We start from the raw sequence: 143,081 nt of genomic DNA, 5'->3' as shown, positions 1-143,081 counted from the left end.
AGCTAAGAGGTTAGGAGGATTACCAGTAAGTTCTTGCTTCCCTGTCCTTTGTAAACTGATGCAATATGACAGCCAGTGTGTCTGAGTTACCTTGTCCCTTCTGGATGGCATCTGGATTTACCCACCACACTGCAGCTGCGACGCTTCCAGTCTTTAACATGGGTCCTCCACCAGCTCAGATGAGAGGCACCCATTACTGCCACGCGTTCACATCACGAAGTCCCATCTGTCCATGGATCCGTTGAGCGCAATTCACCTGAAGCTGTTCTCAGGAGGGCACTGCTCTGTCTATGGGACAATCCTCCTTTCATCAAAGGCAGCGAGGACATCTCCAGCTGAGTGAAAAAATGCCAAACAGGCAGAGAGATACACTTCTGTCTGATGAGATAGTTGAGTATCACAGCACCATGCTCTGCCTTCAGCCGATTTCTTGCTCGGCTTGCCTCTCTACAGCCTAAAAGTTCTTCCCCTCCTGCCTCTGGAGATCATTGTTCACACACTTATGTATTCCTCTTTACATAAGCAATGAAATTGCTGGCAGTTACTCTAAGCTAATATTACCAGTAGGTCACAGCAGCTTTTCTGGGTGTTTTCAAGCTTCAAGGACATTTTCCAAAGCTACCCGTCCCTATTCTGTGCTCCAGCTTCCAACCTGATGAGTGTAATTTTCCTCTACTCAAAGGCGAGCTATTCTGTTCAACTACAAGCATGGGGGTCCATCCTTCAGACGAAGATGCAGTGATTATATCTGAGTCTGGTTCTCTTGAGCATGACTGTGTCCCACACTGCCTATTAAAGAGCAAAGTTTAACGCTACTCTCACTCCCACTACTCCTTTTGTGTAATGTCACATTACGCATTTGCTTCTACAACTATTTTTGTAGCTCAAGGTCTTAACTCGCATCTTCCAGCTTCAACTGCCTTTGAAACTGTAGCACATTCAACAGTGAAGATTTATTCTTCTTTCCTAACACACACACAGGCAAAGAATTAATCTTTTATCCCACTGAAATGACAACACTCACACGTTTCTTTTCTTGGGGACACACCTTTGCTCGAGGGTTTTTCCAAGTTTAGGCAGACGTGGCATGAAAAGGGGGAGAATTTCTCCCTCCAGTCACTGCTACCGTAATAAGCCTGCAGACCAACCCCCCACGGACCCTACAACCCTCTCAAATCCCTTCGCTAGCCTTCACTCTGCCTGGATGGTTCCATCAGCGCATTAGCACACCACGCTGTGATCAGCAGGAAGGTCTTGCTTACTGCTAGCTTGTTTGAAGACAAGCAGAGCAGATAGTCCCAATGGGGTGGGATCTAATTATCGAGTTTTCATGAAAAAACGTGCCGATGAAATGTTGTGTAAGGTATGGAAACCACATGTGAGACATCAAGACCTTGCTGGCTGCACTGTTACTCATACAGAATCAACTCACTGTGTTGAAATACAAGACTAATTTAAATCAATCTCACATTCTGATCAATTAACTTTGAAATCGTACAGCTCTCTGATGACTGGAGAATGCCTGTGGGTAAGTTGTTGATATCTCTTCTGATGCAGAGACTTGTTCCTAGCACCCCACAGCTGGTAATATCAGTCTTCAAGCTCATTCTTGAAGAGTAGGAGACGTACTCCATTGTAGGGTTCACCTCAGATGGCAGTTACACACCAAGAGGCTTCCTACATTCACTGTTCTAAATGGGTATGTTTCCTCTGGAGAAGTAATCTGGTTTGTGCTTGCTAACTTCAGCTGAATACACTCAACATCAAGCAGATTAAAGGTGAAAGCATATAATTTAATTCTAGCACACAAAAAGGTTAGGCTCTTAATTATTAAGTGAGAAAGAGTATTACAAAAAGAGGAAAATAAACCAAAATGTAATTTTAGTATCCAATTTCTCTCCCAGCTGTCATCTCAAATCCTTCAGGTACGCATTAGCCATACGAACCCAAGGCACAATTTACAAACTGAAAGTACACCTTGAGTACTATCTCTTAGAGTAAGACCTTAAAGCTCATGCACCTGGATACCCCCATCCACCACACCTACACACAGCAGCAACCTGCTTCATCGCTTCCCTCTCCTCTCGTTCCAGCTGGCATTACCACCCCTTTATGTTGTGAATCTCGCTCACCCTTCCATCTACTGGGGCCAAATGGTCCCTCCTGTTCAGGACAGTTGGGGTGAAGCTTCTCCAAGTGTACCATGCAGTGGCACTCCTCCCATTAGAGGATTTCTTCTAGCTTAAATTGCTTTTTGGCAGACCACAACATTCTGAGGACTGCCATGGTATAAATCACAAAAAGCACAACTCTGATAACATTGTTCAACACATCCACTCATCTCATATGACAGTTTTGCCAGTGTCGGAGCCCAGCAGGACCTAGGTTTTTCAGGGAGCCTGGAGGTTAAAACACTGTTACGACTGATGTCAAAGCAGGCCTTTAGAGATGCTTTGTCCAAACCTTTTCTCCCTCCTTTGGTCACTTTAGGAGCTCACACCATCACATTAAGCTTTCACAGGTCAAACCCCTTTGCTTATGAAAGGCTTCTACCTGGAAAACATCACCTTCATCTTGGGGAAAGCAAGCGTCTAACAGAATAAAGAGTTAGAAGAAATGAATCACCAGATGAGCTCACAGCTCATCTCCAGCGTCTTGTCCAGATACTTGCCTCAAGCATCCCATCTCCAGCAATGGAGCAGTCACAAATGTTTCAGAAGTCAAAAAAAAATTTAATAATCTGCTTATTAATACAAATAATACCTAAGCCCTAGCCAGCAGTAATCACAACGTGTTATCCCAGGAGGAGGCCATTCTGCTGGGATGCTGGATGCCTCCTTCTGTGATCCCCATCGTTCTTCACCACATCTTTTGATATCGCTGCCTGATCTAACAGTTATGTGTCTCTATCTCTCCACGGAATCATACTTGGCCATTTATTTTTTCCGAGTTATGGATACTGTGTACCACAGAGAGGAGCAAAATGATCATTACATGTCCCTGGATTCAGACCCTGGATATTGAGAGTTATACCATGACTGCAGATCAGCAGCAGAAATAGTCAGAAATAGGCTGTATTTACAGGCAGCTAATAGCTATATAACCTAACAGTTAGTGAGGCAACGTCTCGCTGATAATACATCATGGAATGAATCAATTATTTTTCTAAAGGTAAGCAATAAAATTGATTTCCATATGGAATTTTTTCTTACTTTGATATTCCTCATGTCACCATCCTGAATCACTCTGAGCTGGAGTCAAACTTTACAGATTTGGAAATATCCACAGAACCATTTGTGATGACACAAAGGGAATCGGTATCTGTTTAAAGTTCCTTCAGCACATTTGGATATAATTTAAGTTTATAACACAATGATATCAATATGAAATTACCGATCCCTAAAGATCTTAAAGAAAAAATACTCATTCCCAAATCCTTACTGTGGAGAGAGGAATAAACCATCTAATTTCAAGAAAGACTCCTGACAGGTGAAGAAAGGCAAACTCAGGCAAAGCAGACTGTAGAAAACTTGAAAAAGCCAGTAATGCTTCTTCCCTTTTTACGAATAACATTTGGAGCAACTACATTTAGATTCATAACCAGAAAACAGCATTCCGTTTTCTGAAAAGGAACTGTGTCCACAAAGACTTCCCTTAGGTCTAATGTAATGCAGGGTTAGTGTTGTTATTGGTTGTCTCTGATCTCCACCTCTCTAAATAGATTTTTTCTGCCCAAGAATTCTATTAAAAGATCAGTCAAATGGTGCTTTCAGCCTGAAATCATTATCTTGTTGCAAAGGAACCAGGACTTCGAAATGGAAGATTTTTCCTTTCTCATACACCCCCACACACACACACATACACACACAAATGCGCAAGTTCTGGCATCGTAGGAAGCTTTTAGCACTGGTGGGTTTCTCACTTCACTTCAGATCATTCAGTCTTTCCTCCTGTTTGCTTCCCTGAGAGCTGTCAGAGTGTGTCACGTTTGCAAAGGAAAGCCATACGAGGCACGAGATGGAAGGGAAGGAGCAGGGAAAAAGGTAAATCTCCCTATGGCAAAGAGCAACATCCGCATTCAGATTTCGGTGAGCAGTGACACGAAGCAATTTAAATCTCACGGGTTGAGATGGCGTGCTGCGCATTTAGCAACACAACAGGCACAGACCACGCTGCACCGCACACTGCTGCAAACAGAGCCAGCGTCGCTACACGTGGGACTGCGCAGACGGGAGCGCGCATTTCTGCGAGCGCTTTGGCGGACAGAATCAAGGCAGGCCCAGCAATCTGGAAAGCAGAAGCGGGCAAAAGCAGTGGGGACCTCTGCAAAGACTCCCAAGTCACTGTCACACAGACACTTGAGCAAGGCTTTGCCAGCTCCTTCTGTATTAAGGCACAAAGATATGTTTCTCCACCCCGCGTTGTAAATTCAGTAAACTCGCTAAGGGGGGGCTGATGGGGCAATCACGGCGTTCGGTTCCTGCCGTGCAGGGGTCTGGGCAGCAGGCCACCCAGCCCCACCGAGAGCCCCGCAGGCAAAGCTGTAAAGACATGAGAGTGCTACCTGCCTGTCTGCTTTCAGTGATGGGTAATTTGTTCAAGGAAGAGACAGTTGAGAAGCCTCACTTTGTAGGAGCTCTCTGCAGCACTGGGGAACCTGCGAAACGCCTTGGTTTTGGAAACCAGCCTTCGACAGGCGTAGCAGACGATCCGTCAGACGCAGGTACCCCCTTTGCACAACACTCGATGTGCTCAGGTCCTGGAGATTTCTAGGGAAGATAGGGAGAATTATGTTGCCTTAAACACAGTGCTTTTTATACTCTAGGTACTTTGTGTCATTTTAGGTAAGAAAGAGTTAAAGTTCAGTAAACACAAAGACTCCATGGGCAGCTAAAGAAGATTTGAGATGACTCTCCCTTATTCTTACACACCTTAGACATTCAGATTATTTTGTCGGGGCTGGTAGCTCAGCTTCCAGGGTTGGAAACAAAACTCTTAAACTTGAGAAGAGGGGAGAGGGGTCATTGCCTCTCATTTGCAAGAAGCAAGAATGACAGTGAAGAAGAATGTTAACTTAGCATCTTACCGACGGAAGGCGGGCACACCGACATTTAGTCATGCCTGATATGGCAGATCGATTTTTTAACAGGAAAAGCTTAAACATTTCACAAAATATGCATTCTCTATGATTATTCATAAATCACCATAGATGTGCTTGGTGCTTTACTGATAGAAATGTTGGCAGGTCTCTGCCTCCAGGAATCTATAACTAGAGTACAGGAAGGGAAGACGATGGATCAGAGTGTACGGGAGGACAGGGATACAACAGTGAAGGACCACGAAGAGCTTTAGATATTCTTTTCTAGATTTTTGGGGGTTCTTTTCATTTAAATGTGATTTTAAATCTAGGACTAAGAACTGATCAAACTTTAGATTTTTTTGCTCCACAAACTTTCTTCTGTCCCAAACTGGAACAGAAAACTGAAGTTGTAAAATTCTTCATGAAACAAATACATGCAAGAAAGATGACCTGGGAACAGCCTCACTGAACTGCCTCACTTCCCTAGGTGGGAGCACTTCTTTCCAGCTTTATCATTCTGAAAAAAATCACATTCTGACACAAAGAAGTGACAAACCAGTCTGATGTTGCCAGTATGAAACACTCACGCCCACAGCACACAGAGGTCTTGAATGTCTGAAGGCTTGTGTGTTGAGAGCTTTGGGTAAGTAGATGTCCCTGTGAAGGGGTCTGGTGTGGCTGACCAGTTTCTAACGGAAAACAGCTTTAGCAGAAATCTTTCAACCAAATCCAACACTAAGACTATCCAACATCCTAAGACATAGGACAGTGGTTTTCCTCACAGTAAAAAATGAATTAAAAAAGATGACTCCAGAGCAAGTACCCTCGAGAGAGGCCAAGGGAGCCAGGAGAGCTCTGCTTTTCTCCAGGACTTGAAGTGAAGTTGTAACTGGAGTGACTTCCTCAGCAGAAAAGCAAGCAAGGAACCGGCACGTGGGATAATAAGATTGCGAAGGCAGTTCCACAAGAGTACTACCATGGTACTATGCCCTCAGCAAACCCTCCATGTGCAAGAGCTGTGAGGCCTGGCTGCTCCAAACAGGGCTGGGCACTCCCTACTGCTGCCCCGGCACCGAAGGGAGGCCAGATGCGAAGCAGAGGGGTTGGCATTGCATCGGCCCCTTGAAAACTGGAGAGCAGCAGAAATGCATTGGTTTTGCAGTCAGAGGAGGGTCCAAAGCAGAAACGCCAAACCGACGCCAGAGCGCAGTGCTGCATTTGGGGACGACTGGGCCCCCTGCTCATTCCCTGCTAAGAATCTGGCCCAAGACTCAGGGGGTCCCAGAATGCCTAAATCCAAGGGTCGCACACAGGATACTTGGATCTAATCTTTCATTAAACTCTGTTTCTGATTTTCAAAACGAGCTAGAGGATTTCACTGAACGCTGCTACCCCCCTCAGCCTGTACATACAGCAGAGTTCCCCCCAGGCGTTGTTTCAAAGGAGCTGGCTTGTCCTTCAGAGTCCAAAGTGACGGGCACGTGTCATTTCCTCTAACCTGGTCATATGAAGTGACACCTAAAACCTTCTGCAGTCAGTCCTGAAAGGGAATAGAAAAAGGAGCACAGAGACACATTTCTTTAAGATGACGCCCTTTCTCGGATGTAAAGAGAACAGCTGTGACGAATCCACACACCCTCGGGAGCTGAGCAGGGATCAGCGACCGACTTCCTAGGGGATACCACTGGCCTGGAGACATTAACAACTTCTGACTCCCAGCAGCATGCAGGCAAACTGAGCAGGCAACAAATTTCCAGATCATTTCAAGTCTATTAATACAGTTCTGAAGCGCACAGCTTTCCCTCACACCCGTAATTGTGATTTGGAAGTCTCTGGCTGTGTCTTGCACATCAGTGAGTCACTCTGTATTTTCCTCCTGACTAAGAAACAATCTGACTGTGCAGGGATGAGAAAGGCAACAACAACTTCTGGTCTTGCACCTAGACGCTCAGCAGAAAATAACCTGGGTGAAGCACATACTCGATTTGCACTCACAGGAATCAGCCCTTGGGTGGTCCAGCAGCACTGCTGGGGAAGGGGAAAGGTGCCCGGTTCCAGGCAGTGGAGACAAATGCAGTCACACAAACACATCAGGTGGATCAGTAAACGTACCCCACTACAGATAAATTAAACCCTTCCTAAATGAGATTAAAAGAACCTCCTCTTCATGGCAGGGGGTTTGGAATCAGATGATCTTTAAGGTCCCTTCCAACCCTTACCATTCTATGATTCTGTGGCTGTGAGGTACTAAAGGGAGAGAACTGCAGTTGTACAGCACACGCAAGAAACCATTTCAGAAAATATACGGAGAAAGCTGAAGCAAGGGTACAGAGAAAGGGAAGGAGCGTTTGGGCAGTCATAATGAGCCCAGTCTTTTTATAGCACTGTGCTCACTCTCTTTGCTCAGCATGCTAAACCTCTGAAATCTCCACATTTTCCCTCCTATCCCCCTACCCTGTGGTCATCACTGCAGAAGTTCTGGCTGCAAGGGGAAGGGACTGTTAACAAGAGGACAGGAGTAGGAACTGGCAAAATATTTAGCTCCCTGGCTCTCGATAAAGTTAACGAAGACCTTCTGAAGCACAGGAAAGAAAAAAAAAAGCTCTGAATAAAGTCTATGTTTTGCTACCTTTCATTCAGTGATCTCAGACCACTTTTTATATACACATCCGTACATTCAGCCTCATGACAGTGCCATAAAGGCAGGCAAGCCAAGCTAGGAACAAAGCAGCAGACAGCAGTCACAAGCCCTGACACTCACCCCGAGCTGTAATCAGCAAAAGTGCCCCTCTCCCGGCCTCAGGAACACTAACGGAGTATCCGGAAACCTGGAAAGTGGCACTGAATTACTCTCAGCAGGGTAAACTGCATGTCTGCAGAGAAAGAATTGTGTTCTCTGCCATTCACAATACAAACAGCATCGAGTCAAACGGTGGCAGGCAGCTGTTTCCTGTGGAGCTGTAATTAATATTATCTGAGCAATGCAGAGAGACCCGGAGAGTGCCAGGTGTCTCCTCTCGGCAACCATCTGTGGACAAGCAGGACGCTGGTGCTGATACCAGGAGCCTTTCCCACGAACCAGGAAACAGCAAAGTTAAGAGGAAGAGGAATCCAGGTAATCGTAAGGAGCATCAGTGAACGGTCTGATCCTATACTGCGCCTCTGAGTGTGGAAGGTGTCGGTAACAGTGACCAACAGCCAGATTTGACCTGTCGGCATCTGCTACCATCTAACATTCTTTCTGTAGAGAACAGACAGCTGCTGTTTGTAAGGCTGAGAGGATGTGGTGAATGGTCCTCATGCTACCAAAGAAATACAATCAGCAGAAGCTCTCCCACTGGGAGGCTGGGGTGTACCACCACCGGCAAAATCTCCAGTAGGATTTCTCATCAGGCCAAAGGCTCTTCCTCTGCCATTCTTCCAGCTGCATAGGAAGCCACCTGTTGCCTTGGACCCTTCCATTATTCTCCCTCTCTTCTGCACCCTTTCGTATCTGGTCCACTGAGGATCACACCTCCTGGAAATGGCGTGGTCTCTCCTAAAAGTTTTTCTGCCATTAAGCGGAATTCAAACCGCCTATCTGCAGACTTCAGTGGCACCTACGTTAAAGAGGATAAACATGCTTCAGACCATGTAACAGAGAGAGGCAGATCTTTTCAGATTGCTTGTTTTATCTGCCCTCCTTGGGTGTGCTTTCTGCCCTTCTCCGTTGGTTGCAGGGAGAGAAGGTTTGGTACCACAGGAGAACGGGAGATCTGCACCCGCCGGCGCAGCAACGGGGCTGAGTCGCAGGCTCCCTGCGCCAGCAGAAAGCACTGTTTAATACAGCAACTGCAAAATTGCTTTGCAGAGACGGGAAGAACCAGAGAATACTACGTTACTGTCTCAGATAAAAGTCAACAGATCAAAAATGACAACGCTCTGCGCACCTCTCGCTACCGAGCCGGGCTCCTGCTTTGTGCCGCTTGAGTAAACAAGCTCTATACAAAAGGCCCGTTTTGATACCACGCTGGTTTCCCCTACAGCAAAGCGCTGGAAGATGAACCAAAAGGCTTTTAACTTACCTCTCCGTGTGTCTGCATTGTTTGTGTCTCGCTGTTGCTGACATCTAAAGCAGTTCAGGGAGCGATTCTCCTTCCTCTGAAGCTGTTCCTTTCAGTTCCACCTGCTTGATCTGTGGATATAAAGATGTAATCCTGCTAATGGCCAGTTTGCAATGAGACTCGCTGCAATTATTTACTTTTCTTAGGACCTTTGGAACACCTTTCACAAGCTTAAACTTCTACCTCCTCTTCCCACTGAGCAAGAACTTGCTAATGCATGACTAAAGAAAAATGCTTTTCATACGGGATCAGACTTAAAGGCCCTGGAGAGCAAAAGGATCGATCACATGAACCATCAGCATTCAGAATTTCTACCAACTAGCGCCAGCAGTGCTCTGCGCCTCTTGAGACCAGACTCCAAGATTAATCAGCAACGGCAACAACAAAACTCTTTACAAAAATGAGAATACTGTGCTCAGCTATTATGGGAAGATGCGAGTCCTGCAAATCCCACGACTGGACCTTGAATACAAGCAACCTGTTCCTCTCCATTCACTTGCTTTTCCCCCTTCCCTTGGGTCTTCTGAGTCACGGCTCACTGAGCTTTGGCCTAAACTCCCAATCAATAAAGCTGCTTCTAATATCTCTCTGCGGTCTAGTAAAGTTCAGATGTAGCAAAATAAAGTCAAATTCCTAGGACTGTTATTTTCTTCTCTTTAAGGAAGACAAAAGCCTCTTTTAAACATGTCCGATTTCTCTTTCTCTGTGAAGAGCTGGCATTTGGCAGGACCTACGATACGAGGAAGCACCAAGGGGACAAAAAATTTAACCTCATGTAGCTGCCCATCCTTTCTTCTGTGTTATTTCCATTAATCAGAAGTCAGTGGAAAATGTAAATACCGGTTTAGCTACTGTACCTACACTGTGCTGCAACCTCCTAGAGGTTTTCCAGAGTGCAAGATGTGCATCAGTGCACCCGACCTGCTTATTCTGGATGTGATCCTAAGCTTTCCCAGAGCTCCAGAATATTCATCTCAGTGAGCAATGAAACTGTTTTTCCAAGAAGTCAGTGAATAAAGGGACACAGAAAGTGTTCTCTTTTCCAGATGGGACTGACTGGTTCACAGATCCACTGGCTGCGCATTCCTAATATCCCTGCCTCGATACTTGTTAAAATCATTAATTCTAAATTTATGCAACAACAAATTATGTAGGACAGCTGCGCTGGCAGCACAGTAATTTGTGTCAACCCCCTGCGGTCACATTGAAAAAAAGTGATCTAGGAACGCATATGCCCAAAAAAGACAGCGATTTTCCATTGGCACATTTTAACGAAGGTATCATTAATGTGGCCAGCGACTGGCATCATTTGGGTGGAACAAAAGCAGCAGCATTTCTGCTGCCTTTCACTCCTGTCGCCAGGATCCTGCAATCATCTCTCGATAATGTCAGTTTGCTGGCAGCACTGGCGCTGGTGCAAACGGTCCCCCTGAACCCTTAAAGCACCTTGTATGTAGCCGTGTTCTTCAAGGGGGCAGCAACGAGAGGAAAATACAAATTACTGCTGATCAGATAACGAGACATTCCTGGATTATGACTGCCATTTCAGGCTTCAGCAGGTGCCACTTCACCATGGGCTGCTTTTTGTAAGCCAGCTATTGGGAAGCAGAGAGGTCACTATTATCGGCAAAACGCTAGTCGTTCCGCTCCAAATGGAAACCTGCGCATGCTGCACAAGCAGGCCTACAACAGACATCGTCCTCGGGGCAGGCTGGACTCTCTGTGGCTCCCGAGCAGGCTCCAAATGCCCAAAGTATCACACATCCACTCTACTGGTAGCAGAGTTCCACTGAAAAGGCAAATGGCGTCTTCAGCAACGTCACACAATTTACATCTGCTGCAGGATCTCCATGCAATCCGTGATCGCAAATATTCCGGGGTAGTTCTGCATCTGCATAAGTAGTCAGGTAACTTCACCAAATAGATATGAAAAGCATAGTTCTCCTCTCATTGTAGATGTGTGAATTAGGAGGAACTCTGCTGGATACGCACTGTTGTAAGAACCTTGTGAAAGGAGAATGAAGCCCTGGAATTTTTCTTCACGCGTTTGCTGACACTGAAGAAATTCCCAGCAGCTTGCGCCAGGCTGCCCTCCTCCCTGAGCTCCCCAGGCCTGGGCACAGCAGGGGCGTTTGAGTATGCTATGACGGGAGAAAGTTTCTAGAACATTCTGACCTACAGCAATGTGTTCAGTCTTCAGCTTACCCCAGAGCCACCCCCAAAAACCAGGGTTACCAGGAGTGGGCTGCATTAGCTGACACAGGGAATTAGGAATCAAGTCCCCCTATGGATCACCACATGCTCTTACTCACAGGGTACTCAGTCAATACAGGCTCTAAGGAGTTAACAGAGTATCTGCTTTGTTCTTCGCAGATGATAGGGCATAAAACACTTTCCTTGCCCTGCAGCTACTCCATTTCTACACTAAAAATCCCAAAGCAACACCTTCAATGTACCACAGGAGGACAGACAGAAGCGGATGTTGCAAGTTTGCTCATATCTTGGGTGCCATATGCTAGACGGTAATATTTTGGGCTTTTCAAAAAAGCGTTGGTTTTCTACTTTTTTAGTGTGTGAGGAAGCATCTACCAGCAAGTAACGTTGCTCCCATTGAGCTGGAAGCAACAGGTCCAAGTATTCCCGAAGAATAAACGTTTTGGTCTAGCTGGGGTATTATGGTGTATTATATCACTTGTTCTATTCCTCTGCGACCCAACAGGCACCCATCACCCAGCTCTGCCACAGACTGATGACACAACATGAGAGATGGGCTGGAAGAAACCCGATGAGGTCAATCCCACCATAACCACATCATTCGCCGTCACGCTGGGTCTGATTCCAGACAGCACGATCACGTGTAAGACAAAGTGACAAGCTGTGCCGCGCTGCAGCCTAATGCGGGGCGACAAAAATACAAAGCACCCCGAAACAGATTTCAGGAAGCTGCTGGCTGGAAGGGGGAGTGGAGGAAGGTGGTAATTAGCAGATCTGTGTCTCACCATGGACGCTGTGTTCAGCTGTCACTCACCCACTCACGCACTCCTGGAGTTTGTGGAAGACGTTCCTGTCTCTTGGAGATAGCATCCGTCCACGTAACGTGCAACCGGGCTTCTGTGAAGGAAGCTCTGCCGCTTCGCAGTTCCTGCAGAAGCAGAGGACTCCTTCTCCCTAAGCAGCTAGCTCCAGATCTGCCCAGCGTCGGGGGGATTTCTCACAGTTGTAAATCTGAATCCCAACCAAAGATCACGTCGGATTTCAACATCGGGGTGCGCAGTGCTCCAAGGAGAGCTGACGGCACGTCATCTGACAGTCTTCAGCTGGAGCCATTTTCAAATTGCTATCCTTTGACTATATCCTGTAATTCTTTTTATTAAATTTAGTACTAGTGAGCGAACGATATACTTGATTTAACTCAAACACTTCTCTCTACTGTACCAGTTTTTCATAGAACACATGCAAGTTACAGCAGCTCAGGCTCTCTTCTTTGCCTTGCTGATCTTGTACAGTTTAGACAACGAATGGATCATTCCTCAGACTAAAGCGGGAAGCCCAGTTTTTGCCCTTGTTTAGCTGTAGTCTTCTTCCCTAACGTCAGAAACGTCAGTTCCTCTTCAGTGATGACGGAAGACTGTGAGTGGTTTTTAAGAGGGCTTTTGAAACTTCTTCGTGAAATGCCAACAAGTAATCCCCGAACTTGAAAGCTTCGTCTCTACAGCCTAGATCTGGATTCCTTGTTAAAAAGGGCGGCCTCAGAGTATTTTCTCACCTTTGAAATACCTATGTGCATGTACAAGGATACAGATACTCTCATGCAAATGGAACATATATGAAAGTAACACACAGTTTCAGAGCACATTTAATTTGGGTTTCTTCCAAATTTAAATTAAACATTTTTTCAGTAAAAACTCTGTAAAGCATCCTTTTATCTGGTGCAAAGAGGAGTCCCCATTTTTAATTCCACATTCTCTCTGCAGCAGTGATCCAGATACACACAGATCTCCAGTCCCCTTTCACACTTTGTGATTTTCAACTAAGGAGCACGACAGTACACCTCACGGCTACCACAGCTTTCAGAGCTAGAGCAAATCTACGAGTCAAAAGTGAGCCAGCACCGTATCTAGGTGCAATGGATGTCATTGCAGTGTTACCAAAACTCGTGGCTCTAACCCCAAGTGTCACAGCCTACATTATTCCTGAATTCCCAGCACCCTGAATTAGAAAGAAATTTTAACAGTTGTTAAAGAAATACCCAAATCACGAACTGAGAATGAATTAAAGGCTCGCAAACCATCAAAAAGATACAGCTGTAATTTTGAAAACCTAATGAACTTTAAGTCGGCCTCAAGGTTTGCAAAAGGCTGGTGCCAGCACGCTGCTATGGCGATGTCACGAGATGAAGTAAGGTTGCAGACACTCACCATTATTTCTCTTTGAGGCGTACGACGGGTATGCTGATGTCATTCCCACGTTATGCGAAATGCAGGGAAAATAAACAGAATTGTTTAAGGCTGGATCTGCCTGCCTAGAGCAAGAGAGCAAGACAGCACCTGCACGGGAACACTAGAGGGAGCAAACACAAGGCAGGAGATGAAGAGGAAGGAAGGCAGGAAAGGAAAAGCCACACCAGTTGCTGAGATGATAGCTCTGGAGAGGACTGGAGGGAAAGGAAGGCTTTGTGTTTCTCGAGCCTTGAGCATTATGTCAAATCTACCGAGACCAGAAACAAAAGGAGGGGCCTTTCTACACGCGTGCGACAGAAAGGGACCAGGCGGATTCTCATTTCGCACATATTCTTAAGGATTCAGGTTCTTCAGGTGCAGCTGAGCCCTCGCTGACAGCCAGGTAAGCACGCTCCTGGGGATGGCTTTGCCCAGGTTCAGCTGCTCTGCTGGAAGGGCTGGAGTCCAGCTCAGTCCCCTGGTGCTGGGTCCTGAGGGCAAGCGGGGATGGAAGAAAGCAGTAACATGTTTTGCCGTCTCTCAGTGAGCTGCGCAGACATGACTCATGCCCAGAAGACAGATCCATCCTATCTGGTGCTTCACAGACTCACAGAATGGTCAGGGTTGGAAGGGACCTCTGTGGGTCACCCAGCCCAACCCCCTGCCCAAGCAGGGTCACCCAGAGCAGGCTGCACAGCACCGCGTCCAGGCGGGTCTGGAATATCTCCAGAGAAGGAGACTCCACAGCCTCCCTGGGCAGCCTGGGCCAGGGCTCCGTCACCCTCAGAGGGAAGAAGTTCTTCCTCGTGTTCAGCTGGAGCTTCCTCTGCTTCAGTCTGTGCCCTTCGCTTTCATTTTTGGACTGGAGCTTCCTTAAACCACCCAAGCCAGTTCGATGCTTTCTCACGAGTTTCCTCCAGTCTAAATACAAACAGCTATGCATCCCAACCATGCTTCTCTTTAAATATTCAGAATATGACAGAGCTGCTTCTTCCACAGTTTAATTCTCTCCCTTTAAAAGTTATTAGAAGTTATTAGCACGTCAGGACTCATTTTACAGCTCTGTGTTTTGATCCTCTGCTTCCACAAGTCAGTTCCTACTGAGCTGCTTCAAAACTTGTTTAACAGTTAATTTGTTTGGCCATCATTAAAAGTATTAAGGCTCCAGGCAATGAGGACATGCCACTTACTGTGTCAAGTGATTTAATTTTGAAGGGGGCAGTAGGAAGCAGTAGTTTAAACTGCTTAAAGGCTTGTACCTCTTGCCACTGAGAAATAAGAAGAGAAACTGATCTGCTCAGAAAGCCTGCCGATTTAGGTTCAAAGAGGTGTGCTTCTAGATCATTTATTTTGGGTGCTCAGCAGACGCTGAGACATGAACTGTGCATGTGAAATACCAGCTTAAGCAGCTCTGTCATGATGAAGCCTGCCTTAGCTTCTAATAAAACTTCAAACCACTACAACAGAAGGTTGGAAAAACAGCCTTCTGAGAAGTGGCATTTTGACAGGATTTTTTTAAACCGTTAACTTTTGTTTGCTGGAGCTTTCCTTGCAAAGCACTAGGATCTGCATCCCAGTGCACTGCAGCTTTATGGGAAATTTCTCAGTGTCACATATTATTTCAAAAATTTTCGGAAAAAGCAGGTATCCAGACTTGTATATTCTAGGTACGTTCTGCTGGCATTTAACAGGTAAAAACGAAAAAAGCCTTTGGAAAGGCTTTACCCCAGTCTTAGCTATACCTTAATGTATTAATTTTTCAACTATTCTTATCAGTAGAAGTAATAATTAATAACAAGTAACATCTTACATATTAGTAGCTATCTGCTAGTTCCAGCCCACAGCCTCTCAGGGAGGTGACACTCATACCGCCCAACCGTGTCCTTTGTGGTAATCTCAACCCAATTTCCCAAGTGTCCAAAGGCTCCTTTTGCTGGTACTAATTCTGCCTTCAGTAGAACCAGGCACGTTAGAGGTATTAAGGTCAGTAAAACTCTCAGCTATAGATTAATTTTTCAGGTTTAAAAATGCATACACCAGAGAGTCCTCATAAGGTCAGCCCTGTGCGAGCACTTTGCTGAGATAGGATTACGGTCTCCCTTGCTGGCAAAGAGCTCCAAGGCGAACGAAACTGCACCAGTAACGCTGTAGTTTGCACAAATATAATAAACCTATTTGCTGGAGGAAAACACGCACCACAAAAAGATGAGATTTGCCGACACATGGGCTTTGGTATCGCACAACTTCTTCTGCTCTCGAATGACACAGCTATCAGAAGTCTGCTGTGCAGACCTGACTTTAGCTACACCACCAACCCCACTATTCTTCCAGCACAAATGCAACTGTGTAAGTTCCTACTAGCAAAATTAAAAGAATAAAAAAATCATACCACGGAGCGACACAAATCCCACTTTGAAGTTAGCTGCGCGTAACAGCTATACAAAAGGCATCGACAGGTTTTGAGTGGAGAGTTCAGGCATCCAGAAAATACAGTAGCATCTGGTGTGTGGATCAGCAGGAACAAAGCTCTTCAGAACAACACTGAAAGGGGGAGAAATGCTAGGGTCTGCGAAACGGAACAAGTGAGAGATGCACAAACGAGCCAACAAAACTTTTCACAAGTTAACACCGCTAGTACAGGTGTGAAGTTACTTTTTTCCCCACGGATGAGGAAACAGAACTGTGAATACACAGACTGAGACACATGCAAACACATCAACTCAAAGGTTTACGCAGATATAAGGTACATACATCTAAGCATTCGGGAATAAAAGTCCATTAAAGCTCCGTATCTAAATAGCAACACAGAATTTTTAGACCAACTGTTGGGGGAAAAAAACCCAAACAACCCACAAACGAGAAATGGATCAAAAACTTGCCACCCTTGCTATGTTTCCCAGGGTGATAGGCACTGCTGTGGCAGGAAAACTGGAAATCTACTGCTGCAACACACTGCACACCGCGTAGCAGACCTGAAGGTAACTGGCCAGAAATTCTGCTTTAACTGTGTTCGCTTCTCACACAGCAGGAAGAGTGTGTAGATTGAGAGAGGAGACCAAACTGGAACACAGGATGCAGACGTCCTCTCGCCGCTCTCTTACGAACAGCCAGGCCTAGCCCAAACACCTTGCATTTGTAGTCCCGCTTCCTCAGGCAGTCGTCTGCATATGTCCACCTAGAACTGTCCCACCGATAATAACTTCTGAAGCCATTGGCCAATTCAAATCCAATTTCAGGAAGGCCCAGAGAAAACCAAGTTTCATGAAAAAAAGAGGCTGGATAGAGCAAAGAAACAGTAACAGTCTCCTTACAGCAACCTCTTCGAGCAAAGAGTTTTTTGACTGGAGAACGAGATCTGTGTCAGCTCATTTGCAATATCCCTGATGACTTACAGGAGTAGGGGATGAAAATGCACCCCGGTCTTAAAAAACCATCCACACAAATGGGGCGTAAGATTATACTGAGGCTTAAATGACCTCGCGTAAAAACACAGCACTGCTAACAGAACCTGATAAAACAGCAGTATGATCTCATCGCGTACTCTAAATCCGTTTCTTCAGTCCCATTTGGAGCCCTAAGCCAATACCTCTTCTACGGTGGTCAAATTCAACGTTAATTCCACTTGTGCCCAGAAATCAGGCAAAAAAGGGAAAAGATTGTCAAAAACTACTGTGATGGAACACTGCCGGCAGAACCTGCAGCATGCAGCTCCCCTTCAGAGCCTTTCTTGAGACCTTACAAATACGCATGATAGTTTCTTCTAAATATCTACTGAAATGACACAGGATAACAACTCTTCCTAAGAAAGTCACTTTCTTTTTGATATATATGCGCATATATCATAACGAGGTAGCACATGCAATTTGTGAGTTTCCAAAACTCATCTCTCCGGCCATATTTTCTCTTCCCTTCAGCAACAATTCCTGTCCCAGGGTACAAACCGAGCACTGAGCCTTCCACAGCAATCAAGGATCAACCTCCAGAATCCCAGTTCCAAAGGCAAAAGACTCACTTCGGCCAAAGCACAGGAAACCTCCCAGACCGCTCAAAGAACACCTCCAAAAGCAGAGGTATGTAGTCTGTTACACATAACGGACCAAACGGTGTAACGGTCACTCAGTTCTCATCCCATTCTAATAAAGATTGTCTCCGTGATCTCACCACAACCTTGACTGGTATGAAGCTGGTTATGCTTCCAGGATATGCCATCATAGATGACATCCTAGAGGAACCTAGGAACCTAGAGGTGAGCTTGTGTGAACCTCATGAGGTTCAACAAGGCCAAATGCAAGGTCCTACACCTGGGCTGGGGTAATCCCCAGTACCAATACAGGCTGGTGGATGAAAGGATCAAGAGCAGCTCTGCTGAGAGGGACTTGGGGGTGCTGATAGACGAAAGGCTGGACATGAGCCGGCAACGTGCGCTGGCAGCCCAGAGGGCCAACCGTGTCCTGGGCTGCATCAAGAGAAGCGTGGCCAGCAGATCGAGAGAGGTGATTCTGCCCCTCTACTCTGCTCTGGTGAGACCTCACCTGGAGTACTGCGTTCAGCTCTGGAGCCCTCAGCACAAGAAGGACATGGAACTGTTGGAGCGGGGCCAAAGGAGGGCTACAAAAATGAGCCGAGGGCTGGAGCACCTCTCCTATGAGGACAGGCTGAGAGAGTTGGGCTTGTTCAGCCTGGAGAAGAGAAGGCTGCGGGGAGACCTGATTGCAGCCTTTCAGTACTTAAAGGGAGCCGATAGGAAAGATGGGGACAATCTTTTCAGTAGAGACAGCAGTGACAGGATGAGGGGTAATGGTTTTAAACTAAAACAGGGTAGGTTTAGGCTGGATATAAGGAAGAAATTCTTTACAATGAGGGTGGTGGAACACTGGAACAGGTTGCCCAGAGAGGTGGTGGAGGCCCCAGCCCTGGAAACATTCAAGCCCAGGTTGGACAGGGCTCTGAGCAACCTGATCTGGTTAGCGGTGTCCCTGCTCGCTGCGGGGGGGTTGGACTAGATGACCTCTGGGGGTCCCTTCCGACCCAAAACTTTCTATGATTCTGTGATTCTATGAAGAGAAACCTTCACAACCCAACCAATTTAGCTGGATGGACAGTGCTGTGTACTGGGCAAAACATTCCTCCTGGCTCTTCCCGCTCCTGATCAACCCGTATTCCACTGCCAGGCGCAACCCTGGATGAGCTCTTTGATTATTATGGATTATTATCCCATTATTAAAAAGCAGATTCATTAAAAAACCTAAACCGCTGGTCATTGATTTTTATGCCTTACTACAGTATTATACCTAACAGTCTTTCTCAAGGAGTTAAACATATTGCCCTTTCTTTTGTGTCACGATTACGAGAGTAAGAGAAACTAATCAGTTTTAATTTACAATCTGTGTAACTACAAATAAACAGAACTCCTGTAAGATGACAATTTCCTTATCTAAAGAGAGGTCTTAAGATCTAATTTCTTTCGAAGTAAATAAGTAAAAACCACAAGTTCCCACTTACTGGACCTGTTCCCTACAGCCAAACACACAGCTGCTCACTTTGATTACCATCCACTGTTGGTACGTTGTCGTCATTCAGCATGGCAGAGCCTCCACAGCCAGTAGAGCGGGAGCTGGGTGCTGTTCTGGCCCAAACACGACGAACAGAGCAGCTAACCACATTCCGCTCGCAGCCTCTCTCCCCTGGTAACGTCTGAGGCAGCAGAGCTCAGACCGACTCTCGGATCCCACACTGAGCTTGCAGCTGGCAGTTATGAAGAGCCCCAACTTTCTATTTATGAAGTGAGAATACCAGAGAGAGGAGCCACTGAGAAACCACAACCATGGAACCCCATCGAGCTACTCGTAGGATCCCTCGCAGACTAGAGCCGCAAAACACCTCAAAGCAAATGTTTACACTTTGCTCCATAAAGCACAGTGGGAGGAATCTAGCGGGCCAAAAAAGATGCCATTTGTGTAAATACCTGCCTCCAACCACTCAGTTCCTAACCTTGCAGGATTTCAAAGTCCATAACTTCTTTTAGCACACCAGCTGCTTCTCCTTCAGAAACGGTGACAGAAGGCAGTGTGAAAACGACATGACTTGGAGACAAACCAGTTTTATTTAAAAACAACATTTATATATATTGCACACAATATTCCAAGCTAAAAGAACATTATCGAAAATGCTAAGTCAAATACTCCAAAGTTAAGAAAACCCAGAATTAAGATCGCCTATGCAATCTTAATTTGAATCTCTTCTGTTACGCAGTATGCTACTGCCTTCCATTACACAATCACGTATTATTTTTTCCGCCAGACCATTGCCTCATTCAGCGCAGAGGGTAGATGATTCTCAATTAATGAGCAGCTATTCAATATTTGTTTTCTTCTTGTTGACTAGTGTGCAGCCCATTTCTGATGGCTTGCCTCCACAGGGGGTTACTCGGGAACAGCTGAACAACTCCCTGATTGAATGCTTTATTACAGAACAAGATCATTTCATCTCTGCTTAGTTTCACCCACTTTACTTCACCAAACTCAGACTCCACTATGAGCATGTATGATTCATTTATTCACGGCTTTTGTAAGGTTCTCATTACTAATACTTTTTTGATAAACTTATTGTCCCAACACTTCCATTTTATCTGGACTGACTGGTGGAAAAAATGATTAGGAAGTTTCTGTGTTGTAAAAGTACTCATTAATTTGGGATATCCAATTCCGAAAATGAGAGCATGCTTTCTGCAGAGTGCCTAGCATTATCTGGTGCTTTAAATGCTGAAAACTCAGGTCCAGCTGCAGCTCTAAGTATACAGTGCTGTTGCAGATCAGGTATCGCCTCAAATTGAGTATCCAGAAAATGAGGAACATTGAGCTAATGAACACTTCAAAAAGGTTTCATTTGCAGCAAACTGACATTAGAATCTCAGTAGTAAAGGCAGAAATTAAATCAAGTTTTCCAAGGCTGCACTGAGCTGCGTTAACAACAAGACCTAGTGATGTGGTTATCAACAGAAGCAGTGCAAATGCACCCAGATCCACGGACCCAAAAAACTCAAGTGCCAGACCAGAAAGACAGCGGGAAGAGAGGGAGAAGCACCCACCACCATCAGGATGAGGGGACTCACTCCTCTCCTTCCATCAAAACCTGTGTCAGACACACTCCTGTACATCAGCTCCCCTGTTGAGACCACCTCCTTTTTTCCTGCACTCTAAAACACTGCTTGGCATACCCTTCCAAACCTCTGCAGCCATTCAAGCTGTGTGGGAGAGTCACAGACGTCCTCACAGCATAGCCTGTTCATCACTAAACTGGTAAGCTTTATGTGGACCCGTGCAAGCAGGGATGAGACTCCTTGTCAGCGGGCTTCACTTGTTTTAGTTACGAGGAAAGGAGTGGCAAGGGGTCTCTGGTTCCACACCACGTTGTGGAGGAGCATGTGTTCAGAGCCTGTTGCCTGTTTCCTTCAGGTCCCCTTCCTTTCCATCACTGCCAAACTGTCTCTGCTCCAGTCCTATCTTCACAGCTGACTCTTCATCCTATTTTCCCATTTTCCTCACCAGACACTACCAATGTCCACACTCCTGTTCTGGTCTCTGAAGTCGCTTCTATATCAGCTCCTGGACTCAGCCGCTTCCCTCCCAGATCCTCCCCAACCAGCCCTGCTCCCATCCTGGAGAAGCACATTCCCTACAAGGCGTGCTCGCCTGGTAAAGCACGTCTTTTCCACTTTCCCTGTCTGTACTGCCTCCCCAACCTCATCACTCTTTACAAAGCCCTTAACTGAACGCAGCGTTTCTTCCCTCCCACTCTCAGTCTCCTTGCTGAGTCTGTCCTGGTTACCCTCACCTCGCCTCCAAGCACACCTCAGCCTGCCAAAATCCACAGTTGCAAGTCCTAACAGACCTCTTCTGATCCAGGCCACTGCATGGTCTGCAGAGATGAAATCTCCAGGTGCTTGGGCTTGAGGGCAGGCTGTCCCCAAGGCTGTCCACATTGCTCTAGCAAATCTCGTTTCCTGAGCCTCCTGATGTTGCCCGGAGGTAAGGCTCCTCAGCTCCTCAGTTCAAGTTCTCCCTTCAACTGCCGTCTGAGGGCGACTCTCTCTGCCATGATTTGCAGAAATCTAGCAATGTTTATCCTCACAGGCTAACGTCAGCTTTCCTGAGTAATTCATAAGCTGTACTGCACTTATAACTTGGCCAAAGTCAGGTAAATTTTTAAAGAGGAAAAAAAAACCTACTAATGGTGGCAAATTTCACCACTTCGTCAGCTTTTAGTTCCACACTTCAGGACTAGAAGCACTAATACCTCAGAAAAAAGACTAAAAACCCTGAGACATACACAGCTGACACAGCAGTTACACGGTTGGCAAATGGTCACCAAACAATTGCCATTGAATAACAGGGCTTCAGCAAAATGCTTGAGGAAGCCCCAGGAACAGATGAGTTAACTGATGATAATTAGCCAAGTGATACGAGGTCTTGCACTCAAATGGATGATGTTTTTCTGTTTGTACGTCTGCCTCCAGGCACCAATGTGCAGAACCACCTCGCCTCCGGCAGAAAGCAGGCAAGCAGCAGGGTACGGCGCAGGACAAAAAGGAGCTCACGGTGCAGCACAGCAGAACGAGGCACCCTGACTTAGTGGGAATGACAGTTAGGGAGAAGAGGAGGTACACAGATCTTTTGGCATGGGAAGAGAGAGCAGAGATGGATGCACAGGAAAGCTGAAAACACAGAGTTTCTGGTTGCAGACTGCCCCTGAAGGGTAAGAAGGGAGAATAGGCTAGGAAGGCAGCACCCAGATTACTGTGGGCAGAAGCATCAAGCAGGAACAGCTAGTTCCAGCTTCAAAAGAAATGATGCAAGTGACAGAAAACCACACGGCTGCTGTCCAGAAACCTAAGAGAATTCAGGTGTTTCCAGCCTTCTCTGCAGCTTCTTCAACCTGGACTCCTCTGGCTGGTGCAATCCGCACGGCCACTGTGTGCCCATCAGCACGCTGCCCTTACGCTGGAGACTGGCCGTGATTCAACAAGCTTCCCCTGTCTACAACAAGCCAAAATGTTAACCCCATTCTGTGTCCTAATGTATCAAAGTGCTGGCAGAAGCAAGAGGAAGAAAATGGAAAAGTGGAGTCCGTACTGACCAGTTCACTCGCTTTCCAGTAGTCCCATCCCAGAGAGCAGCTCTCTGCAGAAGAGCCCAGCTCCAGTGCCTCCTGGCTGGCCTTCACGGCAACCTCCGCAGGCAGGGAGGCAGCTGCTGCCATTTCCCTACTGAAAGAAAATCATAGCATCATCGAATGACAGAACGGTTTGGGTTGGAAGGGACCTTTGAAGGCCATCTAGCCCAACCCCCCTGCCATGAGCTGGGACATCTTCAACAAGATCAGGTTGCTCAGAGCCCCATCCCACCTGGCCTTGAATGTGCCCAGGGATGGGGCATCGACCACCTCTCTGGGCAACCTGGGCCAGGGTTTCACCACCCTCAGCATAAAAAAAATTCTCCCTTCTATCCAGTGTAAATCTACCCTCTCTCTGTTTAAAACCATTACGCCTTGTCCTATCGCAACAGGCCCCAAGAGAAAGTTTGTCCCCACCTTTCTTACAAGCCCCCTTCAAGTACTGAAAGGCTGCAGTAAGGTCTCCCCGGAGCCTTCTCTTCTGTCGGCTGAAAATGAGCGAAACCGTTAACCTCCGGTCTGGTGAACAGTGCCTTCTTATGCTCCAGAAGCTGCTGTATTTCCATTTTAAAAGAAAATCAGAGGTGGGAACAAAGAACCTCAGGCACAAAACACAGGAGGGCATGTATAACACGCAGAAGCCCACTTACAAGAGTACGCACCTATTTCATGAGTGGGAGGTATTGTCCAGAGACACGACTGCTGTTAAATTTAACCAGAGCTCTACATGAGGCAAGAGAGGCAACAAAAGAAAATCCAAGGAGTGATACGGTTATTGGTGGCAGAGATCTATTCTGGGATTACTCAGGGTCATTTCAAAGAACATGTCAGCTTCTTTAACAGCTCTGACCTTTGCAATACAGCAGTGTAAAACAAGATGTACCTATCCTACGTGCACTAGAACGCTCTTACTGTATTTCACATTTCCAGAATGTTCATTATCCGACTCAAGCTGTTTTGAGGAGATTTTTGATCTGGTAAAAGAAACCAGCCAAAAAATTGTCTCTCTAGTGCTAGGACTAGAAATTTATGTAGATATGCACCGAAGCAGTTGACCTCAGTGGAAAAGTCTAGATTTATATTGCTGCTGTTGAGCCAGAATTTATTCCTCACCTAGCAGACATGAAACCAGAACTGTTCCATGGTAAGAAAACAAAAGTTGCTATACGAGATCAAATATGCCGCCTACGGAGCCCAGGATTCTGACACTGGTCGGTCATGGATGCTTTTAAAACTGCTTTTACACTTACAGAGAAAAATGAATACAGAAAATCTGCCCCGAAGGGAATTTCTTCTTCACATGTGCTAAGCAGCGTGCCCTACAACCGCAGGCCACAATAGAAACCTACGGCCTGTAGCTACGGATGCTGCCATTCCCGCGTGAGCGCTGACACCTCTACTGGAATCCTTCAAGGCTTTCAACCAAGGCTTTCACACGTGCACCAAGTGACTCTGCAGGCACATCCCGTGCCACGTACAGCAGCATTTGCTTCCATCTATTTCATCTCTAAGGCCTTTCAGTTCCATGGAACTTCTTGCTCGCAAAAGGAATTTCTGACCAACTTCCTCAGTTTTACGCATTTTATATACTCCTACCAGACCCCTTCTTGCCTGCCTTCTTTCTGGACTAAAGAATTCGGAGACTGCCAGCCTTCTTCTGGAGCCATTTCACAGATCTCCATGCACCGCGCTAGTGGAACAGCCTGGCGATTCCCACAACAATGCCTCCGAAGCCTCAAAACTCACGCCGCGTTTCATGATCAGGCTGCCTTCAATTAACATTAGCGATACTGATGGATGCGGCAGCAGTACTAGGGTAAGCCATTTTTACATTATGTACTCATCCAGGAATAGGCTGTTAACTGATTTTTTGATTAAGTAAATTTTATCTCTCCTAATAAAATCAAACCTTCTGGTTAGGACTGAAGAGAAGAAGAACAACACACAAGCACTGGAACTTTTTGCATAATGTGACTCCATTTCATTATGCTTGGCTATAAATTTCGCTCTTCCCCTGCAGTCAATATTTATAACTTTAACAAATGAAGAACCATTTGATGGCCTGGCTTTGATGAGAAACTTTGCGTTTAATAATTCTTTTTTTTAATGCCTGCCTGCTCAGTTCTAAATAAGGAAAGCCATATTCCTTTCTCACCGCGCCAAGGTGAAATGGTGACCCGTTACACGTAATGGACTTGTTTCAATCTCTACGTAATGAGAATAGCACCTTGACAACAACATAGGCGGTGAAGGGAGAAGAGGTGAAAACATCATCTTGGGAGCAATTTCCTTGTCTTGCGTACCTACATTACAGTGGTGTCTGATGTACTTTGTCATTGTTTGCAGTATAAATTTCTAAGAGAAAGGACAATCTGGAAGAGTGAAAAATTACTAATTATAAGATTTAAAACAGAAGAAGCGACAGAAACATCAACAATCTGACTGGGACATCATGGGTTTTTGCAGTGATGAATAAGGAACATTTCACTGCAGACTGGGAGAGAAGCTTGGGGCCATTTTTCAAAGCTGGAAGAACTTCTCAAGGAGTTACAAATGTTCATTTTTCTTCTATGCCTTCAACTACTGTCAGAACATACTGTGGTCTTTCTAACGGCTCCCATGAACTCTGACAGCATTCACTGTCAAGAAACCATGAGCACAAAGATATTTTGGTCTAAGTCCTAGTGAAATCAGTGGGAGTTGGGTATTTGCATGCCACTGCCGATTCAGACCTGTGGGCTTAACCATGATGTCAAGTATTTACCGAACCAACCACTGAGTTTCTGCGAAGTACAAGTTTTCCCGGAGGAGACAGGGATCCACCAGATAAATACTGTACCTGTAGTTGGTCAACAGTCCTCAGACACAGCCACGACCTTCAGACTGACTGATATAGTTTCTGACCAGCTACGAGCCTCCAAATAGAGAAGATTCAGGAAGTGGCAAACTTGACAACGTGAGAAATTTTAGTGTATTAGTCATAGTCAATTAAGAACAAGTATTAGAAAAACAGATTCAATGTAGCATAAAAATATATTAGAACATTTTCAGACATTCCTTATTGGCTTACTTATGAGTTCACAGGCAAAGTGTTGAGGAGAGTTAAATACAAATAAAAATGGAGGAAAACCTACCCTTGCACTAACACCAACTAGTAGAAATTTGTATTGCCAGGTCTTTGCATATGTATATGTATGCATGTATATAAATATGTATGCATACACACACATTATATATAGCTTTCTGAGCTGACATAAGATACTCCAGAAAGAAGCTGTGTATAAAAAGAAATGTAAAAGGAAGTTTTATGAAACACATAAGACGGAAAACTTCAGTCTAAGAAAAAAAGAACTTGGAGATGAAAATATAAATAAGGGCTAACCAGACCTGTAAAAACCTTTGTTAGGCTTACTACTTTACCTTCCATTGCTAGCTGACAATACAGAGAAACTATTAAAAAATCAAACCAAAGAAAATATCTCAGACTGTACATACAGAGGAATGGATGGCATCTCTGTCGAAAATCAGGCCTCTGCACACTTGAGCTGGAAGTTATACGTCACGGTCAGTCTCCAGGTAATACACCCCGGGTACTCTTCAAGACTAACTCGGAAGGACACCATTTTCAAGTTTAAAGCGCAGGGACAGACTCTAGCTGTGTGTTCAGCTTGTCTGTATTGTAGTAAAGGTGTAAAGTGCTTTTTCTCCACTCCATTGCTCTTACCTATAAAAGAACCAATTGCAACTGCAATCCTTCTCCCCTCCAGCGCAAGCAGCTGCCCTCCCCGGCCTCCTTCCACAGACCCGCAGGAAGCAGCGAGCCTGGAGCAGGCACAGGTTATCCCTCTGCGCCCCAGGCTGGGCAAACAAAAGCAAGGAGCGTAAAGTTCTACTCGACGGAGAACGCAGCAGAGAGCTGCGCTGCACACCAAAGGATTCAGTGTTGGATGGTTTGATCTACACTCATGTGCAGGTTGCTTGTCTTGATGTGCTATCCTGATTGATATCATCTCTAATTCAGAGGCAGCTCATTAAGAAGTTGCCAAGAATCAACATTTTGACTGTTTCAGCCCTTAACTGCCAAAGCTGGTTAATTTTTCTGCAAGCTGAAGGAAGGATAGTCACTCTGTAGGCAGGCGCGACTTGTTCGATGACTGTTTGAGTCATTTCTGGGTGCGTGGCAGACCAGCTCTCCTGCAGCTTCATACTAACTGGACACCTCAGGCCCCTTGGCTGTGTCATGACTTTCCATCTGGTTACCCATTTCCCCTTCTTCTGGTATCGTCTTTTAGGATGGAGCTTCTTCTGGGCAGGATGCTTCTGTCAGCAAAGGAGTAAGATAGCCTACTTTTCAAAGCTAATTTCTTTTTAAAAGTGTGAACATGAGGAAGGTGGCGGAGGGTGGGATGTGACTTAAAAGCAGATAGAAATGCAGAAGAACAGTTGCTTAGCACCTATAAAAGTCAGGCCCACTTCTTCACAAGATACATATGTAGTTAGGCACCCATATTTAGGCATCCGTTTTTGAGTTCTGGCCTCTAAATGACCTAAATCCATCACAGTTTTTTGGAATGTGCTGTTGATTAAATAAAGATATTAAAAGTCATAAGAATCACGCTGCGGTCCTGGCAGCAATCGGCTCTTCGGCACTTGGGGATAGCTTTTGTACTACCCACGCTCCTGTCAGGAGCTTTGCCATCTATCAAGGAATGACAGATAGAGATCAGAAAAAGCTGCTGTAGAAACTTCATTCCACAATGATTTCTCAGCCTGTCTCAGTCAGAGACAGTAAGGGATCAGCCAGCACCCTTCTTGCTTTTGTCTGGGCAAGAGATGCAAATTAAAGGTCGGAGTCAGCGGTAATTATTCAGCCTAGACTGTTATATGTGGGCATGTCTATGTTTTGGAATGGGTCCGTAGCATCTATTTCTCTTGGACTGAATCAGTGCAACCCAGCAATACAGAGACAGACAGCCTTTCAGAAATGTAAAAAAAAAATCCCGTAGAAATGCTAGATTGACAGCCAAGAAGAATGTGCTCAAAAGCACTTGGAAGCTGAAAACATTTCTTTTACATTCTACTCTGTTTCTTATTCAATCAGGAAAACTCACCTGATAAAAGGAGCCAGAAATTACCCTACTTAATGACACAGATAGGGGAAGAAAACAGAAGCATTTAATTCCCCCAAGCATCTCTTGTCTTTGTCTCAGCCTCTTTTTATGTCTGGATTATGCTAACACTATTAATCTTTGTGGCTGTGACTAACTCCCGGGTTTTTTATGTTGGTGACCTGATTCCGCACTAGCATGCTCCTCCCCGTTCGGTGAAGCTCCCCATGTGATCTGTTCTTCCCCCTAAATAAAGTTGAAAAATTTGGCTGGGATCAGCGAGTGCTGCTGAGGTAGCGGGCGCGGGGAGCCCTTCCACCCTCCCCACATCCGCAGCACAGCACAGGCGCCTGTTCAGCACGATCTGCTGCTTTGTGGTAAAGACCCGGGGGGGACGAGACTGGCCAGCTCGCAAGGTCTCCAGCTACCTCCATGGTCGGGCTCCCGCACCGGCTCCCAGCCTTGCCGCCCTCCGATCGCTCTCCCCTTGTGCAAGTGGCCCGGCGAGCGGAGGAAGATGCGGCCGGAGAAGGTGAGTACTGCATGGCTACGATGAATCCTTTCTGCGGAACCGGAGGCTCGTTAGAAAGTGGAGGAGGGAGGGGGCAGCGGTTGCAATTTTTTAAATGGACTCAGTCAAAAGCCTGCTTTCCTTCCCCGTTATGCGCAGGGCGCGCGTCCCCCTTTCAGAGGGAATCTACCTCATGAGCCGATTTCCCGACAAAGCTCGTTTTCCCGGCGCGGGGCGCAGAGCACAGCAGCAAAAAGCCGAGCGTTGCAAACCGCTTGCTGCAGACGTGTCGTTCGGCCGGCCGGGCAGGAGGGTGCCTCGCCGGGCACAGCTCACAGGGCTGCTCCGGCTGCCTCCCGCTCCAGCCCTCCGCAGCCTCCCAACCGGGGCACGGCACCGCGATACCCGGCGTGCGGGGCTGGCACTCGGCGTGCGGGGTTGGCATGGCACGGCACCGCGATACCCAGCGCGCGGAGCTGGCACCCAGCGTGCGAGGCTGGCACAGTACAGCATCAGGGAGCATGGTACCAGTGTGGGACTGGCACGGCACCGGGCAGCACAGCGTGCAGGCTGGCATGGCACAGAGCAGCATCGGGGGCTGCTCCGCTCACCCCGCTTCCCCCCACTCCAGCCCAGGGCCGCTCGTGACCCCACTGGGACCACCCAGCTCTAGCCAGAGGCACGACTGTCGTCCCCCGGGTACCAGCAGCTCTCCACACATACACCCACCACACACCCACCCTTCACAAAGACCCGTAATACGGTCCCCCACGGCACAAAGGTGCACTGAACACCCCTGCAAGCACACCCTCCTCCCCCCACGCAATGTGCATCTTCCTCTCCAGCCCTCGGGTCCCCCAGGGATCCCTCACCCTTTCCCACCCCTCACGCACTCACTTCACACACACACGCTCAGCCTCCCCCTCCTTATCTGCGTTACTTGTCCCCTTCGCTCACCCACGGAAGCAGCACGCCCCTTCCTCCCCTCCACACGTACACCCGGTCAGTACGTCCTGCTACCCCTGCGTGGAGGCTGAACCCCTCGACCCCCCCAAAGCGGGGAGGTGACATGCCCCTCATCCCCTCCGGCCGCGGCTGAACCAGTGCACGGGCACCTACCACGTCACCCCCTGATCTCTAACATGCTAACTAATCCCAAATGCATTCCACGTAACTTTTCCTGTTTGGAATGCGATTTAGAGCTAAAAGGAAAGTCCACGCTCACTAGTAAGCACCGAATGCTTAAAGAAAGTCTTTAGTCCATTCTCCTCCACTGCCTACTCCTTTAGCCTCAGTGCTGGGACCAGTTTACTGCACACCAGTTCCACCCACCGCAGAGACAAGCTACCTGGGCTTTAAGACTGGGAGAGGAGGGCAGTGAAGAGGAAGGAAGGGTGCTTTCTGCTTACCTAGAACCCTAAAAACAGACAGAGACTGTCCATGCTGTAGGAAAAGAAATGTGATCTTATTCCAGAAATGTACAGACACAAAGTAGCTGCATCTAAAATGACGTTCATCACTCCCCCTCTCAGCCCCCTGCTCCCTCCCACCCTCCAACTTACTATTTTTCTTGCACAATTTTAACGGTGAAATTCCCTGAGTATCGACTATCTCGTAGTCCTAGACTGTACCTATTCATCAACAGCAGGCACAGTGGCTGGAAGAAGAAGAGTTTTCTTTTTAAATGAGTTGGATGAATACTCGAATGTTCAAACAATCCTTTGCTCTTGGCACATTGAAGAAAAAAATGTTATCCCTGCGGGAGTTTCCATCTTGGCAGTTTCGAGACCCAAGAGAAAGGCTGCAAAGCATCCCATCCGTAATTACATTCCTTGCTAGCAGCAGGGAAGGAGGAGAGATTAAAAAAGGGAAGGGGATGCAAAAGCAGATCTCATTTGTTCATCTCCCTTTCACAACCAATTAGCCCAGAATCAGAACCCTCCTTCACCTGCAAAGCAAATGAGAATTTAATGATAAGGCCACTGATTGTCTAAAGATCTTATTTTGTGAAGGTTCTTGGGTTCTGATTTTGTTCATTTGAATTCAGCTCTAAACAGCTTTCAGTTTTCGCTTATATTAAAACTCCAGAGAACAATTAAACATCCACTTGTACCGGGACTGGTAAGTACTTGCTCTGACTCCAAAAAACACCTAACACCGAGCGTTAGGACAAACTGATCCCAGGAACAGGCAAATGGAAAAAGATCACTGAGCAAGTTTAAGCAGCAGCGTAGGCTAGGGAATTGTTTGCCCTCCGGAATTTGTGTTTTCACAGAGTAACATTTACAAGAGAGATTAATGCAAAAATTCACAGGCTGCCTCTGTAATGGCAGGATGTGATTGCCCCTGATTGTGAAAGGTGTGTGGGAAGAATCGCATAGAACGTTGTGCAAAAGAAATGAATGCGAGCTAAATTAGCAGAAAGTTAACCACGCAAGACAATTTCACAGGGATAAAAGAATCCACATTTTACGGGGTACATTTTATAGTTGATGATGTAAGATTGTTCCCTTAGCAGGAAAAACCAAGAACGGCTTACGAAGAAAATCTGCCCTCCAAAAAGAGGAATCTTGTTTTTCTCAAAACAGCACACAATCTCAGCATAGCTTTTAAAATGCAATGAAGCCTTTTTTGAAGGGGACATCATGAAGCAACAGATCTGCTCAACTGTTTCGAGAACAGCACTTTGATACAGCGCTGTTTTCCAAGCTTAAAAGCGAAAAAAATCCAAAACCTTCCCCAGATACGAGCACGTGAAAGGAATAAGACTCTGTGTCTCTTCCTAACACATTTCATTACAGCTTGCCTGTGCCTCGGTCAGCACACCTATCGGGAGCAGTTAATACACAGTTTCAAAGCCACCCTAAAAACATCATACAAGGATTTCATCCATCAGGATGACAAACTTTCCTCACACCACAATATAGACAAGAAGGCTAAAATATGTATCACAGGTACATTTTAGTACCCCTGGTTTAAGGAGGGAATTCGTCAAGTGTTCAGCCCATAACATGACTTACGTGTGGTTTGTTCCCAGTAACAGGCACCAGCAACTTCCCTAAGGATTTGGGCTTTGTACAAACAAAAGATAGTATTTGCCAAAACAAGCAGTCACAAGGCAGCTGTAATCACACCTAAAACACTGCTGGTGTTTATCAAATCACATTTACACCAAATTAACAGATTATACTATCATGAGAAGTCACCAATAAAATCAGTGGGATGAATATCAGTTGTAGAGAGAGTCTAAATCTACAACACAACAGATCTGTTGCTTCAATTGCTCTATGCTTCAGGGATTACTTAATTCAAATTAAAACCTTAAAAAACAGAATTAGCTCCATATGGGTTCTCTATAAACTCAATGCCCAGGAAGCAGCATGTTGCATTTATGGTCCGCGCTAAGCACAGACACCTGCCCACACGAGTTCTCCTGGCACCTGAACGCAGATGTCCTGAGCAGTCGCGCAGCCTGCAGCTTCCATCTGAATCAACGCAGGCTGCTCTGCTCGGCATCTCGCAGTGCAGAGAGAGGTAAGGCGGTACCAGGTTCTGCTCTCACATTACTTGCTCCTGTCAGCCATGGACTGTCCCTCAAAGTTCTCCAAGCCCACGGCAGCGTTAAGGAGAATCAGGATCCCACTAGACATTGTTCCTTTCGCAGGAACAGGATTGAATTTTCTGTTGGCTTACAGGTCTGACCAGTGCTACAATGACTTATTACAAGTGCTCCCAAAAATTTGCAGTGTTTTTGTCTTCCTGCATAAGGGAAGAGAAAACCTCAAGTATAACGAAGACAGAACAGGCTGAAAAACTGCTAAAAGCAGAGCTTTCTTGCTCACTAGGATAAAAATAGTGTAAAGCATTCTAAGATACTAGGGCTAGATTTTTATACACTTAATTAAAAAATTGACTTGCTTAAATTATCTAAGTTACCAGTTATATCACTGGACTTAACTGCAAGGGTTTCATGCAAATTAAGTTTCTAAGGATGACTACGTGTAAAAATCTAATATAGATAATTTTTTGTATTTGTTTTGAGATTAACAATACAGAAGACAACAGCATAAAGAGGTTGTTTGATTTTAGGACTTCTCAGATAAATCTACAGTGTTAAAAACATTCCTAAAATGTTGTTCTGTAACAACCCTACGTTTATTATTTAAGCCCACACCCGCAAAGTACACAGCACCTACGGGGAGTTAGGAAGCCTAGCTGGCTCTCAGCTGAAAGCTGATCAGCACTTTATAGACTTCAAACCTTAAGATTTCCAAAAGCATTCTAAGCATTCAAAGACAGCTGTGTAGTTGTATGTACGTGGATTTTGAAAATAGCAAGTGTGGTCTTATGTACATATTTAAAATACTCCTGAAATATGACCCTTCGTCCTTACACGAGTTTATAGAAGATGCAGTGAAAAATAAGTAGCAAGGCTAAAACATCTCACTGTGCTTTTTGAAACCCTTCCTGCCTTCTCTCCTTCTCCTGTTCCTTCCTCCTTTCCCTCCCTCCTCCTCGTCCCAGCTTTCATCTGCAATTCTGTGCACAAGAGTGTTAGTAGATGTCTTGCTACACTAGCTCTGGAGGAGGAGAAAAGAATCGTTTACATATCAGGCTTACAACGTGATGGATACATTTCATACAAATGTTTTCACATCAAAGAGATGCCAATTTAGAGAAAGGAGGCACATTCTTCCTAATGCAACAGAAATGGATGAGACTGTTTGAAAGGCAGCAGGAAAATTTACAAGCAAGCTGAAGGCAGGAAGAAAGCCAGCCTGAAATGCTATTAAGCAGCCAATACATATATAAGATGATATAAACGCTATTAGTAATTCAACATTTGAAAATGCACAGTGTATGTAAGCCTGAGTACGCGAAAGAGACACATACACAAGGATATAAACCAAAGATTCTCCTACTACTGAAATCAAAGAGATTTTTTATACTCATTCACAAGCAGCAGGTTTCTAACGTCAGGTCAGTCGTCTTTGGAAAGATGGTTTTGTGTTCAGGAACAGTACCATACCTTGTTCTCACTTGCTGCTGCGTCCTTATCAACCATTCCTACTCAACCAGTACAACCAGCGAGTCACAGAAAGGAAGTCTGAGTTAGCCCAGAGGTCAGGTGTGTGCAATCAGCTTCCTGTTCAAACAACAAAACTGCAGCAGCTCACGTGTAATTCTGGCCTTCATCCTTCTGATGAAGCTGAAGGTTTCAGACATTCACCAAACTCAGGTCTTCCTTTAACTGAAACACACAATCAGAAAACAGAGTCATCCTAACAATATTAAAAAACAAAAAAAAAAAAACCAAAAACCAAAACATAGCCAGTTAAAACTTCATACATGTCTAGTCTAGTCTCCCACCTGGGATTTTTTTTTTTTTTAAGGATTCAACACAAATCATCGCTTTTTTTAACATAACACTGATAATGTCATTCTTAGCAAGCCACTACCAAAGAGGCAACTTTGCCCTTATGAAAAGGGAGGAGTCGCAGTGAAATCAAAGAGCTGTCAATCAACATTCTGGAGCATCCCTCCTATGAGGAGAGGCTGAGGGAGCTGGGCTTGTTCAGCCTGGAGAAGAGAAGGCTGGGAGGGGACCTTAGAAATGCCTCTAAATATCTGCAGGGTGGGGGTCAGGAGGACGGGGCCAGACTCTTCTCAGTGGTGCCCAGCGACAGGACAAGGGGCAACGGGCACAAACTGAAGCAGAGGAAACTCCAGCTGAACATGAAGAAGAACTTCTTCCCTCTGAGGGTGACGGAGCCCTGGAACAGGCTGCCCAGGGAGGTTGTGGAGTCTCCTTCTCTGGAGATATTCAAGATCCTGTGCAGCCTGCTGTAGGTGACCCTGCTTCGGCAGGGGGGTTAGACTGGGTGACCCACAGAGGTCCCTTCCAATCCCGAACATTCTGGGTGATTCTGTGTATCACACCATCTATCTCCTGCACGCTTCCTTTTTATGCTTGAGTTTTGTCAGGAGCTCCTCGTTCATCCATGCAGACCTCCTGCCACCTTCACTTGATTTCCTGCACATTGGGACAGACTGCTCCTGAGTTTGGAGGAGGTGATCCCTGGAAATCAACCAGATCCCCTGGCCACCTCTCTTCTCTCCAAGAGTGCCCTACATGACAGTCTTCCAAGCAGGTCCCTGAAAAGGCCAAGCTCTGCCCTCCTGAGCTTCCATGGCAGCACTCTGGTTGTGTGATCCATATATGTGATCCCAGTGAGATCATCACCTTGCACCTTCATGAAGGCCTTCGATTCCTCCTCTTGTTTCTCCTCCACATTCTGTGTGTTAGTGTACAGGCACTTCAGACGGATATCCTGTCATGTTGATTCCCAGCAAAAAGCAAGAGCGTCTCCCATAAAGCTTTCTTCTTGGCACTTGTTTATTTCTGTGCAGACACTTGAGCTGGACCTCCTTCAGCCACGTTTTGCAATTTTAGAGGCTTCTCTCATCCATATCACCCTACACCCTTTGCTCACCAACCTGATTCACCAATTCATCCACAAGCAACAGGAAAAAGCATTCTTTGCCCTCAAGCAGCTTAAAAGCAAGGCAGACTAGAAAGCACTGGTAGCATTGCCGTATTACCCACGGACACCAAGCAGTTTGGTCACAGCCACGCGAAGAGTCTGCAGCAGAGCCAGGAACAGAACCCTCAGACATTGTTCAGAAGGGGAAGGGTTTGTCCATAAAAGTAGTCTCCTTCTCCTGGAATGCAGCTGAAGCACCAGCAGTACACTTTGGAGGCTTATGATTTTAAAAGCCTTCCTGTTTTGTTTTTGAAAATATACATAGGTAAACTGATTGCGAAATGGAGTTACAAGTAACATCCACTCACCTTCTTGGAACAGTATCATACAGTACCAGATGCCTAATGATTTTATATCTTTTATATTCCCCATAGGAATCTGATAGCCGTGGATACAGATGAGATGAGACACAGGTTCAGGCAAGTATGACAAGATCTGATTTTCATTAGCGCTGAGACATTCCACCCTCCCGGACTTTCATGTGGGTGGTAGACACTTAGCCACTCCATAAATCAGAAGGGCATTTCTCAGCTTCTTAAGTTCTTTTATTGCAGTTTCTCTCTTTAGGCTACTTGAGAAAGATGTTGAATACATAGCTGAGTAGCACTAAAATATTCTAGTGTCATAACCTCCTGATACACAACTTGCCAGTAGCGCAACACGTAGACATTCATCAAAGACATGGTATGTTGCACGTGTTCCCTTATGTGAAATGAAATTTCAATCAGCTTTACAAACACTGTTTTTTTGTCCTAAACTACAGTAAAATTTGGCTTTTAAACTTTCTTTAAAATCAACATTTATTTTTGACTATGTGAACATATTGTTTCAAACTGGCAAGAACTGCTCATTTACATCTTTTAACACCAACAGAATGCTAATCTATAGTAAACAGTCTTTATTACAAACAAGAACGCGCTGTTAATTAGCAAGAGAGACCCTCAGTTCTCTGCTAAACTGAGTGGGATGAACCACAGATTTCTCTAAAGAGGACGAATTAGCATTGCATCCTATCAAACAGAGCATCTCCAAACAAATAGCTATGCTGCAAGATCTATGAAACCTAATTTTGGCCTCAAAGCATTTGGGAGTAGGGTGGAGGGGGTTTAGAGCAATCTGTTATTTGAAATAAATAATTCTGAACGTGCTTACAGCTCCTCACATTAAAATATCCTGGGGCCAAATCCTACTGTCCCAAGTGGAAGCAGAAATCAGTAAGAACAGCCCAGCCTTGCTCCTCACCAGCCTTAACTCGGAGATCTGGAACCGGGGAGGGAAGGAGGAGGGCAGACCAGCTCTTCGCCTTCTCCAGACTGGCTCTTTGCACTTCAGAGCTGCTCAGATGAGTGCATTTTTGGGGATTTGTCACACACAGCATGTATCAGAGCCAAATGGCCTAAATGTATTTGAAATTCTATCAGAATTATGAAAGAGTAGGGCTCTTAAATTTGAGATTACAGCTCACTGCCTTTAGGAGAGCTCACCTCTGAAATAATCCCGTGTCGTTTTTCACCCAGGTCATTTTTCCGGATTCCAGATTTGCCATCAGTGAGGACATCTCCTAAGCTCCAGTACCACGAGGACAAAAACCCCAAATCAAAATCCTCTCCAGACAAGACAATTCTGAGAACAAATATCAAAGAAGACAGGAAGATAAAAACCCTTCGTTAACATGAGAGCTCTCACTTTGTAGCTGATTTTGTTAATGCCTATGAAGTTAGCAAAACCAAGCCTGCCCCTCAATAAAAAACCATGCCTTTGATTTCACTCACTTTTGGGAATATTTGGGGGAAGAAAAAAAAAACCTCTCACTGAACAAATTCATAAGACATAGACTACACTTGTTGCAGTGCTTGTTTTTCTTTTCAGCCCGAGGATAAGCCCTGCCACCACAATGTTACTGGAAAATTGATTCGATTTTCTTCAATTATCTGCTCAAGACAACAAAGAATCACAAACTGGCAGCCAGCTAAGCAGCTTTCCCCTGCCCCTCGCTGAAGACGACAACAGCGCATACGCGTTTCGGACTTGGACAGCTTGGGATAGATGACTGTGCTGCACACTTGGTGACACGCGCTGCAATTCCTACGCTCCCCGGCTTCATAAACAAAGCTTCTGAGCCTCATCGATGCCTGGAGAACCCGAGGAGTAAACGGTCTTACGAATGACACAGGTGACAAGGGAATCCTAGCTCTTGCTTTCTTCAGCAATTTTGACCAAGTGAGAACAACCACTGAATCCCAATGAGGCCCAAGTTCAAAGAAGTTCCTGTACCCACGCTCTTGGCCTCGACAGACTATGAGAACTTTGCTAAACTAAATACAACTAGAGACACCGAAACGAAGCAGCTAGAGGGGTCCCTCTCATCCACTATTGCACTGATAATAGTGCTGATTATTATTTTCTCTTTGATAATGACATCCCTGGTAACCTACTGTTTTCACAAGCGGAAACTGAGAGGTAAAAAGCTGCAGAAAGCACAAGAGGAGTATCAGAAAGACCACGAAAAGAGCATTTTTCAAAGCACACCTGGACTTGTTTCATAAAAGAAAAAAAAAAAAAAAAGGCTCCACCATGAAATACTCTTGCATTACCTGAAAATGAAAATAATAATGGCAACTATGACATTTCCAAGCAAATATATCCTTGTTTTATCTCATTTATAAGACTTGTTAGCAGTTTGGAGATTTCCTACAGCTTTATTATACATATATATTTATATATTTAGTCTCATTTGTGCAAAGTAAAACCAATGCAACATGTATTTTTAATCTCTATTGTATTACTAAAAGAGTTAATTTAAATCTGTTGCTCGCACTCTTTCAAAAACCCACTGTCCCATGGAGGGGAAAGGGTCAGATTCTGGTTAACGCAAACCAACGCAGCTGATACAGATCTGCGAGTTGTGCTGTCTTGCACTGATCCAGTCACCTGGCTGAAGATTTTAGCACCCAACCGGAGTCTCAAGCAAACCAGCTTCACAGATGTGCAGCCGTAGCAGCCTGGTCCTGAAGCCTGTAGCTGGAGAACCCCTCACATCTGCAGCAAGTCACACGCAGAAGGCATGCAGGACTGAGCCCAGAATTTGTTAGCTGGCCTACGTCGGCATTTCTTTCACGTTCAGTGCCGAGAGATGCTAGTGGCATCCCAACCGTAAGTGGATTAAGGACATCCAACGTTAGCAGAACCTAATCTAAAAGGCCTAATGCCCTTTTTTAACTAGGCTTGTAATTATTTTTAAACCGCCCATACAATGGTGTGTTTCTATTTTCATAGCCTGTAACATTACATCACAAAAACGACAGACCTATTGTGAGTAGCATATCTACGTAATATTTTCTAACAAAGTGATGGATGTAATATTAATATATGTAGTTGTTTTAAAAAGTAGAAAACCTGTAAAATTACATACAAAACCCCTGCTCAAGCATATAGCTTGCTTGCAATTACCACTAATGCTGTCTGTATTTTTAAACAAGCTATAATACTGTGATGATGCTGTAAACTTACTTCTGTAGGCAAAAAATGTTCTATTTAAAACTGTGAAGATGAAGGATGTAAGTGTTCTTAAAGTGCTATCAACTAAAAATATGAATTTTCACAGAATATTCTGAAGGATTCTGTTACCTGCCACAGATATATTTTACAAACATATTTATGGATCATACGCACTAGTCTATGTGAGAACAAACAGTACTATTTTATTACAAAATAAATAAGCAGTGAATATCCATGCCCAGAAACTGGAAAATGTTTTTTTTAAGGTAGCTTGATCAATTCTACAGGTAATTTGAAAGGTAGAGGACCCAGTCCCTTACTGGCAGAAGGTATACATGGCCCCTCATTGCCCAGCCTCCCCCCATACAGATCACGCTGCCGTCAGTGCAAAGATCTTCTGAATCAGTTGTGGAGGAAACAGGAACAGTGAGCTAGTCACATAAAAACAATGCAGATATAGCATTCATAAGATTAATGTATGTACTCACAAAATTAAAAATACTTTCTAAACATAGTGGCATTTAGAATACCAACTCTGCTGCGGGCAGTAACAATGTGCACATAGTGTCTAGGTTAGCTCTTACTGCGTGGAGACAACACCAAGTCATTCTCTGAAAATCATATTGAATGGTAATAAAATTACTATTTGAAGAATGCAAATCTATGTGAAAATCCTTTAAAAATACACAGCTGGAAGCACTCCGGCTCTTGCTGGAGTACATATGTATGATTTGGAACAACTGCACTGGAAGCTACAATTCAGGTTTTTACTGAAGCAGAATCTGGGCGCTGTGTCAGCTCACAATTTCACAGGGGAACATGATCTCTTCCAGCAGCAAAACCTTGTCCTCGGTACCACCAGTTTAAAATTTTTTGCCAAGCTCCCAATGTGAATAAATGTGTTCAGCTCCTCTTCTTGGAAGCTGATGAAACTGGCTATGGTAAAAAAAAAAAACAAACCACCCCCAAACCCCACCTGACACTTGCCACACAACCAAACCATGACTGAGAGATGGATTTACAAAAAGGCAGTGACCCCAAGGGGGCCTGAAGCATTTCAGTTTTGAGTGTAGCTTCAGAGGAAAGATTCAGGATTGGTGTAAGCACCGCCAGACCAGTGGGACTGGGTCCCACCTGCCTCTAGGGGACCTTGCTCGAGCAGGGGTTGGACAAGACAACGTCCAGAGGTCCCTCGCAACCTCCACCATTCCGTGATTATGTATTTCACAAGTAGCTGGAAATCAGTATTCAAACGTGTTTATCTTTGTTCCCAGTTCATATCCCGCAAGTTAACTGCGCTAAAACTTCATTCCCATTCAAACAGGTGCTAGTAACCGGTTGTGAATGAGATCAAAGTTTATCCTCGAGGAGAAACAAATACAAAGTCCTGTGGCCCAAGAGCTTGTTAGAAACAAGACTAAGGAATGACTGAGCCTGGAAGCCAGGTCAATTTTTTTCTAGAGAAAGCCAGGGCAAATGGAAGTGGAAATTACATTGCTGCCGTCCACAGGAAACTGATCTTAGTGATAACGTGAGGAAAACAGTTTTATCCAAAGGGTCAGTTATAAACTGTACCATCACAAAACCAGTTAAAACAACGTATATATGAAAAACCCTTCCGTATTTTTACAAGGTTCAGAGCACTAAACTCTACTACATCACAAATCATTCAGCAGATGAAATAACGCAACCGTGTGTAGCATGAAAGCCAGAGAGCAAGAGCTCCGCAGTACTTTGACTGGGCAGATGGATTTGTTCCAGTGCTACAGCTGCTGACCCGTATGAATCACCCCCGATCCTTCCTGCTCCTTTTATGCCCCGGCAAGCACAAACAAGGGAGCAGACGAATAACTATTTCTTGATCATAGTTTTAGAGTGTTTCTTTGGATCAAAAGAAAAATCTGCTGCTGAGGAAGGGGGCGGTGGGGGAAGCTCCTGTGAGGGGACAAAGAAAGAGACATTTTCGACTTTTTTTTATCCCTACATCCTCCACATCAGGATTTTTGGATCTCTAGTCTCAAACACGGCAGGATAATGAAATCAATTATTTAGAGACTCAGATCATTCATTCCATTGTACATCCCTAATAGCTGCTACAAGACAAAGAAGACAAACACTCAGATCTCAGAGTCATTCTTCATAAAAAATGAAAGAACTGTAGCAAGCAGTAGGAAAACGCATGCAACAGACATAAGCAAAATACGCTTTGATTTTTCAGAGGAGCCATCCGAACTGCCTTTGTAACATTTATGCAAGCAAGAGCTGTACAACCGCTGTGTGCGTATGAACACACTCTTTTACAGACAAACATTGTCAGCTGCCTAACCCAAATAGCTCAGAGTTCAACGTATTTACAGAAAGGCTCGACAAAACAGTTGCAAGGAAATATTTCAGTATTTCTAGACAGCATCTATGTACTGAAAGCAAGAATATCAAAGCATCTTCTTTTATTTATAAAAACAATCACTTAAGAGTCCTGGAACAAACTTTCTGTGTTTTTTGTAAGGGCTGAAAGCTGCGTTCATTGCCACTAACAACAAAATCACGTTTTCAAAGGATTCAGTCCCGATGGCCACTTCTGTATCTGACTGCCCTTTGCAGACTTCCCATGGAACAACGGGCATCCTTCGCCTCGCGTCAAACAGACTGCTGGAGACTTCGAAATACTCAAGAGACAGGGAGTGCAGTCCAAAGCAAAGAAGGAATAGAGATGGAGTATCTAAAAAGAAAAGATTTAGAAGACTGCAAGGTAGGAGATTTAAGGGATTTAAACATTTCTAAGGATTAGAGAGTAACGGGAAGAAACCAACGGCCATTTATTCATTGCATAGGTAGCCAGGTAATCTGCAGTGACAATTCAAAAGCTCAAGCCAAGCTCAGGGGAATATTTCCGATGGACTATTAGACCTGATGTTCACAGGAACCAGAGTAAACTGCCGATGAAGCAGAGAGGACAACCAGCTTTGAACAACTTAGGGCTGCGTTACGTCTTCGCTTGGGGCTTGACCCACTCAGGATCGGCTCCCAGTGAAATCATTCAGGGTAGGTTTTTCAGCACCAAAAGACAGATACTTGCTAACATAGGTGGGCCTATCTACCTCTGTATCTTAGCATTTCTTTTCAGATTTTCCATTGATTTGTGGGAAGTGAAAACAAGAGGCTAAACAGCCCGCAAGCACTCTTCTAAACAATACAGAGCATGGGTATAAAACACAAAACCAACTTCAACAATACAATATTATTCTACAACAACATTCTTGTCCCAAAATGGGAAATAAAATGCAACAGTAAGATTTAATTCTATTTTGTTTGTAACAAAAATTCAGTAAGAGTTCATAGATAAGGATACTCCTTCCAGATTTCCACAGCCTTCAGAGATCTCAATGCACAGAAGTCAGGGAACTGGAGACTGATGAGAGTCAGTAACTTTGTGACTCACACATGGCCACAAGGTCGCTGCAAGAGCGATGCAATGAGCTCTTGCTGTCAGCAGTAATCAGAAAGGTGGGCTGCATTTGTGCCCACAGATCAGCATCCATCTTCTGAGGCCACAGTGAAGATGATTTCATTGCCCAAACCACCGAGATGCCCAGAATAAAGTCATTTTATTTGGATGGGTACTGAATGCCAGTCTGTCACCCAGACAGATTCTTTGAAAGATAGTGACTTTGCCATCTTGAAAACACAATTACAACCAATTCCAAAGTATATTCAAAGAATGATCAACAATATTATTTGGCATCTTATTCCAATTTTAATCTATGTTGTTTTTTCTCTTCCTAGACACCTTCCCTATACAGTTTCTATGACTAATTTATTATAATTTCTTTTCCTGTTGGCATCCTCAGTCTTACTGATTAATTTTTGTTATAGTCTCATTATCTCAGTTCTATAAATATCCCCTTTCATATTACTGCTTTCTATAGTTACTTTGCAACCTTCTTCTCCTCCTCCACCTGCGGCTCTCACTTTCAATTTAACATGAGACAATGGGCAAAGATTGAGCTGAAATACAGTAATTGCACCTCCCCGGAAAACAGAAATTTTTTTTTTGTTTCTTATGGATAGAAGCAGCTGTAAGCTGCTCGGAAATCCCACAAGCAATCCCACAAAAAACAATACTTATTCTTTGTCAGATTAACAATGGAAAGTGCTGGCTTCCATAATTTGAAAAAGGTATAGAGTTGGATTACAATATATTGTAACATTTGTATTTAGGAAGAGTGAAGAGTCAGATCATAACCTAGATGCCAGCATGCTGGACATGTCTGGTTCCACCCGCAAGGATGTTAAACCACCACCCAATTCATCACCGACAAAACAGGCTACATCCACAGTCCTTGGCATTCAGCACGTAACTGCCCGCAGAAGGCTCTCCCGGTTCTTTATGTCCCTGAGTTATGTTTACCACTTTCAGGCCTTGCATTTCCTGACCTTTCAGTCTTTGCCATAAGTTCCTGGGATCCTCTGAAGGTTTGGGAAAGCTTCTCAGTGCTTCTCCTATAAGCGTAAGCACATCCTGAAATAAAAACGAAACATGAAAATTACTTGGTTTTGTATTCCTGCTGTTTCTCATGTCCTGCATTACATGCCTACCACTGGCAGCTACACCCAGTCCCTCAAAAGCAGCTAGGCAGGCAGCACAATTTTGCTGGATTTTTAAAGCACCCCATTTAAAAACCTCGTTGAACAGTGTGGTCAGTGATCTGCCCCATAAAGCAGGCTTCTTCCCTAAGGAGGGGAAGGAAAAAGCAGCTGGTCTTTTCAGGGAAGCTGGGAGAAAAACAAGAGGAAAAAATGTGAAGCCTCTCTTGAGACTGAAGTTCTCAAATCTTCGGTATAGAGGGAAAGGGAGTCAAAAATCAGGAGACTGGCGTTATTAGGCAGAAAAATAATGTGCCGTGCAGCGCACAAATTCCCACCCTGCTCACAAACACAGAAAGATCGATCCTGGGGCTTCAGAGAGCACCGCTTATTCATTGTTCAGAAACAAGGTGCTTTCAGTCTGACTCCCTTTCAACAAGGGAGAGAAGAGTTCTTCCTTCAGGAAGATCACCCTGAGGAATAGCCATAGAAGACCCATGGAATTCTGTACATTTCAGCTTACATTGCCTACCATCTCTTCCAGGGGTATTTCCTAACAACAAAGCTCGAATCTTTGTGATGGCAGACACAGACAGAAGCCAGTTCTTCCAAGAACAAACCTCAGTGTATCTGAGGGGCCTCAGCCTCCACAATATGTTGCAGTGCCCTATTCCGAGAGCCCTACGCCAAAGGATGAGGAAGGAAGACTAGTATGGGCACAGCCACCCACCACCACATCATTTTGTTATTCACCATTTTGTCTTGGACAGCCCATCCGAAAACAAACTGTGGAGAAATAACCAAGATGTACCCAAAACAATTCTAGGACACCCTGGGAAAGACCTTCCGCTTATGCAAATTGGGCAGGCTCAAATGACTCGATCGGTATGTTAGTCCCAGGCATTTTATTAATGACATTTTGACTTGCGCTGCATTCAGGTCAATCTGACCTCATTGCCATACAACAGGGGAAAATCTGGATTACAGATTCTTTAGTCACAGTATGTACAAAACGTACCACAACTTTTTTGAACAACATTTGCTTACTCTAGAGTAAATCTGTTCTTCCAGTTTCTCTTGGATTAACGCACTTTCCATTAGACTCTTCTTTTGTCGGAGAAAGGCAACCTCGGCTAACTCTGCTTTCTGCTTCTGACAGTCAGGGCACACTGAAGGTTCATGGATTTGAGCTTCTGTCACCTGAAAGATGAGACTGTGATGCAATGAGCAACGTCTGTCCCAGCAAGGTGGCCACTCCACTGAGAGCAATCAATGAAAATACAGAAACTGTCTAAAGACAAAAATCTGGCAGTTGTAAACAATTCCATAACCTTTGTCAAAGTATCGCCCTGATGAGCCTGCCTGAATATTCTCGCACTAAATATATTTGCCTTTGCCCAGGTATTACCCCTTCCAGCACTGATAACGTCGTTTCATTTTCAATTACCTACTTGTATCTCAGAACCATAGCACTGATCTCTAATACACCATTTCTTCTTGTAATAGGCAAAGTTTCCCTGATGCTTGAGGTTGTGTGGATATTACTGACTTCTTCCACAGAAACTATAACAGTCAAAAAAAAAACCCCAAAAAATGAAGCTGTGTGATTGCCAACGAACACATCGGTGACCAAACAAAACCAACTGTGAGGATACAGTCATACTGGCAAAAAAGACTTTTTTTTTTTAATTCGTACAACTCATTTGACCCTTGGTGGATGCTCAGCACAAATTACAATTTTGCCAGTGTAAATCTATACACATTTTGCTTGTGTTAAATACATTTAGAGCACCACCAGCCATTAGTCACTCTTGCTTAATGAGTACCTGACATTCCTGGAAGCCAGCTGGTGCACACTAACCAGTCTTCCCCAACAGCAAACACACTAACTCCTGAAGGCTCGACTAAGTTAAATAAACATGTTTTACTCCATGTTTCAAACACTTGATCATCACAACTCAGTAATAGCAATTGTTAATCAGCAATAATTCCACCATACATAACTGCCTGTCTGTAATGAGGCTATAGGAGCAGCAGTGTTCCTATGTTGACAGTATATGTAAGGCCTTAAATACCAACCATAGCGGTTACAATTATATTTACAACTTCTGAGAGGTAAATAAACTCTAAAGCAATGCGTTCAAACATCTATATGCAGCTCGGAGTCAGAACACAAACAAAATTATACATTTTGCTTTACAAAATAAACAGTACTACTCACTAATTCCTATTAGTTTATCCACCATGAAATCTTCAGCATATTTAATAGCATTAGACAACTCCCAGTATTTGTAGATTTATAAAATATCAATAATTTTATCTGATTTAATTTACACAGATTCCATCTGGTTACACAAATGCAATAAGCTGCCACAAAAGAAGTGGAACGAATCCTAGAAAGTCATGTCTCAAGCCTCTCTTCTTCCTTCATTTCTTCTCCTCTACATAAATATGTTATTAAATGGAACTAAAGACAGAAGCAATCACATAGCAGTCAAAGTTATTTTTCTTAGAAAATGTATTACCACACCATAAGAAAAATAAAAAGGCAGCAAGAACTCTACAAAATTTGGATGTGGGTTGGTCAACATTAACATAATGAAAGAATGCAGATTGCTGAAATTTTGAAACAATTTAAACAAACAGAAAACCTGAAATAATCACCATGTCAGAACTGACTTTTAAAGTATAATTCCCTGCTCACCTGCCACAGGCTCTGCAGAGGAATGTTACTGCTTTCACTACGATATGGGGCAATAAATTAAATCCAGCAAATGCAATAGAGATAAACTACTGTAACTATTATTCAAAGCTCTTTTTTTATCAGAAATAACTTTCCCAGATGCAGACATTGTGAACCTATTTCAAACAAAAGTATAGAAATAAAGGAAGTGATGTAACCAGGATTCTGGTGGACATGCTTTAATTCTTAGTACTATCCAAGAAAGCTGGGAGCAGGGGCCAGGTTTTGCCTTTGGAATACTTTTAATACTGGAGTAACAAAGACTCCATAATCAAACAGTACGCAGAATATTTCCACAAATAACAGGTGCAAACGTAACCAGGAAACAAGGCTTTTTTTCTTCAGTTGACCCAGGGCTTCTTATGGACCGCAATAACTGACCATCCCAGCCTCACCCAATCACAAAAGTCACTATTTTATCACCAGACAATATTCCACAATGATTTGATCATTTACTAACAACAGTTCTGCAGCAGTGTATAAAACTAAAAGATGAGCAAGGTACATCCCGAGACCTCCAGTGAAAACCTCTTTCAGAGGCCTGACGCAGCATCAGCAAGGTCTGCCCGATTTAATTCTCACATCACAGCTTTTTTTCCCAGTGGTTCTCCCAAAAGCATAGGCAAAATCTAAATTTTTTGCTTCCTTGCAGTACCTGTTTAGCAGTCTCTCTGCTGTTCTTCAGGCGGATTCTGTTCATCAGCCGATCAGGAACAACGCAGTTCAAGTCCTCTCTCTCGGGTTTCTTTGCTGTGAATCCATGCTGCAGCTTTCTCGATTTGCCACCATTTGCCTGCTTGGAGATCAGCTGCTGACGCATCTTGCTTATCTTCACGGTGCAAAAAGACTGGAGAGCATCCAGTTCTCCATCTAATAATTCGGTAATATCTGTCAGGTGTAAATCAACAAAACAAAAGCGCCAATTACTGTATCAGGGAACAAGAAGAATTAGTGCTCTGCTATCTGTGCGACCTCACATTATCTGTGTAATAAAAAACCAAACCTAACGTCAAGCCTAGAGGCAATGACTCAAACGACAGCAGCGCAGAATTTAAATAAAAATCTGGATGATAACTGCAGGAACTTGCACACTAAATGTCTCTATGAATAGTCTCCAAAGAGGGGAGGGGATAAGAACCCTAAAGAATTAGGCTACTTAACCATACAGCACAAATATATTAGTAAATTAAGTAACTTAAATGCTATGATATTAAACAAACTGAGTTTCAATGACTGCCTAATACTGATTTAGCTTCTTCCTACCTGGAACCGCAACTTGTTGAAACAAAATGAATTAACACTTACAGAGAACTACTCATCTAGTAACTCTCAGGAGCAATTCATAAGGCACTGAGAAATTAGAGGCAGCGTCTATTGAAGTAACTCTGGAAAACACCTCAAATATATTCTACAACCTATAGTGAGACTTTTTTTTTTTTTTTGAGGAAATGCAATTCTATTAGCAAATACATTCCTCTAAAGCTTCAATGATCATTTCCAAAACCCTTTATGCAACTTTGTTTAAACAATATCACTCTTTCACCTTCTCTTATCACAGAATAGTAGGGGTTGGAAGGGACCTCTGTGGGTCATCTAGTCCAACCCTCCCGCCGAAGCAGGGCCTTCCCAATGGCATGTAATAAATAATATACTTCAGAGAGGCAGGTAAGGATGGATTTACAACTTCACTCTATGCTTAGCGGGAGATTTTCCACAGGCTTAAACACAGCCGATCAATACAGACCAGCTAACATGAGTAATTGTGTAACGATTTCAGTATTTCACAAGCACCAGCATATAACGATGCTGTGTAGTACTACCCAGCCTTAGGAGATACCACTGTCTTCAGCTACTTCAGCAGGGGAGAGAACCGCTCCACCTTTACTACACAGCTCTCGCTTTTATGCGGCTACTGAAGCCCAACTAAACACTTTAATGTGTGTAATTAAGGGAGAAATGAGAAGATGAAACATTACAGTAAGCATTACTAGAAGCCTTGTGAATATATTTGCATAGTGCTAACACTAAGACAGCGTTCCCTCCTCAGGACTCCATTCCGACACCCAAAAAACATCAGACAACTAATAACGACTACGCAGGCAAGCTACGGTCAGTCTGTTTTAACTCAAAGTATTCAGAAACAAATGATATTGCCCATTTAGCTGGGAAGTAGGATTATAGCATTTAAACAATCACTCCATATTGTCTGTTTCACTCATTTTCAGTGACTAAATTCAGTTTTACTTTTTCTAGACAGGCACTGCATATTTCGGGGTGCTTTGTCTGACAACCGGTGCATTGGCATTCCAGCCCTGTGGGGCACTTCGGCATAATCACAACACAAATCCTTAAAGCACTGAAAAATATGAATGTAAAGCTCTGCCTAAATATGCTGCAACGAATTTCGTCTCAAGTACACAAGATACAGGTGTAGAATTTTAAAGGATAAGCAGATCTGTAGTTAAGACTAAGCAAAGCAGGAATTGGTGAGCTTTGCTTTACGGACAACAAGGAAAAGATGTGATTTAAGTGCAAGTACCACTGTTCAGAATCAATCATCATAAAGCAACTTCTTCCTCCTTAGAAGACGATGTATCAAACTGACTAACGACAAAAATATAGTGATACTTTCTAGACAGATGAATAAGAATTAACAATACTACAAAATGCAAATTAATTCTTCTTGGGTGGGATCATAACCTTTTGAGCGGAAACCACCATTTCAGACATCAGGTCATTTCCTTACAACTGCAATGTAGAAACCCTGTAAAACAGTGTAAATCATGTGCCTCTACTAGGTTTCATTGCACCAATAAAATAGTGGCATATTCATTTACGCTGCACATAGCATGAATAAAAAGATTTAAGTTACTGCTGTGGGGGAGAAAAACAACCCCAGAACAAAGCATTTACTTATACTAAGTTGAGTACCCAAATGCATGAGTGGAACACATAGGGTGGTCTGCTGAGCATTTTGTGACAATTTAATACCAGCCTAATTAATTGACTTCAGTTTCTCCTGACACAAGACTTGTGTGCTGCCACACACCCATCCAATTGCTCATTTACACCTACGGACATTAGAAGAAACACCAGCAAAGAGAACCGCAATTTTTAAACTGGACTGCACAACCACTTTCACAAATTACTTGTTTAATATTAATTCATGTTTAACAGTAAATAAGCTCAGAAATAATAAAAAATATCAAGGATGAAGGACTATACTGAAACAGCAACAAAAGATGATGAGCAGAGTCAACACAGTTAAATTCTGGAAAGTTAGTCTTTTAACTGCACAATGATTATTTACACTTTCAGATTTTCTTCTAGGTGTACGAGGTTCTCCTGTCCCTTACTGAAAGAAGGGAGACGTGCACAAGAGGATCTATGCACCTGCTTTGGCGGTTGGTTTTATTTCTTGTGCCTTTCACATGTTCCCTCCTTTCCATCTTTGAACCAGACATGCTCGAATGCTCAATCTCCATTTGTGGTGGCAGACTTAAATGTCACGGCACAGCTGCCTCCAGAGGATCCCTGCCGGTGCCAATTACTGTTCCAGAACAACGTTTTGCTGATGCTTGGTTGCCCCAAATCCTGCATTCCCACATCCTCTTTGATGGAGAGCACTAAGGCAGCAATGGGTGACAAAGGAGCAAAACCAGACTCCGGAACAGACATGAAGCCAGAGCCATGGCTCACACCGCAGCAAGGTCACAGAGAACAGAGTAATTAGAATGTAAAGCACGACAAACTGGACCAAGAAGCTGCTCTCATTACAGAAGCACTCAGGGTGTACCAACAGAGACCAGCTTATCTCCACGTCCACACCCTAAACCCTGTTATGTGGTTTATAACTGCGACCTACATAGATTCTGCTTTCTGTATGCAACTACATCTTTAAGTATGATATTTTAAATCTGCATGAGCAGAGAAAAGTAAAGAAAGTCTTTACTGAGTTTCCTTTTCCTTTGATGTCTAACTTTGATTTAATAGGAAAATAAGTAACCATTTTGTCATTATTATGCTCCACTAATTCTCTGTTTTAAGAAGAAAAACTGTAAAACAGTTCAAGGAAAGATTACTGTGAAAGGCAGCAACTCATAACTACTCCTCAGAAAGATTTTAACTCTGCATCTCAAGATAACATTTTTCCTAGTTATCTAAATTGCATTTGTACAACTGAGCGCAGCAGTTCAGATTAACATGCTGACAGCCTGGTCAACAGTGTTTGAAAGATTAGTGCAGATAACACAGAACTGATATGAGCAGTCTGAAATACCAGGCTCTTTATTACAAATACGAATTTAAAGCAAGTAAAGTTCCTCCAGCGTGGTGAAGGATACCCTCAGTTTCCACCAACAACAGTGAGATAAGACAGCAGTAAGAACCTTGAAGAATCCATGTATTTTGGAAGAAACTCATTCTTTCCCAGCTCCATTAAGGCATTAATGAACTAGACGAGCTTTCTTTACAAGCAGAGGTTTCCAGATGTTGCTGGTTGGAATTTCCCCCATCTAGCCTACACTAATACTCTTTTATTACAGAACCCGAGGAAAACTCTGGAATCTCAGGGCCTAACTAGGTCTGCAGGAATTCCACAACCTGCGCATGTTATCAAGCTTTGGTGCTGAAAATCTGAGGAATAGGAAGGAGAGTCAGTACAGACTCTTGGATGCCTGCGCCCTTCTCCAAACAGCGCAGCAGGATGCTTTCTCAATTCTTATAAATAGACTACTACTCCTCCTAATAAATACTTATAATAAACTACTACTGCTACTTGGTAAGTCAATAATTAAATGCATGGCCATATGCAAATTTGTTCACAAAGTGAATATAAACCAGATTTGCTCAGAAATACTCTGAACAAGCTGGAAAAAAATGTGATGCAGAAAAATAAACACTTCCTGTTCCCTCAGTGCACATATATCTCTGTGCACATGCCTGCGCCTTTCACCTTAACAACCTGAACCACAGCTGTTTATTTGCCTGTGTCTTCACTGGCCTTTTTTACTTTTAGATTTCTCACCACTAACACCACTATCACAACAATAATGGTTAAACTGGTAATATTGACTGAACTGTATTTCAGCCACAAAAACTGCCTGATGCTGCTCAAACGTTCCTATGTCTCTAAATAACACATATTAACAACTAAAGTTCTCTCACTTTTGCCAGCAACAGTGCAGTGGTAATGCCACAGAAAAAGAAAGGAGCAAAAAGCTTAATGCAGACATGTTACAAAGGTGAGAGCAAACTTCTGAATACAACACAAATCAAAGCATTAAAAAGCCCCACTTGACATTTCAGATACATCTAAGTTGAAGAACTGCACTTTCCTGCAGTAAATTTTAAAGATGACTAATGGTCTTTGGAATAATCTATACGGAATTGGGGACTTACCGTGATGCATTCGTCTAATAACAGCTAGTTGCTACAACACTGGGGTAGAGGGCCAGAGAACAGGAAGACAGAAAAACAATTATGACAAAAATTTCTCTCTTCTCTTGAGGCAGCATCAAAGTTTTTCATCTTTCAGCCCACAGAGAAAACTGTGAAAATGGAGAACTACATTCCAGGGAATTTCCATCCCGCCCCCCCCCCCCCCCCCCTTAAACCCTATCAGTAGTGAGATATTAAAAAGAATTTTTGTTTTACTACCTGAAGACAAATTCAGAAGTACCACACATGCTCAGTGTGTACATCAGTGATTCTGCTGAATTTACTGATTGTGTAGCACTCTAGTTCTAGGCGTGCTCATCTTCTACTGTATTTTAAAAAAAGATCTTCAAGTCACTAAAATCATTAAGAGGCTTGGGGGCTACCAAATACTGAATTACTAAGTCAAAGAGAAGCAGGCATTATAGATGTCAGTACACATAAGTTGCTGTGCTTATTTTGTGTGTATATGTTAAATATTCTGAAATAAAAAAATGTAGTACACGGCCAAGTATGATTGACGCTGAGGAATCTGGGGATACCTTGTCAATCACGTGACAGCGTACTGTGTTTGCATGAAAGAAGCGTAAGCATGAACCTCATTTTGTGTCTTCACACTGACAGTGGTTGGAAGCCCTGTAACAAGGTACCTGAAACGTGCTTAGCTGCTAAGCTGACAAGCGATAGGACAGGCGGACAGAAGACAATCCACCACTTCATGCATCAGCGCAACCTCATGAAACAGAACCTGCTACTCCAGACTGAGTGACCACTCTGACTCTCCTTGACCATCAAAGTGCGTAAACCAACGGCAGAACGTTCCCTCACGCAGAACTACGAAAACCTGAAATTAAGAGGATAAAACCTTCTCAAGTGTCACTTCCAAGGGAAAGCACTGTAGAGATGAAAAGCTTCCTCAACCTTATACTGTTGTTTATCATTCATTCAATGAATCTGAACTCATCAGGCCCTTCCCAATCTCTCTGTGAATCAAACGATCACAAGATTCTGATGTCTTTTAGGGAGACTATCTCAGAGGAGCTCGCCAGAAGAAGCCTCTCTACTACAGATGAGATGATCTATATTAACTGTATTCTCACTGACTATATGGCAGCCTTGGAAAACCAGTAATAGAAAGGTAACAGCTGAAGATGAGTCAGGAACTCACAACACTGACTCACCACTGCTGTGAATGAGCTATACAATTAAGAATAGCCTACAAATGATCTTAGGTCACCTTTTCCTATAAGACATGGACGGTTTGAGGATGCTTGTACGCAATGCAATGCTTTGAAGTACCTAGGCAGGAGGATCTCCCTGGTTAATCAGTCTTACAGGTGACCTGCAGAACTTCTGAGTTTGTTCACTTCTCGTGTACATACAGTCTGGGAAGTTTCCCATTTTGCTTCAATTATTTTTTGCTCAACTACAGCTTTCTTGGTCTTTTTTTTTTAATTAAAGATAGTATCTCTGACCCACTTTTTAGAAAGACTTAAGCAGGACTTGCATCCCACCATCTGCTCTCACAGTTGCTTGCATAACCAGTACACTCAAACGGCATCCTTCCTCCCTTCCCCATACACCACATCGCTGTGTTGGCTGAAGCTGCTCCGTTGTTCCTGCCCAAAACTGGCGCCCTGCTGCCTCCCTCAGCTTGGGAAAGGAACGAAAACACGGAAAACACAGCAAACAAGTAGTTCTTGAATTAACACTACTGATTAACAAGGGGAAAAACATTTCGCACAATAAGTTCTGAAGTCATGTTTACTTTGGAGGGAAAAAACTCACACTCCTAGTACAGCTAGAGAGCAAAAGAGAAAAACTAAACAGCCCAGTAAAACAGTTAAATTTAAAATGTGGATACATTTTTTTTAATGTATTTATTCAGCTCTTGTGATACTGCATGACTATGACAATGTCACTACGTCAGGAGCATCAAAGTCATGTGTGTTATGGGAGACAAACTGCTTTCCGAGAAAGCATAGAAGAGAAATTTCATACTTAATTACCTGGCTAATTAAGCCAGGATAAGTACCTGGCTTAACTTTAATAGCTTGTACATAAAAATTAAGTCTAGTTAAAAAGTTTACATCCCCTTTCAAAAGAAACAAGAATTATAACCTCTACTAAAGTCACTGAACTCATCAGCACGAGTTTTGATGACGGATTTGTCCTGCTTAATGCCAGCTGCTTTGTTTTTCAGATCAATCCGTTTTCCCGTGACATCTCTTTCTACAGCTGCAGAATTCGCTACATCAGACTGCTCGCCTACAATGAAAAAAAACAAGGTAGCTTTGAGCATACATCGTAAAGAAAGCGGGACTACAGAAAAACAAAGTGGGAGGCAAATAGTCCTCCACTTGAACGTGATAGCTTTCCCTGTTGAGGGAAAAGAAACCCCAAGCCATAGGACTACACAGACGGTATCAGTGATCTCAGGGTGAAAAGCTGAGCCAGCTTCTGTCCCACAAAGTGTCTCACATTGCTCATTTCTAATCACCCCGCTGAATGATAATATAGGATACACTGAGAAAAACAGAGACTACTGCTCAGCGCTTGTTGACACATTCAATTCTATCTGTAATGCTAACTTCACCTCCATCGACCCCCTCTCTCATTCAGCCCCATCACTTATTTCCAGCCACGAACAGGCTCTTCACTGGCGGCAGTATAGATGCAAGATCAAAATAATGTGGGACAGGGGAAATACAAATATCTGTATCAGTTCCCCGTTCCCCAGCTTGTTCCAGCGCAACTCCAGCTCTGCAGAAACTGAGCAAAGATGTGAAAGGGAATAGCTGGGAAATGACAAAAGGCTTAAGAGGCCTGAAAAGACACCGCCACTGACAGCAAGATGCATACGGCATGGTCCTGTTCCAAAATACTGAGCACACTCAGGAAGCGTCTGACTCCTCTACCCTGCTTTCAGTGTACTAACAGCAAATTCTGTGGGCTTATACAAGGAAATAATGTGTCCCTACAGGGACACCAGCATGACAGGTTTTCTGTAGATTCTATTATTTAAACAAGCTGTTCTTGGTAAGATATATACCACAGAAAGCAATCGCTTTCCCAAGATATTTTTCTATGAATTATTCCCTAGTTTCTCATTTAACTGGTAGTATTCGGAAGACTCCATAATCTTATGAAACATCAACCTTGGGAAGATAAAAAGTGGTAACACTTCTTAAAAAAAGTCTATGCACACAGCAAGGATTCCTCCTAACATGTACTCCTTGATGCCAGAAATAACAATTTCAATGGTTAGACATGAAATAATTTAAAAAAACCTTTGTTATACCTCCAGAAAATAAAGGTTTATTAAAACCTACCATTTGTAAGAAACAAAAATTTTAAGCAAAACTGTTAAATTGATCAGACACTGTTCAATCATATCAATGTAGCATGAACTGACACCAAGGCAAGGATCATCTCTTCATTCAGATTTTTGAAGCACTGGTATCTAATGCCATATTCTGTACTACAACAAACTAGGTTTACATTCATGTATATGTATCAGTCAGCAAATTTTGTCCTGCATTGTTGGGATTTCATGCCTACACAGTATTTTAAAATTATAATGATAATGGTGATCATTATTACTGCAGAGTGGAAAAAAAAAAAAAACCCACAGTAAAATGTTGCATGGATGAGGGACAGGAGGAACATCTCTACTGGACTCCGTCACAGCAGGAAAAGAAACAGGTTGCCAATTTTGAAGTACAGACAAGGTTAATTATATACTGACATACGCCAGCTGACCAAGTTGAAGTGAGTGGAATGAGACTACAAGAGTAGCAGCTGATAGCCATTAAAACATATCTTAAGTCTACACCACTTTTAAAAATATATTAAAAGTGTCATAGGTAATCCTTAAACCTATAATGTTTATATAAGCTGATGAGCTCCCAAACAGAAAAGAGATTTAACAAAAAATATTCACCTCAAGTATTCACAATACTTACCAGACTAAACTTGGAGAAAAAGAGAATGTAGAAGAATGAGAGAACCCCACAGAGACAGAAGAAAATCTAACAAGACATTAAGGCAGCTAGCTTACGTCCTGCTGCCTGCTTCTTTGTCACTCACCTGATACAGCTTTAAGGTACTCTCTAGCCCTCTTAAATATTTCAGGTCCTGGAACCTTCCCTGTGCCATTCGAAAAACTATTTTACAGCCCAGCTACTTTTCAAACATGGTAACTCAGTCTAGACATCTTACAGAATTTTTTTAACATGCCAAGAGAATTTCACCCTTCGCAAGGAAGGATTTCCACGGCCAAACGACACCCTTCTGCACGTAGCTGTCAGCAATTCCCGAGAGCACAGAACACAGATCCAGGCAGCACACAGAGCTTCTGTTGCTTTGCACAGCATGAACACCGTACGCAATGTTTACTTTCTCATTTTTGCTGATTCAGGTCTCCACTGCACTGATTTAAAGCTGTGAAAGACAGGTCTCCAGCACGGTAAGCTCTACATACCTGCATGGTTTTGCCCTGCCAACCACGACATGCTTGCCAACGTATCTGACACAGCAGACCTCTTGAAATCCTCTGTGGAACACACGATATGGATAGTTCACTCTCTCACTGCCGGCAGGCTGCTTCCTCCTCACCGAAGGGCTCAAAGGTATCTGCTGCAGAGTTCAAACCAGAGCTACTCCAACTCGGGCTCAATTCTGTTCACCACTCTTCATAGTCACCAGAGCCATCATCTGAGGCAGTTATCACAGCACTGCAAATAAAAACAAAAGCACATAACAGGCTCAATTACACAGGAAAAGTGACTGGATTACTTATAGCAATGGGGGCCATATGGAGGACTACCACAGCTCAGCACACACCCAATTTAGCTACCACCACAGGTGGATGAAATAACCATAGCACACCGATCAAGGCAACACCCTGCAAAGTGTTTCTGCTGCTCAAAGTAGTGCATCATTAAGATCTGCTGGGTAAGCACACAATAACAATTATCACTGAACATTAGCAATGAATTCTGAGCAGCATTCCTTTCAAATTTGTGGTGAATTACAGTAACACTTGGATAAAATCGTTCATGAAAAAAATAATCTCCTCAGATTTTGTCTAGAAAATTAAAAAGAAAACATAGCAAGCACCAGCCAGCCAGCTGATGCTCTCAGATGATGAATCATGCTCCCAATGAGAAATAAAGTTCTCCAGATTCAAGCTCCAAAACAAAACAGACCTCGGATAGTTACCCATCATGTAACAGACATATTTTAAAGCTTTGTTCTTACTTATTTCACCCTTTTTTATTAGAATGATGCAATCCCCCTCCTCCCTTTGAATTTAAGGGCCTAAATAACTTCATCCCGAATAATTTTTCCCCAATTTCCTCCCTACTCTCATAAAGTAAGGAGAGTAAATGCATGGACAACACCCCTCTGGAAAGATGCTTGCAGCAGTCACAGTCACAGCTCCTGCACTGCAAAGCTGGGAACCCCAGCGTGGTAACGGCAGGTAGACATTCTGTCATGCCTGAAATTTGGGTATGCCACTCTATTTGGTGTTTGTTACTGGAGTTCAGGCAACTTCATTCTAAAGGTGCTGACTTTGCCTGTTTCCCTACTGAATATGCTATGCTGCCCGTTTCACATGCCACGTCACTGCCAAAGTCTTTCTGCACACTGAGTAAAGACCCTCTGCCCCTAAAACAACTTATTTCCCAAGGCTACACTTCCAAAACTCATCCGTAGAGCCAAATATCTAGGTCCAAAAGTTTTCTTTTTGCTTTAACATGGTCCCAAAAATCAAAAGAATTGTTGTGACCTAAACTTTAAATATTAATAAACGCTAAGTAATTCTTTTCTTCATTACCCCACCAGTGATTCAGGCTGGAGATTGGTTATTAAGATCAGGTCTACCAGAGAAAAACAATAGGACATGCAAACAGAGAATCAGTTTGTCCTCCAGCCCATGGTCGACCCAAGCGGTTGCAGCTGCACAAGCAGCACGTGGATGGTTAAGGAGTGAGCAGATGAATTTTAGCAAGCAACAGAATCACAGAATCACAGACTGGTCGGGGTTGGAAGGGACCTCTGTGGGTCAGCTGAACGTCGGCAGCAACGCAGCTCTGTCCTCTCAGTGGGCAAAACCACGCCGGCGACACACCACGCTCACCAAAAAGCTCCATTTCCACCAAGAAACAGCTGCGTGAGAAACCCTTCTCCACACGCTTTCTAGTTAAAATCCAGAGGCAACAGAGGCGGGGGGGGTTGATCTGTCTGTGGTTTGTTGTGGTGTTTCTTCTTTGATTTCACAATCCTGCCTTTCCAGGCTGAAAACGTGAGTTTTTCAAAACTATTTCATTAATATTTTAATCGACAAAGTCTCTTTTAGAAAAGCCTAAGGTGAAGCGGCTGCCCCGGCTGTCTCTACCCACGCTGGGCCTGTCTGCCGCCTCAGCAGCTCCATGCCGGGGACAACACCACCCCCCCCCCTCCATTAACTTCCCAGCCCTGAGGTGATCTGTCTCGGAGAGGGGGCTCGGGCCATCTCCGGCCTCCCCCCGGCCCCCCGCTCCCCCCCAAGCCCCGGCGCCGTCCCCTCCCGGCGCCCGCCTCTCCTCCCACCGCCGCGGGGCTCCTCGCCCCGGCCACCAGCCCGCGGGGAACCGGCAGCCTGCCCCGCCGCCCCCGCTCCGCCGCAGGACGCTGCCCGCGGGCGGCAGGGAGAGGCCGCCGAGCCCCGGCCGGCGCTGACGGGCCCGGCCTCGCGGAGGCCGCGCACCTCACCCCGCCGCCTCACTCACCGCGGGCCCCGGCGCCGTCCCGCCGGGAAGGCCGCTGCCCTGTGCGCCCGGCTCCGCCCCGGGGCCCGGAAGGGCGGCCTGAGGGCCCGGCGGTGTGTGAGGGCCCGGCGCTGTGAGGGCCCGGCCGGAGGGCGGCAGCTCCCCGCCAGCTCCCTCGGGCAGCCGGGGGTAGGGACAGCCTTTCGTTAAAATACTTCTCGCTTTTCAGTGGTTCTTTTCGGTATCGTGAGGTGGCGGGGCGGGGGCTGATGCGGGACCTTCCCAGGCAGGCTGGTGCCCACCTGGTTCTGCTCCTTGTGGAAACAAGGCTCAGGGGGTGGAATCTCCCTGTAGCTGGAGGTCTAATTGCAGTAGGTACATCGTGATAAAAGCGGTTGTCCTCTGTGCTGGGGTTTTGGTGCAATATTGCTCTTTCAGGTTAGCTAACACCGCTTTGTTTTTCTTTCAGGGAAGTCATTGTTTTTATCAAGAAAAGCGTGCTCGTCAGCTCCGGGCTGCGCAGCGCGTTGTCTGTCACAGCGTGTGGTCTGTCGCGGGTAAGTCACGGAGGTGTTTCATCCTCCGAAGCGTCTCGTGCTGTGTTCGGGCTGACCTGCCGAGGTCTTGGCTTGGCGGAGGTCTTCGAGACGGAGATCCTGTCCTTTGTGTTTGGCTCAGTGCAGCACGCGATGTTAGCGCCTCAAGGGAGCTTGTTTCTCTGGAGAGGACTCTGTGTGCTGCAGCTATACCTATAATATAAAGAAAGTTTGGCCAGCATAAGGAGATAGATCCACAGTGTGCCAGAAGAGTGAGTAAATGTATTACAGAATCACAGCATGGTCGGGGTTGGAAGGGACCTCTGTGGGTCACCCAGCCCAACCCCCTGCCCAAGCAGGGTCACCCAGAGCAGGCTGCACAGCACCGCGTCCAGGCAGGTCTGGAATATCTCCAGAGAAGGAGACTCCACAGCCTCCCTGGGCAGCCTGGGCCAGGGCTCTGTCACCCTCAGAGGGAAGAAGTTCTTCCTCGTGTTCAGCTGGAACTTCCTCTGCTTCTGTTTGTGCCCGTTGCCCCTTGTCCTGTCACTGGGCAGCACTGGAAAGAGTCTGGCCCTGTCCTCCTGACCCCCACCCTGCAGATATTTAGAGGCATTTCTAAGGTCCCCTCTCAGCCTTCTCTTCTCCAGGCTGAACAAGTCCAGTTCCCTCAGCCTCTCCTCGTAGGAGAGATGCTCCAGTTCCCTCCTCATCCTCGTAGCCTCGTATTGATGCAGTGGAGTGTAAAGCAAAGTGGAATAAACAGGTCTGCCTGCTTATTATTCAAAGGTTTTAAAATTCAGTCATTCATTGCTTTCCGCAGAGAGGGGACTGCTTGGTGCTGGCCCTTTTCATCTAGCTTGATACAAGAAATTAAAGTAATTTACACAAGAAATTAAAATAATTTACACGTGATAAGCATTAGTCTTACATTTTCCATCTGTACAAGTGATAGTAGTGATCAGAGAGGTGTACAGCTGCAACTGGAAGGGGCAGTTATCCCCACTGCAGGAATGGGAGTCAGCTGAATGCCAATGAGATTTACGCTGTCAACACGATGGAGGGAGAAAAATGAAATTAAGAAAGTGTGCGCCATTTAGATCAGCAAAATCTGCATTGTGTACTAAACCTTGCCAACCCAAAGACTCACCTTTCATTGATTGCTGTATGTCCTGTTTTCCTTCGCAGGAAAGTTATGTTAGAAACAAGCCAGCAATCACTGGAGCTGAGCAAGATCAGTGTCTGGAAGAATCGAAGAGGTAGGCTGACGGTTTTCATGCTCTGGATTACAAACGATAGTGATACAGGGTTGTGAGAGACATTACCTTTTCTTTAAAATTCTAATCAAGATACACAGAGAATAATACAGAATAACTTAAGAATAACACAGATCCTCACAATTCACACTAAATACCTCCCTGGCAGCTTGATACTTCATTATTTATCATTGTCCATTTTTTTATGGCAACAGTTGACATTAGATTATTACTGACCTGGTTGGTATTTGAATTTATTCCCTAGAGGTTAAACACTTTGTAGTTTCATGTTCTCAGTCCTTTTTAAAATTCATAACTTTAGAGCATGGAAAATATATTGTTCTATCAGGTTTATTTCTTTGACATTTATTGAGTGGAGAGTGTGATCCTAATATTAAAGACTTTTGATTTGAAGCCCAGGATCCAGATAATTCTTTTCACTGGTGTTCCCTAAAATAGGTCATTTTATAACTCTGGTTCCCCTTGTTGGTGTCTAGGAAGTTAATATGTTGAACGGCATAACTGTTTGGACCAGTATTTGTTTTTAAACGATTTGTGCTTGGTAATAGATGGCTCAACCCAGTTGTGTCAGAAGGTGTTAAGATTTCCGTCTGCTAATGCCATGGAGCTGGTCCTATACGGAGCCATAAATAATGTTATGTGAGAAGCAGTGACAGGCTTTTACTCCAGCTCGTCTCTTTATCATATGTTATATTAAATTTAAACACAATCGTAGAATTCCTTTGTGTGGGTAAATGCTTTTTGATGTCTCCTTCTATTAAAGTTGTAACATCCCTTTTAACCAGAGGGCTGCATAAGAATTCATACTTCCTAGTAATGGTTCTCAAATAATCATAATCTCATTAATGTTGCCAGCAGAACTAATGGGGCTGTCACAACGAAGTTCAGTACCCAGTTGGAGAACTACAGTGTGAGGCCAAAGGAGTTAAGCATGTTCTGATGGTGGGGGAAGTTAATGTGACTCATTAATGAGATGCTCATAAGCATTGTTCTGTAGGAAAAGGCAGGTAGTTTGAGGTTGGTTTTTTTAAACTCTGGAAATACGAAGGACAAATGCAAGAACTCTTAGGAAATTTGAAAGCATTTGTTGACAGTTCAAGACCCAGTAAAGGTTTTCTTCTTTATTAGCACAGACACTGAAAGTACTGCCAAGTAGCACCTAGACACCATAAATCATTGACGAGAGTGGAGAGTTTGAAAATATTACAAAGAAAATGTTCTAGGGCATGCAGCACCTCAGAAGTCGTTGGTCGGGGCCTGCCGTATTTAAAGCAGTCATTTCCGTTTCCATTAATTCACATCTCTAATTAGGAAATGGATTGATATTTGCTTAAAGTGGCAAGAGACTGGCTGATGTCCATGGCAGATCAGAAGTGTGCGTACAAATGAAGTGTTAAAAGTGTCCACTGAGTTTCAAAGAGAAAAAAATGTAGACCTGTATTTGTAGGTAGCTGTTGTTAATTACTGTGCTTCAGTTGGCAGTAGGAAACCACCATTAGCTGCATTTTCACTGGGCTTCATAGTGGAGAAAAGAGGACTAAAAATATTTTGTGAAAAACAGATAAACTGTCTCCTACTATCTTGGCCGTGGTCACAGTAGCATCTCTGCAGGCAGGTACAACTTTCATCTTGGTTAGACTTGGCAGCCACCCTGGGGAGAAATACCCAGTGAAGATCCGGGTTGTGAAAAGCGGCTTTGTGCAATGTGTTGTTTCTGTGAGTTGCTGGAGAGCGTTGCACGCTTTCCGCAGCATAACCTGGGGAAAGGATGTCCGGAGCATGAGGCGCAAACCGGCAGTTACCACCTGTGATTGCGAAGGAGCCACAGCTGCGTTTCCAAGGTTGGGTGTTAGTGCGTAGGCTGAATTCCAGTCAGCCCTACCTTCCTGATTTTGCTTTGTGCTTTCAGCTGGAGAAATATTCTTACTCCCTATATGTCCTGACATGGTGGTAAATAGCAAACATCTACCTTCCCACGTTGGGGTGCATTTGAATGCAAACTGCATACACAGGTTGCAGATTTCCTTGCGAGTCCTTTCCCCTTACAGTAGCAAGAAATTGCAATAACCTTATGGGAAAACATCTGAGAATGCAATTAAGTTCCATTAGCCAGCATTATAAAATATCTATTCATATATGTACATGGATATATATTTCCATTTATGTGGAAGCATCCAAACTCCTTGCCAGAGGAGAGACACGCAGCTGTGAGAAGCGCTCTGTCTGAAGAGCAGAGAGGAGGCTGACCAGGCGTTTGACAGTAGTTGCTTGCAGAGGGCGTAATACCTGTAGTGGAGGAGAGTTAGAGTTAGATCCACTCTTGCTTTCTCAGAGTGCTTCACTTGGAAGTGTCAGTTTGCTGATCCCAAGCCTAAGATCGCATGGGATGAGGCTGAATTTCTGAGTCAGGTCTTTCACCGTAGTCTCCATCTTTTCTGTCTGAACAGATTCAGTGCTGCTTACAACAGTAACGTGAGCGTACGGAAGTTCCAAGGCATGATCCGCTTGCTTTCAGAGGCACACAAAGCTGCTGGTTTTTAACTCGGTGCGCGTCCTTGTGTACATGTTTGTATCAGTTCATTTCCCTGTGCAGAGTTATGGCAGGTGCCTTCAGGGAGATGCTTTAAAGAGCTGAATATTTGAGACCAGTGGTTTAGCATCATGCTGCTGAGGAATAATGCCTTCTCTTAGATGGACAGGTTGGGGTTTTTTCCTGAACATGACATTAATTTATGTGAAAGAGGAGAACTCAGAAACCCATCCAGTAAATGTTTGAGGTTTTCTTCATTTTCTTACTGCCTTTTATTATTTTTGCTTAATGATTTCCCTGTGGACCATCCTGATGAATTCCCAGTGTGCTGCTGTGGGGAGAGCTTCCAAAGGGAAAGGCAAAGTCATCATACACTTTTGACAGAGCGATACTAGACTTATTAATTGGTTTTCTTCAGTAATAGGTTGACTCTTTTGGGAATCTTTCATAATTGACTTCAAACTGATGAGTTGTTTTGACAGTTCAGAAAAAGCCTTAATTTAGAAATTGCAGCTTTTCATATTGACACTCTGTTTAACCCATCATATATCCATCTGTTGCAAAAACACAGTATGTATCCATTCTTCCACTAGCTTTTGTGATACTAGTTGTTGCAGTATTGAAGTGTCTTACACATGCCGTAAGTCATATTAGCGAGGCTCTTTCTGTTCTTCTTCTGTTTCTTTATTGGTGGAATATTATTTCTGCTGGGGAAGGCAGGGTAATTTTGTAGTTTGTTCAGAGGACACTGTTTTGAGATCTTTATAATATAAGGTGGGCTTATTTCTGAGAAATCTCGTGGTCCTGGAGGAAGGGACATCAATGTTGCTCTGAGCATTTCCCTGCTGGTAGGGAGGCGAGTGGTTTGGGGTAATGGTATTTCTGGAGAAAGAACTTCACTCTTAATTTTCTGGGACTGTTTGAGAACTCAGAAAATGGACACTAATCTGAGGTTTGGCAACCACTATGTGCCACTTGGTTGCGTGTGTATGTGTGTGGAGATGTTGGAGAACTTTAGTATCATAGTTTAAGACAAGACCCTGTCAATAAATATAGCTTCTGTAATCTTGAATAGTGATTTTCACTGTATTGGTAAAACTATCATATTCTTAACAGTAGCTTACCTGAAACGTAGCTGATGTTTCCAGCTCCTGTGGGACATGGCTGATGTTTCCAGCTCCTGTGTGTTGAATAATGCTGCAGCTATGAAGTAAATTTATCATTCCCTCCAGTGTGTATTAATTATAAAGAAAATACGATTGTAAAATTCTTAACTCTGAAGTCCTATTAATAGAATGGACCTCATATATGTACATTTTGGTGGGCTTTTGTTTTCTGATCTCCAATTGTTACAGGCTGGTAAGAGTTCGTACTAGGCATCGACGTATACATGCCTAAAATGTCCTTAAAAACCAAGTAAGCACACATATGGGACCACATTTTGCACTGTCACATCATATAATTGTGAAGAACATTCAAAACATTAATTACTCTCAAAAGACACATTAAATGCTGCCACACTATAGGTGGGAAATCAAAGGCATAAAGAGAAAAAGACTCATTTAAGGTCAGACAGAATGACAGCCGAGACTCCTGGATTCTAATGGTGGCACTTCTTGCTGTGACACAAGATGCATCCTCTGATTCATTATCTTTTTCATTATTATCTTTTGATAATGAAAAGTTATCTAATTGATTATGTTATAATTTGGACTGAATTGTCGTATCATGGCATTCTCAAGTTTGTACGAGATCAGAACGTAGAGTCCTATGCTTTTTTCCCCAAGTTTAATAAGCCCACTGATGGATATTTATGAAATAATGATGCGCCTTTTGAGTTGCTGAACCACCAACAGAGGGAGAAGATAGGCGGCAAGAAGCTGACACTGAGTTTGGCAGACAAGTTAAATGATGACGTGCACAGGGGATTTCCAGCATCTGTGTATGAAAGAGGATTTTCAGCGTAAAGAGTGTCTCAGAAATACTGTCAAATGCAGTTAATGTCTCGTTATGTGACCCAGAGAGATTTTTTTCTCCCTCTATTTTAGAAGCTTGAGCATAGGCAGACCATAATCCTTTTCATTTGATATCGTGTTGATCTTTGCTGTCAGATTTTGGGGATGGAGGGCTCTTGATAGTGAAAAAGGAAGGGAGAAGCAAAAATAGTGCGTTTGGTTTTGTTGCAGTCATCTCAGGGCTCCATGTCCGCTTGGGATTGTGGAGGAAGATTAGAATCTGGTTCCTTTTGACTCCATACATAGGCATGAGCCAGATTTCCAGATCTGTGTGTTCGCAGCAGCCTTCCTCTTGGTGAGAGCTGCTTGGTCAGATTTAGCTACCACAAGCGCCTGTGAACCTGCTTGAACTGCTGAGCTGCTTTCAGGCAGCCTGAAGATCAGGAATACACTAAGCTGACGGACTTGGCTGAGCCCTGAATGTACTCTTGAGTAAATCATTCTACCCCGTGCTAGTAGACCAAGTCCAGCAGAAAATGAACTTGGTGATCTGATTCTAATTAGTTTCTTGATTTAATGGCAGTAATTTGACTTTCGCGGTGGTAGTCATTGCCCCAGCTAGCAGGAGTAATAGAATTGGTTTCCTTAAAGGGCCATTTATGATGCACGCTTTGTTGAATCTTAAGCAATAACAAGCAGAAGCCTATAGTTATTTCAAAATTATGGTATTTATACGGTTAAAAGTGTCAGTCTGTCTTCCTGAGGTTGGTGACTGGGAATTGCCAGTATAAGAAACTGAACACTCATAAAGTTAAAATATAGTTTGAATTGATTCCATTTCGTTCTAAGATGATCTTTTGTTGCTGATCTAAGTACCTGGAAGTTGAAGTCCTCATAAAATTAAAAATAGGCAATCAAAATCCTTAAGGAAATGAAACAGCGTGGGATGTGATGTGTTTACACCAGTATAAAACCAGAATGACTCCACAGAAGATAATTAAAAGCAACTGAAACAAATGGACTGATCTTCTTAATAACCTGATAGGCAAAGTATCATTAAAGTATCATTCTAGTTTGGTTACTTCAACTCCATGTGCTTTCAAAAATTACCCTTAAGCTGGAGAGCTGTAAAAACTTGTAGCCTTAGTTATCTTCCTTTTAAACTTGTAAGATTTAGCTCTCCACAGCTAGGTTAGAGTTGGATTAGGTATCTTCACATAGCAGTGCATTTTGAACTGTGGACTTGAGAGCCTGGCGATCTTTGCCTGAAAATCGCATCCTGCTGGCCAGTGAACCTCCTGAATCACTGCAACCCTCTGGTCCTCACGAAAACGCTCGGGGAGGAAGAGAGTGGGGCTGCCTGGCAGGACTGCAGAACAGGTTAGATACACGGAAAGGAAGTCGGGGTGTCTCAAGTCTGAAGAGATATGGTGGAAAAAGTGTTTAACTTGATTTAGTGGAAGGCAGTATTTTGTCCCCCTGTGATTTACACAATCTGTAGCTGGATTCAGCTGGGGAAATTTCTCTATCCAGAAGAACTGAAGGTTTTGGCCAGCCTGTCAGCTCCTTGTCAAGCTTTATTCCCTTCATTTAGGATATATTTACATCTGCCCTTCCTTTATCCTGTATTAAATGGAATTTTCCATTATTATTTCTTGCACCTATTTACATTTATAAATTCTTCAAATTATGGAACACTTAGGAGCTATGAGGCCCTGAGCTTTCAAATTCTTTGTTCATAGAACACCTGCCGACTCCTGCAATAGCTCAACTTAAAAGGCTCCGCTAGATTGTTGCTGAATTTTGAAAAGTGATGTACATTTATAGCCCTTTCTCAGTTATGAATAATAATGTAGACTCTGATCCGCTGCATACTTATGTGTTAAGATGTATGTGTGTACGTAGTCCGTGGGAATTGTTTGCCAAGTAAGGGCCACATTGATCCAATATTGTATTTTGTGTATTTATCATTAAATATTTAAATCAAAAGAACTGTAAAGAATGGATGGAAGGTGCATTTTGAATGGAGGTTGTGATGAAAAATATGTAAACTGGGACAAGTGTGATGCTGGAATGTGCTGCTGGTTTTAAAAAATGAAGGGTAAAGATTTATTTCTATTCTGTCAGGAATTTGTACTCAAATGTTCTGAAAGATTCACAAATTCTGAACGTGTTTAGATCATGTGCGGCCATAGATACACAGAATTTGTAGGAGTGAAGAGGTTTTCTTTTTGCAGTGCTCTGTTATAACCAGCTAAAGTGTCTCTCACGATGTATTACTCTAAAGTGTCAGAAAAGCAACAAAGAACAAATCATAGCCAGAGCAGAGACGAAGATATTAAAACCATAATTCAGCCACAAAGTTGACAGAGCAGGATGAGACAGTGAAACCACGGCACCGTTAGCACGTAACCGAAGCTGCTATGTGTGTTTAAATGTGCTCTGCCTGAATAAAATTGCTTGTCCTTACAACAGGGTATGACTGTTGTTTTGGTCCTTTGCAGCATCAGGGAGCGTTAAACACAAGAGCAGACTTGTGTCTAAAAGCAAAAAACGTCTAGATAAGATGACCTTGATCTAGGCTGATAGAATCCCAGGAGTTATGGGGGCTTCATTAAAAACTTAACAGTGAGGCTGTTACTGAAACTTTATTCTCTTCCCTCTCCAAATAAATGAAATACTGACAAAATCTCCTTAGCTGGCTGGTGTGACGTGCCAGCCGAAGTGTGTCTGTATCGCTGGCTGCCTTCCTGGCAGAGCCTGCGGGTTGGTTCTCGGAGCTGCTGATCTGCTCGGCGTTGCCCAGTCGAGGACAGGCCGAGGTTGGGTTCCACCTGGGCTGTTCTGCGCTGGTCATGCACGTCTCATAATCTTCTAGGTAGATCCCTAGTAAAATTTCAGTCATCTCCTACAAATTGCCTCTGCTGCTAGACTGTTCTGAAGAGATCCCTACTTCCAAATTAGAACTGTAAGGACTGAAGGGTACATATTCCTGGCTCTCCATGGCAGCTCTTACCGCAGCTCCATGCGGTGGCGAAACATGGATTTGGGTTGTAGACCCTTTCTGTTCTGGTTGCTGGTTCAACTCCTGGTCATAACAGTATTAGTTTAAAATTGTTGTAATGCAGTAATGGTTCAGTGAAAGCAGTTGAACAAGCTAGAAGTGTGAGTGTAGTACTTACTAGATACATGCACGTGATTAATTCAGGCCATGAATTGGGAAACCGTTGTGGTGATTGTATGGAAAGACTGTCGCTGGTGACCTGATAGCTACAGCAGGAGACAGGCCATCCCAGCGTATTCTCTGAAGAACAGACTCACATTACAACAAATCCTACAGGGTTTGCTCTGCGGAGACAACCATTACCTGGCTTCCTTGCGGGGAGTTTCTGCAGAGAAGCCACAGTGTGACAGGGCTAGTTTGCTCCCTAAAGGCGATGGATAACAGTGGGATTAAAGACCCCTGGCAGAAGGTTGCGGGTAGTGAGGGCCGATTTATTAATCTGCTAAAACAATTTGCCATTTCCTTTTAATGCTAGTCTGCATTGAAGATCAGATAGCACTTACACTTGAAAATGATGAGTATCAGGGACAGGCCTATAACAAAATAAAAGTGTGATAAAAAATGAAAAATGAAACTGTCAGGAGATATTACAGTTTTAATGTTTGCACTGAAATGAAAAAGCCAAACATCAGTGATGAAAGGCAAAGTAAATATTCTAACTTCTGTGGGCTCAGTCCTATCATGCATTCTGGAAATCTGGATGTTGTTTTAAAAGAAATTAGTTATGATGATACGCCTTTAAACGCTGGCAACGGCAATCCTCTATCTTATGGGAGAGGTTTGACTTGGGGGTGAAAGGCACCGTTCTCACAGCAGGGCAGGCAAGGATAGGATATCTGTGTGTGATCTTTACATGCTGACATTGCTAATAGTCACTTTTAATTATGAAGATAAAAGCTGTTGAGATAATTGTGGATAGCAAATTTCAAATGTAAATGCACTCAGGCAGATTGCCCAAAGAGGTCAGGGTGTCTCTATCCTTGGAAATCTTCAAAACCCCACTGGGCCCGGTCCTGAGCAGCCTGCTCTGGTTGACTCTGCTGTGAGCAGGGGGTTGGACCGCACGATCCCCGAGGTCCTTTCCAACCTCCATGATGCTGTGCTTCTGTGAAGTGAAAGGTTGAAGACATCACTTAATTACAGAATCACAAAAAAAGTTTAAGGAGCTATTCTGTAACCAAACTTGGCCTGTGGTGCTAGGGGACGAGGAGACTTTGAAGCACCCTGGGGTCTGTGGAGGGTGAATACACCGATCCTGCCTGCCGGCAGTGCCTGCTAAGCAGGAGCTTGCGGTGCGCAAGGAATAAAGCGGATCTTGAAGGAACAGAATCATCTGGTTCAATGGAATAAAAGGGAATACATCTTTCCTAAACATTTTTCATAAGGGATCTGAAAATGGCTTGCTTAAAAAAATATCACGCACACAAACACACACAGTGTATGGTCTGAGGGCTGTTGTTTATACCTGGCTTTTGCAGACTCCCACATCTGTGGTAATTTCCACGTAAGAGTCTGTAGGCAAAATTTTGATCTAGGATCAAAAAAAACCTGAAAAACAGAGCATCCAAGACCTAGTGACCCGAGTAACTTCAACAGACGGAATCAGCTGCTGACATGAAATAGCCCCACGAGAACTGTCATTATAGCATCCCATCAGTGAGTTTGCCCAGTAGCTCCCCCAGAGAAAACGCAGATGTTGTACATGGGTGTCCTGGGGCCCTTCCATCCCCCTCCTCTGCAGAACAGAGGGGTGCCGCCTTCTGCTGCGTCAGAGGCCGTTGCTGCTTACCGTGAACGTGTCAGGGATGGTTGGCTTTGCCTTTTATTGACGAGGCAAAGAAGACACTGATGCAGCTGCTTCTTGCTGATGGTACAATTTCAGTGATTTTTCAGCCTGTATAAGGATGATCAAACTGCCGATTCCTTTACAAAGGAGGTTGTTTTCTCCTTCAGAAGCTGCTAGTGTGGTTTTAGGGCACCAAAATTAGTGTGTATGTTGCTTGTTGAGTCCCTAGAGGTACAAGGACAGACAACCTCAGAGTGCCTTCACCTTGCTCTTCTTTGCTGCCGTTCAAGATTTTAATTTCCCTGCTCTTTGCACGTTAACAAATGTCCAGCCTGCTTGCTTCTTACAAATTGCCACTGAATTTTGAAGAGAAAGAACATGTATGGATTACAGGTGTCTTGAGGGCCATCTATATTCATCATCTGGGATATAATACATTGTCTAATGGTAGAAAAGTAATTTTAAAAAGTGCCTGCTGTCTCTCTTGGCTTTTCTGCTCTAATGGCAAAAGAGTGCTGCAGCTGACCTGTAGTGTATGATGTTTTTAACAGGAGTCATTATTATATTCCATGACCAGCCCTGTAACAAGTGTTTTTTGCAACCATTTCTGATTTTTAGTATGACAAGTCTTGTCTAACAGGCATGGCTTGATGTAGAAGGCACGGCAGAGGGACTAGGAAAGGTAGCGGTATTCTCATTTAAAATTCTGTTTTGCTTTCCCCTAACTGCAGCCAAGAACAGAGCTGATGGCTCCTGGTACGTAGAATTGTCCTGGGCTGCCTGTTGGTCACAGACGCTGTGCAGAGCGTTACGTCAGTGAAGTGCTCATTATTCTGATTTGTAGTGGGACAGAGGGTCAGGAATTCTGGGTACGTCCGTGCTACAGTCAGAGCTGCGACCTCCTTTATAAACACCCAGCAGAGCTTGAAGCGAACTGCCTGGGATACCGATTGCAGAGTATCGTGTCAGGCTACACCAGACTGCATGGCCCAGCTTTAGGGCTAAAAAAGGCAACTGACTTAGGTCTTGGGGCCAGTGGGAGCATAAGCAGATTAGAGCAGTAGTGCAAGGTCTTGAACAGCAGCGCATCCACAGTGATCTGATTTACAGAGCTGTGGATCGTGCCAGGGAGATGAGGTGGATTTTCCCACTTCAAGAAAAGTCAGTAACAGGGTAGGATTTACTGTGCTGCCCACTATGCTCCTCATCCTGTCCTCCGCTGACAGGACATCTCTCCATCTTTTATCATTTCTTTCTGTGTACGTGAGAAATTCCATGTTTGAGAGTGTTTGAAAGCCAGAATCAGTTCTGATCTGTCTTTTTCAGCATGCTAAAGTAAAACCCCGGATCTAAACAACCCCGTACTTTGGCGTATCCAAATTTTAATGCTGAGACTTGAATCCGTGTGTATTTATTAACTACAAGGTATTAACTGTTGTTTAATTGTAAGCATCCCTTTTACTGTCAATGGATTCCTAGTGTGAAGGAAACCAGGGGCATCAGAGAGTGCTTCTGAAGCCTTAAGCGCACTGCTTCCCAACCAAGAGCATGAAGGTTTGTCAGAAGAAAAGCTGTTGTCCCTTCTCTGCCTGCTTCATCTCTGCTTGTCTCTCTCAAAAGAGTTGGTGGGTAATTGTACTCAATCAAGTATGCATTTAAGACTTGAATTGCTGCTTTTAGGTAGAGCCCCCTCATTCTGTACTTCAGAGTCACTGAAAAACAATAGAGAACTGAAGATGTAAAATTCAGTCCGTGAAAACGTGCTTTGCAGTCCTAGTTAACTATCTCATTGTCCGGGTCTTCTTAATCCTTTCAAGTTGTGGAAGAAGAAACGGTAGAGTTAGTGCGTGTCATTTATCAAGAAGATAACAGAGCATTAGGCACGGAGCTGGCCATTGACCTGTCTGTACTGCAACTTCAACATCCAGCAAAAACAGAAAAATGGTTGGGATAAAGGTTAAATATCAGGTGCCTCCGGTGAAGTAATCCAATTTCCATTAAACCCTTCAGGTTTAGTCCAAGCCGCGTTACCTCACGGTTGGGCAGGCACACACAGACAGTGCCTGTGGCCCAGCGGAAAGGTGACAACTTGCTGAACTGCTGTAACTTGGACCAAGCCTCTCACCATAGGTGTGGAGACCTCGCTTGAAATAATCCGAGGGTTGTGACCCTGCCACTGATGACACAGGCAGACAGGGCAGCGGCGAGCGTTGAGACCCAGCCATACAGGCGAGCTGTGCAGCCGATGAGCGTCGTGTGGAGCAGCACGTGTGAGACGCCGAATTGCAGCCTGCCTGGAGCAGCAGCGCTGCTGTTAGATGACACGAAACCCCTGTGTCTTCTGCCCTACCAGCCCCTTTCCCTTCCTACCCACCTTTCCGTATCTCAGAGGTCTTTGTCACCTTCGCCGCATCAGACTGCTCCCTGAACGACGGCGTTACTCTCCTCTGAGCGAAGTTGCCACTGGCAACAGCAGCCTCTACAAACTGACTGCAATGAATGAAATTTGCCGTAGTTCTTCCAGAGAAACTTTGTCGTGACAGAAGAAGTGGAAGCACAAGCAGTGCTGTTAGCCGTGTGAAACGGAGTCTGCCTCTGGTTTTTTATGGATGTATCATACTGCCGTGAGGGTTCTGTTCAGCCACCTGAAAACGTTCAGCAAGATCAGCTTCAACATTTGGTTTCTCCCTCTGATTCACTGAAGAACAAAACCTGCCCTGGCTCACTCAGATGGCTGATGCTTTTGGGTGCTGACAGCGTGCAGGCATAAGATGCTCCAGAGCGTTGTCATCGTGACGACATAAGGGGGATTGTGTTCGTGTTAGGGATTATCTTGATTGATTTACCAGTTCCACAGAATAATGTGAGGGTGTTTGTTGCGTTAGTTGTGCTTGCCACAAACAAAGAAGTCTATGCTCGTTGTGATATACATGAAGCAATCTTTTTAAATAACGGACTGGACCTGCGTTTAGGAGGGGGAGATGCTCTTGTAAGCTTTTTAATTGTTCCGGCATTGAAGAGGGACAAAAAACACTACTATTCATTGTGATGGTTATGTTCTACAGCACACAGTTGCTTTCTTTGCTTGGGTTTTTTCATCCTGATGATACAAGCTTCCTTTTTAAGCAAAATTTCTTTCTAACCCAGTATATCCCCTTGGGAGGTTTCAGCGCCTTGGCTGGTTGACAGTGTGATTGCAGATATTGGCTTTTTTAAACAGATTACTAAGGTGGCTGAATGTGCTATTGAGATTTAGCCGTTGTTATTAGGACTGGTGTTCCTGCAGATCTGGGGTGGGAATTTCAGTTTAATCACTGCAAGTTAGAGTTATGAGGTTCAGATAAAACAACAAATATTTGCAAATATTGCAAAATAACAATTATGTGGCTGGAGCCTCTGGAGAGATGTAAAATTCACCTCAGGCTATTATTTGGTGAACATGCTTTCCAGTTCTTAACTTGCCTTGCAGGATCCTTCTCTCAAGGAACGCTGGTGCTTTAGCAGCGCTTTGCTGTCCCCAAGAGAGCTGATGATTCATGCAGATGTGAGGGGGGATCTGAGTAACCTTTCCAGGCGCTGCTCACCAGTGTAGGTTTCAGGAATGATCAGATCTTTGGGATGAAATTTTTCCAGACAAGCTTCCTCATTTTTATCTCGTTTCCTCACCCACAGGACATGGTGGTTGGAACAGGACTTTAGTTGTACAGAGATTCTGTGTGTCTTGGCCCTGTCGTTATGCTGCGAGTGACATACTGGCTGTTGTTCTTGTAATGTCTGAACAAGTTCATATCCTATTGTGGAGAGAGCCAGGAAACCCAGAGCCGCTCAGAATCTTCACTGTGGAGGTTTTCAGGACCGCTACAGAGGGATTTAAAATTATTTTACTTAGAAAAGTTAATAAGTCAAGCTGCCTGACAGTATTCATGGATGGTGTTGTGCCCATTTGCCTGAACAAGGAGTAGATGCAGAAAACAATAGCTTGCGCAGTGTCACTTGGATAGTAGTAGACACGAGTAGAAACTAGATTGTCAAACTTCATTTTGGCCTGTGCTCCTGTTGCACTATGCCAATAAAGAACGTCGTTCACGTATGATGAGGAGGGAGATCTGTCAAATTAGATTGCCTGAAAAGGGATTTAATTTAGAGCACTCGTTGAACAGCAGCAGTTCATTACTTGAAGGTAAAGAGTTAGTGTACGAGTGCTGTGTGTACACACACAAGGATGTGATACTCGGGCTCGGAGGTAACGCGTGGGGGCCCACAGCTGTGGAATTCCCTACTTCCCTTCCTCTCCGGAGCTGTCCCTGCTCAGTGTGTCATTCGTCGTGTAGCAGAGCTTACTACTGCTGGGCCATACTCATTTTTCATGGAAACTGTGGTGGATTTCTCCCGTTTTCGTTTCTGTTCACTGTAATATGGCTGAGAGAGCTGACTGGTTTTGCCTCTTTGCTCTTGGTGTCTGGAAGGATGCTCTCTCTAACTGTTAAATGAGATTACACCTGAGCAGAATTATAGATGTTTAAAAAGCACTCAGGAGAATGACTGCCCTCGCATCTGGAATTAACACCTCTAGAGGTCAAGAACATAAGCAACACCCTCACCCTCAATAAAATTCAAGGCCATTTTCTTTGCATAACAGCAGTGAAAGTTACGACCCCTCCCTGCCAACCAGTGGGAAAAGAGCTATGGCTACATGGCTTCTGTCCAGGAAGGAGTGATGAGCGTTATGTATTCTTCAAGTTGGGAGCTCTATAATTCTATTAGCATTTTAGATGAACTCTGGAGCTTTTACAGATTTGCATTCCTGCAGGCATGCACTTGCGCATAAATGCTAAAATATCTTCTATTTTCAGCACCAGAGAGCTAACCTCCGGTAAGCAAAGCACTAGGGAACAGAGGCTCCACTTAGAATAGATTAAATTCCAGCTACAGAGAAACATCATTTGGATTTTTTTTGCAAGAGACACTATGCTCTGTTTCTTCAAACCTCAGAGTATGAATAAAACTTAAATTATTGAGGCAAATAGCTTAGGGAGTTTCAAATAAGGATTAGACAATTATATGAATAAGAATAGGTAGGATAAAAAGAGAAGGGCTATCAGGTTGCCTGCATCTGCTTGTAAATTCATCACCAGTATAAAAGTAAGGTAAAAATCCCATAAGCATTGCCATCAGGGAGAAGATCTCTGCATGAGCAAGCGCTGTCTCTCGCAGCAGTGACTTTGGGCGTGTTTCTAGGTTGCTAACTAGAGACATTTTAAAGAGACCTTGTTTTTCAGAGGTGGTTGTTTTGCTCTTTCTGACTCCCAGATTCCTTTATTATGTGAAGAGATGATGCTTTGAATAGCTGAACATGTTTGAATACCTGTTTCCTACTACACAAGTATATTGCTAATCATCTGGGACTGACCTGAGCTCGGAATAGATTGCTGTTACTCTTACATTTCCAGTTCTGTCTAATATATATAGTAATTATTTGCTGGCACCAGGGGGAAAGGGAACACGGACCCCTTCAGTCTTAGCTCTGTACGAGTGTTACCTGTGCTACAAAATCTAGAGGAGTTTCATATTTAGGTTTATTTTTAGGCTCACCCTAACTGCCTAGCTTAGCGAAATACCAGGCTGCTCTTCTGAGGTGAGCAAAGGGTATGCAAATCTATGAGGGCTACTCGTGGTAAAAGCAGAACGTGGATGCCTTCAGTCACCTTCTAGAGGTTTCTCTGTCTTTGCCCTGGCTCTGGAAAGAGCCAAAGCAGACTGAGTATTCAACTGAAGCTGTAGTTATGAATGCACAGGCTTTGTTGGCTCTGCCTGCCAAAAGGTTCCCCCTCTCTCATGCCTCGCGGCTTCTTCCCAGCGCTGCTCTCCCTCTTAGTTGTGCCAGCCCAGCTCTTTTTGGGACCGTGCTGGAATATGTCTCGGTGTCTTTGTAGGATGTTACTCAGATACGCCTGGCGTCACATGGTTCTATTTTCCTCTTCAAAGTGACGGCTTATATTGAAACAAATTTGCAGCTTTCTGGACACTTCGCAGATGTCAGCAGTGTGTCCGCTGAGACTAGTCAGATCCTTATAATGCAAAAAGTCTCCTTCCTAAAATGGGGATACTTTCTCAGTAAACGGGGATACGTTTCCATTCGATTATGTCATTATAGGATTCATGACACAGATGAGCAATTTTGATCCTTTCCAGTAGAAAGAAGCAATGCACATACACACTCAAGTGCAAATGACATTGTTCCCTCTGTGTTTTGTGAAATGGCAGTTATGGAGAGAATAAACCCAGAAGAAAGGCTCTAGATAAATCTTTATCTGAATTATCAACAGAGTTTCTCTCTCACTCTTTCTCTCATTTCATAGACCATTGACCAATATTCCCATGCAACCATCTTTTAATAGAAAAGACAGATTTCCTCCTAGGAAGGGGAAAATAAATGAAAAGATTATTTGCTTGGACAGATCATCTGGAGCAGGGAAATCAATTGGGATTGTTTATTCAGCAGAAGAAGCAGGGGAACCGATGACAAAAAATTACTTATAACCCGGGAGACCTATCACACCCTGCTTAGCAAAACACTTTTCGTACATACGGGACCTCTGCTTGCCTTTTTTGTGGCTGTGATACTGAGATAAATGTGGTTTCCTTTATAACAGCCAACGCCGTTGTTATCACCTAGGGAAACTTCTGCATATATCAGCGTTGCTGGATGGGTATCTTTGCTGCTGAATTGTTCCATGGTTGAAACTGAGTAATCTTGTATGATTAATCTCTGAATAACAGATGCCAAGTGTCTAATTGGTTGGTGCCTCCTGTAGCAGTGAGACTGCCCTTCACCAGCTGTGGGGTACCTGTGACGGGTACTGCTGGAATTTTCCCGCTCCTTTAAAAGCTTTTCAGCACTCCTCAGCACAACAAGCTGTTGTGACTGGTTAGCTTAGAATCATAGAATGAATCATAGAATGGTTTGGGTTGGAAGGGACCTTGAAGATCATCTGGTTCCAACCCCCCTGCCATGAGCAGGGACATCTCCCACAAGCCCAGGGTGCTCAGAGCTCCATCCAACCTGGCCTTGAACCCTGCCAGGGAGGGGGCAGCCACAGCTTCTCTGGGCAGCCTGGGCCAGTGTTTCACCACCCTCATGGGGAAGAATTTCTTCCTGATATCCAATCTAAATCTGCCTTCTTTTAGTTTAGAGCCGTTCCCCCTTGTCCTGTCACTACACACCCTTGTGAAAAGTCCCTCTCCATCCTTCCTGTAGGCCCCTGTGACCTCCTGGGTCTCTCTCAGTAATGTTACACATCGTGGCAGGAGAATCTGACAGCTGAGACAGTCAACAGCTTAGCAGGGCATTGGCATTTTTCTCCCGAACAAGCTTAGAGGAAAAGTATAATATATGGTTAAATGAAATAATTTCCAGCAGCACCTGTAGAAATGGTCACTGGGCGTGTAGGGAATTTCCTCCACAGGCTGTGATCAGCCCCAGGTGAGGTCTGCAGAAGGGGCTCTACAGTCTTCTGTGATAGCTACTGCAAATACAGCCACATAAACCCAGCAGTCCATATTACTAGGCAGGCACCGATGGGATCTTACTGCTGTCTACATCCCCATCGTTTTGCACGAGAGGATGGTTCTATATAATCTGTCTGCAATTCTACCGTGACATCTTTGAACACTGTATCTGAGCAGAAATGAATCATTTCATTCTCCATCCTAGTTAAGCCCTTTCCAGGGTTGTTCTAGGGTGACATTAAAAAAGAAATTTAAACAAAACCATGCCACATAGCATTTAGGCAGGAAGGCGACAGATACGGAACAGTGAACAAGGGGGTACAGAGGCAGACTGTCCCTAGCTGACATTTGCCTACAACACTGAGATTCTAATTCATCTGGAAAGTTCTGTGACTTCTTTAAAGGGAGTTTGATAGGAGCTGGGTTTGCATTTCATCTTGTGTGGGGTCATTAAGCCACTGAATATCCCTTGTTGGCCTCCAGGAACTACAGGCTGGAACCTGGCTGTGGTGCTTTGTGGTTCAATAATAGAAGATAATTTTCAAATACCTCTATTTTTAAAGTATATTTCTACAAAACAAGTGGGTGCATGCATTTTTAAGTGATACAGGGCTTTTCACTGGGGCATAAAGTTGGAAATGCAGCATCATTGACTCTTTTGAAATAGGTGGGACATCCAGAAGGGTAAAGGGAGATGTGTCCAGTCCAGTAACTAGAAAAAACAGTGAGGGAGCAGGACTGCCCGTCTTCACTGCTGTTTCAGGGAGACCGCGCAGGTAGAGTGGGAGGAGAACCAGGTTGGAGAAGCAAGAGGAATGCAGGCAAAACCCCAGGGATGTCACCCAGGAGAGAGCAGTAATCCCCTGGGGTGGATAAATAAATCCAAAGGACATAAGACGAGTATCACAGTGCAGTAATGCAGTTATTTAATATTTCTGGTATCATCTAGTCTGGCAAAGATTTAGAATTGCAAGAAATTCTTGCAACAATATCTGCATACAGCAGACCATGTTACTGTGCCATTTTAGAACTGTCTTAGCAAGAGGTACGTATGTCACGTGTGGGTAGCTGAAGAGCTAGTCTGTGAACTGAGAAATGAGTCTGTTAGCTTCAGTGAAAAACACCTAGTTATCAGAAACAACAAAAAATTCATAATGAGAGTTGCATACAGGAAACTAATTGATAATGAGTTTTGTAATCCCAGGCTGAATTAGGCTGTTCTCATACAGACATAGAGAAGTGTAACTTTTCCCTGCATTAATATTTTCACCAATTCATCTGGTTTTATGGATAACATTTCTTTAACAAGGGATTGTTTGCTGTAGTTTCCTATTTATACAGCGAAAAAATTGCCTGCGCAGGAAGTACTATCCTGATGGATTTAATTGTTAAAGAAGTCCCGAGGATGTTGTCCATCCACCACCTTTCTGAAGTACTGCTCTAGGTTACATAGCTGATGATAGTTTGTATTGCAACTGCTTTGTTGCCAGGTCTTAATTTTGTTAGGTTGGTTTGGTTTGACTTGGCTTTGTAAAAAACATGACAAATTAATTGTATCTACTTGAAGGTGCTGTCTCACAGCCAGGATGCAATTTTCTGTTCACTTCATTATTGCAGAACTCAGTCTGAAAGCCAAAGCACACTGACCTACAGCATATAAAACATTAATAGAATATTAAAGTCATGTATGGGAGATAAACTGTGAGGTAAACCTGAAATGAATATTATGATTAATTTGGGTGAATGCATATGTTTGTGCTTGCAACCACATCTGTTGTCTTCTGGAGAGAATCAAAAGCACCCATCTGTTTATTGTAATAGTTTCTAGTCTGCGTATGCGGATTCTCTTTTATGTTGAACGTCAGGGCCTGCACTTGTAAGCCAAGTGGTTCAGAGAATGAGATCTGAAGACCTCTGGAATTCCAGGAGCTATACTAAGCAGTGTATAAATATATATACTGTCATTTTGAAACTAATGTGGACACCTTGAAAACCATATCTTAATTTGAACAATAGAGAAGGAAGAAATTTAAGAAGAGAATGCTGTAATCTGTAAAAAGCTACTGCTTGGCAAAGCAAATACTGCCTGGTCTGTGACAGGAGAGATGCTGCGCAGCGTGCTGCTCCCTTTCCCCTTCCCAGCTGCCTCCAGAGTGCCTCCTTTGCTCCTGAATACACAGTGGTACATTTTTTCAAGTAATAACACCCTATTTCCACGTCTGCTATCTAAATTACCGCCTGCAAGGTGGCACACATTCATTAGATTGGTGAATTTCATCAATAGAAAGTTCATTAAAAGAAGTAAAGCACTTGGATCACTGAGTTGTTAAAAAGCCCAACTTCTGAAAAGTCCTAGATAAATCATTCGCCATCGTCAGCTGGCAGAGATTCAGGCAGCATTTCGTTGGAGATGCCATCTCCAAAGTAACACAGCAGGTTTGGAAGGTGGCCGCTTCTAACGTACGAACCCTGCAAAGATACTCTTCTCTGCTGTTGGGGTTCAGCAGACCTGTTCTGCTCTACCGTCTGTATCTAATGCTCTGACTCCCTTGACTGCTAACGCTGAATTGATGCCTCCCAGCACATTATCAAGAGATGTCGTGATAGGTGAGATGATGGTGTTGATGCCCTGAAAAGCCAGAATTGAAGACTCAATAGTCGGCAGACTATTCAGCAGGTATTCTTTATTGCGGCGCCGGGCACACGGGGGATCTCTCCTCCAAACGTGTGCACCGAAGAGACACAGTTACTAGGTATTTATGCTATGTTAACATACATATTCATTACATTTCCAAGAAATGTTTATCATAGTAATGGCTTTTCCAAGAATTCATTAATATATGGTAATGTCCGTCGCACATGTTTGTTTGGCGTCTCTCGGCAGGGATCTTCAGATTATCCTGCAGCCTCCTTATCTCTGTAGTTTGCATACCTGTTCTCCCAAGGCCCAGGTGCCTAAAGGGATTATTCAGGAGTCCCTTGTCTTGCAACCGTCCTAATATTCACAAAGAACCAAGACTTGTTTCTGACCACCTGAAGTGATAACATCCCCTACATGTTACATTTGTTACATTTACAGTTATCAGTGTCTTTAAAACCAGACAGCTGAAAGCGCCTGAACACTCGTGCTCACGTTAGAGATCCTGTTATCCTTGGTGCCGTACAGCCCTCCAGAGCTACCATACCTGTCCTCTGAACTGCTTATCTGTTAAGAATTCAGTCATCAGTCCTCAAAAGACTTTATTATTAATGTAAAAGTCTTGCTCTGGTTGGAGCCATGTTCTTTGGTAGGATTATCGCTCTTTGTCTGGCCTCACTAACAGAAAATATTTCACCACAGATAAGCAGTGGGTTATGATGTGCTGGGTGGTATTGATCCCTTATCTAAGCGCCACATGATCTAGAGTGAAAATGTCTGCAGAAACTGTCAGAAATTAGGGTCTGGCAAAAACAGCTCTTTTAGTGAAAGCAAAGCATAAATGTGTTAAGTGGGGCAAGAGAATTCCCCAAGGTGTTCTACTGAAGATCTCGTGGGTTAAAGCCTACTTCCAAAGCAGCGTCATGTGTGCAGTCTTGCATTTATTTTTTTCTGCCCAGGGCAATATCAGTTTGTGAGTTATCCGTGCCGTTTGAACCACAGAATTTTTGCTTTCAGAAATCTGATCATCACTCCTTAGTGAGCACAGAAGGAAAATAAACTCGCACAAGTTCAGGTTCTCCTACTCGCGGTATAAGTCCCTTACACAATTTATTCAGTAAATCCCCTGCAGAAACTCTTCGCTGCTGGAAAAGCTTGGGTGGAAGCTCTGGGGTTTCATGACTTCCAGCTGTGACTGTTGCCACTGCATACCAGATTGGAAATTAAATCGGTTTTGATTACAATGCTTGCAAAAATTCTCACGGTGAGCAGGTTTATTCTTGTTAAAATCAACAATGTAGTTTGTAAAGAATCATCCAAGGTTTCACTTGCAGGTCACACATTTATTGGATAGCTTAAGCCTGTAGTGCTAAAAAGTGGTGAATCTGTTTCTTGGCACTTTGTGCCAGATCAAAAGCTCTGATGACGCGTGGAACAAAGCACTGAACTAGTGCAAAAGCTCGATTTGGTTCGAGTATGTTAAAAAAAAGTGTTGTGTAACAACTTTGTCTCAGCAGATTTTATGACATGTCAGGTATCATTTCTCTTTCCAGAGCTGGCAGAAAGCCAACACAAACCACAAAGGCTCCATAAACACCATAGTGTACGCTCTGGCTGGTTTGATTAAAATGTGATCATGTTGTCCTGCCTAATTCAATCAAATTTATACCTCCAGATTACCTGGTACTTCATACATCTGACCTTAAAGTCGAACCACAGCCTCCGTGACAAGGTAATATTGTCTCAGTAAAGGAAATGTTGCCAGGAACTGTAATTAAGGGCCATCCAAGGCCAAGCTTCATAAGCAGGATCTGACTTGGGAGGCTGTGGAACAGCCCCTTTGAGATGTCTGCAGGCTGGCTGGCAGAAGCACAGAACACCTTCTGCTCCCATTTGCTCCTGCTCTAGCTGTGAGTCTGCAGTGCATCTGAAATTCAGTTGGCGATTTTTCAAGTTGGACACCCCAAAATCAAAAGCCTCAGATATTAGTGGAGTACCCTAGCAGAATTAGGCCTTAATCTCTCTGCTTTGATCTCCCTGCCTGTTAAACTGGTAAGATAAGTGCTGTGAACAAGGTCATGGTTGTAACTGTAATTTAAATACTGTGAACAAGTTAACGGTTGTAATTGCAGTTATGGCCGTTTCCCCCACATACAATACAGCATTTGTGTCTTCCGCCTGGCTACCTGCTCTGAGAAACTTCTCTGACAGGCACGATTACGCAGTGTTGTGATCTGTTTCTCTGCGCCAAGTACAGAAGATGGGCATTGAGCAAAGAAGAGGACAGAGATCTTTTGACTGGAGAGGAGCCATTAAGGTCTTGACTGGACTCATTAAAGTGAGCGGATGAGCAGGTGCAGCAGTGATTCATGCTCTGGCGTAAGAGAAAATCTGGTCATGTAAGCCCGAAGAACATTGAATTCCTTTTATAGCACTTTCATATCATAAATACTGGCAACTGCCTTTATTGCTGCTCGCAAAGAATTCTGCTCACCTTGCTATACAGAAAATCTTTGCAGCTTGCTGTATTTATTGGAGGACTCCGATGCGTATTCTTCCATACACCACTGCTTCCTCTCTCACCTTCCTTCCTTTTCCTCATTGCAATTACATGGCAGACATGAAAGATGTGTCTTCAGGTAGAAGATGAATTTGATAGTGAGAGAATGTGAATGAAATACACAGAGAAATTAAGAAAATATTGTTTAACACATTTAATTGAAAATTGTTCTTAAAACCACCCCCAAAGCAGAAAATGTTTTTGCTTTTATCTACCAATTATTTTTGAAAGACACAGAAAGAAATGTAGCAGGTTCATTTTTATATCTGTGAGGCAGAGATGTCGCTGGAAATAACATGAGTTGGTTTCTAAATCAGTCTTTCTTTTTATCTTCGTTTGTCTCCAAGCCTGTGACAGGATCACAGCAGTGGGAGATGGAAAGATTTTGAAATAGTTTTTTTAATGAGTAGGCCAAAAGCATATGCAAAGAGCCTCTCAGTCTTCTGGTGGAAGTGTGTGTGTAGTTTTTACATAATAGCCAGCTCAAGATCCTTACTGAAATATGAATATTGAAATTCAGAAGGTGAGGGAACAGAAAGAAAAAAAAACAACCTCCAAATGGTGAGCCTGATTGCTAGAAAGCCCTGATCAGTTAGAGAAGGGCTCCGCTACCCAGTACAACAGTCTGTCATCTGGTGTCCCGAGGAATCAAGACATATGTGTTGTTTACTAGTGAAGTCCCCATTCCTAATCTTCCCCAGGACCTTCTGAATCCATTGATCAAACCATGAATACGTGATACAGGAGCTGAAACTGCAAAGATCTGAAGTGCCTACAAGTTTCGTGAAAACAGGTAGGCGGGTGGAAGAGACAAACCCTCTTGATCTTCCCCTAGAGCGGTGGTTTATAGGGCTCACCCGGTAGGACCCACGACAGGACAGCAAGCTGTAATGAGTAGCCAAGCCTTAGGAAAGCTTCACTCGTCTTTCACCTTATTAGACATCAGAGCATATAAACAGGAGGCAACTCCCGAGGAAGCCAATCTGCCCTAGTTTCTCCTGCTGACAGAACTACTTAGCAGTGGCTTTGTTATACGGAGAGAAGAACCATTCTGTTTTTCACACTCACACAACCATAGGCTTGCATCCTTAATGGCTTGCCAGGAGAAGCAAAACAAAAAAAGAATTAAAATAAGATCCCTGTTAGAAAGGGGATAACGTATGTGGCCCTTGTGACCATTTTAACGAGCAGGACCCAGACAGGCTTTTGTGAAGGGGGTCCTCTGACATTAAACGCGGTGCAGCAAAATCCCGAGTGTGCAGCTTACGCTGCAGGCTGGCTGCATCACTTTCTCCAGACCTCAAAATGCGTGTGGATCAATTATCCTTTTGACTAAAGAGCCCAGAGAAATTAAGAAATTTAGCTGCAATCCATGAAAGTAATGAAGGGACATACATCTCTTTTTCTGTCTGCTTTATGCCAGACTTTTTCTGGCGTTTCTATGTTATTCAAAATCATGATGCTATTTGAGTGTCCTAGCAAGCAATTCTATTTTATAATTACGGAGATTTAGTAAGAAAATATCCTGTGCAGCTGTTCTAGAGTTTGATTTGTTCTTAGAAGTAATTTTAGTGGTATACAGTGTGTGTTTGTCAGTACAACCTCATGAATACTAGAAGACTTTATCAGTTCAAGGTAGCAGTATGCCTGTGTCTGTAAAATGCTGCTGGAACTGATGTTGCCTGAGCATCTATGGGCCAGGACCTGGTCTTGTACAGTGCCAGCTATGGGGAGGTCCTGGATCCAGGATCAGCTTTCCCAGGCTCTGACAGAGTAAACATGAATAAACTGTGAAGATGTAAAGGCTTTTTAGCAGGGCCTGTTGCGATAGGACAAGGGGTAATGGTTTTAAACAGAGAGAGGGTAGATTTACACTGGATAGAAGGGAGAAATTTTTTACGCTGAGGGTGGTGAGGCACTGGCCCAGGTTGCCCAGAGAGGTGGTCGATGCCCCGTCCCTGGAAACATTCAAGGTTAGGCTGGACAGGGCTCTGAGCAACCTGATCCAGTTGAAGATGTCTCTGCTTATGGCAGAGGGTTGGACTAGATGACCTTTAAAGGTCCCTTCCAACCCAAACCATTCTGTGAATCTAGGGACAGGATGCTGAACTGAAGGATCCAAAGTGCCCACCAAACTCATTGTCACCTTATTCCTCCCAAATTTTGCCTGGCAAACTTAGAAAAGGACCAGCAAAACATACCATATTTTAATTTGTGCATGCAGAAGTCTCATACGAAGACATGTCATTCGTTCACTTGTAAAACCAATAGTCTCAATGCTTTGAACAAGAAGGGCTGAAGCAATCGGCAGTTGGAACAGGAGATAACCACAAACACCAGTGAGCTGGGCTGCGATCCTTGCCATAAACCAGGATCAGGGAGCAGGTATTCATCTCCAGCACGGCAGACCTCTGCTGGGCCCCCGTCAGTCTGTTCCTGTTTCTGATAGACAGGAGGTGGCAGTCCCGTTGTACGAGAACTACATGGAAATCTTTTGTCAGTAAAATAGTGACTGTGGAGGGCTTAAGAGGTAAAAAAATATTCCAACAAAATCCATGTGCAGAGCAACATGGAAGCATGCAGGGCAGCATCAGTTATATAGGCAAGCAGGCCGCTATGCGCAGCTTCACGCCGTGTTTCCTAGGGAAGGAAAAACATTTCCAGTTTCATTCTGCGTCTGCACCCAGGACTGCCAGGCTGCTTCTGTGTTTCTGCCTAAGCAGGGACCGCCTGATTTCTCAGTGACAGGGATGAGGTTTGGAAGTCGGCGATGGGGCTGCTGTGCTAGCCATCGCGCGTCAAAGGGAAGGAAGCAAGCTGGCAGGCTTCGTGCAGGCTGGAACATCCCACAGTCCTCCTGCTCGAGAGAGCTTTTTTAATTTAAAAACAATCAAAGTGTGCTGGAAAGAGTGCTCATTTACAGATATGTATTGCATCTCGGAGGCCCTGGAGGGAGGGGCGATCACATAAGGATGTGACTTTTTGCTAGGCAGGCATAGATTTACTGGAAACAAGAAACTGCAGCCTTCTCCCCTCCCGGGTTTGTGAGGTTTGGTGCAGCAGCACATCTGTGTGGACACACACATCCAGCCAGGACTGTCGCCGTTCCGCCACGCCCCAGGTCGATGCGTTGGAAACATCCCGTCTCGTTTTGCCTGGTGAACCTCCTTCGCCCTCACGCATCTGTACCGAGGCAGCGAGAGTCCGGCAGGCACTTCCCGGTGTTTGGGGCTTTGCTTAGGCTCTGTCCTTTCTACTGTATTCCGATCTAATACACCATAAGGCGGTGGTGTAAAGAAATCAAAACAGCTTCAAAGCCGTAGAAATATATACCGTTTTCCACTACAACTTTGCACTTGCATTGTAACTACCTTCGCTTTCTTGTGGAAAGCACCTAAGGAAATGGTGTAACTTCCAGATGAGGAATGCTTCCTCTTGCTCTGAGATCCCACAGAGATCTGGAGGTCTGATGGGCTTTTGCGTTCTGATAATTTTTGATCCGTTTGCCAGAGTACCTGGTAGCGAAGAATAGCAAATCACTGTAGCTCTGCTTGAAGGATGGAGGGGGTTCTTGTTGCAGTTCAGAGTTGAATTGACTTGATTGGAATGAACCGTTTGTGAAACCCTTGGCGTAAACACGAAAAAAACATACAGCATCCATAACAGTGAACTCTGGTTTTACATTTAAAAACTGCAGCTATGCTGAATAAAAGCAAATCTGACACTCAATGCAAGGCAAGGCAAATATCGATCATTGTTCTCAGCCAAAGAAATTCATTATACCGTTAATACCAATAGTGGACTCAGCTCAGTTATGGAGCCGGGGTTGCTGGCATCCCCTCACAGTTCTGCCTGGAAGGGTAAAGAGTGAAGGAGGTGAAAGACCCAGAACAACTTCTCTGTACCTTAGTTTTCCCCAAGGGAAAACTGGAGATACGTACCTGTTCAGAAAGGGGGGTTTCTTTTTATTTGTTACTTTAAAAACCATAGCTTTATAGCACAAGAAGTAAAAGCTCGTTAAGTTGCTTGGGTTTTATTTTCTAGTAGCACAGAGTGGATTGATCAGCGCTGTATGTATTGTTTCAGTGCCAAAAAAGGAATAAAACAGGAATGTTGTGGAGACATGGTTATATGCAACATAGAATCCTGCGCTGCTTTAAACTGGTTTGGTTAAATCTGTCCAAAAAATCTGGGCAAAAATACATTTTTGTTTATCTCAGATCAGTTAGCTGAACAAAATTAAAACCATTGTTCAAACAGCAGGCAAGGCTGTAAGAAACCACTTGGACACCATTCCGCAAGCCTTGTACCAAGGTTTTGAGCGCTGAAGCTGTCCTCTTCGCCTTTTCAATTCCTGGCTTTTATGAAGTTTTTTCTTCCTAAATCCAGAAAGAATACACCAGGAACAATTCAGACCACCTGTGTCATCCCCGAGGATTAAGGAGCAAAGAGCGTAAATGATTTCTTAAGGAGAAGTGGAGGGGACAGGGATGGGGGCATCATCAGGCAAACAAAGCCCAGCGCCCAGCACGGTAGGTGGTAAGTAGGCTATTAGTCTCTGCTAAGTACTGCCGCTTCAGCTTGAGCCAGGAAAAGCAGTTTAGGGGAGAAAAAAGGGATTTAGCATGAACACATCCCATCTATCTAAAGATGTGCTAAACGCAGTAGCAAAGCCCCTCAAATTAGTAAAGGGATAAAATTTACATAAAACAATACTCTGCGCTTTTTCCTTAGTCCCCACAAGAGTTGATCTCAGATGCTAATTGAGACCAAGGTAACCCCAGTTTACAGTGGTGCTTGGTGGAAGATGTGAAGCAAATGGGTCTTTGAAAAAGGTCTCTCCAGCCCTTGGGAGTGCAACAGATTGGGTACTTCTTGTTTTCTCTTGCAGTTTTGAAAAGAAATATTGAACTCTTGAAATATTTGACCTGGCTCTGTTGCCGCAAACGTTAGTTTTAACTATGTAGAAAATACTGTCCTAGAGATCCAGAAAATCCGGTTGTTCCCAGTCCTGGCTTTGCCAGTGAGCCTCTGCTCAGTTAAGCCCCTTTGCCTTTGGTGTATTGGGGGTTTTTATCGCAGTTTTTCAGTTGTAGAATGCACAGAGGACGGTGGGGGGAGGAAGGTGTGCTGACTCCAAACACCCTGCTCATCCTCGCCAGAGAGCAATTAGGGCAGCCTTCACAAAACCATTTAGCTTTTCTGCTTCTCGCTTCTGATCAACCGTATTCCTTTTAGTTCTTTAGGGCGACAGCTGAACCTCTTAACCCTTTTCTGTTTTATGGTATCAGGAAGGCTATTTCTATATATTTCTCGGATTTCTTATTAAATTTAAAACCTTATCCTGAAGCTGCCTGCTGGAGAGCTTTCCATTTCTGGTGGGGTTGACGGGGTGTCTGTGCGCTGCAGTGTACGGACTCTCGGGTCCCATACTCCTTTACCCTGCTAGTTCAGAAATTCTATAGTAGAGAATAATCGTGTTTTAGTAAAGGAGCTGATGAACCCACCTGTTCTCCATTTCTAATGCCCGAGTCTGCTAAGCATAAAATAGATCTTCCTAACAGCATAAGTGTGACACGAGTTGCTCTGTATTTCCCAGAACAAAGAGCATCAGGAAGGATTTTGTTAATTTGTCTCTGAACTGACACGAGTTTTTGTCATGATCTACTAGCAAAACTGGACATTTAGCCGGATAAACTACTCCATTCAGCTACAGATTTTCCTAAGCCAAATGCAAACAATAATTACTTTATAGAAAAACCATTTTCTAAGTGCTTTCAGCAATACAAGTTTAAAACCTGACTTCAAAAACCATCATTCCAGCTGCAGACCTGTGTGTTGGCATAGATATCGGTGGTAAATCCCAGTGACCTTTCACTGACTGTAACAAGAACAAGGCCTTTAAGTTCAAGCTGCTATATTTCTGGAAGCCTTAACTTACTATTTTTCAGTACTAAAGTAAGTGTACAAGACGAGTCTCAGTATTTTGGGGAAGCTTTTATTTTTAGGGTGTTCTGTTTTCATGCTTATATTCTTACTCCAGTTTTTGGAGGAACTGACCAAGTAAACACAAGCCAGATCCCTGGGTCAGCTGAGTTTTGTGAAATTTCTGATTCCACCCAGGAAAGACTCAGGAAGTTCCCCAAGTCTATCACCTTGCCCCTACACACTAGGGGCCCTCGGCTACGTGTGTACTTAGGGTAAGCATCACTGTAGGACATACTGCTCAGCAGAATGAAGATGTAACGTTCTGAAGTAAAAATATACATAGTGTAAGGTCATACATGTGCTTACAAAGTATATTAGTCCCAGTGACTTGAAAGAGAAATCTCCAAGCATCTTGACCTTACCGGTTTTCTGTTTGGTAAGGCAGTACTAACACGGGAAAGGCTTTAGCATTTACTTAGAAGATTTTTGAGCCTTGGCCCCTGCTCCTACTGGCAACACCTGGGGAGTCCTTTTAACAGGCCTGCACAGTGTAATCACTCGGGTTTCTGTGCTGGGGAGAGGTGTTAAAACACTCCAGCAGCGAGCAGTGCATCTTCTGATCAGTGTCCTGCTGCGAAGGGGATGGCTGCAGCCAGGCAGCATGCATCTTAACAAGGAGTCAAAGTAGGCAAGAAAACCGATTGGAGTCTTATTTTGTTCTTACCTTACCCTGTAATTCTTCATCCATGTGAAGTGTCCAGTTATGTAAAGAAAGAAAAAAGACCACTAAGCCAATCAGACGAGAGGAAGCAACACGTGTGTTGCTTTGTTACCTTTCCCTAGGATCTGTACTAAAGCTCCATTTTACTGAAATGAGGGCTAGAAGTTGCTCCTTCAGCAGCACCACTTAACTGATAGTTCATCAGGAGCAGGTGAGTCACAGGCAGTATTTTACCATCTTGCATCAGGTTACTGGTAGAAGTGTGTAGGCTAAGCACAGCATCCCTGTGCTTTACAGGCTGTCAAGTGTCCACAATTAATAACTCCACTAAGGCACCTCCCTGTGCTAAATTGCTGAGAAATGACATGGCTACAGGAATTGAAACCAAGTCCTCTGACCCTAGAGCGTGGTAAGGCAGCTTGAAAGGACCAGGGAGAGGTGAAACGCATTTCTGTGTTCTACAGATGTACAGGCCTGAGAATCTTGCCTTATTCAATAGCGTTAAAATAATACAAGTTAAGAACCCAAGAACCTAAGTTGTAGTTGGAACCAGATGATCTTTAAGGTCCCTTCCAACCCTTATCATTCTATGATTCTGAAAGAAGTTCTAAAAAGTCATCTTCAGAGCTGTAAAAAGCCAAAATTGATGTGCTTCCTAACAGGGTCAAACATTTGAAAGTCCTCATTTCAATCCCAAAGAACTTTTTATGGTAGTGAAGTAGCATCCCGTTCAGGCTGTGTGGTGAAGTGTCACCTTCTCAGACGCGAGCTCCCGAGTACATCATGTGGTCCCCCTGTGTTACCCCGAGAGGGGGTGCGTTCGCACTGCGTCCATACATTGTTCTTTTAGGGAAAGACGCTGGAGCCATTATTGCGGTGTGATCAGTTGGTGGTCTGTGGTTAGCACGCGAAGGCTGCAAGAGTTGCCCACTGGTAGGTGGGGGACTTAAGAACCGAGCGTCTTCGGCCAACCCCGTAGTCGGAAGGAATGGAGCTAGAGTCACGCAGATGTTGCTGGTCTGAGGAGCACTACTCAGTGAGCTTCTGGTGGCAGAACTGGAACTGGAGAGGCGAGAAGGCAGATCGGGTTCTAGCAGCCAGGTCTGGCCAGGTGCAAGTCCGCTTTGCTGCCCCTCATCCTGGGAGTTTAAGCATTTGCAGCAGCAGATTCCAACACAGGCGCCGCCAACAACAAACGCCACAAATACGGACCCAACGAGAAGGAACGGCAGGTACACGGGCACTGAAAATGGAAGAGTGACATTAGCCAACCTTTCATTCATGGGTTACTCTAGGTTATGTTCTATGCTTCATTCCTTGAGGCATGCATGCACCAAGGAGCAAGCCAGAGTAGTTTTAACTCTTCTCTTGCTGCAGCAAGAATATTCGAAACTGGCAATTGCTATGGCGGGCTCCTTTGGAAAAGCCTGAAGTACAGAGGGTCGGACCAGTCAGTGCTGTAGCATCTGCCATCAGTACCCACGCGCGAGCTGTTCCCCTACTCAGCGTCACAGCTACTGCTCACTTGTGCACGATCAAGTAGAAATTCAAACTTGTAGCTGAGTTGTACAGTTAGTGTCTAAACTGCTGTCGCGTTGCCTGTGGAATCTGGGTTTGAGGGCTACGAGCATTTCTGCAAGCCAGAACTGAAGTCAGAGGTGTCCACGTGCATGAAGAGAGCATTTAGCAACACCCATGTTCCACCAGGGATCTAACCAGATTACTTTGTTAGTAGCTGAGAGGCCTTTCTAAGAGTAGGGCTGACAGAAGAGTCTTCCGAGCGACGCCCCGGGTTATTCCCTGCTCCCAGGGAAGGGAATGGCGTGGCTCTGGCCCGCGCAGCCGCAGTAAGCGCTGTGCCAGGGCTCCGCTCCGTGCTGCTGCCGTGGTCCCAGCCTGGAGCCCTGAAGGGTGGAGAACCAGAGGCAGGGTCTGCCTGGTCCCACCACAGCAGGTTTCCCCAGGGGCTGCAGAGAAGAAACCGCGTCCGATACGCCCCGGCCATCTGCCAGAGGCTGGGGAGGCTTACCTGGGGCAGGAGGCCCGGGGCTGGGCTGCGGGCGGTCGCCGGGACAGCGGCCCTGGTCCAGGCGGGCCTGGCGGGCCGCGCAGCAGTAGCGCAGGCGGCAGGTCCCGCAGCACAGCGTGGCCCCGGGGCCATCGGAGCGCTCGGGGCACTGGAAGCCGCGGTGCCAGCGCTGCGGGCCGCCCGCCCAGCCGTGGCAGAACTCCCCGGCCTGCCCGGGGCCGCAGCGCAGGGCCAACAGCAGCACCAGGGCCCAGCGAGCCCCCCTCGCCATGCCGCTTCCAGCCGCTTCGCCCTTGCTGCCCTTTTTTCCCCCTCTCCCTTCTTTTTTTGAGGGCCAGGCACAGCACCCCAGGCAGCGGCAGAGCTCCTGCTGCCCACCGGGGCACTGCCTAAGCTCCTGTGGCAGGAGGTTTTATCTCTCGGCCTGTGACCTGCCTCTAATCCCCTCTCTTTACAGCAGCAAAGAAGGACCCACTGATTGAAAACCATTTGCAGCTACTGCAGCTCCGCCTTCCTCATTTCTCTCCATGTTCCTGCAGGGAGCAGGCACTGGGTCCCGCTGGAGATGGCACATCTCCCGCTCGTGGTCAGGTGTTTCCGCCAGCACGGCACGGTTAGCGAGGCTAAGGAGCGCGGGATGCCGAAAGCCCAGGGCAGCCAAAGCTGGTACCAAAGCTTCGTTCCTGCAGCACCTTGTCAGTAGCTGAAGTGTCAGAGGTGGGAGCTGGGGACTGAGCTGAGGACAGCACACGGATGACAAGTGAGAAATAAAATTTCCAGAGCAGAAAGAAAATACAGGGATAACCATTGGGCTCTGAAGTGTAATCGGTGCAAACTGGTAACAAGGTAATTTTTACCTTATTTAACATGGATAATCAACTACATCAATACAAAGAAGACGACTAGTCTGAAAATGTGGGAAAAATAATTTTGAAAGCTCTAGGTTGGTCTAATTTCTTTCTCCGGGGTTGAACACCTAGAGGCTGAAAATTTTCAAGGGTCTTTAGAAGTGCAATCCGTGAATTATAAAGCATGTTTCAGGGGACAAAATGCCTATTTTAAGATCTCAAAACTTTCCTGTACACAGGAGAAACCTGCAGTGTAACAAAGATCCCGTAGCAGGACAGGAGTGGTTCGTCTTTGAACTAAAAATAAAGCCAGACCATTTGTGGTCTTTCTTAGTCCCTTACAGATCTGATGACTTGCTATATTAGCAGAATCCATGTCTGAAGCATCCTTAGCCTGTGCTTGACTGCAGTGAGGAAGAAAATTGTTGCTAACTGAGCCCTTTGGAAAGCAGGGAGTTGGGGGAACATCTTTTGGACCAATATCCTGATAATTTGTAGCACTATTTGCAGCTTGCTTGAAGACTCCAAAACGTGTTCCTGGGTGTACACAAAAGCTGGTCCCCACACAATTTTTTATGAGTGTTGCCATTGATTGTAGAGGGCAGCTGTCTGAGGATGAAAACTTGTAGAAACATTTGCACAAAATTATCTCCCTTCTGATGGTTTTTTGTTTTAATATTAGATAACAGCTTGCACATTTATGTTTTACTGTTTCATAGGTTCACTTGAGTCATACTTCAACCTGCCAAAGACATCAGCACTCGTCACCTTTGCCGGTCAGTCACCATTCATGTATCATTTTTTAACTGCCTTTTTGGCAAACATGGTTAAAGAGATCCTTGGATTCAGAACTGTTAAATGAAATCTGTGCTTAGAACTAGAGACCTTTCCAAATGCTACTCAGCGCATTGAGATATGCGTTTTGCCCTGCTGCCTTTCAGCTCTGCAGATGTGAGGTTGGCTGACTGCATGAGACCTAATCCTATAAATCCGTGGGCGCAATCTAGAAAATACTGAGCAGCCCCAAACCCTTCAAAAGACAGCCAGAGGTGAGTGATGCGCTGTCTTGGTTTGGACTCTCAAAGCACTGAAGTGATACTTCAAGTCCAAAGCTATGTTTGCCTTAAGGCAAGCTGCAGTTTATTCGCGCGTTCAACCTCAGCACTATTAGGCTGGACTAAATACTAACTTTTATTATGTGTTGCTATGGGAAAAAGCAGCCTCAGATAGGCTTTAAGCATGTGCTTAGCACTTTGCAGAGTTCATCATAATAAAATGTACCTCAGTAAAGATGAGGGGATGCAATTATTTCCTCCCATCTTCCACATTAAGTGTCTACAGACACCTGCTAAGTGAGGTATTCAAATGCCAAGAAATGCTTAAAGCTGTTCACTGCACGGTATTGCTTTTCCCTGCAGAGGGTTACACTGCCTCGCTTAGCAGGGGTAAACCCTTGGAAGCTAAATGCAGGGTCCCTGTGCAGGGTCTGCCTGTGTGTCTGGGGGTGTCCCAGGGGCCATTTGTTTCCCGATTCAGAATCTCTCGTCTTCATTTCGGCAGGGGCTGTTCTGTGCTGTGATATCTGCTTAACCACTGCAGAAGCAGAGGAATGTAATTGTCTATAAAAATTGTATGTGCTTACAGAACTTGTGACCCACTTTGAATTTTGTCAGGATAAAAAGGGCTGCATGGATATATTGGGATGCTGGTTGTGGGCTACAAGGGTACATGATGAATAAGTTTCTATTCTAAATTCTTTGATGTTCAGTCACTCTCAGCTTTCTTACTCTTTTACCTGCTGGGGTGAAATTTTTCATGCTTGTTCTTTGCCAGCTTTGGGGAAGTTTTAAACTAAAACAATCCAGCCTGATTTGCATGAGAGGACAGTGATGATGGTTTCCCATTATTAACAACAACAAACAATCTTGTTACCTTTTTTCAGTATCCCTGCAGCCAAAACAGCCTGAGCTTTGAACTTACAAGTTACCATGGAAATAGCCCTTAGAGGGAAGTCTTTTTTTCCGTGTGAGGGTTGTTTCTCTTATGTGGGGAAAGGTACAGTCCCCCTCATGAATTTTCTGTGGGCAACAAGATGATTAAAAATTCCTGTTACTCTAAGTACAAAGCACAAACTGGAAACTTCGTGGCTGGCAGCTGCTTTGCCTTCCCTGCCGTACCAGTGTTCAGTATCAGCATTTTCCAGTCTGCTAGAATGTCGAGGATTGAACTCTGCCACCAGCTTTCAGGTATATTCTTGTCATTTCTTAATGCCAAGTGAACGTTCAATACAGAACAAGACACAAGGGACGAACTAATCCCTCTCTGCTAACAGGAGCCTGCGGTCCAGCGGTCAGATCCTGCAGGGTGCTGCTCAGTTCTCTCCCGATGCTGTGGGCGCTGCTCATCAGGTCAGTCGGCAGCGTGCTGGGTGCTGGCACCGGGCAGGATTGGCCCTCACTAAAATACGGGGAAACACGGGATGCACAACGAGAATGCCCTACAGGAACTTAGCTTTTTGCGTTTCGTGAGCGTGGCTCTTGAGTAAACGCTGCCTATGAGAAATTCTGCAGACATCCTATGATAGACAGCCAGGCACTCCAGATACTTCAGTTTTACCATGCTTGATGTGCATCATCAGTGCTGCCTGCCTCCCGCTGGTAGCTGCGAGGCTGGGGGCCCTCCGCAACTCGTTGCTCCTCTGAATGTTGGAACGCGCGAGGCTGCAGTGCGGATGGGTGGTGCTGGCCGGAGAGCCTCGGAGAATGGTGGCTTCCGCTTAACCGCTGACGTACAGCAACCTCCTTCTCCCTGATCTCCCTGCTGCCTTTATGCCCACTGACAGATTAACACAAGAGGGAAGGAGCCAGTGGAGTGGCGAATTGAGAGAGGCTCAAAGGTGAAGTCAGAGAGAATCGGACCTGTCTAAGCAAGGAAACAAGGAACGAGCGGGGAGGAGAGAGCAGGCCGGGAACCAGACTCGGGAGGCTGAATCGTGTGTGCATGAGGAGCCTGGTGAGGAAGACTGAGTCGAGACACACAGGGAGGGGAGTGCCACTCTGGGGACCTGAGGGACTGCTTGCGGTGCCAGAGACAGAACACTGCCTGGAGCATCATGGAGTTCAGTGTGAGCTAGAAAGCAACGGCTACCTGAGATGGCTGCTTTAAAGCTGTTCAGGGACTTCGGTACTTCTGCCTGCCTCTCGCTGTGCTGTCCATGCAGATGTAGTCCCCTGATGGGTGAGGAGTTTTGGGGAGGAGGGAGGCTGGGACTGGCAGAGTTGCATTAGGAGCCGAGACTCGGGAAGGGTTGGTGATTGTGGTTTAGAGGGAAGAGAGGGGGGACCGGCTGCCCGAGGCAGCTGGGGTGGAGTGGAGGAGCCCACTGCTTGGAGAGGAAGGCGTGCTAGGCACGTTGGCTGGGCGATTTCCGAGCCCAAACCATTGAGCCTCACGGAACTGAAAAGCAGTGCTGTCTCATACGGCTGAGCAGTCCTGTGCTCATGCCGCTGCTGAGGCCTGACGCTCTGCTCACACTGGTGTAGGGAGCTGCTCCGGGCACGCGGGCTGGTGTTAGCAAGGGAGAGGCCCACGGAGCAGTCGCTCGCTCTGGCTCTGTGTGCTGCAGGCAAGCAGCTCCCTACAGCGACCGCTTGCTAGCTGGGGGGTTGTCCTTTAGCAAGGGTCCCTTTATTAGTAATTGCGGTAGTATTGCTTTATTATGTTATAATTAGGGAAGTGAAGAATGCAGGAAAATAAAAGGCAGTAATTCAGGGTGGAGGCAGGAGGCCCACGTGCCACGGTGATGGGCAAGCACACATCTTTCTCTGCACATCGTTACTGGAGATTGATTAGTGACAGGGTGTCATCCCTGAACCAGGGGCATCCTGTGGATACTTCCTTAGCAAAATCCATGCTCTGCCATTGTTGTGAGGAAACTACAGGAGAAGCTAATAATTACTTGCGTGTTTAATGTAATGAAGAAAAGAAAGCTGCAGTACCAACTGTTTTCTGAAGATAGAGATTTAAACCTGGTGCCAGGTTTTCTTTTGTGACGTGGTACCAAGGTGTCCTTACATCACTGAGAAAATAGCTCTCTGTCATGTAGGCTTGCATGGCTTCATCTGTTCTTTAATGGTTTGGCCAGGTTTTGGGTGAAAACAGACTAGAGCATCCACAACATTAGAACCTGTAAAAGTGTACCCTGCCTCTGCAGAAGAAAACTAACAGACCTGTAAACTTATTAGTTTAAAAATGGACACAATCTCCTCATGTTTTAGAAACAATTACTGTCTGTTAGAAGCCCGTTGGTTGGATTTAGTGCTGTGTGCGCACGTGAGCAGTGTCCTGCTGCTGCGTGGCTTTACTTTCCCAACCCAGCGCAGACGGGAGCAATGCCGGAGCAGGCACTGCGGGGCGTTAGGAGGGGACGGTGCTGGCGGGAGTAGCCAGCTCTCCTTAGCACTGGAGAGCTCTCCAATTGACTTCATATTTTTCTTCTTCTTCTTTTTAGGCAGGTTAATTTTTTCTTTTTAAAGTGAGCTGCAAATTAACTGAGTTTCAATCTCAGAAATGTTCACAAAGCTTCCACAAGCAAAACAAGAAAGAAAGACAACAAACAGGTTAGCAGTCTGCTCTGGGAGGTGCATGAAAAAGAAGACACCTCTATCTTTGATCTATATGTACAGTTACAATAGCTGTGGTGTATACCTGATACTCAGAGTCCCACATGGTCCACGTGTAATGACTTGCATAGTCACAGAAATCTAAATGCAGCCTATATTTTTACATTCTCATTTTCTAGGTTGCTGCCTCCTTAAAAAGAAAACCAAGAGATATTAAAACCAGTCAGTAGTGTTCATCCTCCTCAGCAAAGAGAATGGGACAGAGGTGGCTCACATCAGTGGATTTAACGTCATTAGTCCTTTTTTGACTGAACCAGCAATTTCCAACAGACTTGAGTAAAAACCCAGCTCTGAAATTTTCCTTGAGTTAGACTTTAACAGCCCCTTCCCTCCTGATGATTTTCCTTCTCTCCTTCTCCCAACTACCCGTCTGATTTCCCCTTCCTGAAGAGCCAGCCTCATTTCTGCACCTTTCCACCACAAGTCTTCTGAGGGAGGAAATTAGGTGTTCGCGTGTTCCCTGCTGGGCTCTTCCCTCTGGATGTCAGCAACAGGCTGGACAGTCAGCGGCCCTCCTAACCGTGAAAGCCAAGCCAGCTATCGCAAGCAGTTGCTGGAAAAGAGAAAGGCAGAATTTATTGAGATGGTGATGTACTGAGGTGTGCGTTTTGAACGGTGCTTCAGCCTGAATGCTCTTGATTGCTCAGATACAATAGGCCTGATTTTGAAGAGGGGATGAGTCCTGGGAGCTTCCCTGGGAGTGAGCAGGAGCTGCTGGAGCTCGGTCCCTGTGAAGGTGAGGGTGAGCTCCGTCCCTGCGGAGATCCGGCCCAGGTGGTGCGGAACAATGCTGCAGATGGAACCTGAGAATCAAACACAGCAAGAGCTGAGCCAAGCTTCCATTGCCAGCTCAAATCACAAAGTGTTTGGAGTTCAAACAAGCCTGGATAATTTTTTTTTTCCGGTTAGTTAGTTGTAAGTTTTTCTTTCTTTTTTTGAGATGCAGCTGCTTCAGACTTTAAAGGATTAGAAGCCTGAAATGCTGGAAATCTCACAGGAGAACCTGCTATTAAAATCTCCAGCTCTGAATTGGATGAATATCTGACTCCTTGGGCTCTTACTATTTCCTTTTGAATTTTTCTGTAGTAGGCATTTTCTAGCCAAGTATAAAAGACTGCTATCAGAGGCTTGGCATTTATATCTGAACTGGAGTCAAGTCACCAAGAAGTATCATGACAGCTTGAATCATCCTTCATAAGCTTAACTGAAGGTCTTCGCAGGCATTTGGGTTCATCAGAGCATGGCCAGGAATAAGTCCTGACGGGGTGTCCGTTAGGCTGTGGAATAGCAATTGCATTTGTATTTCTCTGGGTGTATTACTTCACTGTCAGTCAAGGAAGCTGCGCGAGGTGCTGTATAAAATAATGCGGAATGAGTTTCTGCCCTAACTTGGTGATAGTCTTCATGTGAGGCGTTCTGACTGAGGAGACGTACAATGAAACCATGGGGCTGCCGATCAGCAGTGAGGTCAGCTCGCTTCTGAGCTCCAGCTGCCGATGTGTTGCGAGTCGAGCACAGCAGAGCGTGTCTGTGAGGAGGAGCGAGCTTTGCGAGTACTTAGTTACGAGGACCTTCATTCCAACAGGGCGTTGGAAAGTGCGGAAGGACCATAGGGGCTTCACGGAAGTTTTAACAAGCTGGAGGCTTTCTGTGCACTAGCAGGGTATTGGAATGAACATTTTCATAGCGATTGAGAGGTGGTAGAAAAGGTGAAGAGTAGTCTTGAAGATTTTGGAAACTGGTTGAGGAGAAGGCTGTGGAGGTGCTGAAAATAAAGAAAAGGGACATACTTGACAGGAAAGAGAATAAGGAGTCAGCAGGGAAGACTCAAAGAGAGGGGTAAGCAGACAGGATAGGGTTATATTTATCAAGGTGATAACCATAACAATATGTTGGAAGTCTGGCAGTGCTTCCCCTAAGAATACTTGAAACACTGAAAATAAAGACAAGAAAATTACTAGATAATTTCATGCAGGAACACATCCTTCCCAGTTATGTTAAGAAAAGAAGATGGGATAACATAGATGCCTTTCTAAAACGTTTTCCTTTTAAAATTTCTGCAGCAGCAAGGTGATGTAGTAACTGGGGGTCTGGGACACAATAGCTGTAGGTTCCAGATTTCAGCCAGTCCCAGAGAAAGGCAGACAGAGACGCAGAAACTATGCAAACCGGCAAAGAAGCAATCCTTTCAAAAACACCGCATCACCTAAGGGTGCTCAGAAGCCTGTTAAGGTGCATGATGGCTGACCTAGAACAGGTCAGTCCCACTGCTGTCCTTAGACTGTAGGCACTGTACTGGAGATTAAATTCAGTGGTGATTTAGATGTCCATTGCAAGACTCATTCTTCTGTTTCTTGGTACAAGTCTTCATAGTGCTTTTTGGTTACTGCTTGTTTCTTTCTTGAAATTACTTTGGTGTCTCCTGTGATTGTCTCTCTTGACACCTTCTTACATTCTGCAGACACAAGTTGTGATCTGTTTGGCAGTTCTGCAGTTGCTCTGACACTTGAGAGAAACCTTATATGCCATCAGTCACTTCTTGCTGCGTTGAATTTGCTGGCAGACCGTGTGCCGCTCAGACATTCTCTGTGGAATTGGCTTTGTCTTCCCTGGCTTGTGGTTTGGGGACCACCTGTCACAAGCCCTCATTTTAATCCTTTTTTTTTGTGGTTGCGCGGGCAAGATTCATCCCGCCGTAGCGCAGGGGTAGTCTGCAATAACCGGTGTGGATGACTCCGACAGCAAGCCGTGAAACTGTGCCTTGAGGAACCAGGGAAGACCCCGGAGCTAATGCCTGTCGGCAAGGGCTGCAGAACGCCTACCTCCAGGCTATTTGTCCGGATTTCTCCGAGAACAATGTGTGAGCAAACCCTGTGAAGCCGAATGTTGTTCACTGCTTCCGTTTCAAATTACAGCCCTGCCACACAGACTGTAATAAAAGCGGAACTCAACAGGATACAAAACCGTGTGATGCAACAGGGATCAGATCTTGCTCTGATGCCATTCTCTCCATTTCCCTCAAAGTTGCGTACGGCATGAATTTGGCCCTGGAGGTCTAAGATGTCCTGACAACACCCGTGTGAACACAAAGCAGTGAGTTCTGCACGGCACGGATAGGGCAGGGAGGGGAGGCAGCTGGGACGTGCGCTGAACCGCAAGCACTGGCGTGCACAGTGGAACCGATCGCTTGGAATTCAGGCAAGGGGAAATATTTGAAGAAGATAAAGAGCACACCAAACTGTCACCCTCACGGAACCTAAGCCTTTCTAGAAATTTAGAAAAGTTGAGTTTGCGTAGTATGTTTACTATTTTACATTTCTGCTCCTCAGCCATTAAAATAAGAGCCTCTCTGAATGGTTTCTGAATAGAAACGGAAGGAAAGTGGCCACGTTTCACTATCCTCCTGTGCCCAGGGAACAATGGAAAATGCTGGAGAAGGAGGGTGCCCTCCCTGCCCCGTTCGTTACCAAGAGGTTCAGATCACTTGAAGAAGCATTGGTATTTCTGGATACTTAATCAAAGCTCAGGCTGAACTCTGAACCTATTTCAGCTTGACCGTTACTGCTTATAAGTGATGTTTTAATTTTCATCTAATGCCAAGAAAAGTCTTTTGTTCTCCCCAGCTGGCATCAGAGATAAGGGACTAAATCCCCCAGACGTTAAAACATCGAACAGTTCTGTCATGTGTTACTTCAGGCTCCTGCTCAAAGTCTTTCTCTTCTTCCCGACTGATCTCAGATACAATGCAAAATAATCAGTGAGCAAAATAAAAGGGTAGCAATTTAAAGTCTGGCTAACCAGGTTGCACGTTTGAAATAACGAGCGCTATTTGACCTGCATATCTTCGTTAATTCTTAGTGTCTGGGCTGCGTGTGCAGAAGTAGCCATGGGCTGAGTCCATCCCTTGACTTGTTACCTGGGCACTTACACTTCATGAAGACAGAACTCTGGGATGATATTTTATTTGTCTGTTTATTTTACGGAGTCAGTTTTCACAGCAGAGTTCCACTTTGGTATGGTAACAAATTTGTGAGATCTGCTGTAATGGTAGGCAGAAATAACTTGCTGCACAGACAGTCTGGTGGGACAGGAACAGGAAGACATGGCAGAGACAAGTGGAATTGTAAGACTAAAGAACCAGTCTTCAGCTGCTCAAGTGAGGCATATGTTATACATGAATTAATTTGATAATCTCAGCTGGGTGACATTTTCCCAAATGCAGAAGTGTCACCGAATGGAGCGACTCGTTGTGATTGGCACGCTCCCCAGAAGAGGGTGTAGCCAGCAAGGGCTGGTGACACATTAGGTCAGGACTAGGTGCTCTGTTGAGCCCTGAGACTGAAAAAAGGGCTGTGGCAAGCCAGGGCTGAGCGTGCAGAACTGTGTGGGGGCAGCTTGCGCTCTGCCTCTGACACAGCATGTTCTGAACACTGATGGCATTTCTGGTGCAAACACCACGAGTATAAAACCTCCACTCTGCCAGTTTCTCTTTCAATTCAGGCAGTTAAACTGAACCTGAGGCTTTTAGTTTTACTAGCTGAAACACACAATTGATAATCTGTCTCACAATGGAAATGCAGGGCGGACCGCAATAATCACCTTATCCTCTCCACGTGACCCTGAAGTCCAAGGAGCAAGCAGCAGAAGGACAGCCCAGCCATCATAGAGCCGACAGAGTGGCTCCTGTTTTACCTCCAGCTGCTGGTGCGTGGCTGGCACTTCTCTGGCCGGTAGCTGAAATAACTCCAGCAACCTTTGGTAGCCTGAAACAACTCCAGCCGCCTCCGGAGATGTGGCTGGCCCGGGATCAGGAAGCCGATCCTCTGCGCGTGTACCTTCCTGGCCCTGGCAGAGGAGAGAGGGTTCAAGAAAAGAAAATCGTCATAAAATCCAACAAATTTCAAACAAAGGACATGTGGTAGAACATGCTTCCAGCACACAATTGTTTCCTATGGCATGTTGCCTAGTGCTCTGCTAGTAATCCTAAGTACGATAGATGAAGTTTGATATACACAGTGACTGAGAAAAATTGCTGGTTGTCAGAGTATCAGCAGCCATGACCACAGCTATGTTTGTTGACTTCCAAATTGCACTATCATCTTAGTTATTGGTAAACTCAGTGTTGTCTATCCTGATGCCCTCCATGGAAGCATAGCTAATGGCCTTACTGAAAGGATGGGGGCTCAGCTTCATACTCATCGTGCATATTAAACTGTCACTGTAACACACTGATGTACTGCTGTACCTTTTTTGAAGAACAGATGTTCTTCCTCTCTGACTTTAAATTGCTTTGGTTTGAGGTCTTATAGCCAAAAGCAATCAACAGATAAAATCCACAAATGTGCATGTTAGAAAATAAAGATACAATAGAGTACAAGGAGCATAAGCAATTATTCACACTAATGGAAATAACAGAATTGCGAAAGGGAATATCAGCTTTAGTATTCTGAGGTTCAACAGCAAGGCTAATCTTATGTAAACTTTCCTTCATTTTGCATCTCTCCAGACTTTCTAATGTAGGTAATTATTATATTTACCTTAATTGAAGTTAGTCTTCCCTTGAGCAGGAGGCTGGACTACATGACCTCCAGAGGTGACTTCCAAGCACTTTTTCTTCTCCTATTATTCTGTTTTACAAGCAGAATAACTGATACAGAGACTGAATGCCTTACACACATAGTGAAGTAACAGGAAACACGGAACAGATTTCAGAAGATCTGATGCTGACGCTGTGTCCCTCTGCGCGGGAAGGGGGTAGCCAGGAGTGGCAGCCGAGGGGCTGTGTCAGACCTGCCTGAATTGGGGAGCGAAGGAGAAGTGGCTGGAGGTGGTGGTGGCCACTGGGATGACGTGATCACCTTTTTGTTAGGGCGATGGGGCAGCAGCCAGACAACGCACTGAGGGCCAGCAGGGTCACCTGAACTTACAGACGCTGCACACCCAGTGCTCCAGATCCTGGAGGCACGTGATTGACGTTAGCATCTCAAATTTCATTTTTGTTTGCTACCATAAAAGTAAAGCCAAAGATCGTGAAAATGTGATCAAGATGGAAGTAACATAGGACAGTCTGCCTGAGCCTGCAGGGAGCCTGGAAGCTGAGAAGCTCGGAGTTTTCTTCTCTGAGAAATGCCACGGATGGGTTAATTGCTATCAGTCAGAGCCTGTGCCCCCAGCTCTGTGCATGGGATTAATGAAGATTCATCCAGCCCAGCGTGCCCGGTGTGCTCATTTCTGTGTTCCGGGCGGCACCTCTGCTGCTGAAAGCTGCGTCTGTGGCGGGAGGCTGCAGACACGCTGTGGGATCCGGCTCGGTCCCAAGCTTCCCATCAGGGCATCCATGTGTCCTAAAGCACAGGGGAGAAGGAACACAAGGCCGATGCGTGTAGGCCGTCACGGCGGGGCAGTGCCTGCCGCGTGTGGATGTGAGCGGCTGTCATCTGGAGCCGGGAGCCTGCCTGCACACTGTTAAGCAGTACCTTAACTTCAGCAGAACTGGAGGTAGAAGCATGACTAACAGATTAAATAGGATAAACTAAGGTAACTCTGGTTACTTTGGTTACTGAACTCTTTTATTTCCTTAAGAGGTTATAAATAACTCAGAAAGCTGCCTAGAACAAAATCGATACAGCCCACTACAGAAACTTTTCTGAGAATTAAACAAAACTTAAGAAGGGGGGTTGGACTAGATGACCCACAGAGGTCCCTTCCAACCCCTAATATTCTGTGATTCTGTGATGCTGTGAAGGGAGAAAGGACTTCAAAATTTCCCAGATCGATAGTCTCAATGGGAGAAATGGTAATAAAAGTCCAGGTGACATTGACACAGTTTCATTCATGGACTTTCAATGAAAAGAGTGACATCTGAAATATGTAGATAATTTACTTTCTAAATATACTAGGTCAGCATTTATGTAGGCAAAAGAAAAACTTCAGGCTTCTATTGGGAAAACAAATAATGTGATTGAATAACATCTTGGCTGGGCAAATATCTGCAGTTTAATGAGAGATCAGTATAAACTCTTACAGAGATTTATTTATATGCTGGAACGTTTCCACCAGGTTGCACACGCTGGAGAAATTGTAGGAAGGAAGATCATTTGGAATCTCTTTTGCAATCCTGTACACAAAGAGCCTGGGCAGACTAAGACTTCAGTAAAGTATTTTGTTTAATGTTACAAAATACAGAGTGATTGGTAGCAAATTATAAATGTTACCAAAGCATTTCTCACTGGACTGAATTACTTGCTGGAATGAGAAACATGAAGTTCTCCCTGCAAGGGCATTTCTTGGGAACAGGCAATTTCAAAATAGCTCGCAAAGCCATAAAGGGGTAGATTCTGTCTAGCATCCGAGATGTACTGAGCACTGAAGTATTTATGAGGGAGGTAATTAGGTGGTTAGTGAATAAAGAGTAGAAGGATGAGAAATCCACAGCTAAGGTACGGACTGATTAGTTCTCTGTTTTGTACTTGCACGTTCTTGTGAAAGGGGGGTTGATGAAGAAAGAAAAAACATCGGTGTCACATAGGATTTTGAACATCTTAGTAAGAGGATTTAAGGTTTATGATTAAGGTTTTGTGGGGTTTTTTTCTTCAGTACAGTTTGGTTTCCAGAATTTCATATTGCTTTCCTCCAAGGCTCCTGAGCTGCACTCACTAAAGATGTGCGTGGCAGAGTTCACGGTGCACAGTGTACCTGGTAGTGTGCTAGGAATAACTGATCAATGGACTGGCTTAGCGAAACCCTTTGCTTTCGAAATGTTAAGTGAAGCAAATGTTACAGTCTAGCTTTATTATATAGATCCTGAAATATGAACAAAATAAAGAACTGCTTTTCATCTGTACGAAAAGAAACCTTATTGGATTTTTCCTCAACTTTGTTTTGTTCTTCAGTTAAAATCTTCATCCATGGGCTGAAAGGTCACTTTTTTCTGCTTTGCTGCATCATTTTGTTTTTCATTTAAACCGTGCAGAGAACTGACTAAGCTAACACGGTCCAGGAAAATGAAATAGAAGCTCTAGACCTAGGCTTGCTCTGCCGATGAGCAATTGAATCGCTGTGGCCTTTAAAGTATCTAGCTTGGGTTCAGCAGGAGAGAGGAAAAAGAAAGAGGAAAGATTTCTGCTGAAAACAAACTGGAAAGAATTTGCTTTGCAGCGTTGGGTCAGGTACGTGCTGCTGGTCGGGCAAGGCTAATTAAGTTCTAAACAAGACAGATTTTGTTGATACAGACTACATTATAGTCTGTGGCGTCTTCTAGAAGGCCTGTGGTCTCATTAGCACGACAAAGGAGCAGTTGCACAGTTTATATTAAGCGTAAAGAAGAAGAATTCTACCTTTAAGTGTCAAGGCTAAATTTTTATGTATCTTATTAAGATACCACCCCACCCTTGCCACCCCCTGGATCTTTTGTGACTCTTTCCCCGTATTCTCTTTTGTTTGCCTAGGCACGTACCTGACACGGCTGCTACCACAGCAATCACCGCTGTGCGCACCCACCGCGCTCTGACGAGGCTTTGACCATGGGCAGTGACCCGCGCTCCTGCCTGCTCGAGGAAGGCTGGCTCAGTAAGGGCATGGTGAAGAGCGGGACATGTGCCACAGTTCCCTGAGTGGAACTATCTGGGGTATCTGTTGTGTTTCCCTTCTCAGATACCATGTTAAAGAGAAAGTGTGGGAAAAGTGAGAAATGGGAGTTGTTAGTAAGTGTTTGTTTTCTGGCATTGTAAGTATAAACCAGTTCTTATGAGCTGGAACGACATCATGCAGGAGCAACAAGGTGCTGCTTGTGGGTGGGTGATGCAGTGGGCTTTTCAAACCAATTCATCATCTTGATTTGAGGACGATAGTGCCAGACCAGCAGTGGATGAGTAAACATGACAGGTTTGCAAATAACAGTACAGACCTGTATCTGATAAACGCTTTCTGTTCTACAATTTCCAGTGGCACTACAAGTGTGAGCCAGCTGGCTGCTGTTTTCTTCACCTTGCCTGGGTTTTTTGCCCAACGGCATGAGAGGCCTGTGCTTCTTCACACTGTGGACTTCTTGGGAGCTAAGAGTGCAAAAGAGTTGCTGGACAAATTGCCCTCTGTGAAGTTTGCTTTTAGAGTGTCCTTGAAGTACTTTATCAGACAACCACGTATTATTTTTCCAGCTCACTGTAGAGAAACATTCATGCCTCATCTACCCACATACCAGCTTTAATAGATGTTCAGTTTGCGCTAGGCAGGACTTCGTCATCGGACGAAATTATCCAACAGACTGATATGGGATACACCGTTTGTCACCGCTGCTTCCATTGCTCCTTAGTTAAAGCAATCTTGTGACACCTAAGTTAAAGAGATTACTTTGGAGAGACACTCTTCCCTGCACCAGCCCCCAAATGAAGATTACTTTCTTTAGCGACAGCACATTACAGAGCAATGTGCTTGGCCTTAAGGGTTCTTATGGGTGTGGGGTGCACAAGAATAAAACCAGCCAATCCATTCACATGGGGCTGGGACTCTTGCAACAAGAATGGCCAGGCCACGTGAAACCAGTGTGGTGGTAACTGGTATGGATGGATGTGAGGATTCCTCCAATGCTGGACTACCCTATGTGGGCTGGTACTGGTGTTTGCAGATTCTCAGGCGGATCTAGGCAAAGGACAGCAGAGAGTGGAGAGAGGATTGCAGCCATCGTCATGCCTAGCCCTGGGGAAACTGCTGGTGCTAAGATCCTTATTTCCCTCCCTACCCCTTCACCCTTCTCCAGTATTTTTTCCAGCTTATTTCCGGAAGCCGTTTCAACCCTCTCAGCAGTGAACAGAGATGGCATGGAAGTTCTGGGATGATATTCCTTGGAAATGTAACCTAACAAATCACATTGCAACTTAAAACCAGTGCACACTGGAAGAGGCAACAGCCGTGGCTCATGGGCAACTGACTCTGGAAAGATCGGGGAGCCCCACTGGAAGAAGGTATGAGCTGGCTGTCCTTAGAGACAAGGAAAGCCATATACATTCAGTTTACCTTCCGCTGAAGTTTGCCATTGTTCCTATACATAAAACCGCCAAAGATTTCACCAGACTATATTACACATCAAATGTAGAAGTACAAAGTCATCTTGCTGTCAGTTGCTATCACTCAGGGAGTTTGAGCCCGCCACACACCGCTGGTGACAAATAGCCTGCAATTGTTCATCTCTGTTCCCTGGGGTGCTTTCCCTGACAATGGGATGACTCAACTCGGTAATGTTGACTAGATGAGCACATGATTTCACAAGAAAATAATCAGTCACTTTTTTAAAAAGGGCAAATTTATGCAGCCACTTGGAAGAAAAAGGCAAAGTGCAGCCTAAAATTCCTTTTATTTACAGTGGGAAATGAAGCATGAGTAAGATGATTAGAACTGTAATTAAACAATAGAGTCAAATCCAACATACAGAAGGAGAATCTCCAAAAGACAGCACAGAAGAATCCTAAAGTATTTTTTCCACTGCAAGCCCTAGCAACATCCCTCCTTAATTTTGATCTCTAACAAGAAGCTATCTCCAAAAGCCCCTCTGTTTACCCTTGAATAAAAGCTGGGCCTCGGGAAAAGGTCCAGCTAATTTTCTCACTAAAAAGATACTGCATACATAGTGCACGCATGGATACTGAAATTTGAACTTCCTTACAAATGGGAAAAAACAATTTTCGAAGTATGGCAGGGAAAACCACAGAGGAGATTCTGTCTGCAGCCAAGTAAAGCTTGAGTTTGGCTCCAGTCCTGAATTGTATCCCTTTGTGTCATTTGCCAAACACCGTCTCAGTTCTCCAGATGCTGCTAACATCCTAATATCATACTGCATTTTAGTACCGTCTCTGCTCTCCTTCCTTGTATTATTATGCAGTTCTTGGCACGTTTGCAATAGGTCTCCTAAACCCACATCCGAATTCACTCTGATAGGTTTCAGTGGCTTGCTGAGAGGCAGATAATCCTCCCTTTGTCACTATGGATTGAGTCCTGTCTCAGAAAAAGAACAACTCCATTTCATCAAAGAAAAATGGGAATAAATTTGCCACTGCTAACAAGCTTGACTGGGTCAGAGCTTTGTGTGCTTGAACAAAGAGTTTAGGACTCTGAACCATGTTGGTATTGCAAAGGATATTCTATTCAGTCTCTCTGCCATACATATTGTAATGCACTGGATCACTTGTATTTTGTTAGATCATGTCTTACGCTAGAGGAGGAGTACCCATCAGGTCCTTAAGGAGTACCTGCTCTGCTTTGGGTAGAGCTCTCTGTGGTCGCTTTTTCTGTCGTGTAAGAGGTCTCAGTGCCCCTGCCTCTTCCAGATGTAGCAAGACAGCCAGCCGAATGCAGCCCTCGGCTAACCTAGCGCAGTGCGGAGGGGAAGACAGCCATTCCCAGCTCTCCGTCATCGATTCGTTCACCCAGAGCTTTAATCCAGCGGGGAGCCCAATGTGCAGTGGAAGCTCTGTTAAAAAAAAAAAAATTCTGGGAAACAACATTCCCACTTGACAGCAGGGCAAGGGAGAATAGTTCTGTGTACTCAGGGAAGCCCAGGATCTGTGATGTTTGAAGACTGAGGAGCTTTATTCTTAACAAACAGAGATAGACACATACTGCAAGACATTATCTGCAGAGATTTGTTTGAAACTGTAAACACATCTGCTTTGGCCTTCCTCAGACTTCTCTCATGGTCCCATTCCATGAATGTTCATGCAAGTGAGTTCTCAGTAGCACGGCTCTTTGCAAAAGTCAGATTTATATCTATTTTCTCAAGTTCATGCAGCAATTAAATTTTATATGAGCATGCCTTGTGATGTTCAGGGAGACTGTTTCTATTCAGGGGTTAGAAACGATGCCACTTACTGGTAAGACCACTCAAAAACAAGAAGTGCAGCTCAAATTGCAAGGTAATAAGAAGAATCTTGTAGCATAATTTTGAAAAAAACAATGCATCTGAAAAACATCACAATCTGCTCCTAGCTATTCACTAGAAAAGAGAAGAAACTTCACTGTGTGAACTTACTTGTTACGAAAGTATTCAGTTCAGTTCCAAGAGCAACAAACCAGATGAAACTATGTGTTCACCAGTTAGTTTCCAAAACTCTGCTGGAAGTGGATATAAGTGTCAGGCGATGTCATCAGGGTTGTTATGATGACATTTTGTTTTCTTTCCATTAAAAACATCTAGCCACAACAGCTGCAAAGGAAAAAAAAAACCCACTTTACTCAACATTTCCTTACCTCATGTCTCCTTAGTGATTTTCCATCTCTGCAAGTGATGCTTTAATTAACTGAAAACCTGACTCGAAGCAGGTTGGAGGTGCTGTCCCACAGCCCCATCACAGCATGGCTAGCAGATTATTAATCTAAAGCAAAACAGCACAACCGGGGAGTCTAAAAACACCAGGACACCTGAGTTGCTCCATTTGATTGTCGTGTGTTTGGCGGAGGAGAGGGATGGTCCCTGCATGCAGATTGCTCGTTGCCTGTTTGTACTCACAGCCTCTTCTGCCGTGTAAAACCTTTTAAAGGGGAGATCAGGGATTAGGCTGGATTTTGGAATTACTTTAGTAGTATTGCCTCAGAGGCAGCACATGTTGTGCTAGTCCTGCGACTCCTTCAGTAGTACCAGGGATGAACTAGTTGTGTTTTGTCAAGCGTATCTCTTGATGTCCTACGGTGTGGAAGACATCACTGCAGTACGGCGCTGGCAACCAGGTGTTAGGAACCACTGCACTTGACCCAGACACATGGCACTGAGATCATCGCTGTCCAGGGGCTGTCAGCAGAAAAAGTGTAAGAAATAGTACAGTTTTTTTCATAAGGTATTTTCCAATCCTTCAGGTAAAACCCATTAGTTGCATAGTATTGGTTCTCTTAGCAGAGGCTGTAATTACGATGCTGCAACTCATCACATAAGGACACTAATACCACCACATGGTATCTAAACTCACTTTAAAAAATTTCCGCTGAAGGGCCCTTTAGAGTAAGGACAGTTCCAAGGGTTAAAGTAAAGTTTGCAGGAGCGCATACCCGGTTCTGCTTTCATGCTTCTCAGCAGCCTCATATTCCCTGAATTAAGCTACTTTTAAATTTTTCTTCTCAGGGAAGATACTTCAGAATCTATTTGTGGCAGTCAAAATTCTGAAATATGGGAAAAATCTGTGCTCCCTAAGGCTATTTCTTGAGACTGCTATTTCTTGAGTATCATTAAAGTGAGAAAAAACAAGTCCTGAAGGCCAAGTTCATGCCTGGCGTCATTCAGCTGACCTTAGCATCAGTGCACAAGCAGTGCACTTGGCCATGCTCATACATTATGCTGTCTGCTTACGAAATGACAGCATCCAGCATCTGGGCAGGACTGCACGCATACTGACAGGAACTGGTTACTGGATTCTATCTAAACCCACCATCTCGATGTATTTCTGGCACCGTTCTCTTTGTAACACTTGTAAACGAGGCTGCCTTTGCAACAGCCCCTTCGGCACTCACACGCCAGGAGCTTAGCAGTGTGGGTGTCTAGTAATGCCCCCTCCCATCCTTCACTCAGTAAAAATGGCACATTAAATAGTTTTTTTCTCAGATGCTTCCCAGACAAAATGTAATTGTCATCTGCATTAGATAAGATCTCACAGTTCTGTTGATAGGGATTTATTGTGGCAGACTTTAGCTGCCTGTTGAACACTTCCTAAATGGTGAGTGACTGATGAAAATGAGATTACAGGAATTCCTTGGTGTGGGACACACCAGCCCCACAATTCAGCTCACCTTTCCCTGCAAACGAAATATCTTCAAACTCGTCTCCAGACTGCAAAATAACATTAGAAATCCACGCTCCTATCAGTAGAAAGCCTGTCAGCAACCTGACCAATTCAATGTCTGGGGGTAGCACCGCTGCAAGTAAGTCTGATGGGGGTTTCCGTATGAACGGCAGAATCAATGCCACTGTAAGGAACTCAGTCCAAGATCAAAGGAATTGCAGGTTCCTGTATACAGAGGGGTTTCTGTAATAAATGTGACTTAAAATGACAGAAGAGAATCTGTAGCCTGAAGATGCTGTGAGCTGTGCTTAGAAGTTCAGTCAAGGCTGCGACATTGTCTTGGTGGCCTTGTACAAGACACTCCCTGCTCTGCGTCAGTTTTCTTCCTCCGTCAGATGGGGTTTTAACACACTGAGTGCCCTTGTGGAGGACATTCAAAAGCCTCTGTCCAAGAAAAATACTCACCGAAGCCGCTCTTCTAATGGGTGCAGGGCTGATCCCTTTGGATGTGCCTACAGAGTACATGAGTGCCAGAAGCAACGTACTGATGTTCGGTGGGGCTCTGCCTGGCTCAGGACACACCTGAAGTACCTCGGCAGCACACGGCGCTGCTGTGAGGCGTACGGACCTATTTACAACCAACGTTGCAAAGGAGAGGCCTTCAAGAATGCCTTCTGCTCAGCTGAGATGCTGCAGCCCTTCAAGGGAACATGCGGCATTGCAGTGACACGTCCTTCTTGTTCCACTTCAACACAACAAGCTCTGTCGGAGGCAGGAGTTACTGGTGCTCCACCTCATGCTTTAAAAATTCTTTCCTGGTACCTGGAAAATCCAGCTGTTTCTTTCACTGTTCTGCCTCCAGTTTACTACAGCAGCTGTGTTATTTCTTGTTATGGAATGCTCTGATGGAGCTAACGCAGTGGATTCTGATTTTTTTAAGCTAATGCAGTGGAGTTTGATTTTTTTAAAGGGTTCCAGCCGGTTACAGCTTTGATTAATTCTATAAAACGCAGCTCAACCTTGTCTTAGCAAAGAATCTGATCAAATGTGACTTTTCTAAATACCATCTTTGAAAACAAGCAAGTAGAGCAATACAGAACAAACAAAGCTCAAGGATAGGTGAAATAGCCTCTTTTTAAATCCTATTCATCATCAGTCTGGGTAGTTATAAGATCCTTTTTTTATGATTTCATCCTGCTCTGCAAATACACTCAAACTTGATTTGCTAAGCTCAACTCTGTGGCCTAGTTCTCTGTTAGTTGCTTGCTTTTAATTCCTCCCTTTGTTTCATCTCCTCAGGTTCAGTAAATACTGATTTTGGTAGAAGCTGCAGACACAGACCTGAAGGATCCAAAAAGGAACAGCAAACCTGCTGCTGCGTCAGGTGAGAGGCAGCGAGCTCTGTGTTGTACAGCATCTCCCCCCTTTACAGCATACCTACGGTAAAGGTGGGTTAGAACTGCCTTGACTTTCAAATTTCCTGCAAATGAAGCCGAGTCAATATGTGTCTCCACTGTGAGGATTTACCAGCCTCAGCAGCTCAGTGCTGCTCTGGACATTGCCCATGGCTCTATCTCGTACTTGAGAAAAGCTCCCTGGAAGAAGTCGGCACCCTTGATTCCTTGGGATTCCTGCTCAAAACTGATCTCAGTGGCATCTTAATTATTAGTTTGGGAGTAAACTGTGCGGGTGATAGTGTCTGGCTGAGAAATGTGTCTGTTACTCCATGTCTTCTACTTCTCATCTCAACATGCTTATTTCTTCCCTCATTTTTTATTTCTTGCCTGCTGTGTATGAACTTTCCTTTGGGAAGAGGAGCAAAAAGTGTTGTTGTTATATGTGTACATTGTGCAGTGTTGTGGATGATCCCACCCAGTTTATTATTAACGTTGGAAACTATCACCATCCTTCTGCAAACCCCAGGAGAAGCTACCAGGAAAAAAAAATGACACTGGATTGCAGCACAAATGCAAAGCCCTAATGAACGAGCGCTGCCCCCACTAATTGCGGTGGAGAGGCCTGTGTGCAGGTGCTGCTTGGCACCCAGCAATTACGCCAGCTGTGTGTCTCCTCTTATCTCAAAGTGAAGCAGTGTGGTTTTGTATAAGCAGTAGAAATTAATGAGTTGCTTTCTTTTAAGAGCATGCTGTAAGGGGTATAAGGACTGCAGTGCTGGTGGGCAGGGTCTGTCCGGCCCCATACAGCTTGGCTTTGCCACCAGCTGAAGGATGTCAGAATATCTCTGCGATCCACTTTTTCCTTCTTGTTATCGCTAACAAACATTGTTTTAATCAACACCTCATGGAGTCTGAGGGCCTTTCTTGCTGGGATCTGTAACAGCTGCTTGCACCGTGCGTTACGCTAATATTAGCTCTTATGTGACAATTAAAAACTGTAAATTCTCAGGCTCGATCCAAGGTCATCCTCCTGGAGTAGATTTCTCAGCCCTTTCAGGGTTTAGATCGCAGTGAAGACCTGGGGAAGCTCTGCTGCCCTTGGGTTTGCGAGAGGTGATGAATATTCACTGCAGAGGCAGCAGCAGGTGAATGGCAGCTGGAGCAGTTCTTCAGGATCAAGCGTGGGTATCCACGAAAGGCAGCAGCATGCTTTGAAATGGAAATATAGGAAAAACAGATAAAACAGGTATTATTAGTTCTGTTAAGTGCCTGTACTAAGTATTAATACAAGGGTGTGTATCATTTCACGAGGGTGTGCAGTGATAGGCCAAGGGGGAACAGCTCTAAACTAAAAGAGGGCAGATTTAGATTAGATATTAGGAAGAAATTCTTCCCCATGAGGGTGGTGAGGCCCTGGCCCAGGCTGCCCAGAGAAGCTGTGGCTTCCCCCTCCCTGGCAGGGTTCAAGGCCGGGTTGGATGGAGCTCTGAGCACCCTGGGCTGGTGGGAGATGTCCCTGCTCATGGCAGGGGAGTTGGAAGCAGATGAACTTTAAGGCCCCTTCCAACCCAAACCTTTCCATGATTCTATGGCCAAACGTGCCTCCAACTGCCTTGTGTCAGCAGGGAACACCGCTAGCCTGTTACCCATTGAGGGCAATTCTTCTGCCAAAGCCCATGGCGTTACGCGTTGACGAAAAAAGTGATTTTTTTTTTTTTTTTTTTTTTTTTTTCTTTTTTCCCCTCCTGAAATATCCCCCGAGAACATCATGGTGGGAGGGCAGGGCAGCCAGCCTCAGAGAGGCCTCTCCGTTCTGCTGCAGCCCCCTGCCCTCCCCCAAGATGGCGGCCGCGGCGCCGCGCGTGCGGGCCTCTCGCGAGCTTTGCGGCGGGGCCGGGCGCTGCCCCCCTGCAAATGGCGGCGCGGAGGCCAGGCCGCGCGGGCGCGGCGAGCTGAGGCCGGGGGACGGCGGGCGCTGCCGCCATGGAGCACATCACCACCCCGAAGGTAAGCGGCCGCCGTCCCGCCGGGCTCCCTCCGCGGCGCCCGGGGCCTCCCCGCGGGGGGCACCTGAGGTGAAGCCCCTGCGCGGGCGGCGGGCCTCGGCCGGGGCTGTCGTCAGGGCCCTGCGTCTTCAGGGGTTTGGGTTAAAACCGTGATTAATCACAGCGAGCGAGGGGTCTTAGCTATTTTTTTTTTTTTTTTTTGTGCTTCAAGGGACTCGCAGGGGGTCAGGGAGAAGCCTGGCAGGCTGAAACCCGCTTGACGGGGTGTTCAGGGGGTTCTCACTGTATGGCCGTGTTGGGAAGGAAATTTTTAGTAAGGATACTGATCAGGAGGTGGTTTGGGTGCGAGTCACGTAAACTTGGTGTGTGTCAAAGCGCGGAGGGCCTCTCGGTCCCAGTAAGCGAACCAAAACGTGCTTTTTCAGTTGAATCAAGGGAAACAGGAGCTCTGGGAATGCTCTGCTCATGGCAGCTAGAAAAAATTGTATTTACTGCGGGCAGCTGCGTGTCCAGCTGCGGAGCGACGGACTGTTGAACACCACAGAGGCTGCTGTAGTTGGTTTGGTTTTATCCTCTCGGCTGTTTAGTTTGGGGATGCTCCGTACCCTGGTGCCTGAGGGCCTTGGCTGGCCCTGCTTGTCTCTGGGGGCCTGCAAAGGGGCGGTGTGAGATGCAACAGTTTTATCTGCTGAGAAACCTTACATACAGGGAGGACGTCCAGCCGAGCCCTCTGCTCTTCAGGCTTCTTGGCTGACGTTTGCCGTGGTTTATCTCAGACCAGTGGCCCTGTGAGGAAGCTTAGATTTTCAATACCCAGAACTGATTTATTGTATACTGTTAAGCTGTTTGTTTTCACCAGCCTTCCAATCTTTTTTCCTTTTTTTTTTTTTTTTTTTTGCTTAATGCTGAAAGAAAAATTCCAGGTGTATTCATTAAGACACAGATAGGCCAGGAAAAAATCAATCATGTATGTAAAAAAACTTTAATATCTTATTATGTCTGTGCTGATATTTTTTAAAAGTTTTTATTAACCCGCCTGGTGTGGTTTATGAAACGCGCTTACGTGCCTAGGCAGTGTGTCACAAGATGTAGCTCCCAACACTCATTTATAGTGACTGAGCAGTTGGAAGTCAGACTGGAGGGGGCTGTTTCTTTCAGAGCAATGCTTTGATACTGAACGTGGGCAGTCTTTTCTTCTGCAGTTCTTTGACTTAATATGTCTGCAACATTGCACAGTAATAAACTGTGATCATCTTGGCTACAAATCCAGTAATCTTGCTATTCACGCTGGTGCTAAACTGTGGCTGTTTGCTTAATCTCTCCAGCTTTGATTGATGGACAAATAATTTGAATTTATAGTGTACAGCTGAGTTAGTGTTGCAGGGGAGACTTGAACTCCTACATTTTTCTGTCTTCCAGAGTTGTGTATTACGATGCTACAGGTGCTTAGATACTTCCTTGGTCAAAGTTAAATTAATTTTTTCATACTCTTTTTATGTTGCAGGTTGAAAATGTGAAATTACTAGATCGCTATGCAAGTAGGAAGGCAGCAAACGGGACGTTATACCTGACGGCTACCCACCTTATCTATGTAGATGCTTCTGCTGAAGTCAGAAAAGAAACATGGGTATGTTGTGATACCTGGAATCTGTTTAAAGAGAAGTATAAAAATTACTTCATATCTCGTACCCAGAATGAACAGATTTGGTGAATTCCGAAGTTGTAGTGGTCTTAGGTAGCATTTTGATAGCAAATGCTTAACAGAAACAGCTGTTTTGGAAGGAAATGAACACAACGGTGATGTGACTTCACAAAGGTCACTCACTGAATGAGTGTTAGTTCCAGCAACGTAAAAAACTTGTCTAGTTTCCGATCTCAAACTCAATAAACCAAGCCACCAAACTTGAATTTACAGCTTCTAGAAGTACAAAAGTAGCATGGAAATGAGCAGCCATTTTTATTAATTCTAAAGTAAAATGGGAAGGACAAAATATACTGCATATGGGAGTGGAGGGAAAGCAAAGTGAACCAGAAAAACCGAGCTGCACATTAATCTCTAAAAGTAATTTCTATTATATGTCTGTATTTTTTTCAATCTTCTGCTTAGTTATCTAGCCTTTGGATGCACAGTCTGGATGTTTATTACATTTGTTTGATAAATATCACAAATAAACTCATCTTCTGCTGCTAGTTAGGTGCAATTAAGCATAAATAGCTGATAGTATTCCAAAAACTTGTAAATCTGCTTGTACTGCTCGCAGCCTTATCGGTGGCTTCTGAAAAATGTTGTTTATTTCCAATTTTTCAGATTCTGCATCACCATATTGCAGCTGTAGAAAAATTGCCTCTGACCACGGCTGGCTACCCGCTCCTTATTCACTGCAAGAACTTCCACGTGGCTCACTTTGTTATTGGGCAGGAACGTGACTGTCACGAAGTGTATACCTCGCTGCTTAAACTCTCGCAACCAGGTACGTGGGGCGGGAGTCTGTTGTGCAAATTGTTGAAACGCTTTAAGCTGGAAGGCTCATCTGAGCAGCAGGGAGGGCTTTGCCTGCCAAAACTGTTGGTTTTGCGGTGTCAGTACCGGGAGGGAGAGGATGTGAAATTGGAATCGGTTTCCACCCCCAGAGAAGGATCTGTGTGGGTTGGCTCAGTAAGTAGAGTGCTGCCCTGTGGACCAGGGTATTTGCTTCTACACTAAACACAAATCTTTTGGGGCAGTGGGAATTAGGTGGTCTACCAGGAGGAACTCTGAAGACCTGTGCAAAGTTCATTTGCCCACCTGAGGCTGTGTGTGGCTTTTTTCTTGTAGCACTCGTGCTGGGTGTCATATCCCATACCTGGCCGTTGTTGGTCATTTCTGTGACTTAGCTGTTGGCCGTGTGTAATTCTGCCCTTTCCAGTTGATCGAGATGTTTGCAGAATTCTGGAATCCCACAAATAAAGCTTTAAATGTTGGCATCTGTCATTTGTTTCCCGGTAGCATGTTTAGGCTGCGCTTCAGTGGTTTGTCTTCTTTCAGTTGTGAAATGCTGTGCTTCACCCTGGCTGCACTGGCTTGGAGTCGCTCTTAAAGAGTGCCAGCAAAACATCCTCACAAGCCTGTGGTCTCTTCTGGCTTCGGCTTTTTAGTCCATCATGGATGAATCTTTGGGCTCCTTGTTCTTCTTGCAGGACAGCATTCCGCTGAGTTTCCTACCTGGCTTGTGTCTATGGCAACTTCTGGTTTTGGGGTGCTCCTGCAGTGAACCAGTGTTTGGAGTTTGGTGTTACTGTAAGGATGCCAATTGTAATTGCATTTTGTAATTATGTCACTAGTCTAACGGAAGGGAAGTGATAGCACCAGTCTGTGTTTTGCTGAGTTTGTGGGTTTTTTTGGCTGATGTGAAGGCTTGTGTCTGTTCCCAGCATCTCCCCTGTGCTCTGAGCTTTGGAGTTTTCTTAGTTCTGAAGTTCTAATTCTGATGCTGTATCAGGCAAGTTTTTTGTGTGATGTTTAAAAGCTGTCACTGTTCTTTCAGTTTTGAAAATTGGAGACTTAGGTAGTGTCTTGAAGCGTGGGAGCTGTCACTGCAGGGGATTACACCAGTTTCTTTTGTCTTGTGGTTGTTTGTGTAATATGCTGTAGCTCTTTCATTGGTTCTTTTATGGAATTTGGCAGTTCTTTTTTAAAATTTCTGTATGTATGCTTCATGGTTTTTTTTGTAGAGCGTATAATTATTTGATTTGCACATTTGTGACTGACAGCTATGGGTTACCTGCCTGGTAACCTGGCTACTTTATCAGACTCTGGCAGGTTTCGCTCTGTCTCTGGAGCGCTTGCTGCCTTGGGAACCAGCTGAATGAGTTACTGGTTGGATTTGCATTTTATGAAGAGAGGGAAGGAAATTGGGATGGTAGAGATGGAGGGAGGGAGAAATTACCATTTGTCAGACACAGCCCGAAGCTTTTGTTGGGCTGACAGTAATATTCAGGGCATCTATCAAGTTTTCCGTGCGGCTCAGAACTCACTGTTGAACGATGAACTTACGGGTGTGCAAGAGCTGTTTTATTACTCTTCACAGAAAATATATATTTTAATGTATGCTTTCATTGATGGATTAATTGTTATGATATAAATCTCGTCCAACATGCCTATTGCAGCAATTTCAGTAGGAAATAATTTGGTTGGGAAAAATTACTACTTTGAAGTTTTAATTAAATTCTAACAAAATGTTTCATTGTGTGTGCCTGCATGAGGGAACTGAGTGTTGGAAATTCTGGAGGATTGCAATATGAATTGCTGGGACTTGGTGCTACCCTGAATGAAAACCTGTAAATGTGAGGTTGAGAAATTTTAAATATCTATACTCCTCTATGTAGTACTCAATCTTATGTGCTTATATAAGGCGTGAGAGTCGGTCTGAGCTTGCTTAGAGTGGTGAAGTACACAAAGTGATAAAAATGCACGCTTCTGATCTTTGAGGAGGCAGAAGCATAAGGAAAATAGCTATTATTAAAATATAGCCAGCTGTGCGGTACAGTGACATAGCCCTCTGGCTGCTTCAGTAAGTGATTTTGAAGTCTCCTGATCTTTTTTGACTGAAGAATTTTTTTTCAGTCCTTGTACCTGTTGTGGTACACCTACAGCTCGCTGGCTGGCACAGTGTGCTTGTCCAGAAGATGGCCTTTAGGAAGAAGTGTTGACCTCTCCGTATGTCTTTATCTCTAACCAGTTAATTTTTTTCTTTCCTCTTCCCAGTGAAACCCGAAGAGCTTTATGCTTTTTCTTACAATCCTAAAATGTCTAAAGAGAACCGGGAGATTGGATGGAAGCTGATTGATTTAAAAGTAGATTACCAGCGTATGGGAATCCCAAACACTTATTGGGAAATAACAGATGTTAATAAAGACTATGAGGTAATTCTTGCCCAAAGTAGCCATTTAGTGTGGTATCTTGTATTTGTTATTAATGACTTACAGTAGTCCTTCTACTGCTGCACAAGGAAGTGGTGCCTCTGGGGAGGAATGAGCTCGGTTGATTTTAATCAAAGCAGTGTTGTCTTGATGTGAAGCTGAAGATAATGATGCTATGGAAGAACAGAACAGAGCTGCAGAGTCACCTTGGTTTGCTTTGATCCCCCTGGCAAAGGACCAGATACTTGTTTTTTTAGAGGAACATCAAACCACCTGTTAGGAAAAACCTGAAGTACCTGTAGCTGCTTTTGGTATTTCCAAACCCTCTCCCACCAGGCTGGTGGCAGATGTGTAGAGGAGAAATACATGGCAGCAGTTTGGCTTGGTGGGGGATGAGGCGGAGTGGAAAGGGACTAGGTAAGGAGGGAAAAAAACAGTAACTGAAAACAGACATTTTTTTTCTTACTTGGTTGGATCTTCTGCTAAATAAGGGCTCTTGGTCATTTCAGTCTGAACTGGCTGCTACTGTTATTTTCTTCTCTTTTGCCCTGTAAGGCCAGGTTGGATCTAAACAACACTAAATGAAAGCAGTTTTCAGGAAGCTTACTCAAACTCCTGCTTCACGTTATTTCCCATTTTATTTCTTCCGATGTGGTGTACAGTCAGACTTTCTGTCTGAAAGACAAAGCAAACAACTCTGAGGAAGATAACCAGTATATTCCGTCTTTAATCCCTTCTCCCACCAGTTTTCTTTCCTGTTATGTTTTGGGTTGAAGAAATACAAGCCTGTGCTGTCAGAAGTGACTGGTACTTTTAAATGACTGTATCTTTGGATGCCTGAATTGAGATATGATGGGAGAGGTGCTTTTTCTGTTAGCTGATCAGGGCATCTGAATGAGGGCATCTAAAATCGTTAATCACTTTGAAGCTTTACTTGCTGGTTTGTAACTCTCAAGTGCCAGTGATTTGTAATTTCCTCAGGATTTCCAGCATATGTTTTAAAATTTTCAAGCCTGAAGTAAAACCAGACTTGCAGAGTAGCTTATCTGTGAAGTACGTGCTGGAAAGACTGTGCTTGTTTGAGGAAAAGGGATAAAGCTGGTCTCTGAGGATGCTACCTGATTGCTGGAAGCTCATTTCACGTTGAAGAAGATTTAGAGGGAACTTTTAGAATCTGGTGGTTCTTAATTTCTCTTTTTGTGACAAATTAGAAACTTTCATAAAAATGCATGGATTTAAGGAACTTCCTTTTAGTATGTATTGTGTACTGTGAAGTCCATTTTTTAGGTTCAATTGCAAAATTGGTTGTTTACCACATTGTTTTGTTTTGTGCCTGTTCTGTGGTGTTTTTCTAAATGCATCTTAATGGCTTGGAACTTTAGATGTGGGCTATGTTGGATACGCTACGGCTAACAATCTCTTCCTGTTGTTTCTAAATCATAGATCATAAGCTAAAGGTGATTTTTTTCATGAATTTTGAATTGTTAAGTACTAATATCTGGATTTTTTTCTTCTCGCTTAGGTTTGCAACACATATCCTCCAGAAATCGTGGTGCCTAGAGCTGCTAATAAGGCGGTGGTGATCGGAAGCTCAAGGTTCAGAAGCAGAGGGCGGATTCCGGTGCTTTCTTACTTATATAAAGAAAACAATGTTAGTTGTTCATTGTCTGCTGTCTTTGTGGGGAGTGAGGGTTCCCCTTCGTGTCCAGTCCCCTTTCAGTGAAAGGAAAGAATGAGTTAATTATTAGAGCAGATTAACTGTGCGTTTGACAACTGTGCTTCCCGTAATGGCTTTAATATTGGTTTGTTCTGAGTCACAGAATAAGCTAGTTAAAGACAAACACTTGGGATGCATCCAGAGCTGTCAAAATGCACAAACTTTCCAAGCTCCCTATCTTTTATCAGTTTTTAGCAATGCTTTGTTACGTGGTGGGGTTTTTTTTAATCTTTTGTTTAGCTATATGGAATAATATTTTAACAAGATACATGTTAACTCAGCTAGGTTTTCTTAGTATTAAAGAGGAGGAACCACCCTGAAATAAATTCTCTCTAGCTCAGAATAAGTGAAGGCTGCTTTTTTTTTTTTTTTCCACTGAAGACCAGAATGTAAATTTTTAACTTTTGCTGTGTCAGCAATGTTTTAGATGCAGATGTTAGGAAAATGCTGTCACAGTCAAATTGTTGTTTTCCTGAGGAAGTGTGCCCTGACCTGGGCAACTGTATGGAGTTGTGCTGGCAACTGTTGAAATCTCCCTAAAGCATGCTCAGTGCAGTTCTGAGCATGGAACGGTAACACTGACGAACAAAGTTGTGGATAAGAATGGTTTGGACAGTAGAAGCCAAGTAGAAAACATGAGATACGGTAGCATCTGGGCTACTGGTCATTGGATGGAGCATAGCGGGTTTGAGAACATGGCAGTGAAGCTTGCAGCAGAGCTCCTTAGCTTCGCTGTTTTCTGAAGATTCCCAAATGTCTTGCTTTGAGAAATATTCCAGAAGCATTTCTGTATGTCCGTTTGAGTAGTAGGTGTTCAGTGGAACAGAGAGTAGGACGCTTAACACCAACAAATCGGTGTTCTTTGGGGCAGTGCAGCAGAGGCGGTCTGAAAGCAGAACAACGTGCGCTGTTGTGTTGCAGGCTGCCATATGTCGTTGTAGCCAGCCTCTCGCCGGGTTCAGTGCGCGCTGTCTGGAGGACGAACAAATGCTGCAGGCGATCAGAGAAGCCAACCCCGGGAGCCCCTTCATGTATGTTGTAGACACAAGGCCAAAGGTACCTCTGTGGGGTTTGTGACTACTTTCAAAGCTTGCATCTGAATTAGTAATGCTGTTGCCGGTTCATTCTTTGAGCTCTGCTAATGCTCTCTTAGGCTGAATTAGGTTAAATTGTGTCAGCCTTGTATCAGGAATCCATTATCAGGCTCCTTGTTCGGTGTGTCAATGTGACAAATGCTTGTGCATAATAAAACTGCAATGTTAAGTGCTGTTAAGAATGCTTGCACTCCTGGAGTGTTCTGGGTTGAGGTTGTGGTAAGGGTGACCTGAAGCAGCTGGCAGTCTTGAAGCTGGCTGAGACAGTGAAGCACTTTCCCCGCAGAGAGCTAGATCCTGAATGTGTTGGGTTGGAGAGAAGCCTTAGCATTCAGTTCCACGAGGCTGAAGTGCTGTTATCAGCAGACCCGGGAGGAAGTGGGGCTGTATGGAGCCTGATAACAATTGAGAAAGCAATTCCTCCATTTTTTTGCCATTGTAAAAAATAGCACAAATGATCTCATGATGTGCAACCTGAAGTTTAATGCAGTTCAGCTCTTCTGGTCCGTAGCCACTCTATGGGGCTAGAACTTTGTTGCTGAGGTGTTTGTGTAACAGGATATTGAGGAAACACTCGCAAAATGAAATCTCTAATGATTGTCGTCGTGAGGAACTGCATTTAGAAAACAATTCAAGTGATTGGCTTCTAAGCATGTTGGTTGGGAATGTCGGTATAAGCAAATTAAAACACGGATTTTCACAGTACACAATTATGTAAACACGAAGATTTAAAAGTGCTCTGATCATTTGAAAATTGAGCTCTCTGAGAACCTGCTTCACTGTTCAGATATTGCAGGTATTTTATGGAAACTACAGATTTAGTTAAACTATGGGCAAGAAGGGACAAAGTGTTTCTGGGAAAACAGGGAATGTTTCACCTGTTATTTAAAGATGTATTTTGGCTTTTGTAGTATGACGTAACCTATTCTGTAATTGTACATATGTTTATAGCAATCGCTGCCTGTTCTTTTGGCACAGACAGCTTCCAGTAGCAGAGATGTTCCACTGAAATCTATCATTCATGGCAATTTTGTTCTAAAGTATTTGGTGAAATAGGGAGAATTTATAATTGGTCCCATTCCTCCTTCTAACACAGTGTGTCTTACCCTGGATGGTAGAACTGAAGCGCTAGGGTTATTGAATTGTTCTAAAGATGTAGGTACCATATCTGACTCTTCCCTCCTCTCTGCGGAGGCTAATCACTCGTCTTCCTGAATTAATATATGGGGGGTTGAGGTGCTCTTTTTTTGGTCGCTGCTAGGTTGCCTGGTAGCTCTTGAACTGTTCTGGGTTAGAGCCGCTGGCTTCTTTTCTACTTCTTTTCTGCGGTTGCAGTTGGTTGCTGTATTCTTTCTGCTCAACTTTAATATTTCTATGTTTCCCTCAGGTGGCTTTATTTCATCTGTGCATGTATGTCTGTGAAAAGCTTTGGATTTCTCTTACTATTTCTGTACCACCATGTATGTATGTTAACTCGCAAAAATGGCTTTCCTAGTTTTACTTTCGTATGCTTCTTTCTGAAACTTTTTACGTAGCTTCACAGTTAAGGCAGACTCAATGTCTCTCTGCCTGGTTTGATGACAGCAATATTATGAAATTGGGCACGTTTTTGATACTGCCTACCCTAGGAAATCCTATCCAGGGTCTTAATGAGTCTCTGCATATGATTAATGGACTGGAGGCACAGGCATAATTTTAGTGAAAGAGCTGGAAGCAATGTCTGGGAGGTGGGGAAGTCCATCCGAGTAACAAGCTGTTCAGTATGTTTCCTGGGAGATTTTAAAAAAAGGACGACTTGCAAAACAGACTCATTTATTGCTGTGTGTTGTTTGTTGTAATTTTCTCTCTGCCTTTTCTGCCCTATTCCCATTCCCTTGAATTTGACAGTTAAATGCCATGGCCAACCGAGCTGCTGGGAAGGGTTATGAGAATGAAGATAATTATGATAACATTCGCTTCAAATTTATTGGCATAGAAAACATCCATGTGATGCGGAACAGCTTGCAGAAACTCCTGGAAGGTAGGTGCAGTCCGCGCAAGTGGCCAGTCTTCATTTCCCTTGTCTGCTTTTGGGCAGAACCTTTTGCTGAATATGTAAATCCCACGTCCACAAGTGCGTGTGGACTTGGGTGTTGTGATGGAAGCAGAGAAGTGATCAGTATCTTCCTTTGCTGTATTGAAGTGGCTGAAAGTATTAATGTTGTTAAAATGCTTTCCTGCTAGACATGTTATTTATTATTGTGCTTCTTTTTATAGTGGTTCAAAACTAGCAACTAATACTAACAACATTCTGTAATTGTGTTAATTATATAAAATGTGAATTTCTTAAAAGTGGCGAATTAAAAGAAGGTGGCTAGAGAATTTCTGCAGTTTACCATGAAGATATTATCATGGTTACTTTGTGATCTGTTGAAAGAAAATAGCATAGGCTGTTGAGCATGGAGTTTGCTGTGTTTAGTTTGGAGTATTTCAGTGTCAAATAGTATTTCTGATTTGAAATAAAGTTTTGGCATGATGTTCCAAGGACTTTAATCTCATATAGTTCTTATTTTTCATGTATTTCTGTTTTCTTTAACTGAACTTGGGTTTAATACATTAAAATGTATTAAATTAATGTTTTAATACATTAAAATGCAGAGTAGGTCAGGTAATTAAGCTACTCTGTGAGATTACGATCTTAGGGGAAAAATGGAAAGCAAGGCGGAAGAAATACATACCTGAGCCACTGGAGATTGAGAGGTGAATCAGGTGCACATTTTCACTAATGTGCTTTTGGAGAAGTTCCATTAAAAATGATGGTCTAGCTTGGATCAAACCAGCGTATGCTGCTAGCTGGTTTCCAGCATTGTTACCAGCCTCGCGCCGGCAGATGCTGCGGGACGGGGCAGAGTAGATGTTGCGAATTGTTCTGCTTGGTCCCTGCGCTTAGTTTTCTGAAATGCAATACAAGTGCTGTCATTCAAAATATAAATTTAATATTGTAGTAACCAGCGTAATAGTCATCTTGCTTCAAAATAGTTGAATAATTGATGCTACCAATTGCCTGGCCAGGTGGCAGTGCAGGATCCGTGGTGACCTTGGAGAAAAATGAGGCTATTCGCACGACCAAGAGATTGTCCTGATCACAAGTAGAAGTCCTCAATTGCCTGTTCCTGGCAGATTTATTTTGTGGTGGAAGAAGAGGCAGAATAAATACTTGTTTACTCCCATATTCTTCTTTGACAGTGATAAAATCTCTCTTGCTGGTACTGATGGACTGTTGAGGTGTATTACTATAAGTATTTTCTGTGCTGGGTTTCAATATAGCATCTGAGTTGCCTTCAAGGTTAGATGTGTTATTTCTCTCACTAAATTAGAACTCTCCGTTCTTCAGATCTTTGTGATGGTGACTGCATGTTGGTGATTGTTAGATGTGTGTGCGATGGTGATTTATAGTCAAGTAGCGGATCACTAAACACTTTCTTTGTTGGAAAAAACTCGGATGAAAAAATGAGTTACTGTTTAAAAAAAACAAGAGGGGGGTATTTTCAGATCCTCAAATTCTCTTGCACCTAAAAAATTCTGCTTTGTGTATTCAAGTATGCAACCCATAGTTTCTGTGTCTTTTACACAGGATATTGCTGCTGACACTTAAAAAGCGTGGAAGCGCTAGCTACTAGGATATACCAGCTTTGTTGCTGTGAAGAGATAATGAGGAGGTGGGAAAAGAGCTGTTGTAAACAGAGTATCAGCTAATTCCTTTGTTTGTGTTCTTAGTGTGTGAAGTGAAGTCCCCCTCAATGAGCGATTTCCTCACTGGGCTGGAGAACTCAGGTTGGTTACGGCACATTAAGGCTGTGATGGATGCAGGTGTCTTTCTTGCCAAGGTAAAACTGTACTCCAGCCTGCAGGTGAATTAAAAAATACATGCTTGACTGTTAGGGACTGCTGCAAGGCTGTGCAGTTGTCTCTGGAGAGGAGGTGGGAAGACATTGCTGTTCAGGTTGGCCTCAGCTCGCAAAAACAAGTGTGCAGTTGGAGAACATGAAGTGGGTTACCCAGCTGGCGCTCTCCTAGATGCTTTCTGCGACTAGATGAAGTGCTGTGGGGGTTGGGGCGTTGTCCTGTTCACTGGGTTGTAACAAGCCGTTACCTAGACTTTGTGAGAGCTCCTTTGAAACAAAATCACAGAATGTGAGTAAGTGACCTTTATATAACACATATTTAGTAGTGCAATCAACTTGTAACCTTGTGCTCATTAGTTATTGAACTGCTCTGCTTTAAATGGGGCCTTGTTTAGACCGGTTTATTTTCTCCTGGTTGTGTGGTATGGGGACTGCTAATTTTGATTATTCAATGCAGTCTTCGTTTCTGCAGAGCTTGTGGCTTTGCAGGTCAGGCAAAAAGAGAAAAGCCACTAAGGCACATGGCTCTTCAGTAATAGTAAAGGGCGTGCAGGCAACACATGGCAAGAGTAGTGGCCTTCTGTAGATGTTGTCTTTTCTCAAAGTTTTGCCACGTAGCAAGCAAGAAGCTATTTTCTGTTTCTCTTCTGCCACCATTACAAGGGGAAGAAGGTGATGCACATGGGAGGAAGCTGGGATGAGCTCTTCTAATTTTTCTTGAGAATTTCCTACTCCCCATGTGTCCAATCATTATTCTTTACTCATCCACCAAATTTTTCCTTGGAGAAGGGAACAGAGAATTCCTGGCTGTTCAGAAGGCCGAGCATTTTGAGATCAGAGGGTCTTGACAGTCTGCGTTGCTGACAAGGCATGTGAAAACATTTTATTCTCCTTGGGGTCTCCTGTCGGTTGATGGCTGCGTGCCCGGAAGTGGTGCATTTCCATGGACCAGATGAGAAACGACAAATTCTTCTCTTGGGTTTTAGGCCAGTCAGATAAATGCAGATGAAGGGATAGCTTTTAATTACGGTAACCAATCTGGAAAGCTGCTCTGAACTGTTCTGTCTGTCCGGTTCTGTTCTCTCCTTCACAGGCTGTGAAAGATGAAAAAGCGAGTGTGCTAGTCCACTGCTCTGACGGGTGGGATCGCACAGCGCAGGTCTGCTCCCTGGCAAGTCTCCTCTTAGACCCGTTTTATAGGACTTTTAAAGGCTTCATGGTAAGAACACGAATGTTGGAATTTCAAAAATAAAAAGCACTTCCTGGATTTGAAATGTAAACAGGCCCTAATTAGATGTTTTAGGCCATTTCCTGGAACAAACAGTAGGTGACCTATATAAAAGCAGCTTTGATTCTAAAAACAAGCTTTAATTGCTCTGAACAGCACAGGCACAAAACAGCGGCAGTGGTTGATTTACAATTCCCAAATCTTTGTTTCTTTGAATGTCCACGCGAGAGCCACTAATGAGGCATTTCAGCAAGAGGTGAGTGAGCAAAGGATGCAACTCTGGCAGCAATCCACAGAAAAGTGGTGAAGCCACCTGTCCTTTAAGACTTACAGTGAATGGTCTGTTATCTGCTAGGATTTAAAATTGGGTGTACTCAATTCTTGTGCGCAGGGCAGCATATAACCTGAATAGCATGTAAATTCAGTATGTCATTAAGACCTTTTTTAATGCTGTTACAAATGAATTTGGCTGTTTTCTTCTACTGCAGGCTTTTTCCTACTTACAGCCATCACTGCATAAATACATTGCAATCTGTGATGTTATCTTTCCATTCATCTCCTTTTGTTAAATACCTGAAAGACAGCCTGCTGCTCTTTCTCAGAAGAGTTCCTGAGAAGAAACCCTGAAATCAGAACAATGCAAATTTTGCTCTCTCCAGTGCGTTGCACTGCTAGGACCATTTCCGTGCGTTCTGTGTTAGTGTTGTTATTTTTGCTTCTGGATTATACTGCAGTCTTTTCACAGTTAAAATGACATCAGAATGTGAAACATCTGCCTGGGCTTTGGCTGTGCTCTGGACAGTTCTGTCTGAACTAAGAAACGTGGTTTTGGTTAGGAACAGGAGCAGTAACTAAAACAGGCAAATGCTTTTCTGTCCTCTGAACAGATGATGTGTTTGCACAAATCCTGCCACAGTGGTTGTTCCTAAATGAATGCCACAGAAGCGTAAAGAATGGAATAATTTGAAAAGCAGTATAACCTAAGTTTGCAAAGAACTCAGCTGTGAATTTCTGCCTGCCTTTTGTTCTTTAAGTCTCTGGATGATGCTGTCAGGAATTGATCTTTAACTATGATTCAGCAAAGCAAGTAATAATGGATTCAGCATCAGTCATTTGGTTCATTATGAGATGTGCTGAAGGAAAACACTGCTTCCTTGTTGTTTTCTTATATGTAGCACAGGCATTCTATTTAAAAGAGAAATAGCTGTGTCGTGTTTCTGATTTCATCCTGAGCTCCTCAATACGCAGCTGTACTTCTTATATTCCTATTTGTGTGTTAAACATCCGTTGAATTTCAGTGGCTGATTTGTTTTGCTGAATATCATGATACTCTTTTCCAAAATGAAGTAGTACACAGCTTAATATTAAGCTGTTAATTCTTTTAGCTCAGTGTGTTTGTATATTAGGATTTTTAACAATATAGAGACTCCCTCAAAATAGCACTAGACTTGCTTGAAATAACTTCTTATTCCAACAGTGACGTACTGGTGACTGTGGATAGCTCCAATCTGTAGATCACTGTTACTGTTTTCGTTGACTTCTGTGGGTATACTCTTAACAGTAGGGTCAGCAGGTAGTGTTTGTAACCTTTTGAGAGTTTAACATCAAAGACTTCATGTTGCTTTTTCTAAACAAAGTAATGCTCTTTTTCTAACCTCTGTTTTGAAACTGAAGGTTCTAATAGAAAAGGAGTGGATTTCAATGGGCCACAAGTTCTCACACAGGTAAGAAGAGAACGTTATCTTGGGTGTAGTGGCTGGGTGGAGGCTTGGCTGTGAAACTAATACTGTGTTTTCAGGTTCTTGTACTCCCATGAAAAGTTTAAATGAAGACACAGGACAGAGGAGAGAAGATTTGGAAAATACTGGAGCTGGTGACACAAAGCCAGTATCTGCTGGGGTTGTTAGTTCATCAGTGCTTTTTTCATTTCTTTACAAAATCATACAGTCTTGAACAAATTGTTTGAATTCTGAATGTTTTCCTGCCTGTAAAATCACATGTGTATTACACGAGGAGTGCTAACGTGCTGGCAAGACATGCTAATTTTTCTGCAGTCATCTCCTGGAAGAAAACCTCAGCTAATGTTTTTCAGGACTTTTACAAAGTTCAAAGTGTAAACTTGAGCGCAATATAGCGCTAAAAACCGATATGACTTCCATTCTCTAGGCAAATTAAAAATGCTGTAATTCCTGTAATTGATAGCCTACATCTAGTAGGGATAACATGTTTAAATACATTTACTATATAGAAATTAGAAACTGAGCTGGTCCAAAAGAATATGTGGAGGGAAGGGACCAGTCTCTTCAGTGATATTAGCTTGTTAAAAATTGAAGCTCTGTTCTCGATGTGAAACTGATTACTGTTTTTAGTAAGAAAACAAAGCTGTTTCCTTAAAGCGTATCTGGGGAAAATAAGCAATATGCACACCCTTATACTGGTATATAAGAAGCAGTCAAAGGTAAACTGCTCTTTGGTCATTATTGGCCAAATAAATGTTCTGCGGTCATTGTTTCTGCTTCTTTAGGGACTCTTTTGGCCTTTCCTGCTTTAAGACCAGAAGAAAAACCCAACAGCTCCTGTTCTTCTATTATAAAGGATTGTTCCAAATATAAGAACTTGGCAAGGGATACAAAAAGTACTTGAGGCATGAATTTCAGCATTGATGGAGTATACAAACTTTTATTCCAGTAATCATTCCTCTTGTAGTGGTGGCTGGTGCCTTTCAGTTCCAAGGAGAATCAGTCCTCCTTCATGCTGCTTCTTAGGGTGTTGTGGCTGGGATCAGAACATTTGATTAGCTAGATCTCTGTCATAAGAAATCCTACTTCACTTTTCCACTTAACTTTGGGGATGCCTTGTTCCTTTCTGTGGGTTTCCAGGTTATATCCTATCCTAGAAAAGGAGGATTCTACCCCAGTTCTTTTCTGGTAAGAAAGAACACTCATTACAGTACAACAGAATGTTGGCTGCTGTCCAGAAACGCTGTCACTCCTTTTCTGGTTGTTTTTTCCTCTGTAATGGGTTTTAATGAAGACCGATAGATCCCTGGCTAGATTTTTGCAGAACTAGTAGGGTTTTTCTGAACTTCATCTGAAACTCTAAAAAATTTTTTTGATAGTTGTTTTGGGGTTTTCTGTGAGTTTTTTTTCTTTTTTTCTTTCTGAGTAATTGCCTGTCAGGATTTCATTCTTGATGTCCTCTTAGAGCATAATGGGATTGTTCTGACTGTTGCCACCCATTGTGGCTATGCCTGCACCATAAAATACTCTCACATCAGTAGAAGATCATAGAGGACGCTTTTTGTCTCCTGCTGTTTCTTATTGTTCCTAGCAGACAGACAGAATCCCACCAGTGTCAACATTTTTCCCCAATTAAAGACGAGCCTTAGTTTCTTCTATTCGAGCAGTAGATGTTTCTTTGGAGAGTACTGCCTTTTTTTTCCCTTGTGCTAACATCATAGCATAGACTAAACGGTTCCTGTTTCACAAATATTTCTTGTGATGCTTGCGTGTCTGTTGTGTAGGCTCTTCCAATGCTGATTTTTGCTTTAGAGAAAGGGACATCGTTCAATTCTTGTCGCTTCTACCAGGTACCTTTGGAGAACAAGTAATGCTGAGGGTGGCACGTGTCAACATGCAGTTGCTGCAAAATAAACCACGCTGGCGTTCTCTGACTCTGCAGAACAATTTCTTATTCTACTAGTGAAGAAGACTTCCCAGTTGCTTAGTGGCAAGGGGATTCTTTTTTTGATGGGTGAGACAGGATTGAACCCTGTTTTGTTTGTGTCTCTCCAGGTGTGGCCATTTGGATGGTGACCCCAAAGAAGTATCCCCTGTCTTCACTCAATTCGTGGAATGTGTCTGGCAGCTCATGCAGCAGTTGCCGTGCGCGTTTGAGTTTAATGAGCGTTTCCTGCTTGAAATCCATGACCATGTCTACTCCTGCCAGTTTGGCAACTTCCTTGGGACCTGCCATAAGGAGCGCGAGGATCTGAAGTGAGTTGGCGGTTTATGGAGCCAATAGTGTAGAAATGGCTTTAAGTGTCAGTAAATGGGCAAGTTTTGTTTGTGTTTTTAATGTAATTGTGGATTGGTGAAGGGTAGCATTGTCGTGCTAGATGCTTGTGTTCTACAGAGTGAAAAAACTTACATCCCCAAAGTCAGGAGTTTTAATTTGGACCAGTCATAACTTGCAGATATCCCTTGTGGACCGGAGAGTGTCCATTTTAAATGGTTTATATTCCTCAGTGATGTATCTTGTGTTTATGACATTAATCAGCTACTGTGTAAAAATAGTTCTTTGCTCCCTTAATCTAATTCTACTTAGAACAGCTAGCTTTATTAATTCACTCAACTTGATTCTTTTTTTTAGTGACTAGATGTTATTTGTAATTGACAGAATCTTTGAGAAGACGCATTCTCTGTGGCCTTTCCTCTTACAGAAGAAGCAGGAACTGAGAAATCCTTTGTACAGAGGATTTACAGCTTACAAAGAGCTTCAGCCAAACACGCTACCTTTCAGTTTCCAGTAAGTTGCTTATTGAGGAAGGGGGGAATTACTTTCATTCTAAAGTAGATTGGTAATTCAGGTTTAATAAAATAAATTTTCACTGATTAGCATGGTTTGTTTTACCTTTCTCCTGCCTTCCTTATCCATAGACTGAGAGTAGTAGTGCACAGGTAATTGCTCAATAAGTTCAGATCCTGTAATTTGAAATAATACTTTTTCTTTGGTGTGGGGAAGGGCAAGGAAAAGAAGAACTTCAGATGTGTGGATAGACCCCCCACACACACTCTGACTGCTCTGTCAGATTTACTTGATAGAGTAGGCAATTGCTAAAGAAAGTTCCTGCTTTCTTGCTTTTAATATATATTAAGGAAGTCTTTTTCGAAGAGAAATTTCAGTGCCCAGTCACACCCAGGCTTACGCAGTCTGGGTGCTTTTCACAAGAAGGGATTTCTTGTTGCCGTGGCTGTTTGCTTGCCCGGGGTGCTCCAGCTGAAGTGGTTAGTTTTGCTGGTTTCTGGCTCGCTCCTGTTCCCTGCTGAGACACAGAGGGATGCAAGTGTGTTCTGAAGTGCTGTGTGTGGTTACTGGCGGACAAAGGGTTTTAATACAAGTAGGGGAGCAAACTGAGGACTTTAAGGTGCACCTCCCAAGCTGCCAGTGAGTCTGCTGGAGAAAAAGTGTATTTTCATCTTACGCTAATACCTGCTGCCAGTGCATGCAGGTTGTAAGGCAAGAAGTACTTAAATCTGCAGAAGTTTTTTTGAACTTTATGAAAATTTGCCCGTTGATACTGAATTTTATAATCCAAGGCTATGGCAGTTTTTTAAAATCAATTGCTATTCTCAATTTATTGAAATTTTTTTTCTGAAACAGCATCTAGTTTGTTGGCCGGTAGTGTACAATTGATCGCCTGATTCTCTTTTCTCGCCCTGTTCTCGAGGTTTTGGTGTGGGATGTATAATCGCTTTGACAAAGGAATGCATCCAAAACAGCGTGTATTGGATCGCCTGCTAAGCTGCATGAGCCAGAAGGTGAAACTGGAAGACAATGCATCCGAATTGGAAAATGTGAGTCCTGAATCTTAGTAATATTTAAAATCATGTGATGGTTTTGGCAAATATAACTGGGGTTGAACATTGGCACTGAACAATTGTTTCAACACGCTGGGCAGAGCTGGGCAAAAATGAGAGGTTAAATGACATAGCTGTAACAAATAGGTTTGGTTTACGTAAAATCCTCATCGGCTGGGTAGAAGCTGTGTTGGGTCAAGTTCTGTTGCAGGCTCATGATGTTCTGATGCTCTGAATGAAGCAGGTGTTAAAAGAACATGAGGATTTGAACTCCCAGCGAACTCGCAGCAAGCTTCAAGGGAGAGGGAGAGAGGAAAAGAAAGGGCCTGCTTCTCAACCTCCCCCCAGCCCCCAGTAATGTGAATATACAAAAATATTCTTGTGTTCAGCTCACTCCCACATTTTTTCTTTCCCGCCTTCTCATTCACAAGCCATATTGGAAAAACTGATGAGCAACCAGGTATTAACACAGTGGAGTTACTTAAGGTGGCTTTCGTGCAATGGCCAAAATGTAACTGGATGGTGTGGGCTGAATTATCCTCTGAGAGTGGCTACCTCAGATTTGAAGCGCGTTGCTAAAACAAGACAGGGAATCTTGCACATTTACTACTTTTCTTCTGTGGTATTGGAGGGCAGAGATCTTGTGTCCGGAACAACCGGTTTCGCTCCTTCAACCCAGAATAATAAACAGCAACACACTTCACGGCTTGGTCATTTCTGCTCAGATTCCCCAGAGGTTATGTTTATCTATGTGAAGATGTAGGTATCTGTGTCAGCAGTGCAAGACAGACAGCGCTCCGCAGCAGCAGGGCTGTCTCGCCAGCATTCCCCCCTCACCAGTGGGCTGGGGACAGCAGGGCAGCTGACCCGAACCGACCGAGGGGATGCTCCGTGCTGTACGACGTCTGCGCAGCAATGAAAGCGAAGAGAAAGGGGAGACGGGGCATCCATTACTACGTTTGTCTGCTGGAGCAAGTGCTGTGTGTACTGAAGCCCTGCGCAGAATCATAGAATGCTTTGGGTTGGAAGGGACCTTTGGCTTGACACCACCTGCTGATGGGAAGTAGAGGATAAATCTTTTGTTTTCCTTTACTTCCGTGCACGGCCTTGGCTTTTTGCCTTATCAAACTGCCTTTATCTTGACCAATGAGGATTTTTTTCCATCTTATTTTCTCCCTCCTGCCATCTTGCTGAGGTGGGGGTGATAGAGCAGCTTGGTGGGCACCTGGCATCCAGCCATGGTCAACCAACCACAGTGGGGTGGCTTTTCTTTACACCCAAGGCTCTACTTGCAATATCCTTTCTATAAGTATTTAAAAAAAAAACCACCAAAAAAAACCCCAAAACACCACAAACCAACAAAAAAACCCCCCTAAAAATACAGTAGTAGAAGAGTCATCTATAATATACCGGTGAGAAGACTTACCAGTGTCCTTTGCTATGTTAACGTGAATGATGAACACATTAGTTTTATTAATTAAATGATGTTTTGTATGAAACATGTAAGGATCTGTGCCCATGTACTTTAATGCTGGATTACGGAGCTGAAAAAGAGGCACTAACACAGGACTTAGGATGACAGTTGGTTTTTTCTGTATCCCTGACATCTGGGAATAATAGCTTGCATTCATTTTTTAATGTCTTTTTTGTCTGTGTAGAAACTTCCTTTCCTTGATGGTCCTTTGCCCACTGAAGCCTGCCTCTTTTCTAAAGTAGGAAGCGCTGCTTCGAAAACACCGATGCTCAACACTCCTCAGGGTTACGAAGGGGAGCCACCTCCGGTGTTGAGCAATGGTGCCTCCGCAGGGGATATAGATACGATGTCAGCTGTGGACCAAAAGCACAAAGAGAACCTGTCTCATCACCAGGAGCTCCGTGATCTTAGTGACACCGCCGACGTTTTAGACTCGGCAGCTAAGGATGGAAAGCCTCGGCACCACTGATCAGCTCTGGGAACTGCGCTCAGTGAACCAGGCGCTTGCGGTGGTGAGGCGTCGGGGAGCTGTGCCCCGCTGCGAGGGCGCAGACCCCCTGACCACTTACAGCTAAGCGTGAGCGCCGATGTTTGCGGGGAGCTGTGCAGTCTGCCTTTGGTTCGGTTTGCATCGTTTTGCAGCTGGAGGGATGAAGATGCGTACAGAGCTGCCCAGGAGGCTGCCCTGAGTTAGTGTAAACCTGATTTTTCGGTGGAAACACGATGCGTGTTCAAGGTTTACGACTGCCTGCTAGTACTGGTATTTCAAGCTGAAAGAAATCTTGGCCGGTTAACCTGGGGCTTAGCAGTTGTGCGGAGTTTATAACTGGCGTAGGAAAGATGCAATCCATTTATTCTCAGTGGTGGTGCAAGGTTATCTTAAAATGATAAAAAATTTCCATTCATCTTAAAATGATAAAGAACCCAACCTTTTCTTAACTGTGAATGAATCTCTGCATGGACCCTCACCTTGTGGCAGAACGGATTCATTTTTTGTTTCCTATGCATATTTGTTAAACAAAAACACCCCCCTGTGCCTTTTTATGGAGACCATTTTAATGCCTGGCCGTGCGATGTACTGTTTTTATTAGTGTAGTGTGTAGTATTTGGTCTTCTTTGTAGTCAGTATTTTTAAACAAGGTTTTTTATCTGCTGCCAGCTTCTCCAGGATCTTTGCCGATCCCCTGAGTTTAGCAGCTTCTTCCTAAGCCAGCCTTTCAAACAATAAGCTTTTATGGACCTCAGTTACAGAGAGAGTGCAGCAAGCCACAAAGACTGCATGTAACACATGAATTTTTGACAGAGGGAGGGTTAGAAATGAGAAAAGATAGGAAAAAATTTATATGGAATTCTTCTCTCTTGTTTTATGATCGTCGTTAAATGGAAGCAAGAGAGTAACTCTTTGTTCTTAGCTGGCATTGATGTGCTTTCCTCACATCTGTCGATGAGGCAGTAATGGCAGATGAGGTGTGTTCCGTTATTAATATGGGGCCTCAAATGATTGCATCGCATCGCATGCTGAGTGCTTATAGTGGACGTTAACATTACGTGAACCTTAGAGATGTTTTGGTCTGTGCTGTGAAGACACGGTGAGATGAACAGTATCTCTCATGGCAGTGAGCTTTGTAATTTTGGGAAGCTGGTGACAAAACGTGAGCTGGGATGTGACCCCTTACTGGAACGAGAAGTGGGCATCGTGGCTGTGGCTCCAGCGCTTGTTACCGCTGCTTGGTTTCTGTAAACTGCAGTAGTCTCAGCCGGAGATACAAGCTCGAAGTCACGGGTTTGAAACGGAGGCGTATATCCCATTTGTGCAGCAGTCTTGCGAAGAAGTGAGGGCTTGTCTCCCCGGGGAAGCGGGTGACCCAGGAAAGCTGCTCCACAGCACTTGTTCTGGACAAGCTTCTATAGATGTGCTTAACTGCACAGAGGGTCCCTCTGCGCGGCTTAATTCGAGATGCTTTTCTGCTTTCTTTTGGATCCTGTTGTTTAAATTAGACCCTGCCGTTAGGTCTTAAAATCAGTTTTTCCCTTTTATAAAATTTTGAAACAACCTGAGAATATTTTCTAAGTTAGCCTTCCCAATCTACAATAAAAAGTAGAAATGTTCCATTATAGCACTGTAAAATGCAATAGCCATTGTCCATAGGCTTGTAACCCGTGGTGAAATGACCAGGTTGGTTTCGGTGTTCAAGATGAAGTAGAAAAGAAAAAAAAAACCAAACTCCCCCAAGTGTCACACTTTGGGTAAGAAAATACACAATTTTATTAAGTATATCAAAAGACCTAAGGAAAAAGGGGTAATACCTGAGAATACAGAGTTTCTTCAGTGCCAAGAGTGGCAAAGAGAAACTTTAGTTAACGTTGCAGATTTTTCAATTTTAAAGCAAGTAATATAGCTGTTAGCAGTGGGTAGCAGTGAGAGAACGGCAGTGTGCGATTGATTTGTAAACTAGCGCATAAAATAGTGAACCAGATCAGCTTAAGCAAATGTTTCAAATTTGTTGTTATCAAAAATCCTGCGTCGTGCAACAGCTATGTGTTTTATTTTGAAGGATGCACGTTTCTGAATGCATCTTTTCTCGATCTCAAGATGAGCATCTGCTGTTGAGTCCCTTTGGTCGTAAAAAGAGATCTGCTAAGCTCCTAACACTGTTAGATAATCTGTCGGCCCTTGAAGTTTGCCATCTCCACGTACTCCTCAAGCAAAGAGATTGTGCCCTGAGTCTTGATCGGTCTGCTCTAGATACCCGGGGTTCGGCATCTGCTGCAGCTTTCCCCTGCAGGGTGCTGGGGAGGTGATTTCCCTTGGCCTCTTCGTGGTGCAAAAGCTTGATGTCACACGTGTGCTTTGCAGTCTGGAGCCTGTTTCGTATGGATGTGGTAGAATGACCCTGTCTTTTCTTTCTAGGTGGTAAAAGAGCGTAGCGGGTAGTGTGCACGGCTGCTTAGATAGAGAGCTCTCAAATGGTAACCGAGACCAAGACAGGCGCTGCTTAGGACCCGTTGTTCTAGATGCCATCGGTTCTTTTAATGTGTTCTCTAATGAAAGTTAGAGATACAGAACTGTAGAGAATTTTGACTGACTACTGAACGATTTAGACATGCCATTGGTTAATCGTTGTGTAAAAACATTTTGCAGAAGGTTTCTATAAATGTTTACACATTGCCTTGTCTTTTGAATTACCATTGATTACCTTGAAAAAAGTATAATAATCTTTGCTTATCCCTAAAATGTGATGCTGACGTCTCCACAAATCCTTCTTGACTACAATATTACTACAGGTGCATATAACCATGAAAAGATCACTTCAGACACTGAAAGTATTAGTAAGCTTTTAGTAATCTTGCTGCTTTTCACTTCAGTAACAAAACAATGGATGACTTGATACTTTGAAATGCAAAACCTAGCCAAGAAAAAAAGGTAATGATCTGTCTTTTTAAACCTTTTGGATTTAATATATACAAACCTGGTCAAAGTCTGCAACATGTTAAAAATCATTCCTGCTGGTTCTGTGAGTTTACAGAGCTAGAAAAGATTCCAGGGTTTCCTGGCTTTCCATGAGATTATTTGTTTGATAAACCGATTAGCTAGAAGCTTTTGAGTTTTGAGGGTAACTCCTGAGTGTTTCGAGACCAAAAATGAGAAGCTGTTGGGAGCGCTGCAGCGTGCCCTCGCTGGGCAGCCGGGCTGGCTTCCTGGAGCCTTGCGGGAAGCCCGGGCCCAGCTTGTGGCAGTGAGTGACTTCGTTCCGTGTTCCCTCAAGGTGTTACAGGACATCTGAAAGCTGTTAGGTAGGAATCTCCTTCTGTAAGCACCGTGTTGGTGAAGAGTTACTGTAACTTATTTGTTCCTCATGGAGCCTCGGTGCATTGTGAAGTCGCATACTGTTTTTGTAATTGTAATTACAAACTGTAATTGGAGCTGTTAAGTGAACAGTGCAACTTGCTGCTTTCCGTTTGGGTTCCTCTGACGGGGAGATCTGGGAGGGAGGAGGGATCCTGTTTACTGCGGATGGGCTTTGTTTGCTTAAAAACTCGACCTTTTCTGGAGCACCTCTTGCTTTACCGAGATACTCTGTGGTAGCGTGGTTTCATGCCTGTACACGGTGCCTCTCTTGCTACAAACAGGAATAGCGCTGCAGGGGGCAAGGGCCTGTAATACTCTGCGTTAAAGCTACTCCTCGGAAGTAGAAGAGGGGCTTGTGTAGCTTTATTTCTCAGTTGAAATGTCTTAACGTGAACTTCACAGTGCTGGATTCTTAAATTGCGTGTTGTTTTGCAGTCGTCGCCTGTGGTAGACAAAATCCAGTCGGTGCTGTTTGCTTTACAGAAAAAAAGGGAATAACGGGTTTGCTCACAGATGTAGTTCTCAGTCGGCCCTCTTTCACGGGAGAGAAAAAGCAGTTTGTGAAAGCCTAGAGGTGTGATACACCTCTAGCTGCATAGTCTGTTCCTGCTCGTAGTGAATGCCTTTCATTTAAGCGCTTAGAAGAAGAATCCACCTGCTGTGTGGGTGCTCGCTGGTACGTAGAGCTGCCCTGACTAGGATGGAGATGGAGTCTTGTTGAAGGTAGCTGGTGAGCTTCAGGTTGCTTCCGTGAGCTGCTCGCGTCCTGGCCAGGGAGATCTGCTGGGAGCTGAAGGTGCGCGGAGCTTGGCAGGATCTCTGCCTTGAGTTGGGCCCTGCTGGGTTACGGGTGGAAATCTCCAATCTGAGGCGCCCCATGTCTGCTGTTCCCATCTGGTTTGGAGGTGGCGAGTCCTACGAGGCGCTCCAAAGGCCCCCGTGCATGTCTCAAAGCCACGGCACCTGCAGGGAGAGCATTTTGGAGAGCTCTTGTGCCCAGGCGCCGCTGCAGCTCACTTTCTGGCAAAACTGCTCGTTCTTTGGGTAGCTTCAGTGCCTGGCGGTTGCTCCCCCGAAGGGGTCGTTCCTTGGCGCTATTTCAGAGCGAATATTCGCCGGTGACCAGGGGAGTTCCAGATGTGTCTGCTGTTCTGCTCTTCTCCCCTTCCTCGCTGCTTGGCCTTGGGTGCTGGGGTCGTTTTTTGTGCAGACCTAACGCAGTTACTCCTTGTTTACACACCATCCCTCTTGCACGTGTAGGCACTTCCCATGCCTCGGGGCGGAGGTGGGGGGGAGAATCTGTTCTGAATGTAGTAGCTTTGTTTTAATTAATACACAGCACTTGGTTAATTTAGATGTGGAATGTCTCAAACCAGGTGATGTTGAAGTCCGTGTTTTCGCAAGCATTGTTAGCACTAAGCGCAGCCAGGTCGGTGCCCGCTGCAGTCGGTGTGGTTGGTTAGGGCGAGTGTTTTAATGGACAGCACCGCGTCCTTTCGGCACCTCTGAACGACAGAAGCAGTGCGGAAGGAGGGTAGGTAAAACTGGTTGACCTAGATTTCTTCTCCTGTCGTTTATCTATGTATATGCATCTGTATTTAACGTAGCAGCATACTACTGGAGTAACTTGTAGCACTGGATCGAGTCGTACGTAACTGAGCACACACACGTACTTTTCCTGTCGCCCGCAAGCTGATCTTGGTAGGAACATACCTGGAATTGTGCATAGTGCTCAACTGAAAATTGTAAACGTGTTTGCTGTTTCTGTCCGTCGCTGTTTTTGTCGGTGTAACTGTTGAGGGACAGTTGTATAAAATTATGGGGGAAGAAATCCCACGTTCCTGACTGTGCTGCGATGGCTGTGTACGTCGTTTTCGTTAATGCACTGCTTTAAAAACAATTGTACCGTGTTCAGAGGAGCACTGTGTCTTTTTTCTCTAAATGTATTTGTTCATGAAGTTTCACTTGTACCACAGTTTATTTTTATTCCTCACAAAAATAAATACCCTGCCTTTTTAAAGTAAATGACTAGTCTGTTTATTGGTTAAAGTCAGAGCAGAACTTCACACTTTGAAATGTGAAATCAATTAAAGACTCTTCAGTAGTGAGCTGATGTTAAAGTGAGTATGATTCCACTTCTCTGTCTTCTACAGAATAGAAACTCGGTGACCTCCCTGGGTTCGCAGGGACTGCTGGGTGGCTTGAAAATAACCCACCAACCAAACAAAAAGGAATAATGAAGCTGTATTAAATCCTGCTATCTTCTGTTACTCTTGTTTGTGTTTTTTAATCAGATTTGTCTTTATGTATTAAAACCAAATACCGTGTCAGTGGCAAGCTGTCTGTCCTCGCCTGTGGGTGAGTCTGTCTGCAGGCGGCTCCCGGCTGCCTTCTGGAGCCTGGGGAGAAGCAGCGCCAGCTCCCTCCCCTCTGGCCTGCTGGGAGGAGAAGGCGAAGAGATTTTTCCCGACAGCTTGGACTGAAGAACCTGCAGTCCTTTTGCTGATGGTATCGTTGAAAAATGCTCTTTTATCCACTTCTTTTTAATTATAACTTCAGTAGCGAGTCAAGGTGGGGTTGCTTTCTTTCCTGAGTGCAAACTCCAGCGAGGTGGGAGAATGCTCAAGGAAGAGGGGGATCCCAGGTGCAAAGCTTGCCTGGTGTTTATAGCCAAGGTTGGAATTGGTGCTTTAACAGCTTGCAGCTGTGCAGCGACAGTCAAGTCTGACAATTAAATACAGATCTGCAGAGCAAAGCAAAATGAGGTGATAGGAGTTAATTTGATGTTTATATGGCTCTCCAAAGTGCTTCAGGGTGCCATTTGGATTGGTAAATTCATGTAAACGGTTCAAATCTGTGCCTGGCAAAGCAGTGTTGGCTATTTTAGTAATTAATTTTAAACCCAGTGTTTTTGACGCTCTGTGCAGGAGGCGAGGGACGTGCCCTGCAGGAGAAGGTGCTGAAGGTCGGCGGGGGACGACGGAGGAACCGTTTGTCCTGGGCTGGTTCAGCACCAGACCCTGTGGCCTTTGTTCCTAAACGCGAACAGCCCTGAACCCTGCCCGTCGTCAGCTGGGGCGGTGAGACTGAACGCGAGGAACAGACCCAGGCCGATAGCTGTTACCCAGCCCCTGATGGGCGTTTTCCACTGCACTGTGCTTCCTGAAAACGGGGTTATTTCTCTGCTATGTATTCAGGCAAAAAAATAACACCTGGTGCTTGGGTATAGGCGGTCCCCAGATGTTTCAAAGCCTTTTTTCCTTCTTGCTAGTTTTAAATGTTCTTAATGTTGTGCCGGTGAAATCCTTCATTTACCTAAATTAGACTTGCCTTGCCTTTAATTGGATTATTAGCATTAACACTGACTGGAATTGATAAAGCTGTAATTTGCATCTGGGGGAAACTCATCGCTTGTTCGAGAGTGTCTTTGCTGAGGGTGATGTAAAACTTCCCCGTGGAAGCTAACTTCAGCTTTGAGGGGGTCGGTTCCATTCAGAGGCATAGGAGTATTGCTAAAGACTTGTGTTTTTAACAGCCCTCAGGAAATGCGTGATGCGGAGTGAGAATGTGGATCGGTAAACCGAATTGGAGGGACGTACTCAAAAGTGGCTGGTTTGAGGTCAAGTCTGCTGTTGTGAGTTCAGATGGAAGCAGCAGTTCCGTTCGTGGGCTTCCCTGTTGAGGTTCAGGCTCGTGCGTGCCAAGGACGCCTTGAAATGTCGATTCATTTTCATTCTGCCTCGGCACGTTCTGTGTTGCAGCAGAGCAAGAATACCTGATTTTTCTGGTGGCAGTGTAACTTTGTACGCAAGTTTTATTCAGTCCAGTTACGCAGCAGGTAAAGATGCCGGTGATGATTTGCTGCGGGTACGTTGTGTGAAGGCTTCACGCGTATACGTAAAATGGGTAAACACCTCTGATGTTGAAGGCAGGCCGCAGATTTGGGGGTTGATGACTTTTAAAAGAAGAAGAAAAAAAAAAAAGGTGTTTGGGGTAAATCTGGCAATTCACCTGGATCAGACATCCTGTTTCAGAAGGGGGGTTGCTGCGGTCTTACCAGCTGCTGGTGGATCCTTCCAGGGCGGGTAGCTCTCCCATGCCTGCTCTTACTGCCTGGCATTTTCAAGAATCAAAAAACCCTTCACTTATGGAGTATATGGCTTGTGATCTCAGGGCAAGGATGCTTTTGGGGGTGGCATGGCTCTGAGCTGATTATTAAAGCTTTGGAATGAGAACCAGCATGTTTTAGTATTGTAAAATGAAAGCGGAGAAGACCCCCAGGTTCTCCCAGGAAGAACTTCTAAGCGTTGCCAGCCCTGGAGCACGCTTAGAAGAGCTTACTGGGGCAGACAGGCAGGTTTATGTGAACTGTCCCCTCCATAACAAAGAGAGGGCATGTGCTGAGTTTGGGTTCTGTATTTCAGGTGCTTAACGACCAGCTTCTGGCATCGGCTTGCAGCCGCCGGCTCCCGCGCATCCTCAGATCTGAAAGGGAAGGGGCTCCTGGAAGGCAGGGGGAGCAGGGAGCCGTCCTGCAACGCTGCCGAACTCCACGGCTCCAACGCTGCCGAAATTCCTTGATGAATTACAGCTTGTGGAGGAGAAGAAATGGTTCCTGGGAGTGGCTGATACACCGGCAGGCTGTGCTGCCGTTCAGCGAGACCTGGACAGGCTGGAGAGTTGGGCGCAGAGGAACCTGACGAAGGTCAACAAGGGCAAGTGCAGGGTCCTGCGCCTGGGGAGGAACAACCCCAGGCACCAGTACAGGCTGGGCCGGACCTGCTGGAGAGCAGCTCTGCGGAGAGGGACTGGGAGTGCTGGGGGACGACAGGGTGACCATGAGCCAGCAGCGTGCCCTGGGTGCCCAGAAGGCCAATGGGATCCTGGGGTGCATCAAGAGGAGTGTGGGCAGCAGGTCGAGGGAGGTTCTCCTTCCCCTCTACTCTGCCCTGGTGAAGGCCCCATCTGGAGTGTACTGTGTCCAGTTCTGGGCTCCCCAGTTCAAGAAAGATGAGGAGTTACTGGAGAGAGTCCAGCGGAGGGCTACGAGGATGAGGAGGGGACTGGAGCATCTCTCCTACGAGGAGAGGCTGAGGGAGCTGGGCTTGTTCAGCCTGGAGAAGAGAAGGCTGAGAGGGGACCTTAGAAATGCTTACAAATATCTGCAGGGTGGGGGTCAGGAGGATGGGGCCAGACTCTTCTCAGTGGTGCCCAGCGACAGGACAAGGGGCAACGGGCACAAACTGAAGCAGAGGAAGCTCCAGCTGAACATGAGGAAGAACTTCTCACTCTGAGGGTGACGGAGCCCTGGCCCAGGCTGCCCAGGGAGGCTGTGGAGTCTCCTTCTCTGGAGATATTCCAGCCCCGCCTGGACACGGTGCTGTGCCCCCTGCTCTGGGTGACCCTGCTTGGGCAGGGGGTTGGGCTGGGTGACCCACAGAGGTCCCTTCCAACCCCGAACATTCTGTGATCCTGACAACATATTTCGTGTGTTGATGCACCCATTAAATAGAAGGGACCCTGGGAGCTGTTGCTGCATGTACAGCGTAGGCGAGGGGTGCTCCGCAGGCGTTTGTCCCCTCTCGCGTGTGGTACCTGAATCACGGTGCTGCTGCTGGAGCCAGGTCCGAGCCGGGCGGCCAGTGGAATGGGCAGGTGGAAGTGCCGGAAAGCTGCGAGCCGACGTTTCGCTTGGCAGGGAGGGAAGCTCCCGAGCTCAGAGGCTTTGCTGCGGTTTGGCAGCGGTTTGTAGCTGCAGGGCAGGAGTCAGAAGTAGCCTCTTGCAATAACTCTGTGTTTGCGACCCTGAGGACTGTTAGCAAATCCTTAATCCCTTTGAAATGATTTATTTGGTACTGTTCAGTGCAAAACTTTTAAATCAGAATGCTTAGCAGTGTCAAATCAGAAAGCTCATTATCTCTGTTCAGCTGCGTTAATAACTGTAATCTCTTTAATGGGAGTAACTTCGCTGGACAGGATTTACCTCCCCCAAAAAAACCTTCTTGACTGGTGTTAAATACACTTCTGCTCTTTAATTCTTCTCCAATTAATGGAGAGTTGATAAAGCCTTGCCTGGAGCGCTGTGGGTCAGCCAGCGGCTCGGGGGCAGCCGCCTGCGCTGGGCGCTTGGGCAGAAGGCGGAGGCTGCGCCCGGCTCCCC

At 44.5% G+C, this 143,081-nt stretch overlaps 3 protein-coding genes and 2 long non-coding RNA genes across 9 annotated transcripts; 3 read left to right on the top strand and 2 right to left on the bottom strand.

Moving 5' to 3' along the window:
- Positions 1-27,640: 27,640 nt before the first annotated feature.
- Positions 27,641-36,562, top strand: LOC142363082 (uncharacterized). Its single transcript, XR_012765469.1, has 3 exons — positions 27,641-28,433; positions 35,332-35,376; positions 36,475-36,562. It is a non-coding gene; the product is annotated as an uncharacterized LOC142363082 (long non-coding RNA).
- On the bottom strand, positions 36,495-58,124 carry C14H8orf48 (chromosome 14 C8orf48 homolog). 4 transcript variants are annotated; one of them, XM_075435155.1, is made up of 7 exons: positions 57,995-58,122; positions 55,702-55,954; positions 53,340-53,486; positions 46,438-46,670; positions 44,087-44,239; positions 42,890-42,974; positions 36,495-36,580 (listed from the first exon to the last, which is right to left on the bottom strand). In XM_075435155.1, the coding sequence occupies exons 2-7, from the start codon at positions 55,730-55,732 to the stop codon at positions 36,519-36,521; spliced, it is 711 nt and encodes a 236-aa protein (XP_075291270.1). In that variant the 5' UTR covers positions 55,733-55,954; positions 57,995-58,122; the 3' UTR covers positions 36,495-36,518. The 4 variants fall into 4 exon arrangements, with proteins under 4 accessions (XP_075291270.1, XP_075291271.1, XP_075291268.1 ...); XM_075435156.1 differs by lacking the exon at positions 36,495-36,580 and adding an exon at positions 39,054-40,390 and having other exon boundaries at positions 57,995-58,123; XM_075435153.1 differs by lacking the exon at positions 36,495-36,580 and adding an exon at positions 40,402-41,174 and having other exon boundaries at positions 57,995-58,124.
- LOC142363083 (uncharacterized) lies at positions 58,068-112,171 on the top strand. Its single transcript, XR_012765470.1, has 10 exons — positions 58,068-58,162; positions 58,443-58,530; positions 59,698-59,768; positions 92,074-92,130; positions 92,296-92,403; positions 93,474-93,600; positions 93,687-93,762; positions 104,484-104,663; positions 105,791-105,995; positions 111,093-112,171. It is a non-coding gene; the product is annotated as an uncharacterized LOC142363083 (long non-coding RNA).
- LOC104338515 (protein shisa-1) lies at positions 89,236-90,777 on the bottom strand. The gene is made up of 2 exons (XM_009944564.2): positions 90,507-90,777; positions 89,236-89,720 (listed from the first exon to the last, which is right to left on the bottom strand). Exons 1-2 carry the CDS (start codon positions 90,775-90,777, stop codon positions 89,236-89,238), a joined length of 756 nt encoding a protein of 251 aa, XP_009942866.2.
- Positions 112,172-113,092: 921 nt separating the features above from the next.
- On the top strand, positions 113,093-139,251 carry MTMR8 (myotubularin related protein 8). 2 transcript variants are annotated; one of them, XM_075435150.1, is made up of 14 exons: positions 113,093-113,197; positions 114,701-114,823; positions 115,505-115,667; positions 117,941-118,098; positions 119,618-119,746; positions 120,734-120,868; positions 122,794-122,926; positions 124,663-124,772; positions 125,884-126,009; positions 127,693-127,742; positions 129,813-130,013; positions 130,417-130,545; positions 131,468-131,594; positions 133,256-139,251. In XM_075435150.1, exons 1-14 carry the CDS (start codon positions 113,174-113,176, stop codon positions 133,538-133,540), a joined length of 1,893 nt encoding a protein of 630 aa, XP_075291265.1. In that variant the 5' UTR covers positions 113,093-113,173; the 3' UTR covers positions 133,541-139,251. The 2 variants fall into 2 exon arrangements, with proteins under 2 accessions (XP_075291265.1, XP_075291266.1); XM_075435151.1 differs by having other exon boundaries at positions 133,311-133,387.
- The last annotated feature ends 3,830 nt before the right edge of the window (positions 139,252-143,081 follow it).

Source organism: Opisthocomus hoazin, chromosome 14 (assembly GCF_030867145.1).
Source record: "Opisthocomus hoazin isolate bOpiHoa1 chromosome 14, bOpiHoa1.hap1, whole genome shotgun sequence".
NCBI lineage: Eukaryota > Metazoa > Chordata > Aves > Opisthocomiformes > Opisthocomidae > Opisthocomus > Opisthocomus hoazin.
The sequence above is the reverse complement of the archived record's forward strand: the minus strand, read 5'-3'. Positions and strand labels throughout refer to the sequence as shown.

Excerpts from the sequence above, each read along its gene's own strand:
- C14H8orf48 (XM_075435153.1), bottom strand. The coding sequence starts at position 55,732 with ATGTCGTGGTTGGCAGGGCAAAACCATGCAG. Across the intron at positions 46,671-53,339 it reads GTTCAGTGACTTTAGTAGAG|ATATTACCGAATTATTAGAT; the intron begins GTTATAATTCTT and ends TACACCTGACAG. Across the intron at positions 44,240-46,437 it reads GCAGAGAGACTGCTAAACAG|GTGACAGAAGCTCAAATCCA; the intron begins GTACTGCAAGGA and ends CTCATCTTTCAG.
- LOC104338515 (XM_009944564.2), bottom strand. The coding sequence starts at position 90,777 with ATGGCGAGGGGGGCTCGCTGGGCCCTGGTGCTGCTGTTGGCCCTGCGC. Across the intron at positions 89,721-90,506 it reads CCCCGGGCCTCCTGCCCCAG|TGCCCGTGTACCTGCCGTTC; the intron begins GTAAGCCTCCCC and ends TTCCATTTTCAG.
- MTMR8 (XM_075435150.1), top strand. The coding sequence starts at position 113,174 with ATGGAGCACATCACCACCCCGAAG. Across the intron at positions 124,773-125,883 it reads CAGGTGTCTTTCTTGCCAAG|GCTGTGAAAGATGAAAAAGC; the intron begins GTAAAACTGTAC and ends TCTCCTTCACAG. Across the intron at positions 127,743-129,812 it reads GGCCACAAGTTCTCACACAG|GTGTGGCCATTTGGATGGTG; the intron begins GTAAGAAGAGAA and ends GTGTCTCTCCAG.